Source organism: Ambystoma mexicanum, chromosome 4q (assembly GCF_040938575.1).
Source record: "Ambystoma mexicanum isolate Mex_15411 chromosome 4q, UKY_AmexF1_1, whole genome shotgun sequence".
Classification (NCBI taxonomy): domain Eukaryota; kingdom Metazoa; phylum Chordata; class Amphibia; order Caudata; family Ambystomatidae; genus Ambystoma; species Ambystoma mexicanum.
Genome location: NC_090928.1, coordinates 435,232,301 through 435,357,272, shown reverse-complemented (window position 1 = coordinate 435,357,272; position 124,972 = coordinate 435,232,301). Strand labels below are relative to the sequence as shown.

The 124,972-nt window shown below is 39.7% G+C and overlaps 10 non-coding genes across 10 annotated transcripts; all 10 read right to left on the bottom strand.

Annotated features, from left to right (window-relative positions):
- Window positions 1-4,301: 4,301 nt before the first annotated feature.
- Window positions 4,302-4,373, bottom strand: TRNAC-GCA (transfer RNA cysteine (anticodon GCA)). The gene has a single exon. It is a non-coding gene; the product is annotated as a tRNA-Cys (tRNA).
- Window positions 4,374-17,426: 13,053 nt separating this feature from the next.
- On the bottom strand, window positions 17,427-17,498 carry TRNAC-ACA (transfer RNA cysteine (anticodon ACA)). The gene has a single exon. It is a non-coding gene; the product is annotated as a tRNA-Cys (tRNA).
- Window positions 17,499-23,153: 5,655 nt separating this feature from the next.
- TRNAC-GCA (transfer RNA cysteine (anticodon GCA)) lies at window positions 23,154-23,225 on the bottom strand. Its single transcript has one exon. It is a non-coding gene; the product is annotated as a tRNA-Cys (tRNA).
- Window positions 23,226-26,970: 3,745 nt separating this feature from the next.
- TRNAC-GCA (transfer RNA cysteine (anticodon GCA)) lies at window positions 26,971-27,042 on the bottom strand. The gene has a single exon. It is a non-coding gene; the product is annotated as a tRNA-Cys (tRNA).
- Window positions 27,043-57,907: 30,865 nt separating this feature from the next.
- Window positions 57,908-57,979, bottom strand: TRNAC-GCA (transfer RNA cysteine (anticodon GCA)). The gene has a single exon. It is a non-coding gene; the product is annotated as a tRNA-Cys (tRNA).
- Window positions 57,980-60,752: 2,773 nt separating this feature from the next.
- On the bottom strand, window positions 60,753-60,824 carry TRNAC-GCA (transfer RNA cysteine (anticodon GCA)). The gene has a single exon. It is a non-coding gene; the product is annotated as a tRNA-Cys (tRNA).
- A 10,271-nt stretch (window positions 60,825-71,095) lies between these two features.
- On the bottom strand, window positions 71,096-71,167 carry TRNAC-GCA (transfer RNA cysteine (anticodon GCA)). The gene has a single exon. It is a non-coding gene; the product is annotated as a tRNA-Cys (tRNA).
- Window positions 71,168-78,655: 7,488 nt separating this feature from the next.
- TRNAC-GCA (transfer RNA cysteine (anticodon GCA)) lies at window positions 78,656-78,727 on the bottom strand. The gene has a single exon. It is a non-coding gene; the product is annotated as a tRNA-Cys (tRNA).
- A 1,843-nt stretch (window positions 78,728-80,570) lies between these two features.
- TRNAC-GCA (transfer RNA cysteine (anticodon GCA)) lies at window positions 80,571-80,642 on the bottom strand. Its single transcript has one exon. It is a non-coding gene; the product is annotated as a tRNA-Cys (tRNA).
- A 22,160-nt stretch (window positions 80,643-102,802) lies between these two features.
- On the bottom strand, window positions 102,803-102,874 carry TRNAC-GCA (transfer RNA cysteine (anticodon GCA)). The gene has a single exon. It is a non-coding gene; the product is annotated as a tRNA-Cys (tRNA).
- Window positions 102,875-124,972: the final 22,098 nt, after the last annotated feature.

Sequence of the window (124,972 nt, the reverse complement as noted above, 5' to 3'; positions counted from 1 at the left end):
AAATGTTCACCTTTATTAATTCAGTAATATGTACAAAGTGCAAGCAACATGCAATCACCATCAAAGCAATGCATTTTCAGCCATCAAACCCTCCTTATAAGTATATGGGGTGCGAAGGATGTCCTTTATCTGCCTTGGTAAAATACAGTGAGGTTTCCATTGCAAGAATTCATACAATTCATATCACATGTAGATCTTGGAACATGGAAAAAAAACTTGTGTTAAATGCACAAATTCTACAAAATGTAACTGCTTCTCTACTGCAGTTTGTTGATTTTGTGCTAAGAGCATAGTTAAACCCAATTGTTCATTGTTTTGTATATGAAATGATGATATATCCTATTGTTTCTTACAGTGCATTGGGTTGAAAAACATTTTAACAGGATCTATTGAAGAGGGTATATGGTTATGATACAGGGACTTCTTGAACTACACTCCTACGCTTTACCACTGACATAAACCCTTCAATGTTGAAAACTGCCCTTTTTTAAAAAGGGCATAGAGTGGGTGACTGTATGGAACTTGTAGAACTATTGACATCAGTGCACTTCTGGTCAGCAGTACAAATTAATACATTTCATTAAGGGCATATTATTGGTTTCCACCACAGTTTTATAACATTCATATGAGCTTCCAATGGACTATTTCAAACTGATCATATCACCAGTAGAACTTGGGTGAATGTGAAACACAGCTTGTATCATATGAAGAAATCCTAAACAGCTTAATGGTGTTTACCCTATGTTTCAGGTGATGATCAGGAGTATTTCAAATGTAGAAATGTGTTGCTCATTACATAAAATGCTAAGATTGTAAATGTTTACTTCAATTTATTTAATAAAAAAAATATTTCTACAGGTAAAACAGTTGGACAAGGGGGCACCCAGATTTGAACTAGGGACCTTTCGATCTGCAGTGAAATGCTCTACCCCTGAGCTATAACCCCATTTCTCAAATGTTCACCTTTATTTATTCAGTAATATGTACAAAGTGGAAGCAACATGCAATCACCATCAAAGCAATGCATGTTCAGCCACCAAAACCTCCTTATAAGTATAAGGGGTGCGAAGGATTTCCTTTATCTGCCTTGGTAAAATACAGTGAGGTTTCCATTGCAAGAATTCATACATTTCGTATCACATGTAAATCTTGGAACATGGAAAAAAAATCTTTTGTCAAATGCACAAATTCTGCAAAATGTAACTGCTTCTCTACTGCAGTTTGTTCACTTTGTGCTAAGAGCATAGTTAAACCCAATTGTTCATTGTTTTGTATATGAAATGATGATATATCCTATTGTTTCTTCCAGTGCATTGGGTTGAAAAGCATTTTAACAGGATCTATTGAAGAGGGTATATGGTTATGAAACAGGGACTTCTTGAACTACACTCCTACGCTCTACCACTGACATAAACCCTTGAATGTTGAAAACTGCCCTTTTTTAAAAAGGTGATAGAGTGGGTGACTGTATGGAACTTGTAGAACTAATGACATCAGTGAACCTCTGGTCAGCTGTACAAATTAATACATTTCATTAAGGGCATATTATTGGTTTCCACCACAGTTTTATAACATTCATATGAGTGTCGGGGTGTTTCTCCCGGGGTCGGCTGGGCCTTCCGTGGACCTCCGGGCTGGGAGGCCCCAACTCCTCACATGTATCCCAAAAATGAGTATGAGACACACAGAAAAAGCAAGGTGGTTCTGCTGTTTATTGAATAACGGCAGGGATGGGTCTAGGATCGTACACGTCTGTCCAGACTCTCGAAATTCGTGGGGCTCGCAGGCCCCTTTTTGCCTCAGTATTACGCGCTACTTGCGTCACCTGGGAAAGTTAGCAAAAACCTATCGCCACTCTGGATTGGTTCCTCGAGTGGTAGGGTTAGTATAGCATACGTATAGAGAACGCTGTTAGTGGTTAAGGGTCAGTCAGGTGGTATACTTGGGTTGTCCCTTCTATTAGATACTTGAAAATTGTTACACAAAGACACCTAATGATTGGCTAATGTTAGTGGCATCAGTGATGAGTGCCTCATGTTCCGATTGATCGACTCGCGAGCCCCCCAAGCTGGGACCATCGTTGTTCCCAGCTCGCAGTGTACCTGTCATTTGCAACAATATGTAACTATGTGTTCGTGCAGACAATGCGTGGATTTGCTCATATGCCTGAGAGCAGACCATTCCCATCGCTGTAGGTGTCCATTGGGTCATTTCATTGTTGCAGCCTGTGTCTCAAACGTGGGACCCAGGTGACTTCTCCTTCCTGGGTCTGGCACCCTGTCAGGTTTGGCTTGGTCACGTGAGGAGAGACCATGGTTGAGGCAGAATTCTGCACATTTAAGGTTGTATTTTCCACTGTGTGTCTGGCTTAGCTTGCAGGTGTGACCTTGGCGTCGGCTGGTGGCATGCGAGTTGCAACATCGCTACCTTGGCTGTCAGTTCGCGCTGGGTGCGTTCTTCAGGGACAGCAATTGTACTCTTGCTAGTCCAATGTTCGTGGAGGCTCTTGCTTGCGGCCTACTTGGGCCTGGTGCATAGGTGGGGATGTTTAATGCACGGCACTTTAAGTTGCGGTATCACATTGCTTCATATGCGGGATCATGTCTACGTTGTATTTTCATCACAATGTAAGGGTTAGGAGAAGCGTCAGCAAGCATTTAGATGAGTGTTTTGTGCGTCTTGCGTTTCAGCATTTCGAAAAACCTATGTGAAAAATAATAAAGATGCGCGTCAGTGGGTGTGTCCGTCACCTACGTCATAGCACTGAGTATGTTCTTCGTGTGGATTGGTGTGTGGGTGACCAGTGTGCATGGTTGCACGGGTGTTCTGACAGTTGGCTAGGTCGTCATGGCATCTCTAACGATGTGTTTATTTACTGTTGAAGGGTTTAGTCGCGTTCATCCATGCCGCAGGTGTCGGCTTGAGCAGGGCAGGCTGGTGGGCAGGCTGATGGGCACATCCGTATGTTCCTGTACCAGGGTATTTGATCGTCTGGTAGATAGGCAAATTCATCTTGTGGTGGGTGTCTGGGTCGCGATCGTCTAGGCCAGGGGCGCGAGGAGATTGGGGGGAGTCTTTTCTCCCATTCTCCCACTTCATGATTTTCCAATGGACTATTTCAAACTGATAATATCACCAGTAGAACTTGGGTGAATGTAAAACACAGCTTGTATCATATGAAGAAATCCTAAACAGCTTAATGGTGTTTACCCTATGTTTCAGGTGATGATCAGGAGTATTTCAAATGTAGAAATGTGTTGCTCATTACATAAAATGCTAAGATTGTAAATGTTTACTTCAATTTATTTCATTAAAAAAATATTTCTACAGGTAAAACAGTTGGGCAAGGGGGCACCCAGATTTGAACTAGAGACCTTTTGCTCTGTAGTGAAATGCTCTACCCCTGAGCTATATCCCCATTTCTGAAACACTCACCTTTATTTATTCAGTAATATGTACAAAGTGGAAGCAACATGCAATCACCATCAAAGCAATGCATGTTCAGGCACCAAACCCTCCTTATCAGTATAAGGGGTGCGAAGAATGTCCTTTATCTGCCTTGGTAAAATACAGTGAGGTTTCCATTGCAAGAATTCATACATTTCGTATCACATGTAGATCTTGGAACATGGAAAAAAAAATCTTTTGTCAAATGCACAAATTCTGCAAAATGTAACTGCTTCTCTGCTGCAGTTTGTTGATTTTGTGCTAAGAGCATAGTTAAACTCAATTGTTCATTGTTTTGTATATGAAATGATGATATATCTTATTGTTTCTTACAGTGCATTGGGTTGAAAAACATTTTAACATGATCTATTGAAGAGGGTATATGGTTATGAAACAGGGACTTCTTGATCTGCATTCCTACGCCCTACCACTGAGTTAAACCCTTGAATGCTGAAAACTGCCCTTTTTTAAAAAGGTGATAGAGTGGGTGACTGTATGGAACTTGTAGAACTAATGACATCAGTGCACTTCGGGTCAGCTGTACAAATTAATACATTTCATTAAGGGCATATTATTGGTTTCCACCACAGTTTTATAACATTCATATGAGCTTCCAATGGACTATTTCAAACTGATAATATCACCAGTAGAACTTGGGTGAATGTAAAACACAGCTTGTATCATATGAAGAAATCCTAAACAGTTTCATGGTGTTTACCCGATGTTTCAGGAGATGATCAGGAGTATTTCAAATGTAGAAATGTGTTGCTCATTACACAAAATGCTAAAATTGTAAATGTTTTCTTCAATTTATTTAATTAAAAAAATATTTCTACAGGTAAAACAGTTGAACAAGGGAGCACCCAGATTTGAACTAGGGACCTCTTGATCTGCAGTCAAATGCTCTACCACTGAGCTATACCCCCAGTTCTGAAAAGTTACCTTTTATTAATTCAGTAATATGTACAAAGTGCAAGCAACATGCAATCACCATCAAAGCAATGCATTTTAAGCCACCAAACCCTCCTTATAAGTATATGAGGTGCGAAGGATGTCCTTTATCTGCTTTGGTAAAATACAGTGAGGTTTCCATTGCAAGAATTCATACATTTCGTATCACATGTAGATCTTGGAACATGGAAAAAAAATCTTTTGCCAAATGCACAAATTATGCAAAATGTAACTGCTTCTCTACTGCAGTTTGTTGATTTTGTGCTAAGAGCATAGTTAAACCCAATTGTTCATTGTTTTGTATATGAAATGATGATATATCCTATTGTTTCTTACAGTGCATTGGGTTGAAAACATTTTAACAGGATCTATTGAAGAGGGTATATGGTTATGAAACAGGGACCTCTTGAACTACACTCCTACGCTCTACCACTGACATAAACCCTTGAATGTTGAAAACTGCCCTTTTTAAAAAAGGTGATAGAGTGGGTGACTCTATGGAACTTGTAGAACTAATGACATCAGTGCACGTCTGGTCAGATGTACAAATTAATAAATTTCATTAAGGGCATATTATTGGTTTCCAGCACAGTTTTATAACATTAATATGAGCTTCCAATGGACTATTTCAAACTGATCATATCACCAGTAGAACTTGGGGGAATGTAAAACACAGCTTGTATCATATGAAGAAATCCTAAACAGCTTAATGGTGTTTACCCTATGTTTCAGGTGATGATCAGGAGTATTTCAAATGTAGAAATGTGTTGCTCATTACATAAAATGCTAAGATTGTAAATGTTTACTTCAATTTATTTAATTAAAAAAATATTTCTACAGGTAAAACAGTTGGACAAGGGGGCACCCAGATTTGAACTAGGGACCTTTCGAACTGCAGTGAAATGCTCTACCCCTGAGCTATACCCCCATTTCTGAATTTTTCACCTTTATTTATTCAGTAATATGTACAAAGTGGAAGCAACATGCAATCACCATCAAAGCAATGCATGTTCAGCCACCAAACCCTCCTTATAAGTATAAGGGGTGCAAAGGAGTTCCTTTATCTGCCTTGGTAAAATACAGTGAGGTTTCCATTGCAAGTATTCATACATTTCGTATCACACGTAAATCTTGGAACATGGAAAAAAAATCTTTTGTCAAATGCACAAATTCTGCAAAATGTAACTGCTTCTCTACTGCAGTTTGTTCACTTTGTGCTAAGTGCATAGTTAAACCCAATTGTTCATTGTTTTGTATATGAAATGATGATATATCCTATTGTTTCTTCCAGTGCATTGGGTTGAAAAGCATTTTAACAGGATCTATTGAAGAGGGTATATGGTTATGAAACAGGGACTTCTTGAACTACACTCCTACGCTCTACCACTGACATAAACCCTTGAATGTTGAAAACTGCCCTTTTTTAAAAAGGTGATAGAGTGGGTGACTGTATGGAACTTGTAGAACTAATTACATCAGTGCACTTCTGGTCAGCTGTACAAATTAATACATTTCATTAAGGGCATATTATTGGTTTCCACCACAGTTTTATAACATTCATATGAGTGTCGGGGTGTTTCTCCCGGGGTCGGCTGGGCCTTCCGCGGACCTCTGGTCTGGGAGGCCCCAACTCCTCACATGTATCCCAAAAATGAGTATGAGACACACACAAGAAGCAAGGTGGTTCTGCTGTTTATTGAATAACGGCAGGGATGGGTCTAGGATCGTACGCGTCCGTCCAGACTTTCGAAATTCGTGGGGCTCGCAGGCCCCTTTTTGCCTCAGTATGACGCGCTACTTGCGTCACCTGGGAAAGTTAGCAAAAACCTATCGCCACTCTGGATTGGTTCCTCGAGTGGTAGGGTTAGTATAGCATACGTATAGAGAACGCTGTTAGTGGTTAAGGGTCAGTCAGGTGGTATACTTGGGTTGTCCCTTCTATTAGATACTTGAAAATTGTTACACAAAGACACCTAATGATTGGCTAATGTTAGTGGCATCAGTGATGAGTGCCTCATGTTCCGATTGGTCGACTCGCGAGCCCCCCAGCCTGGGACCATCGTTGTTCCCAGCTCGCAGTGTACCTGTCATTTGCAACAATATGTAACTATGTGTTCGTGCAGACAATGCGTGGATTTGCTCATATGCCTGAGAGCAGACAATTCCCATCGCTGTAGGTGTCTATTGGGTCATTTCATTGTTGCAGCCTGTGTCTCAAACGTGGGACCCAGGCGACTTCTCCTTCCTGGGTCTGGCACCCTGTCAGGTTTGGCTTGGTCACGTGAGGAGAGACCATGGTTGAGGCAGAATTCTGCACATTTAAGGTTGTATTTTCCACTGTGTGTCTAGCTTAGCTTGCAGGTGTGACCTTGGCGTCGGCTGGTGGCATGCGAGTTGCAACATCGCTACCTTGGCTGTCAGTTCGCGCTGGGTGCGTTCTTCAGGGTCAGCAATTGTACTCTTGCTCGTCCAATGTTCGTGGAGGCTCTTGCTTGCGGCCTACTTGGGCCTGGTGCATAGGTGGGGATGTTTAATGCACTGCACTTTAAGTTGCGGTATCACATTGCTTCATATGCGGGATCATATCTACGTTGTATTTTCATCACAATGTAAGGGTTAGGAGAAGCGTCAGCAAGCATTTAGATGAGTGTTTTGTGCGTCTTGCGTTTCTGCATTTCGAAAAACCTATGTGAAAAATAATAAAGATGCGCGTCAGTGGGTGTGTCCGTCACCTACGTCATAGCACTGAGTATGTTCTTCGTGTGGAATGGTGTGGGGGTGTCCAGTGTGCATGGTTGCACGGGTGTTCTGACAGTTGGCTAGGTCGTCATGGCATCTCTAACGATGTATTTATTTAGTGTTGAAGGGTTTAGTCGAGTTCATCCATGCCGCAGGTGTCGGCTTGAGCAGGGCAGGCTGGTGGGCAGGCTGATGGGCACATCCATATGTTCCTGTACCAGGGTATTTGGTCGTCTGGTAGATAGGCAAATTCATCTCGTGGTGGGTGTCTGGGTCGCGATCGTCTACGCCAGGGGCGCAAGGAGATTGGGGGGAGTCTTTTCTCCCATTCTCCCACTTCATGATTTTCCAATGGACTATTCAAACTGATAATATCACCAGTAGAACTTGGGTGAATGTAAAACACAGCTTGTATCATATGAAGAAATCCTAAACAGCTTAATGGTGTTTACCCTATGTTTCAGGTGATGATCAGGAGTATTTCAAATGTAGAAATGTGTTGCTCATTACATAAAATGCTAAGATTGTAAATGTTTACTTCAATTTATTTCATTAAAAAAATATTTCTACAGGTAAAACAGTTGGGCAAGGGGGCACCCAGATTTAAACTAGGGACCTTTTGATCTGCAGTGAAATGCTCTACCCCTGAGTTATACCCCCATTTCTGAAATACTCACCTTTATTTATTCAGTAATATGTACAAAGTGGAAGCAACATGCAATCACCATCAAAGCAATGCATGTTCAGCCACCAAACCCTCCTTATAAGTATAAGGGGTGCGAAGAATGTCCTTTATCTGCCTTGGTAAAATACAGTGAGGTTTCCATTGCAAGAATTCATACATTTCGTATCACATGTAGATCTTGCAACATGGAAAAAAAATCTTTTGTCAAATGCACAAATTCTGCAAAATGTAACTGCTTCTCTACTGCAGTTTGTTGATTTTGTGCTAAGATCATAGTTAAACCCAATTGTTCATTGTTTTGTATATGAAATGATGATATATCCTATTGTTTCTTACAGTGCATTTGGTTGAAAAACATTTTAACAGGATCTATTGAAGAGGGTATATGGTTATGAAACAGGGACTTCTTGAACTGCACTCCTACGCTCTAACACTGAGTTAAACCCTTGAAGGCTGAAAACTGCCCTTTTTTAAAAAGGTGATAGAGTGGGTGACTCTATGGAACTTGTAGAACTAATGACATCAGTGCACTTCTGGTCAGCTGTACAAATTAATACATTTCATTAAGGGCATATTATTGGTTTCCACCACAGTTTTATAACATTCATATGGGCTTCCAATGGACTATTCCAAACTGATCATATCACCAGTAGAACTTGGGTGAATGTAAAACACAGCTTGTATCATATGAAGAAATCCTAAACAGTTTCATGGTGTTTACCCCATGTTTCAGGAGATGATCAGGAGTATTTCAGATGTAGAAATGTGTTGCTCATTACATAAAATGCTAAGAGTGTAAATGTTTTCTTCAATTTATTTAATTAAAAAAATATTTGTACAGGTAAAACTGTTGAACAAGGGGGCACCCAGGTTTGGACTAGGGACCTCTTTACCTGCAGTCAAATGCTCTACCACTGATCTATACCCCCAGTTCTGAAATGTTCACCTTTATTAATTCAGTAATATGTAGAAAGTGCAAGCAACATGCAATCACCATCAAAGCAATGCATTTTCAGCCACCAAACCCTCCTTATAAGTATATGGGGTGCGAAGGATGTCCTTTATCTGCCTTGGTAAAATACAGTGAGGTTTCCATTGCAATAATTCATACATTTCGTATCACATGTAAATCTTGGAACATGGAAAAAAAATATTTTGTCAAATGCACAAATTCTGCAAAATGTAACTGCTTCTCTACTGCAGTTTGTTCACTTTGTGCTAAGTGCATAGTTAAACCCAATTGTTCATTGTTTTGTATATGAAATGATGATATATCCTATTGTTTCTTCCAGTGCATTGGGTTGAAAAGCATTTTAACAGGATCTATTGAAGAGGGTATATGGTTATGAAACAGGGACTTCTTGAACTACACTCCTACGCTCTACCACTGACATAAACCCTTGAATGTTGAAAACTGCCCTTTTTTAAAAAGGTGATAGAGTGGGTGACTGTATGGAACTTGTAGAACTAATGACATCAGTGCACTTCTGGTCAGCTGTACAAATTAATACATTTCATTAAGGGCATATTATTGGTTTCCACCACAGTTTTATAACTTTCATATGAGTGTCGGGGTGTTTCTCCCGGGGTCGGCTGGGCCTTCCGCGGACCTCCGGGCTGGGAGGCCCCAACTCCTCACATGTATCCCAAAAATGAGTATGAGACACACACAAGAAGCAAGGTGGTTCTGCTGTTTATTGAATAACGGCAGGGATGGGTCTAGGATCGTACGCGTCCGTCCAGACTCTCGAAATTCGTGGGGCTCGCAGGCCCCTTTTTGCCTCAGTATGACGCGCTACTTGCGTCACCTGGGAAAGTTAGCAAAAACCTATCGCCACTCTGGATTGGTTCCTCGAGTGGTAGGGTTAGTATAGCATACGTATAGAGAACGCTGTTAGTGGTTAAGGGTCAGTCAGGTGGTATACTTGGGTTGTCCCTTCTATTAGATACTTGAAAATTGTTACACAAAGACACCTAATGATTGGCTAATGTTAGTGGCATCAGTGATGAGTGCCTCATGTTCCGATTGGTCGACTCGCGAGCCCCCCAGCCTGGGACCATCGTTGTTCCCAGCTCGCAGTGTACCTGTCATTTGCAACAATATGTAACTATGTGTTCGTGCAGACAATGCGTGGATTTGCTCATATGCCTGAGAGCAGACAATTCCCATCGCTGTAGGTGTCTATTGGGTCATTTCATTGTTGCAGCCTGTGTCTCAAACGTGGGACCCAGGCGACTTCTCCTTCCTGGGTCTGGCACCCTGTCAGGTTTGGCTTGGTCACGTGAGGAGAGACCATGGTTGAGGCAGAATTCTGCACATTTAAGGTTGTATTTTCCACTGTGTGTCTGGCTTAGCTTGCAGGTGTGACCTTGGCGTCGGCTGGTGGCATGCGAGTTGCAACATCGCTACCTTGGCTGTCAGTTCGCGCTGGGTGCGTTCTTCAGGGTCAGCAATTGTACTCTTGCTCGTCCAATGTTCGTGGAGGCTCTTGCTTGCGGCCTACTTGGGCCTGGTGCATAGGTGGGGATGTTTAATGCATGGCACTTTAAGTTGCCGTATCACATTGCTTCATATGCGGGATCATGTCTACGTTGTATTTTCATCACAATGTAAGGGTTAGGAGAAGCGTCAGCAAGCATTTAGATGAGTGTTTTGTGCGTCTTGCGTTTCTGCATTTCGAAAAACCTATGTGAAAAATAATAAAGATGCGCGTCAGTGGGTGTGTCCGTCACCTACGTCATAGCACTGAGTATGTTCTTCGTGTGGATTGGTGTGGGGGTGTCCAGTGTGCATGGTTGCACGGGTGTTCTGACAGTTGGCTAGGTCGTCATGGCATCTCTAACGATGTATTTATTTACTGTTGAAGGGTTTAGTCGAGTTCATCCATGCCGCAGGTGTCGGCTTGAGCAGGGTAGGCTGGTGGGCAGGCTGATGGGCACATCCGTATGTTCCTGTACCAGGGTATTTGGTCGTCTGGTAGATAGGCAAATTCATCTCGTGGTGGGTGTCTGGGTCGCGATCGTCTACGCCAGGGGCGCAAGGAGATTGGGGGGAGTCTTTTCTCCCATTCTCCCACTTCATGATTTTCCAATGGACTATTTCAAACTGATAATATCACCAGTAGAACTTGGGTGAATGTAAAACACAGCTTCTATCATATGAAGAAATCCTAAACAGCTTAATGGTGTTTACCCTATGTTTCAGGTGATGTTCAGGAGTATTTCAAATGTAGAAATGTGTTGCTCATTACATAAAATGCTAAGATTGTAAATGTTTACTTCAATTTATTTCATTAAAAAAATATTTCTACAGGTAAAACAGTTGGGCAAGGGGGCACCCAGATTTGAACTAGGGACCTTTTGATCTGCAGTGAAATGCTCTACCCCTGAGTTATACCCCCATTTCTGAAATACTCACCTTTATTTATTCAGTAATATGTACAAAGTGGAAGCAACATGCAATCACCATCAAAGCAATGCATGTTCAGCCACCAAACCCTCCTTATAAGTATAAGGGGTGCGAAGAATGTCCTTTATCTGCCTTGGTAAAATACAGTGAGGTTTCCATTGCAAGAATTCATACATTTCGTATCACATGTAGATCTTGGAACATGGAAAAAAAATCTTGTGTCAAATGCACAAATTCTGCAAAATGTAACTGCTTCTCTACTGCAGTTTGTTGATTTTGTGCTAAGAGCATAGTTAAACCCAATTGTTCATTGTTTTGTATATGAAATGATGATATATCCTATTGTTTCTTACAGTGCATTGGGTTGAAAAACATTTTAACAGGATCTATTGAAGAGGGTATATGGTTATGAAACAGGGACTTCTTGAACTGCACTCCTACGCTCTAACACTGAGTTAAACCCTAGAAGGCTGAAAACTGCCCTTTTTTAAAAAGGTGATAGAGTGGGTGACTCTATGGAACTTGTAGAACTAATGACATCAGTGCACTTCTGGTCAGCTGTACAAATTAATACATTTCATTAAGGGCATATTATTGGTTTCCACCACAGTTTTATAACATTCATATGGGCTTCCAATGGACTATTCCAAACTGATCATATCACCAGTAGAACTTGGGTGAATGTAAAACACAGCTTGTATCATATGAAGAAATCCTAAACAGTTTCATGGTGTTTACCCTATGTTTCAGGAGATGATCAGGAGTATTTCAGATGTAGAAATGTGTTGCTCATTACATAAAATGCTAAGAGTGTAAATGTTTTCTTGAATTTATTTAATTAAAAAAATATTTGTACAGGTAAAACTGTTGAACAAGGGGGCACCCAGGTTTGGACTAGGGACCTCTTTACCTGCAGTCAAATGCTCTACCACTGATCTATACCCCCAGTTCTGAAATGTTCACCTTTATTAATTCAGTAATATGTACAAAGTGCAAGCAACATGCAATCACCATCAAAGCAATGCATTTTCAGCCACCAAAGCCTCCTTATAAGTATATGGGGTGCGAAGGATGTCCTTTATCTGCCTTGGTAAAATACAGTGAGGTTTCCATTGCAATAATTCATACATTTCGTATCACATGTAGATCTTGGAACATGGAAAAAACACTTTTGTCAAATGCACATATTCTGCAAAATGTAACTGCTTCTCTACTGCAGTTTGTTGATTTTGTGCTAAGAGCATAGTTAAACCCAATTGTTCATTGTTTTGTATATGCAATGATGATATATCCTATTGTTTCTTACAGTGCATTGGGTTGAAAAACATTTTAACAGGATCTATTGAAGAGGGTATATGGTTATGAAACAGGGACTTCTTGAACTACACTCCTAGGCTCTACCACTGACATAAACCCTTCAATGTTGAAAAGTGCCCTTTTTTAAAAAGGTGATAGAGTGGGTGACTCTATGGAACTTGTAGAACTAATGACATCAGTGCACTTCTGGTCAGCTGTACAAATTGATACATTTCATTAAGGGCATATTATTGGTTTCCACCATAGTTTTATAAAATTCATATGAGCTTCCAATGGATTATTTCAAACTGATCATATCACCAGTAGAACTTGGGTGAATGTAAAACACAGCTTGTATCATATGAGGAAATCCTAAACAGCTTAATGGTGTTTACCCTATGTTTCAGGTGATGATCAGGAGTATTTCAAATGTAGAAATGTGTTGCTCATTACATAAAATGCTAATATTGTAAATGTTTACTTCAATTTATTTAATTAAAAACATATTTCTACAGGTAAAACAGTTGGACAAGGGGGCACCCAGATTTGAACTAGGGACTTTTTGATCTGAAGTGAAATGCTCTACCCCTGAGTTATATCCCCATTTCTGAATTGTTCACTTTTATTAATTCAGTAATATGTTCAAAGTGCAAGCAACATGCAATCACCATCAAAGCAATGCATTTTCAGCCACCAAACCCTCCTTATAAGTATATGGGGTGCGAAGGATGTCCTTTATCTGCCTTGGTAAAATACAGTGAGGTTTCCATTGCAAGAATTCATACATTTCGTATCACATGTAGATCTTGGAACATGGAAAAAAAATCTTTTGTCAAATGCACAAATTCTGCAAAATGTAACTGCTTCTCTACTGCAGTTTGTTGATTTTGTGCTAAGAGCATAGTTAAACCCAATTGTTCATTGTTTTTTATATGAAATGATGATATATCCTATTGTTTCTTACAGTGCATTGGGTTGAAAAACATTTTAACTGGATCTATTGACGAGGGTATATGGTTATGAAACAGGGACTTCTTGAACTGCACTCCTAAGCTCTAACACTGAGTTAAACCCTTGAATGCTGAAAACTTCCCCTTTTTTAAAAAGGTGATAGAGTGGGTGACTCTATGGAACTTTTAGAACTAATGACATCAATGCACTTCTGGTCAGCTGTACAAATTAATACATTTCATTAAAGGCATATTATTGGTTTCCACCACAGTTTTATAACATTCATATGAGCTTCCCATGGACTATTTGAAACTGATAATATCACCAGTAGAACTTGGGTGAATGTAAAACACAGCTTGTATCATACGAAAAAATCCTAAACAGTTTCATGGTGTTTACCCTATGTTTCAGGAGATGATCAGGAGTATTTCAAATGTAGAAATGTGTTGCTCATTACATAAAATGCTAAGAGTGTAAATGTTTTCTTCAATTTATTTAATTAAAAAAATATTTGTACAGGTAAAACAGTTGAACAAGGGGGCACCCAGATTTGAACTAGGGACCTCCTTACCTGCAGTCAAATGCTCTACCACTGAGCTATACCCCCAGTTCTGAAATGTTCACCTTTATTAATTCAGTAATATGTACAAAGTGCAAGCAACATGCAATCACCATCAAAGCAATGCATTTTCAGCCACCAAGCCCTCCTTATAAGTATATGGGGTGCGAAGGATGTCCGTTATCTGCCTTGGTAAAATACAGTGAGGTTTCCATCGCAAGAATTCATACATTTCGTATCACATGTAAATCTTGTAACATGGAAAAAAAATCTTTTGTCAAATGCACAAATTCTGTAAAATGTAACTGCTTCTCTACTGCAGTTTGTTGACTTTGTGCTAAGAGCATAGTTAAACCTAATTGTTCATTGTTTTGTATATGAAATGATGATATATCCTATTGTTTCTTACAGTGCATTGGGTTGAAAAACATTTTAACAGGATCTATTGAAGAGGGTATATCGTTATGAAACAGGGACTTCTTGAACTACACTCCTACGCTCTACCACTGACATAAACCCTTCAATGTTGAAAACTGCCCTTTTTTAAAAAGGTGATAGAGTGGGTGACTCTATGGAACTTGTAGAACTAATGACATCAGTGCCCTTCTGGTCAGCTGTACAAATTAATACATTTCATTAAGGGCATATTATTGGTTTCCACCAGTTTTATAACATTCATATGAGCTTCCAATGGACTATTTTAAACTGATCATATCACCAGTAGAACTTGGGTGAATGTAAAACACAGCTTGTATCATATGAAGAAATCCTAAACAGCTTAGTGGTGTTTACCCTATATTTCAGGTGATGATCAGGAGTATTTCAAATGTAGAAATGTGTTGCTCATTACATAAAATGCTAACCTTGTTAATGTTTTCTTCAATTTATTTAATAAAAAAAATATTTCTACAGGTAAAACATTTGAACAAGGGACCTCTTGAACTGCAGTCAAATGCTCTACCACTGAGCTATATCCCCAATTCTGAAAAGTTCACCTTTATTAATTCAGTAATATGTACAAAGTGCAAGCAACATGCAATCACCATCAAAGCAATGCATTTTCAGCCACCAAACCCTCCTTATAAGTATATGGGGTGCGAAGGATGTCCTTTATCTGCCTTAGTAAAATACAGTGAGGTTTCCATTGCAAGAATTCATACATTTCGTATCACATGTAGATCTTAGAACATGGAAAAAAAATATTTTGTCAAATGCACAAATTATGCAAAATGTAACTGCTTCTTTACTGCAGTTTGTTGATTTTGTGCTAAGAGCATAGTTAAACCCAATTGTTCATTATTTTGTATATGAAATGATGATATATCCTATTGTTTCTTCCAGTGCATTGGGTTGAAAAGCATTTTAACAGGATCTATTGAAGAGGGTATATGGTTATGAAACAGGGACTTCTTGAACTACACTCCTACGCTCTACCACTGATATAAACCCTTGAATGTTGAAAACTGCCCTTTTTTGTAAAGGTGATAGAGTGGGTGACTGTATGGAACTTGTAGAACTAATGACATCAGTGCACTTCTGGTCAGCTGTACAAATTAATAAATTTCATTAAGGGCACATTATTGGTTTCCACCACAGTTTTATAACATTCATATGAGTGTTGGGCTGTTTCTCCCGGGGTCGGCTGGGCCTTCCGCGGACCTCCGGGCTGGGAGGCCCCAACTCCTCACATGTATCCCAAAAATGAGTATGAGACACACACAAGAAGCAAGGTGGTTCTGCTGTTTATTGAATAACGGCAGGGATGGGTCTAGGATCGTACGCGTCCGTCCAGACTCTCGAAATTCATGGGGCTCGCAGGCCCCTTTTTGCCTCAGTATGACGCGCTACTTGCGTCACCTGGGAAAGTTAGCAAAAACCTATCGCCACTCTGGATTGGTTCCTCGAGTGGTAGGGTTAGTATAGCATACGTATAGAGAACGCTGTTAGTGGTTAAGGGTCAGTCAGGTGGTATACTTGGGTTGTCCCTTCTATTAGATACTTGAAAATTGTTACACAAAGACACCTAATGATTGGCTAATGTTAGTGGCATCAGTGATGAGTGCCTCATGTTCCGATTGGTCGACTCGCGAGCCCCCCAGCCTGGGACCATCGTTGTTCCCAGCTCGCAGTGTACCTGTCATTTGCAACAATATGTAACTATGTGTTCTTGCAGACAATGCGTGGATTTGCTCATATGCCTGAGAGCAGACCATTCCCATCGCTGTAGGTGTCCATTGGGTCATTTCATTGTTGCAGCCTGTGTCTCAAACGTGGGACCCAGGCGACTTCTCCTTCCTGGGTCTGGCACCCTGTCAGATTTGGCTTGGTCACATGAGGAGAGACCATGGTTGAGGCAGAATTCTGCACATTTAAGGTTGTATTTTCCACTGTGTGTCTGGCTGAGCTTACAGGTGTGACCTTGGCGTCGGCTGGTGGCATGCGAGTTGCAACATCGCTACCTTGGCTGTCAGTTCGCGCTGGGCGCGTTCTTCAGGGTCAGCAATTGTACTCTTGCTCGTCCAATGTTCGTGGAGGCTCTTGCTTGCGGCCTACTTGGGCCTGGTGCATAGGTGGGGATGTTTAATGCACAGCACTTTAAGTTGTGGTATCACATTGCTTCATATGCGGGATCATGTCTACGTTGTATTTTCATCATAATGTAAGGGTTAGGAGAAGCGTCAGCAAGCATTTAGATGAGTGTTTTGTGCGTCTTGCGTTTCAGCTTTTCGAAAAACCTATGTGAAAAATAATAAAGATGCGCGTCAGTGGGTGTGTCCGTCACCTACGTCATAGCACTGAGTATGTTCTTCGTGTGGATTGGTGTGGGGGTGTCCAGTGTGCATGGTTGCACGGGTGTTCTGACAGTTGGCTAGGTCGTCATGGCATCTCTAACAATGTGTTTATTTACTGTTGAAGGGTTTAGTCGAGTTCATCCATGCCGCAGGTGTCGGCTTGAGCAGGGCAGGCTGGTGGGCAGGCTGGTGGGCAGGCTGATGGGCACATCCGTACGTTCCTGTACCAGGGTATTTGGTCGTCTGGTAGATAGGCAAATTCATCTCGTGGTGGGTGTCTGGGTCGCGATTGTCTAGGCCAGGGGCGCGAGGATATTGGGGGGAGTCTTTTCTCCCATTCTCCCACTTCATGAGCTTCCAATGGACTATTTCAAACTGAAAATATCACCAGTAAAACTTGGGTGAATGTAAAACACAGCTTGTATCATATGAAGAAATCCTAAACAGCTTAATGGTGTTTACCCTATTTTTCAGGTGATGATCAGGAGTATTTCAAATGTAGAAATGTGTTGCTCATTACATACAATGCTAAGATTGTAAATGTTTACTTCAATTTATTTCACTAAAAAATATTTCTACAGGTAAAACAGTTGGGCAAGGGGGCACCCAGATTTGAACTAGGGACCTTTTGATTTGTAGTGAAATGCTCTACCCCTGAGCTATATCCCCATTTCTGAAATACTCACCTTTATTTATTCAGTAATACGTACAAAGTGGAAGCAACATGCAATCACCATCAAAGCAATGCATGTTCAGCCACCAAACCCTCCTTATAAGTATAAGGGGTGCGAAGAATGTCCTTTATCTGCCTTGGTAAAATACAGTGAGGTTTCCATTGCAAGAATTCATACATTTCGTATCACATGTAGATCTTGGAACATGGAAAAAAAATCTTTTGTCAAATGCACAAATTCTGCAAAATGTAACTGCTTCTCTACTGCAGTTTGTTGATTTTGTGCTAAGAGCATAGTTAAACCCAATTGTTCATTGTTTTGTATATGAAATGATGATATATCCTATTGTTTCTTACAGTGCATTGGGTTGAAAAACATTTTAACAGGATCTATTGAAGAGGGTATATGGTTATGAAACAGGGACTTCTTGAACTACACTCCTGCGCTCTACCACTGACATAAACCCTTCAATGTTGAAAAGTGCCCTTTTTTAAAAAGGTGATAGAGTGGGTGACTCTATGGAACTTGTAGAACTAATGACATCAGTGCACTTCTGGTCAGCTGTACAAATTAATACATTTCATTAAGGGCATATTATTGGTTTCCAGCACAGTTTTATAACATTAATATGAGCTTCCAATGGACTATTTCAAACTGATCATATCACCAGTAGAACTTGGGTGAATGTAAAACACAGCTTGTATCATATGAAGAAATCCTAAACAGCTTAATGGTGTTTACCCTATGTTTCAGGTGATGATCAGGAGTATTTCAAATGTAGAAATGTGTTGCTCATTACATAAAATGTTAAGATTGTAAATGTTTACTTCAATTTATTTAATTAAAAACATATTTCTACAGGTAAAACAGTTGAACAAGGGGGCACCCAGATTTGAACTAGGAACCTCTTGACCTGCAGTCAAATGCTCTAGCACTGAGCTATACCCCCAGTTCTGAAAAGTTCACCTTTATTAATTCAGTAATATGTACAAAGTGCGTGCAAGCAACATGCAATCACCATCAAAGCAATGCACTTTCAGCCACCAAACCCTCCTTATAAGTATATGGGGTTCGAAGGATGTCCTTTATCTGCCTTGGTAAAATACAGTGAGGCTTCCATTGCAAGAATTCATACATTTCGTATCACATGTAGATCTTGGAACATGGAAAAAAAATATTTTGTCAAATGCACAAATTCTGCAAAATGTAACTGCTTCTCTGCTGCAGTTTGTTGATTTTGTGCTAAGAGCATAGTTAAACCCAATTGTTCATTGTTTTGTATATGAAATGATGATATATCTTATTGTTTCTTACAGTGCATTGGGTTGAAAAACATTTAACAGGATCTATTGAAGAGGGTATATGGTTATGAAACAGGGACTTCTTGAACTACACTCCTACGCTCTACCACTGACATAAACCTTTGAATGTTGAAAACTGCCCTTTTTTAAAAAGGTGATAGAGTGGGTGACTGTATGGAACTTGTAGAACTAATGACATCAGTGCACTTCTGGTCAGCTGTACAAATTAATACATTTCATTAAGGGCATATTATTGGTTTCCACCACAGTTTTATAACATTCATATGAGCTTCCAATGGACTATTTCAAACTGATCATATCACCAGTAGAACTTGGGTGAATGTAAAACACAGCTTGTATCATACGAAGAAATCCTAAACAGTTTCATGGTGTTTACCCTATGTTTCAGGAGATGATCAGGAGTATTTCAAATGTAGAAATGTGTTGCTCATTACATAAAATGCTAAGATTGTAAATGTTTACTTCAATTTATTTAATTAAAAACATATTTCTACAGGTAAAACAGTTGGACAAGGGGGCACCCAGATTTGAACTAGGAACCTTTTGATCTGCAGTGAAATGCTCTACCCGTGAGCTATACCCCCATTTCTGAAATGTTCACCTTTATTTATTCAGTAATATGTACAAAGTGGAAGCAACATGCAATCACCATCAAATCAATGCATTTTCAGCCACCAAACCCTCCTTATAAGTATAAGGGGTACAAAAGATGTCCTTTATCTGCCTTGGTAAAATACAGTGAGGTTTCCATTGCAATAATTCCTACATTTCGTATCATATATAGATCTTGGAACATGGAAAAAAAATCTTTTGCCAAATGCACAAATTCTGCAAAATGTAACTGCTTCTCTACTGCAGTTTGTTGATTTTGTGCTAAGAGCATAGTTAAACCCAATTGTTCATTGTTTTGTATATGAAATGATGATATATACTATTGTTTCTTACAGTGCATTGGGTTGAAAAACATTTTAACATGATCTATTGAAGAGGGTATATGGTTATGAAACAGGGACTTATTGAACCACACTCCTACGCTCTACCACTGACATAAACCCTTGAATGTAGAAAACTGCCCTTTTTAAAAAAGGTGATAGAGTGGGTGACTCTATGGAACTTGTAGAACTAATGACATCAGTGCACTTCTGGTCAGCTGTACAAATTAATAAATTTCATTAAGGGCATATTATTGGTTTCCACCAGAGTTTTATAACATTCATATGAGCTTCCAATGGACTATTTCAAACTGATCATATCACCAGTAGAACTTGGGTGAATGTAAAACACAGCTTCTATCATATGAAGAAATCCTAAACAGCTTAATGGTGTTTACCCTATGTTTCAGGTGATGATCAGGAGTATTTCAAATGTAGAAATGTGTTGCTCATTACATAAAATGTTAAGATTGTAAATGTTTTCTTCAATTTATTTAATTAAAAAAATATTTCTACGAGTAAAACAGTTGAACAAGGGGGCACTCAGATTTGAACTAGGGACTTCTTGATCTGCAGTCAAATGCTCTACCACTGAACTATACCCCCAGTTCTGAAACGCTCCCCTTTATTAATTCAGTAATATGTACAAAGTGCAAGCAACATGCAATCACCATCAAAGCAATGCATTTTCAGCCACCAAACCCTCCTTATAAGTATATGAGGTGCGAAGGATGTCCTTTATCTGCCTTGGTAAAATACAGTGAGGTTTCCATTGCAAGAATTCATACATTTCGTATCACATGTAGATCTTGGAACATGGAAAAAAAATCTTTTGCCAAATGCACAAATTCTGCAAAACGTAACTGTTTCTCTACTGCATTTTGTTGATTTTGTGCTAAGAGCATAGTTAAACCAAATTGTTCATTGTTTTGTATATGAAATGATGATATATCTTATTGTTTCTTACAGTGCATTGTGTTAAAAAATACATTTTAACAAGATCTATTGAAGAGGGTATATGGTTATGAAACAGGAACTTCTTGAAAAGCACTCCTACGCTCTACCACTGACATAAACCCTTGAATGCTGAAAACTGCCCTTTTTTAAAAATGTGATAGAGTGGGTGACTGTATGGAACTTGTAGAACTAATGACATCAGTGCACTTCTGATCAGCTGTACAAATTAATACATTTCATTAAGGGCATATTATTGGTTTCCACCACAGTTTTATAGCATTCATATGAGCTTCCAATGGACTATTGCAAACTGATAATATCACCAGTAGAATTTGGGTGAATGTAAAACACAGCTTGTATCATACAAAGAAATCCTAAACAGTTTCATGGTGTTTACCCTATGTTTCAGGAGATGATCAGGAGTATTTCAAATGTAGAAATGTGTTGCTCATTACATAAAATGCTAAGATTGTAAATGTTTACTTCAATTTATTTAATTAAAAAAATAGTCCTACAGGTAAAACAGTTGGACAAGGGGGCACCAAGATTTGAACTGGGGACCTTTTGATCTGCAGTGAAATGCTCTACCCCTGAGCTATAACCCCATTTCTGAAATGTGCACCTTTATTTATTCAGTAATATGTACAAAGTGGAAGCAACATGCAATCACCATCAAAGCAATGCATTTTCAGCCACCAAACCCTCCTTATAAGTATAAGGGGTACAAAAGATGTCCTTTATCTGCCTTGGTAAAATACAGTGAGGTTTCCATTGCAAGAATTCCTACATTTCGTATCACATGTAGATCTTGGAACATGGAAAACAAACTTTTGTCAAATGCACAAATTCTGCAAAACGTAACTGTTTCTCTACTGCATTTTGTTGATTTTGTGCAAAGAGCATAGTTAAACCCAATTGTTCATTGTTTTGTATATGAAATGATGATATATCTTATTGTTTCTTACAGTGCATTGTGTTAAAAAATACATTTTAACAGGATCTATTGAAGAGGGTATATGGTTATGAAACAGGAACTTCTTGAAAAGCACTCCTAGGCTCTACCACTGACATAAACCCTTGAATGCTGAAAACTGCCCTTTTTTAAAAATGTGATAGAGTGGGTGACTCTATGGAACTTGTAGAACTAATGACATCAGTGCACTTCTGATCAGCTGTACAAATTAATACATTTCATTAAGGGCATATTATTGGTTTCCACCACAGTTTTATAGCATTCATATGAGCTTCCAATGGCCTTTTGCAAACTGATAATATCACCAGTAGAACTTGGGTGAATGTAAAACACAGCTTGTATCATACGAAGAAATCATAAACAGTTTCATGGTGTTTACCCTATGTTTCAGGAGATGATCAGGAGTATTTCAAATGTAGAAATGTGTTGCTCATTACATACAATGCTAAGATTGTAAATGTTTTGTTCAATTTATTTAATTAAAAACATATTTCTACAGGTAAAACAGTTGAACAAGGGGGCACCCAGATTTGAACTAGGGACCTCTTGATCTGCTGTCAAATGCTCTACCCCTGAGCTATACCCCCATTTCAGAAATCGGCACCTTTATTTATTCAGTAATATGTACAAAGTGGAAGCAACATGCAATCACCATCATAGAATGCATTTTCAGCCACCAAACCCTCCTTATAAGTATAAGGGGTACAAAAGATGTCCTTTATCTGCCTTGGTAAAATACAGTGATGTTTCCATTGCAAGAATTCATACATTTCAAATCACATGTAGATCTTGGAACATGAAAAACAAATCTTTTGTCAAATGCACAAATTCTGCAAAATGTAACTGATTCTCTACTGCATTTTGTTGATTTTGTGCTAAGAGCATAGTTAAACCCAATTGTTCATTGTTTTGTATATGAAATGATGATATATCTTATTGTTTCTTATAGTGCATTGGGTTGAAAAACATTTAACAGGATCTATTGAAGAGGGTATATGGTTATGAAACAGGGACTTCTTGAACTACACTCCTACGCTCTACCACTGACATAAACCCTTGAATGTTGAAAACTGCCCTTTTTTAAAAAGTTGATAGAGTGGGTGACTCTATGGAACTTGTAGAACTAATGACATCATGCACTTCTGGTCAGCTGTACAAATTAATACATTTCATTAAGGGCATATTATTGGTTTCCACCACAGTTTTAGAACATTCATAAGAGCTTCCAATGGACTATTTCAAACTGATCATATCACCAGGAGAACTTGGGTGAATGTAAAACACAGCTTGTATCATATGAAGAAATCCTAAACAGCTTAATAGTGTTTACCTTATGTTTCAGGTGATGATCAGGAATATTTCAAATGTAGAAATGTGTTGCTCATTACATAAAATTCTAAGATTGTAAATGTTTACTTCAATTTATTTAATTAAAAACATATTTCTACAGGTAAAACAGTTGAACAAGGGGGCACCCAGATTTGAACTTGGGACCTCTTGATCTGCAGTCAAATGCTCTACCACTGAGCTATACCCCCAGTTCTGAAAAGCTCACCTTTATTAATTCAGTAATATGTACAAAGTGCAAGCAACATGCAATCACCATCAAAGCAATGCATTTTCAGCCACCAAACCCTCCTTATAAGTATATGGGGTTCGAAGGATGTCCTTTATCTGCCTTGGTAAAATACAGTGAGGCTTCCATTGCAAGAATTCATACATTTCGTATCACATGTAGATCTTGGAACATGGAAAAAAATTTTTTTTTCAAATGCACAAATTCTGCAAAATGTAACTGCTTCTCTGCTGCAGTTTGCTGATTTTGTGCTAAGAGCATAGTTAAACCCAATTGTTCATTGTTTTGTATATGAAATGATGATATATCTTATTGTTTCTTACAGTGCATTGGGTTGAAAAACATTTAACAGGATCTATTGAAGAGGGTATATGGTTATGAAACAGGGACTTCTTGAACTACACTCCTACGCTCTACCACTGACATAAACCTTTGAATGTTGAAAACTGAGCTTTTTTAAAAAGGTGATAGAGTGGGTGACTGTATGGAACTTGTAGAACTAATGACATCAGTGCACTTCTGGTCAGCTGTACAAATTAATACATTTCATTAAGGGCATATTATTGGTTTCCACCACAGTTTTATAACATTCATATGAGCTTCCAATGGACTATTTCAAACTGATAATATCACCAGTAGAACTTGGGTGAATGTAAAACACAGCTTGTATCATACAAAGAAATCCTAAACAGTTTCATGGTGTTTACCCTATGTTTCAGGAGATGATCAGGAGTATTTCAAATGTAGAAATGTGTTTCTCATTACATAAAATGCTAAGATTGTAAATGTTTACTTCAATTTATTTAATTAAAAACATATTTCTGCAGGTAAAACAGTTGGACAAGGGGGCACCCAGATTTGAACTAGGGACCTTTTGATCTGCAGTGAAATGCTCTACCCCTGAGCTATATCCCCATTTCTGAAATGTTCACCTTTATTTATTCAGTAATATGTACAACGTGGAAGCAACATGCAATCACCATCAAAGCAATGCATTTTCAGCCACCAAACCCTCCTTATAAGTATAAGGGGTACAAAAGATGTCCTTTATCTGCCTTGGTAAAATACAGTGAGGTTTCCATTGCAAGAATTCATACATTTCGTATCACATGTAGATCTTGGAACATGGAAAAAAAATATTTTGTCAAATGCACAAATTTTGCAAAATGTAACTGCTTCTCTACTGCAGTTTGTTGATTTTGTGCTAAGAGCATAGTTAAACCCAATTGTTCATTGTTTTGTATATGAAATGATGATATATCTTATTGTTTCTTACAGTGCATTGGGTTGAAAAACATTTTAACAGGATCTATTGAAGAGGGTATATGGTTATGAAACAGGGACTTCTTGAACTGCATTCCTACGCTCTACCACTGAGTTAAACCCTTGAATGCTGAAAACTGCCCTTTTTTAAAAAGGTGATAGAGTGGGTGACTCTATGGAACTTGTAGAACTAATGACATCAGTGCACTTCCGGTCAGCTGTACAAATTAATAAATTTCATTAAGGGCATATTATTGGTTTCCACCACAGTTTTATATCATTCATATGAGCTTCCAATGGACTATTTCAAACTGATCATGTCACCAGCAGAACTTGGGTGAATGTAAAACACAGCTTGTATCATATGAAGAAATCCTAAACAGCTTAATGGTGTTTACCCTATGTTTCAGGTGATGATCAGGAGTATTTCAAAGGTAGAAATGTGTTGCTCATTACATAAAATGCTAAGCTTGTAAATGTTTACTTCAATTTATTTAATTAAAAAAATATTTCTACAGGTAAAACAGTTGGACAAGGGGGCACCAAGATTTGAACTGGGGACCTTTTGATCTGCAGTGAAATGCTCTACCCCTGAGCTATACCCCCATTTCTGAAATGTGCACCTTTATTTATTCAGTAATATGTACAAAGTTGAAGCAACATGCAATCACCATCAAATCAATGCATTTTCAGCCACCAAACCCTCCTTATAAGTATAAGGGGTACAAAAGATGTCCTTTATCTGCCTTGGTAAAATACAGTGAGGTTTCCATTGCAAGAATTCCCACATTTCGTATCACATGTAGATCATGGAACCTGGAAAACAAACTTTTGTCAAATGCACAAATTCTTCAAAACGTAACTGTTTCTCTACTGCATGTTGTTGATTTTGTGCTAAGAGCATAGTTAAACCCAATTGTTCATTGTTTTGTATATGAAATGATGATATATCTTATTGTTTCTTACAGTGCATTGTGTTAAAAAATACATTTTAACAGGATCTATTGAAGAGGGTATATGGTTATGAAACAGGAACTTCTTGAAAAGCACTCCTAGGCTCTACCACTGACATAAACCCTTGAATGCTGAAAACTGCCCTTTTTTAAAAATGTGATAGAGTGGGTGACTCTATGGAACTTGTAGAACTAATGACATCAGTGCACTTCTGATCAGCTGTACAAATTAATACATTTCATTAAGGGCATATTATTGGTTTCCACCACAGTTTTATAGCATTCATATGAGCTTCCAATGGACTATTGCAAACTGATAATATCACCAGTAGAACTTGGGTTAATGTAAAACACAGCTTGTATCATACGAAGAAATCATAAACAGTTTCATGGTGTTTACCCTATGTTTCAGGAGATGATCAGGAGTATTTCAAATGTAGAAATTTGTTGCTCATTACATAAAATGCTAAGATTGTAAATGTTTTGTTCAATTTATTTAATTAAAAACATATTTCTACAGGTAAAACAGTTGAACAAGTGGGCACCCAGATTTGAACTAGGGACCTCTTGATCTGTTGTCAAATGCTCTACCCCTGAGCTAGACCCCCATTTCAGAAATGTGCACCTTTATTTATTCAGTAATATGTACAAAGTGGAAGCAACATGCAATCACCATCAAAGCAATGCATTTTCAGCCACCAAACCCTCCTTATAAGTATACGGGGTACAAAAGATGTCCTTTATCTGCCTTGGTAAAATACAGTGAGGTTTCCATTGCAAGAATTCCTACATTTCGTATCACATGTAGATCTTGGAACATGGAAAACAAACTTTTGTCAAATGCACACATTCTGCAAAACGTAACTGTTTCTCTACTGCATTTTGTTGATTTTGTGTAAAGAGCATAGTTAAACCCAATTGTTCATTGTTTTGTATATGAAATGATGATATATCTTATTGTTTCTTACAGTGCATTGTGTTAAAAAATACATTTTATCAGGATCTATTGAAGAGGGTATATGGTTATGAAACAGGAACTTCTTGAAAAGCACTCCTAGGCTCTACCACTGACATAAACCCTTGAATGCTGAAAACTGCCCTTTTTTAAAAATGTGATAGAGTGGGTGACTCTATGGAACTTGTAGAACTAATGACATCAGTGCACTTCTGATCAGCTGTACAAATTAATACATTTCATTAAGGGCATATTATTGGTTTCCACCACAGTTTTAGAACATTCATAAGAGCTTCCAATGGACTATTTCAAACTGATCATATCACCAGTAGAACTTGGGTGAATGTAAAACACAGCTTGTATCATATGAAGAAATCCTAAACAGCTTAATGGTGTTTACCCTATGTTTCAGGTGATGATCAGGAGTATTTCAAATGTAGAAATGTGTTGCTCATTACATAAAATGCCAAGATTGTAAATGTTTACTTCAATTTATTTAATTAAAAACATATTTCTACAGGTAAAACAGTTGAACAAGGGGGCACCCAGATTTGAACTAGGGACCTCTTGATCTGCAGTCAAATGCTCTACCACTGAGCTATACCCCCAGTTCTGAAAAGCTCACCTTTATTAATTCAGTAATATGTACAAAGTGCAAGCAACATGCAATCACCATCAAAGCAATGCATTTTCAGCCACCAAACCCTCCTTATAAGTATATGGGGTTCGAAGGATGTCCTTTATCTGCCTTGGTAAAATACAGTGAGGTTTCCATTGCAAGAATTCATACATTTCGTATCACATGTAGATCTTGGAACATGGAAAAAAAAATCTTTTGTCAAATGCACAAATTCTGCAAAATGTAACTGCTTCTCTACTGCAGTTTGTTGATATTGTTCATTCTTTTGTATATGAAATGATGATATATCTTATTGTTTCTTACCGTGCATTGGGTTGAAAAACATTTTAACAGGATCTTTTGAAGAGGGTATATGGTTATGAAACGGGGACTTCTTGAACTGCATTCCTACGCTCTACCACTGAGTTAAACCCTTGAATGCTGAAAACTGCCCTTTTTTAAAAAGGTGATAGAGTGGGTGACTGTATGGAACTTGTAGAACTAATGACATCAGTGCACTTCTGGTCAGCTGTACAAATTAATACATTTCATTAAGGGCATATTATTTGTTTCCACCACAGTTTTATAACATTCATATGAGCTTCCAATGGACTATTTCAAACTGATAATATCACCAGTAGAACTTGGGTGAATGTAAAACACAGCTTGTATCATACGAAGAAATCCTAAACAGTTTCATGGTGTTTACCCTATGTTTCAGGAGAAGATCAGGAGTACTTCAAATGTAGAAATGTGTTGCTCATTACATAAAATGCTAAGATTGTAAATGTTTACTTAAATTTATTTAATAAAAACATATTTCTACAGGTAAACAGTTGGACAAGGGGGCACCCAGATTTGAACTAGGGACCTTTTGATCTGCAGTGAAATGCTCTACCCCGAGCTATACCCCCATTTCTGAAAAGTTTACCTTTATTTATTCAGTAATATGTACAAAGTGGAAGCAACATGCAATCACCATCAAAGCAATGCATTTTCAGCCACCAAACCCTCCTTATAAGTATAAGTGGTACAAAAGATGTCCTTTATCTGCCTTGGTAAAATACAGTGAGGCTTCCATTGCAAGAATTCATACATTTCGTATCACATGTAGATCTTGGAACATGGAAAAAAAATATTTTGTCAAATGCACAAATTCTGCAAAATGTAACTGCTTCTCTGCTGCAGTTTGTTGATTTTGTGCTAAGAGCATAGTTAAACCCAACTGTTCATTGTTTTGTATATGAAATGATGATATATCTTATTGTTTCCTACAGTGCATTGGGTTGAAAAACATTTAACAGGATCTATTGAAGAGGGTATATGGTTATGAAACAGGGACTTCTTGAACTACACTCCTACGCTCTACCACTGACATAAACCTTTGAATGTTGAAAACTGCCCTTTTTTAAAAAGGTGATAGAGTGGGTGACTGTATGGAACTTGTAGAACTAATGACATCAGTGCACTTCTGGTCAGCTATACAAATTAATACATTTCATTAAGGGCATATTATTGGTTTCCACCACAGTTTTATAACATTCATATGAGCTTCCAATGGACTATTTCAAACTGATAATATCACCAGTAGAACTTGGGTGAATGTAAAACACAGCTTGTATCATACGAAGAAATCCTAAACAGTTTCATGGTGTTTACCCTATGTTTCAGGAGATGATCAGGAGTATTTCAAATGTAGAAATGTGTTTTTCATTACATAAAATGCTAAGATTGTAAATGTTTACTTCAATTTATTTAATTAAAAACATATTTCTACAGGTAAAACAGTTGGACAAGGGGGCACCCAGATTTGAACTAGGGACCTTTTGATCTGCAGTGAAATGCTCTACCCCTGAGCTATATCCCCATTTCTGAAATGTTCACCTTTATTTATTCAGTAATATGTACAAAGTGGAAGCAACATGCAATCACCATCAAAGCAATGCATTTTCAGCCACCAAACCCTCCTTATAAGTATAAGGGGTACAAAAGATGTCCTTTATCTGCCTTGGTAAAATACAGTGAGGTTTCCATTGCAATAATTCATACATTTCGTATCACATGTAGATCTTGGAACATGGAAAAAAAATATTTTGTCAAATGCACACATTTTGCAAAATGTAACTGCTTCTCTACTGCAGTTTGTTGATTTTGTGCTAAGAGCATAGTTAAACCCAATTGTTCATTGTTTTGTATATGAAATGATGATATATCTTATTGTTTCTTACAGTGCATTGGGTTGAAAAACATTGTAACAGGATCTTTTGAAGAGGGTATATGGTTATGAAACAGGGACTTCTTGAACTGCATTCCTATGCTCTACCACTGAGTTAAACCCTTGAATGCTGAAAACTGCCCTTTTTTTTAAAAAGGTGATAGAGTGGGTGACTGTATGGAACTTGTAGAACTAATGACATCAGTGCACTTCTGGTCAGCTGTACAAATTAATACATTTCATTAAGGGCAGATTATTGGTTTCCACCACAGTTTTATAACATTCATAAATACAGTAAAATACAGTGAGGTTTCCATTGCAAGAATTCATACATTTCGTATCACATGTAGATCTTGGAACATGGAAAAAAAATCTTTTGTCAAATGCACAAATTCTGCAAAATGTAACTGCTTCTCTACTGCAGGTTGTTGATATTGTTCATTCTTTTGTATATGAAATGATGATATATCTTATTGTTTCTTACCATGCATTGGGTTGAAAAACATTTTAACAGGATCTATTGAAGAGGGTATATGGTTATGAAACGGGGACTTCTTGAACTGCATTCCTACGCTCTACCACTGAGTTAAACCCTTGAATGCTGAAAACTGCCCTTTTTTAAAAAGGTGATAGAGTGGGTGACTGTATGGAACCTGTAGAACAAATGACATCAGTGCACTTCTGGTCAGCTGTAAAAATTAATACATTTCATTAAGGGCATATTTTTTGGTTTCCACCACAGTTTTATAACATTCATATGAGCTTCCAATGGACTATTTCAAACTGATAATATCACCAGTAGAACTTGGGTGAATGTAAAACACAGCTTGTATCATACGAAGAAATCCTAAACAGTTTCATGGTGTTTACCCTATGTTTCAGGAGATGATCAGGAGTATTTCAAATGTAGAAATGTGTTGCTCATTACATAAAATGCTAAGATTGTAAATGTTTTCTTCAATTTATTTAATTAAAAAAATATTTCTACGGGTAAAACAGTTGAACAAGGGGGCACCCAGATTTGAACTAGGGACCTCTTGATCTACAGTCAAATGCTCTACCACTGAACTATACCCCCAGGTCTGAAACGCTCCCCTTTATTAATTCAGTAATATGTACAAAGTGCAAGCAACATGCAATCACCATCAAAGCAATGCATTTTCAGCCACCAAACCCTCCTTATAAGTATATGAGGTGCGGAGGATGTCCTTTATCTGCCTTGGTAAAATACAATGAGGTTTCCATTGCAAGAATTCATACATTTCGTATCACATGTAGATCTTGGAACATGGAAAAAAAATCTTTTGCCAAATGCACAAATTCTGCAAAATGTAACTGCTTCTCTACTGCAGTTTGTTGATTTTGTGCTTTAAAACCAATTGTTCATTGTTTTGTATATGAAATGATGATATATATTATTGTTTCTTACAGTGCATTGGGTTGAAAAACATTTTAACATGATCTATTGAAGAGGGTATATGGTTATGAAACAGGGACTTATTGAACCACACTCCTACGCTCTACCACTGACATAAACCCTTGAATGTAGAAAACTGCCCTTTTTAAAAAAGGTGATAGAGTGGGTGACTCTATGGAACTTGTAGAACTAATGACATCAGTGCACTTCTGGTCAGCTGTACAAATTAATAAATTTCATCAAGGGCATATTATTGGTTTCCACCACAGTTTTATAACATTCATATGAGCTTCCAATGGACTATTTCAAACTGATCATATCACCAGTAGAACGTGGGTGAATGTAAAACACAGCTTGTATCATATGAAGAAATCCTAAACAGCTTAATGGTGTTTACCCTATGTTTCAGGTGATGATCAGGAGTATTTCAAAGGTGGAAATGTGTTGCTCATTACATAAAATGCTAAGATTGTAAATGTTTACTTCAATTTATTTAATTAAAAAAATATTTCTACAGGTAAAACAGTTGGACAAGGGGGCACCGAGATTGGAACTAGGGAGCGCTTGATCTGCAGTCAAATGCTCTAGCACTGAGCTATACCCCCAGTTCTGAAAACTTCACCTTTATTAATTCAGTAATATGTACAAAGTGCAAGCAACATGCAATCACCATCAAAGCAATGCATTTTCAGCCACCAAACCCTCCTTATAAGTGTATGGGGTTCGAAGGATGTCCTTTATCTGCCTTGGTAAAATACAGTGAGGTTTCCATTGCAAGAATTCCTACATTTCGTATCACATGTAGATCTTGGAACATGGAAAACAAACTTTTGTCAAATGCACAAATTCTGCAAAACGTAACTGTTTCTCTACTGCATTTTGTTGATTTTGTGGTAAGAGCATAGTTAAACCAAATTGTTCATTGTTTTGTATATGAAATGATGATATATCTTATTGTTTCTTACAGTGCATTGTGTTAAAAAATACATTTTAACAGGATCTATTGAAGAGGGTATATGGTTATGAAACAGGAACTTCTTGAAAAGCACTCCTACGCTCTACCACTGACATAAACCCTTGAATGCTGAAAACTGCCCTTTTTTAAAAATGTGATAGAGTGGGTGACTGTATGGAACTTGTAGAACTAATGACATCAGTGCACTTCTGATCAGCTGTACAAATTAATACATTTAATTAAGGGCATATTATTGGTTTCCACCACAGTTTTATAGCATTCATATGAGCTTCCAATGGACTATTGCAAACTGATAATGTCACCAGTAGAACTTGGGTGAATGTAAAACACAGCTTGTATCATACGAAGAAATCCTAAACAGTTTCATGGTGTTTACCCTATGTTTCAGGAGATGATCAGGAGTATTTCAAATGTAGAAATGTGTTGCTTATTACATAAAATGCTAAGATGTAAATGTTTTGTTCAATTTATTTAATTAAAAACATATTTCTACAGGTAAAACAGTTCAACAAGGGGGCACCCAGATTTGAACTAGGAACCTCTTGATCTGCTGTCAAATGCTCTACCCCTGAGCTATACCCCCATTTCAGAAATGTGCACCTTTATTTATTCAGTAATATGTACAAAGTGGAAGCAACATGCAATCACCATCAAAGCAATGCATTTTCAGCCACCAAACCCTCCTTATAAGTATATGGGGTTCGAAGGATGTCCTTTATCTGCCTTGGTAAAATACAGTGAGGTTTCCATTGCAAGAATTCATACATTTCGTATCACATGTAGATCTTGGAACATGGAAAAAAAATCTTTTGTCAAATGCACAAATTCTGCAAAATGTAACTGCTTCTCTACTGCAGTTTGTTGATATTGTTCATTCTTTTGTATATGAAATGATGATATATCTTATTGTTTCTTACCGTGCATTGGGTTGAAAAACATTTTAACAGGATCTATTGAAGAGGGTATATGGTTATGAAACGGGGACTTCTTGAACTGCATTCCTACGCTCTACCACTGAGTTAAACCCTTGAATGCTGAAAACTGCCCTTTTTTAAAAAGGTGATAGAGTGGGTGACTGTATGGAACTTGTAGTACTAATGACATCAGTGCACTTCTGGTCAGCTGTACAAATTAATACATTTCATTAAGGGCATATTATTGGTTTCCACCACAGTTTTATAACATTCATATGAGCTTCCAATGGACTATTTCAAACTGATAATATCACCAGTAGAACTTGGGTGAATGTAAAACACAGCTTGTATCATACGAAGAAATCCTAAACAGTTTCATGGTGTTTACCCTATGTTTCAGGTGATGATCAGGAGTATTTCAAATGTAGAAATGTGTTGCTCATTACATAAAATGCTAAGATTGTAAATGTTTACTTCAATTTATTTAATAAAAACATATTTCTACAGGTAAACAGTTGGACAAGGGGGCACCCAGATTTGAACTAGGGACTTTTTGATCTGCAGTGAAATGCTCTACCCCGAGGTATACCGACATTTCTGAAATGTTCACCTTTATTTATTCAGTAATATGTACAACGTGCAAGCAACATGCAATCACCATCAAAACAATGCATTTTCAGCCACCAAACCCTCCTTATAAGTATAAGTGGTACAAAATATGTCCTTTATCTGCCTTGGTAAAATACAGTGAGGTTTCCATTGCAAGAATTCATACATTTCGTGTCACATGTAGATCTTGGAACATGGAAAAAAAACTTTTGTCAAATGCACAAATTCTGGAAAACGTAACTGCTTCTCTACTGCAGTTTGTTGATTTTGTGCTAAGAGCATAGTTAAACCCAATTGTTCATTGTTTTTTATATGAAATCATGATATATCCTATTGTTTCTTACAGTGCATTGGGTTGAAAAACATTTTAACAGGATCTATTGACATGGGTATATGGTTATGAAAGTGGGACTTCTTGAACTGCACTCCTACGCTCTACCACTGACATAAACCCTTGAATGTTGAAAACTGCCCTTTTTTAAAAAGGTGATAGAGTGGGTGACGCTATGGAACTTGTAGAACTAATGACATCAGTGCACTTCTGGTCAGCTGTACAAATTAATGCTTTTCATTAAGGACATATTATTGGTTTCCACCACAGTTTTATAACATTCATATGAGCTTCCAATGGACTATTTCAAACTGATCATATCACCAGTAGAACTTGTGTGAATGCAAAACACAGCTTGTATCATATGAAGAAATCCTAAACAGCTTAATGGTGTTTACCCTATGTTTCAGGTGATGATCAGGAGTATTTCAAATGTAGAAATGTGTTGCTCATTACATAAAATGCTAAGATTGTAAATGTTTACTTCAATTTATTTAATTAAAAACATATTTCTACAGGTAAAACAGTTAGATAAGTGGGCACCCAGATTTGAGCTAGGGACCTTTTGATCTGCAGTGAAATGCTCTACCCCTGAGCTATACCCCCATTTCTGAAATGTTTACCTTTATTTATTCAGTAATATGTACAAAGTGGAAGCAACATGCAATCACCATCAAAGCAATGCATTTTCAGCCACCAAACCCTCCTTATAAGTATAAGGGGTACAAAAGATGTCCTTTATCTGCCTTGGTAAAATACAGTGAGGTTTCCATTGCAAGAATTCATACATTTCGTATCACATGTAGATCTTGGAACATGGAAAAAAAATATTTTGTCAAATGCACAAATTCTGCAAAATGTAACTGCTTCTCTACTGCAGTTTGTTGATTTTGTGCTAAGAGCATAGTTAAACCCAATTGTTCATTGTTTTGTATATGAAATGATGATATATCTTATTGTTTCTTACAGTGCATTGGGTTGAAAAACATTTTAGCAGGATCTATTGAAGAGGGTATATGGTTATGAAACAGGGACTTCTTGAACTGCATTCCTACGTTCTACCACTGAGTTAAAACCTTGAATGCTGAAAACTGCCCTTTTTCTTAAAAAAGGTGATAGAGTGGGTGACTGTATGGAACTTGTAGAACTAATGACATCAGTGCACTTCTTGTCAGCTGTACAAATTAATACATTTCATTAAGGGCATATTATTGGTTTCCACCACAGTTTTATAACATTCATATGAGCTTCCAATGGACTATTTCAAACTGATAATATCACCAGTAGAACTTGGGTGAATTTAAAACACAGCTTGTATCATATGAAGAAATCCTAAACAGTTTCATGGTGTTTACCCTATGTTTCAGGAGATGATCAGGAGTATTTCAAATGTAGAAATGTGTTGCTCATTACATAAAATGCTAAGATTGTAAATGTTTTCTTCAATTTATTTAATTAAAAAAATATTTCTACGGGTAAAACAGTTGAACAAGGGGGCACCCTGATTTGAACTAGGGACCTCTTGATCTGCAGTCAAATGCTCTACCACTGAACTATACCCCCAGGTCTGAAACGCTCCACTTTATTAATTCAGTAATATGTACAAAGTGCAAGCAACATGCAATCACCATCAAAGCAATGCATTTTCAGCCACCAAACCCTCCTTATAAGTATATGAGGTGCGAAGGATGTCCTTTATCTGCCTTGGTAAAATACAGTGAGGTTTCCATTGCAAGAATTCATACATTTCGTATCACATGTAGATCTTGGAACATGGAAAAAAATATTTTGTCAAATGCACAAATTCTGCAAAATGTAACTGCTTCTCTACTGCAGTTTGTTGATTTTGTGCTAAGAGCATAGTTAAACCCAATTGTTCATTGTTTTGTATTTGAAATGATGATATATCCGATTGTTTCTTACAGTGCATTGGATTGAAAAACATTTTAACAGGATCTATTGAAGAGGGTATATGGTTATGAAACTTGGACTTCTTGAACTACACTCCTACGCTCTACCACTGACATAAACCCTTGAATGTTGAAAACTGCCCTTTTTTAAAAAGGTGATAGAGTGGGTGACTCTATGGAACTTGTAGAACTAATGACATCAGTGCACTTCTGCTCAGCTGTACAAATTAATACATTTCATTAAGGGCATATTGTTGGTTTCCACCACAGTTTTATAACATTCATATGAGCTTCCAATGGACTATTTCAAACTGATCATATCACCAGTAGAACTTGTGTGAATGTAAAACACAGCTTGTATCATATGAATACATCCTAAACAGCTTAATGGTGTTTACCCTATGTTTCAGGTGATGATCAGGAGTATTTCAAATGTAGAAATGTGTTGCTCATTACATAAAATGCTAAGATTGTAAATGTTTACTTTAATTTATTTAATTAAAAACATATTTCTACAGGTAAAACAGTTGGACAAGTGGGCACCCAGATTTGAACTAGGGACATTTTGATCTGCAGTGAAATGCTCTACCCCTGAGCTATACCCCCAGTTCTGAAAAGTTCACCTTTATTAATTCAGTAATATGTACAAAGTGCAAGCAACATGCAATCACCATGAAAGCAATGCATTTTCAGCATCCAAACCCTCCTTATAAGTATATGGGGTGCGAAGGATGTCCTTTATCTGCCTTGGTAAAATACAGTGAGGTTTCCATTGCAAGAATTCATACATTTCGTATCACATGTAGATCTTGGAACATGGAAAAAAATATTTTGTCAAATGCACAAATTCTGCAAAATGTAACTGCTTCTCTACTGCAGTTTGTTGATTTTGTGCTAAGAGCATAGTTAAACCCAATTGTTCATTGTTTTGTATATGAAATGATGATATAACCTATTGTTTCTTAAAGTGCATTGGGTTGAAAAACATTTTAACAGGATCTATTGAAAAGGGTATATGGTTATGAAACAAGGACTTCTTGAACTACACTCCTATGCTCTACCACTGACATAAACCCTTGAATGCTGAAAACTGCCCTTTTTTAAAAAGGTGATAGAGTGGGTGACTGTATGGAACTTGTAGAACTAATGACATCAGTGCGCTTCTGGTCAGCTGTACAAATTAATAGCAAAACAAAAGAGTTGATGGCTGGAAGGTTTAGAATAAATCTTGACCTCTGGCATTGCTCTGGGCAACCCTCCAGACCATCGTTCTTCGCCTGCCAAGCCATTACAAAAGGGGAAAAACCATATGCAAATCAGGCTTGGTCCCACCCCCAAAGGGGTAGTCCAGCCCGAACTGCTAGGTCACATCCCTTTTGCACGAGACCACAAGCATCCCCAGACATGTTTCAGCCTTGTTGGGCGTCATCAGTGAGGAGTAGCTTGGGTCTCTAGGCCCAGCAGGCAAGGGACCCACGTCTGGGCATACCCTTCCCACTCGGGGTGACAATAGCAAAACAAAAGAGTTGATGGCTGGAAGGTTTAGAATAAATCTTGACCTCTGGCATTGCTCTGGGCAACCCTCCAGACCATCGTTCTTCGCCTGCCAAGCCATTACAAAAGGGGAAAAACCATATGCAAATCAGGCTTGGTCCCACCCCAAAAGGGGTAGTCCAGCCCGAACTGCTAGGTCACATCCCTTTTGCACGAGACCACAAGCATCCCCAGACATGTTTCAGCCTTGTTGGGCGTCATCAGTGAGGAGTAGCTTGGGTCTCTAGGCCCAGCAGGCAAGGGACCCACGTCTGGGCATACCCTTCCCACTCGGGGTGACAATAGCAAAACAAAAGAGTTGATGGCTGGAAGGTTTAGAATAAATCTTGACCTCTGGCATTGCTCTGGGCAACCCTCCAGACCATCGTTCTTCGCCTGCCAAGCCATTACAAAAGGGGAAAAACCATATGCAAATCAGGCTTGGTCCCACCCCCAAAGGGGTAGTCCAGCCCGAACTGCTAGGTCACATTCCTTTTGCACGAGACCACAAGCATCCCCAGAAATGTTTCAGCCTTGTTGGGCGTCATCAGTGAGGAGTAGCTTGGGTCTCTAGGCCCAGCAGGCAAGGGACCCACGTCTGGGCATACCCTTCCCACTCGGGGTGACAATAGCAAAACAAAAGAGTTGATGGCTGGAAGGTTTAGAATAAATCTTGACCTCTGGCATTGCTCTGGGCAACCCTCCAGACCATCGTTCTTCGCCTGCCAAGCCATTACAAAAGGGGAAAAACCATATGCAAATCAGGCTTGGTCCCACCCCCAAAGGGGTAGTCCAGCCCGAACTGCTAGGTCACATCCCTTTTGCACGAGACCACAAGCATCCCCAGACATGTTTCAGCCTTGTTGGGCGTCATCAGTGAGGAGTAGCTTGGGTCTCTAGGCCCAGCAGGCAAGGGACCCACGTCTGGGCATACTCTTCCCACTCGGGGTGACAATAGCAAAACAAAAGAGTTGATGGCTGGAAGGTTTAGAATAAATCTTGACCTCTGGCATTGCTCTGGGCAACCCTCCAGACCATCGTTCTTCGCCTGCCAAGCCATTACAAAAGGGGAAAAACCATATGCAAATCAGGCTTGGTCCCACCCCCAAAGGGGTAGTCCAGCCCGAACTGCTAGGTCACATCCCTTTTGCACGAGACCACAAGCATCCCCAGACATGTTTCAGCCTTGTTGGGCGTCATCAGTGAGGAGTAGCTTGGGTCTCTAGGCCCAGCAGGCAAGGGACCCACGTCTGGGCATACCCTTCCCACTCGGGGTGACAATAGCAAAACAAAAGAGTTGATGGCTGGAAGGTTTAGAATAAATCTTGACCTCTGGCATTGCTCTGGGCAACCCTCCAGACCATCGTTCTTCGCCTGCCAAGCCATTACAAAAGGGGAAAAACCATATGCAAATCAGGCTTGGTCCCACCCCCAAAGGGGTAGTCCAGCCCGAACTGCTAGGTCACATCCCTTTTGCACGAGACCACAAGCATCCCCAGACATGTTTCAGCCTTGTTGGGCGTCATCAGTGAGGAGTAGCTTGGGTCTCTAGGCCCAGCAGGCAAGGGACCCACGTCTGGGCATACCCTTCCCACTCGGGGTGACAATAGCAAAACAAAAGAGTTGATGGCTGGAAGGTTTAGAATAAGTCTTGACCTCTGGCATTGCTCTGGGCAACCCTCCAGACCATCGTTCTTCGCCTGCCAAGCCATTACAAAAGGGGAAAAACCATATGCAAATCAGGCTTGGTCCCACCCCCAAAGGGGTAGTCCAGCCCGAACTGCTAGGTCACATCCCTTTTGCACGAGACCACAAGCATCCCCAGACATGTTTCAGCCTTGTTGGGCGTCATCAGTGAGGAGTAGCTTGGGTCTCTAGGCCCAGCAGGCAAGGGACCCACGTCTGGGCACACCCTTCCCACTCGGGGTGACAATAGCAAAACAAAAGAGTTGATGGCTGGAAGGTTTAGAATAAATCTTGACCTCTGGCATTGCTCTGGGCAACCCTTCAGACCATCGTTCTTCGCCTGCCAAGCCATTACAAAAGGGGAAAAACCATATGCAAATCAGGCTTGGTCCCACCCCCAAAGGGGTAGTCCAGCCCGAACTGCTAGGTCACATCCCTTTTGCACGAGACCACAAGCATCCCCAGACATGTTTCAGCCTAGTGGGGCCAAGTCTGATTTGCATATGGTCTTTCCCTTCTGTAATGGCTTGGCAGGCGAAGAACGGTGGTCTGGAGGGTTGCCCAGAGCATTGCCAGTGGTTACGATTAATTCTAAACCTTCCAGCCATCACCTCTTTGTTTTAGCTGTACAAATTAATACATTTCATTAAGGGCATATTATTGGTTTCCAACACAGTTTTATAACATTCATATGAGCTTCCAATGGACTATTTCAAACTGATAATATCACCAGTAGAACTTGGGTGAATGTAAAACACAGCTTGTATCATATGAAGAAATCCTAAACAGTTTCATGGTGTTTACCCTATGTTTCAGGAGAAGATCAGGAGTCTTTCTAATGTAGAAATGTGTTGCTCATTACATAAAATGCTAAGATTGTAAATGTTTTCTTCAATTTATTTAATTAAAAAAATATTTCTACATGTAAAACAGTTGAACAAGGTTGCACCCAGATTTGAACTATGGACCTCTTGATCTACAGTCAAATGCTCTATGACTAAGCTATACCCCAAGTTCTGAAATGTACACCTTTATTAATTCAGTAAAAAGTACAAAGTGCAAGCAACATGCAATCACCATCAAAGCAATGCATTTTCAGCCACCAAACCCTCCTTATAAGTATATGGGGTGCGAAGGATGTCCTTTATCTGCCTTGGTAAAATACAGTGAGGTTTCCATTGCAAGAATTCATACATTTCGTATCACATGTAGATCTTGGAACCTGGAAAAAACCTTTTGTCAAATGCACAAATTCTGCAAAACGTAACTGTTTTTCTACTGCATTTTGTTGATTTTGTGCTAAGAGCATAGTTAAACCCAACTGTTCATTGTTTTGTATATGACATTATTATATATCTTATTGTTTCTTACAGTGCATTGGGTTAAAAAATACATTTTAACAGGATCTATTGAAGAGGGTATATGGTCATGAAACAGGAACTTCTTGAAAAGCACTCGTATGCTCTACCACTGACATAAACCCTTGAATGCTGAAAACTGCCCTTTTTTTAAAAAGGTGATAGAGTGGGTGACCGTATGGAACTTGTAGAACTAATGACATCAGTGCACTTCTGGTCAGCTGTACAAATTAATACATTTCATTAAGGGCATATTATTGGTTTCCACCACAGTTTTATAACATTCATATGAGCTTCCAATGGACTATTTCAAACTGATAACATCACCAGTAGAACTTGGGTGAATGTAAAACACAGCTTGTATCATATGAAGAAATCCTAAACAGTTTCATGGTGTTTACCCTATGTTTCAGGAGATGATCAGGAGTATTTCTAATGTAAAAATGTGTTGCTCATTACATAAAATGCTAAGATTGTAAATGTTTTCTTCAATTTATTTAATTAAAAAAATATTTCTACAGATAAAACTGTCGGGGGGAAATTCTGTCGGGGTCGGCCGAGCCGTCCGCAGACCTCCGGGCAGGGAGGCCCCAACTCCTCCCGTATATCCCAAAAGAGATAGAGTATGAGACACACGCAAGAAGCAAGGTGACTCTGCTGTTTATTAGACAAAACGGCAGGGATGGGTCAAGGAGCGTACGCGTCCGTCCTGACACACACACAATATGGGCTCGCAGGCCCTTTTTACCTTAGTGTGACGCGCTACTTGCGTCATCTTACAAAGTTTAAAAAAAAACCTATTTCCACTCTGGATTGGTTACTCGAGTGGTAGGGTTAGTATAGCGCACATATAGAGAACGGTGTTAGTGGCTGAGGGTTAGTCAGGTGGTATACCTGGGCTGTCCCTTCAATTTGATACATGAAAATTGTTACATGAAGACCTCTGAGGATTGGTCAATGTGAATGGCGTCAGTGATAAGAACCCCATGTTCTAATTGGTCCGCTCGCGAGCCTCCCAGTCTGGGACTATCGCTGTTCCCAACTCGCGGAGCACCTGTCATTATCAACAATGTTTTAATATGGGTAGGTGTAAACAATGTGAGGATTTATTCATATGCTGGGAGGTCGACTACTCCCACTGCTGCAGATGTCCAATGAGTCTTTTAATTGTATCTGCCTGTGTCTTGAAACGTGGGATTCAGGCGTCTCCTTCCTTCTGGGCTTGGCATCTTGTCAGGTTTGGCTTTGTCACGTGAGGTGGGACCGTGTTTGAGGCAAAATTCAACACAATTAATATTGTTTTCCCTACTGTGTGCCTGGGTTATCTTGCAGGTGCGACCTTGGCGTTGGCTTGCAGCGTGTGAGATTGCAACATCGTGCCCTTGGAGGGGTGCCTTCGCCGGGCTTATTTTGCAGGTCCAGCAACCCAGTTCTTGCTCGTTCAGTGTTCATGGAAGCTTTTCCTGTGGCCTACTTGGGCCTGGTGCATAGGTGGAACCGTTTGATGCAGGGTGCTTTAGGTTACGGTATCATATTGCTTTATCCTCAGTATCGTGTCCCCGTTACATTCTTCATTATGGTACATGGCTCTTGAAAGAAGCGTGAGCAAGCCTTTTTATATAAGTTCATGATGCGTCTTGCGTTTCTGCATTTTGAGAGCCTATGTGGAAAATAATAAAGATGCACGTCCGTGAGTATGTCTGTCGCCTACGTCATAGCACTGAGTATATTCTTCGTGTAGATTGGTGCGGGAGTGTCCGGTGTGTATATTTGCACAGGTTTGCTGACCATTGGCTAGGTCGTCATGGCATCTCTAACGACGTGTAGGTTTAGTCGAGTTGATCCGTGCCGCAGGTGTCGGCATGGACAGGGCGGGCTGCTGGGCAGGCTTATGGACACATCCGTATGTTCCTGTACCAGGGTATTTGGTCGTCCGGTAGATAGGCAAACTCTTCTCGCGGCGGGTGTCTGGGCCGTGATCCTCTAGGCCAAGCACGAGAGGGGAAGGGCGGGAGCCTGGTCTTCCATTCTCCCACTTCAGTCCCCCCTCTGGTCCACTTGTCGACCACAAACATATCCTTTTCGTTATCTCCTCTTACTCTCCATATCTTAGTTATTCCTCCTAAATGTCCATAGTTGTTAACATGGTCTTCAAATGACCAATACATATATTCACAGGTTCCTCCAGGAGTACAGTATACCCATTTCCCTATGTAGCTCCTGGGGTTTCTTGGGTTCTCGAGCTTCACAGATAGTGGGTCCAGGTGGTTGGTGATGATCTGGTTGCGCAACTTCTCTCTCTCTTTTATTATTGTGCCTGTGTGTTGGCCGTCATCTGTTGGCATCAAGAGGTGTATACCAACCATTTCGATCATCTCGTCTGTGGTGCGTGCCTTTCGGGCTTTCCAAAATCTTATTATGATCAGTGTAGCTCCAGCCAGAATAGTGCATCCAACTATAATCTTCAGTCCATCTGACAGCCATGATGGCATCCATGACCATAATATTGAAAACCAGCTCTCATCCTTTTTTACACCTTTACTGTCATCCATCATTTTTGAGTGCATCTGGGCCAATTGTGATACAGCTTCCGTGAGTGTACCATTGTCAGCATCGTTAGCAGGAATGAATGTGCAGCATGATTGTCCTATCTTTGCGCAAACTCCTCCTTCCATTGCTGTGAGGAGGTCCAGTACATATCTGTTCTGTAGTGCAACCATTCTTACTGCTCGCAATTCCTCTTTTATTGCATTGAATCTATTTACTGTAGAGTTGATTGTCATCATTCGTTCCCACCTAGTTATCTGGAGCCATTTTGCGTTTGTGTAAGCCTGCAGTCCAGGATGTATTATTGAGGAGAAGAACATAGCTGCTCTGCTGAATAGTCTGTGTTCCGGCGGTATTGAGGTCAGTGCTGTTTCCAACCTTCCCCACAGGTAATTTCCTGTCAGAGGTTCTCCTTGTCTTTTCCTTCTGTTGAGGACAGTGTCGTTGCCGTTGCGTCTGTTCTCTGATCCTTTCCGAGGCTGTGCAGATCTCTTCTTCCTTTTGTTTCCTTCATCCATCTTGGGGAAATTCACCATATTCACATGCTTCTGGGGTACCACTAGTGATGGTACATTAACGTGTACTATAGTGCATACACCATTCCACAAAGGGGGCAGTGTGTGATACGCCTTGTCTCCACAGGCCCAATAATGGTCCATTACTACTGCTGTTCCTGCTCCCCCCTCAGGTAACTCCATCACGCTTTCACAGTTGGTATTGTATCCTACATCCACCTCTCCTTTATGTTGGTAGCATACCTTAGGCGCAGTTAAAGGCAGTATTGTTATTGGGTCTTCATCCTTCTCCATCCACGTGAGCATGGGTACGTACTTGATCCAAGTCATCCAACATCTATGGTTATGTCCATCAATAGTTGAAATATTTTCTCTTGTTACCATGTTGCTGCCAACCACTCCTATGTCCCATTTGTTGTTCATGTACACCTTCCCTGTTATTGTCATCAGTGGTCTTTCCCAACATCCGTTTTTACCAGGGACTTCAGTGGCGTACCAATCACACGGTAGGTACTGCAGTGTTACTTTCTTTGTTTCTCCTTTTTCAGGACCACTTGTTATGTATCTGAATCCTTCAGCATGTAAACTGCTCTTGTGGTAACTCAAATAAGTCTTGAGGAAGTTGTTTTCATATGGATATGTATCTCGTGTTTTCCACACCAGTTGCACCATTGTCCCTTGAAATCTTCCTTTCGTCTGGAACAGTGCCAGGTATATTATACATCGTGCTATTTTTCCATCTATCTCCGTGGCAACAAATGTTCGAGAAGCGCTCATGGCGTATGGGATCAATGAGCAAACGTAGCAGCTGTCTTCTGTTGTCTGCTTGCCTATTTTGGTCATGTGTTGGTACCACATGTTGTTAGAGACGTGTGCTGAATCTTGTACATAGTTGTCAATGCCTTTGTTATCTGAGTATGTGCTGCGTTTAACTCTATTTTCCTGGTGCGGGGTTTTACTAGTACCACCTGACGTAACACCTGTTGCAGCTGGGGGTGGGGGTATATTAGGTTTGGGTACAGCAATAATATCAATAGCATAGCTGTACTGCCATACAGAGGCAGCCAAGAACCCGGTGATCATTAAAATCCCTATCAATTTTATTACAAATGCTAATTTCACCGGCATTTTGCTCTTACCTTGCTGCAGTCCGGCAGCTTATTCTTGCGACGTTACAGTTGCCCGCCTGAAAGTTCTTAATATGTTCGTTATTAAGGTTAGTTGTTATTATTAAGCTCTCCCTATCAAGTAGTCATTCAGTGCCCAGGCGAAGAGCTGTTCACACGCCAATCTAAGCGATCTATCAATTAGGGCAGGCAAGTATGGTTGGAGGTGGGGCATTGAATGTTCTATGGCCAAGAGGAATGCTGTGTAGTAGACACGTACCCTCCTTCCTTTCAGGTACGTTGGCCGTTTTATTTCATATACAAATTGGTGTGACAATTCTTCCAGGTAATTATCGTCTGAGGGTACCATCTACTTCTGGGCAGTGAATTAGTTAGTTATCTACTTTCTTAACAGTACAAAAATACGCTTTACCTGCATGTGCGAGAGAAAAGAAAGAGAACATTCAGGTGTTTACATGTGTATATGTGCAAAAATAGTGTCCTTCAGTTCAATTGTTACTACAGTGGGCAGGGGGTTTGGGGTTCATCTGGCGGAAGTCTCTTTACCCTTTGATCGTGTAACCATGGGGTGGGCGGTATGGGGATCACCCCTCTGTTTTCTAATAGTTGTCTCTGGGGAATCTGGGGGGTTGCAGGGTATAGGGACACTTAGGCCGTTAGTTGTGGTGGAAATCTCTTCCTCCGCTGGTGATGCTGTCGTTGTCCTTCCGGTGGCCCTGCCGGTGGCGCTGGGGCGGGTCTGGAGTTTGTAGATCTTTACGTCGTGTAGGTGGTTCCAGGCACGCTTGTCCTGTAGCTTTACTGCTCTCGTTGATACCTCCTCTACCAGATGGGGGCCAGTGAATCGTGGACTGTTCCACTTCCTGTTGAAATTGCAAAGTAGTACGTGGTCACCTTTAGCAACTTTACACACTCTTTCCTTTTCCAATTCTTTATCCACGTCTTCTTGTTGATTGCTGTTAGACCCGCCCCGCGTGCGCTCGAGCTGTTGAGACACAAACACTGCACTAGTAATCAAAGAAGACACATATTGGTACATTTCAACACCAAGAACACTCGCAGTACTCTCATGGTCGGTAAATGCTCTTGATGTTGGCGTTAGGGGAAGGCGCATTTGACGTCCGGTAACCACCTCGTGAGGGGTGAGGTGGTGGTCGGACCCTGGTCTATTCCTTAGCTCAAATAGGGCTAATGGAAGGCAATATAACCAACTCTTCTTTGCAATTGCCTCCTTTAATAGGCCATTCAGGCGTTCGCATATACCAATGGCCTGTGGGTGGTATGCACATGCAAATTTATGCTTGATGTTCAGCAACGATGTAATGTGCTGGAACATATCGTTTGCGAAATGTGGGCCATTGTCTGACCTCAGTACCTCGCACACTCCCCACCTGGGGAAGACCTCCCTCACTAGGAATTTAGCTGCTCTAAATGCATCTGGGTGTGAACAGGGCCCTGCTTCAATCCACCTCGAGAATGGGCATACTACTACAATCATATACCTATTTCCTTGACATACGTTGATCATATCAACATAGTCAATATGGAGATGCCGGAAAGGTCCCTCTGGCTGGGGTATAGTACCTCTTTTCACCTTCAGAGTGTGGCCGGCCGTAAACTGTTGACATGTGAGACAATTGCTGATAAAATTTGACACATGAGAATTTAACTCGGGGCAGAACCAGTCTTCCCTAATCCATGCTGCAATTACTTCCTTGCCTGTGTGGGCTGGGTAATGTAGTTGGCTCAGGGCGGTGTTCAAAAGTGCCAATGGTATTACAACCTTTCCAGTGTCACCCTGGCGCCATAGTGCGTCGGTTGGTGACATTGTGCATCCTCTTTTTACCCATATTTCTTTTTCGGCCATTGGTGCAGCCGCTTGTAGCTCCATAATCTGTGTGGCTGGGAGATGGGTGTACCCTTCTCTTATCAACATCTCCTTAGCCATTCCCCTCCCTCTCCCTCTCTGTGACTCTGGGGGGTTCCTATCTCACCAAAGTATGCAGCATACTTTGCATGTGCGTCTGCTGCTGCATTCCCTTTTGAGATGTGGTCTTCACCATTGGTGTGTGCGGTGCATTTGACTAAAGCTAATTCTTGGGGGTCATTTATTACTTCAATTAGTTCAGCCAATAGGAGGGCATGTTGCACTGGAGTGCCATCAGCTCTCCTAAACCCTCTTCTTCTCCATTTCGACAGCCCTGAGTGGACAGTGGATGTAACATACGTGCTGTCGGAGTATATGGTCACTCGTTTGTCAAAGCTTTCCTTCAACGCCAAGATCAGTGCAACTAATTCCGCTGCTTGAGCGGAGTAATGCTGTGGTAATTGTACACATTTCATGGCCACACACCCCGGTACCTCCATCATTTTTTACCACTGCTGCCCCAGTCCTCCTTATACCATCCCGTTGGTCGATAGTTGATGACCCATCAATGAACAGGAGCTCACCTCCCTCTAGTGCGTTTTCTTCAACCTTTCTAGTACATGAGTACATTTCAGTTATTTGCGTACAATCGTGGGAATAATCTCCTTCCTCAAGTACTTCTGCCAGGAACCTTGCAGGGTTGACCGTGCTACATCTAACAATTGATAGTTCAGCTCTGGATAGGATGATCTCATAACCTGATGCCCTCTGCGTGGTTAGGGTGGACTTAGGTTTATTCAATATTGCAAATAGGGCATGTTCCACAAACAGTGTAGTTGGGCACCCCATGGTTATTGCTGATGCTTTTTCTACCGCAAAAGCAGCTGCGGCGAGACCTTGTTCGCAAGGGAAATGACCCAACATCACAGGATCTAAGTGGCCACTGTAAAATGCTACTGGTTTGTAACCCATACTTGTTTTTTGAGCCAATACTGCTTTCATTACTGCTGAGTCGCAATGTGAAAATATAAAAAATTGTCGCTCATAGTCTGGGGATGCCAGTACCGGAGCAGTTGATATCGCATCTTTCAATTCATCAAAAGCCTCTTTCATTTCCATCGTCCACCCCAGCTTTTTCTCCCCTTTATTAGCTTCCCTTAACGCCTCAAGCAGGGGTCCTATGTAATACCCATGCTCCACAGTAGTTACACAGCCCCAGGAACTGCTGCAGTTCCCTCACTGTTTGTGGCATTGGAGTGTTTGAAATGGCCTGTGCTCTTTGTGGTGCAATCTTTCTTCCATGTTGGGATATAAGCTGACCAATGTAAAGTACCTGTTCTTGACAGTACTGTAGCTTTTCCATGTCTACCTTGTAACCTTTCTCAGCCAATATTGTCAACATCTTTAAGGAGTCCTCTCTGCATGTTCTTTCGTTTGTACTGCAAATTATTATGTCATCCACATACTGCAACACTGTGCTTTCCACTTCAATGTTACCCAAATCCATCTGTATTACTCTGTTGAAAATTGAGGGTGATTCGCAATACCCTTGTGGCAATCTGGTGTGCTTCCATTTTGTGTTTCTGTAAGTGAAGCTTGTCAGATCTTGTGAGTCTGGGTGCAATGGTATTGAGAAAAAAGCATTTTTAAGGTCGATCACTGTAAATCGTGATGCTTCTGCTGGAATGCCACACAATATTGTGGCCGGGTTTGCTGCTATGGGATATTCTGCTTCTACTATGTTGTTCAAGGGCCTGAGATCCTGTATGAAGCACCAAGACCCCCCTTTAGCCTTGCGCACTGGGTATACAGCCGTGTTACATGGTGATTCTGAGGGGACCAATATGCCATTATTTATAAGGGCCGTTATGGTTTCATATATGCCCTCATCTGCCTCTTTTGATAGTGGGTACTGTTTCACTCTGGGGAGTATTGCACCTTTTTTCAATTTTATCCTTACTCCCCCTATGCTTTTTATGCACCCCACGTCATAGGGGCTAGTAGTCCACAATGATGTGGTTACCTTTGACATATCCTCCTTAAAGAAGGGGACTGGGGTTCATGCGGGTGCCTCAAGTGCCATTGCAATTTTCTGTGCTACTTGTTTGTACGCCACTCTTAGCCATATTTCCACACTCATCATAAACACCATTTCACCTTCCTCCTTTTCTTCTGAGAACAGCTCCTCATCTGACACCTGGGTGAGCCTACATCCTTCTGCTAGTGCTATCACTGCCCTCCATGCTCTTCCTTCTCTGTCTTGGGCATGTACAGCAATGTAATCAGCTGTTGCTATAATGCTCTCAATGTCCACTAGAACCACCTTTCCTTCTGGTTCATTAACAGGTGTTTCTGGTCTGGCCTCCTCCAGATTTTTCCTTCTATCCCTGGCATCCATGCAAATGCCATATCTGTCCCGTACTGGAATAGTTCGCCATCTACTGGCTCCGCCCTAATCGCTGTCTGTCCGCAATATGCTTGCATAATCTGTCGTGCTGTGAGCATGTTAATCCCTGGAGTAGAGCAAATTATGCCGTCCTCAGTAAAGGAGATCGTCATATTCAACCTGTTCATTATGTCTCTCCCCAGTATATTTACTGGTGAGGCACTATAATATAGAAGTGGAACTGACAGGTCATAATCTCCAATAGATAAGGGAATGTTATCAGTAAAAGGAACCAACCCACTAGCCCCAGAGAATCCTTGGGTGTTCATGGCTTCGCCTGACATCTTAAATTTACCTTCCCTTATGCAAGACCGGGTCGCCCCGGTGTCAACACGGAATGATAATATTTTGTCACCTATCGTTACCTCTATGCGTGGTTCCTCCGCACTATTAGGTGTTACTGACAGGATGGGACACACCAAGGCAGTCTGTGGGCTGTCCTATTGAGGGTACAACGATTGGCCATTTCCTGCGTAAGGGTTGTGTCCCAAGACCGTCACCCTACCCAGTTGGGTTGTTTTTGCTTGGGGTTGTTGTGTTGTCGCTACCTGTTGTTGTGGCAGTGAATATGTCTGTGGCTGTTGTTGTGTTATTAGTTGTTGCTGTTCATGTCCCTGTTGCAACGTCTGCTGCTGCTGTATGCCCTGCTGTTCCTGTGAGGGCCTTGGCTGTCCCTGTTCACTCCATGATGGTGTTCCTGGTCTAACTCTACACGTGCGTGACATGTGCCCTAATAATCCACAACTCCAACACACCGTTGGTTCCCTACTCTGCCATCGAAAGTTCCAAGTGTTGTCCTGGTATACTGGTTGCCCTGTGGGGTAGGAATTTCTAAGTCCTCCCACCTGCTGTTGGGTGTTATATCCGTATCCTCTCCCTCTCATAATTCCTCCTCTCCCCCTGTTATAATTATAATACCCAGCTCCTGGCATTGGGTATCCTCCTCCCATGTTGGTCGTGTATGGTTGGAGTGGCGGCACCTGTTGTGTTATAGTCTGTGAAGGTGGTATTTGGGAGGAATCTTGTGCAGCCACTACTTGTGTGGGGCTTTGGGTCATTGTTGTAGGCGTAGTTATTAGTGCCCCTTCCATTGTGTATTTAGTAAGCTTTTTCTGTACTAGTTTAGCCTCCTTCGTTTTCCTGTCCTCTTCCTTTTGTTTCATTTTTCCTTGCCATGTCCTGCAATGATGCACTATAGTCAGTTGTATTTCTGGCCATGCTTTTGCTTCCATTCCCACTACTTTCTTTAGTTGTTTCTGAACTCCTTCTGGGAGCCCTTGTACTAGTATATGATAAAATATTGCTGGTGTTTTGTCCCATTGTTCTCTAGTTTCCATGCGCCACTTCTCTTGGATTTCCTGGATATAATCAACAGGATCTTCGTTCTCACGCATCTTGCGGGAGGTAATTGCTCCTATGTCTGATGTGTCTGGGTACTGTACCCTCAGTGCCTGCCATAGTGCATGTCTGCAGTTTGCGAATGGTGCCCCATCATGCGATGTGTTTGTTATTGCTACCCCAGGGAATCCCGCTCTCTTCCAAATGTCATCCGCTGCATCCCCTAATATCGATATTAGAAGGCCCTTTACATCTCCTACTGCCAGTTTCTGTCCTGCGGTGTGTTTTTCCATTTCATATATCCACTTACCCGCACCTCCACTTAATGATGGGAGCCTGCATTTTATATTTTCTTTGTCTGTATGCTTCCAAGGGACATACTGTGGTCTAACCCCTCCTCTCTCCAGAAGTGGCATTAAGTTATGTCTCGTTTTACCCTTTGTGTTCCATAAGATCGAGTCCTCACACCCTTCCTCCTCTTCCCTTTCTTCTACATCGTCAATTTCATCCGTATTTCCCCTGCTCGTAACTCTTTCTTCTCCATCTTTTCCCCTTTTTTCATCATTTCCTGTATTTAATGTGGGCATGTGTATTCGTCTTTCCTGCCTGCGTCTAGGGAGGTCCCTAAGCCGACATGCATAGGGTGTCAGTTCGTCTGTAAAGGGCGCAAGTTTTATTGTGCGTAACGAGCGTGAGGTGGTTGAGCATGTAGGGCGCGATGGGAGAGGGCGTGATGGGGACGGTGCGGCCTCATGTGTCTGTCTTTCCGCTATTCCTTGCTCTCCCTCCTCACTTTTCTCCAGCTCATCCTTTCTTCTACGGATCCATGGTGAGTCTGTGTTGGTCCGGGTGATGTATAGTTTATCTAGTGTTTCCCTTTCACTGTTTCTTCCTTCCTTCTCCACTCCTTCTTCTTCTTCACTACATATGTCAGTCATAAACGGCACCCCCCACTCGGTCTTTTTGCCCTTGATTGTTACTGTTTGTAAGTCTATTAGGTCCAGTTCTCCTTTTTCTCCTTTATCAACCGCTCCCCTTTGCGCTAATGTTGTTGCTACTTCTGTGTCTCTATATACATCCCCCCATACTTCACTCTCCCTTCTCCTATCTTCTCTTTCTCCTTCATTTCTCTCCTCCATCTCCCTACCATTTTCCTCCCTTTTCCTTTTTAATTCCTCCATTACTTCACTACTCATCTGTTCCAGTATTCTTTCATCCTCTTTCTTCCTTCCCCATTTCACCCTTTCCCTTTCTAATATACTCTCTATCACCCTCCCTTCTTCGTATTTCTTAGTCGTTTCTGATAGTAATCTCCTCTTCCACATTGCCATTTCTCTTTCTTTCTCTTCTTCTTCCCTTTTCTTTTCTCGCAGCACTGCTCTTGATACCCTTTCTGCTGCTGCTTTTACCCTTTCAGCTTCTCTCCTTTGCTCCTCAGTTCGTTCCCTTATTTTTTCCAATTCGTTCTTACCTTCTTTCCTTTTCCTCGCTCTCTCTCTTTCTTCCCTCTCGAGCTGTTTGATCAATTCATTCTGCTCATCCCTTAATTCTGCTAGTCGTTCCTCCAAAATCTCTTCCTTTTGTCGTAACAGCTCTTCCCCCCTCATTTCACTCTCCCTGGTATTATCCTCGTCTGTTTTCCTTACTACCTCCTTCTCTTCTCCTGTTAAGGAACTTCGTAATTTTAATAGCATCTATGCAGCTACCCACTCATCATTTCCTACTTCCACAGTTTGTTCTTCTCCAGTCCTCCTCTCCCCTGCTGGCATCTTCCTATGAGCCACATATGGTGGAGGGCTGTATGCCGGGTTCGAGTACCCCTCAGCTGCCCTTAGCTGACCTCTTCCTATCTCTCCTAACTCCCTTAAAGGGTACAACCCCACTCCCTCTGTTTTCACTCCCTTTGCTAGGGGTATATCGTTGCTCTGTTCCTTTTTATTTCATCTGATGTATTATTCTTTTCTCCTCCCTCTTGTCCGTTCCCCGTGTTCTTTGGGTCTTCACTCCCCTTTTTCCCATCCTCTCCTTCCTCCTTAATCTCTTTTTCTTCCGGTATTTCCCCCACAGTGAACATTCCATTTGGTCCTGGTCGGGATCCTTGGAACATCCTCCATAAGTTAAACACCTCCACGTGGTTTGCCAACTTCTTCCCTTTGTATGTATTGTGCAGATGGTTTAATAGTGAATGTTGGGCATATGGATCGAAGCTACCATTAGGCGGCCACGGTGTTATCATTTTGTTATCCGTCCCCTGGGTCCATTCTATGCTATACTTAATCAGTTTCTCCCTATGGGGTGACAGTGTTGTACATATGTGTTGTAGTGGGGTAGTGAGGGTGTTCCCCCACCCTCCCGATCCTGTCCCGTATGACATAGTAGCGCTCCACTTGTTACCCTTCCCCTATTTGGTAGCGGTTATCTCACTAGCAGTTTGCAATATACAGCCTTATATCGTTACCTGGCCCCGTAAGGTTGGGGACTTGCGATAGTCCGCTAAGGAAAATTATAAAAATATAGTATTTTACATTTGTATATTTTCTTCTGTCTTTCTTTCTTTACACGACACCCTTATGGCCCTCTGCGGCCGAGGTGCACGTAGCCCCCTGCGGCTGCGTACCCCTTATGACGTTCTTATACAGTCGTCCTATTTTCACTTGCTCCTCCTCCTTCTTCTACACTTGCCGTGGCCGGCGTTCTCCGTGCGCAGCCACGTCCCCCGATCAACTCATTACCGTTTATCTCCGTTTCCACTCCCTTACCACAGTTCTCTTCCCCATCACTCTCAGAAAGAAAGATGCTTTGTGCTCGGGATATCCTATGAAAGCTCTACTGGTGACTTCACCGATCTCTTTGAGCTACTGGTAAGTTCTTCATATATTCTTTAAGTTCAAAATACACTTGCAATCTACTCCGTTAACCTCACAACTGTCTTCCTGTTACTCCTGGAACAAGGTAATCAATAATATAACCGGACTGCGCACCCTGCGTCGCCTCGCGTGTGATACGCCCCTCGACAGGAGGGCTTAACCAGCCAATTATCTTCCGTATTGGGCAACTAACTAGCTACCGCCTACAGGGAAACGTCATCTACCTATGAGTTTCTTGCTCGAACAATAGGTATCCTCATCTACTCATTGATCAATAAATGCCAAATCGTAGGAAACCACACACACACCCACCCTTACACGTAGTCGCGACCTAGGCCAATCAGTGTCTACGAGCGGCCGCACGTGATGTTTTCGTGCTCCACCCCCCTCTCTCGCGCAACGTAGCCGACTGCTCTCGCACTTGTTCGGCTACAATTCATTCCATTGCCAACACTAAATTGCCAAACCTTCTCCGCGCACCTGTGCAACACCTCCCACCTCCCGTATTTAATTCCTCCCCCCTCCCTCACAATTTCACATTGCTTGTTGTGCGTGGCATGCTCACCAAGTTCTCTTGATGCGGGGCCGCTCGACTGCGTGCACCCCTCCAAGCGGCTCGCCACCTCCCCTCGTCTGGACCACGTCTGGACACTCGCCAACCGCGGGCGGGATACTTCTCAACCGGCTCCCGAGGGCCAATATCCGGATTGCGCTGTCCGGTCTTCTCGCAGCTCCGCGATGGTCCTGTAGTCCTCAGAAGGAGGCAACGGCAGAGGGGGCCGTGCCGCCGGGCCTCCTCGCAACGCGATTACCTGGAAAAAGTAAAAATAAAAAAAAAGCAGATCTTAAACAGATCTCAGCAGTGCCTCTAACTTGTCGGGGGGAAATTCTGCCGGGGTCGGCCGGGCCGTCCGCAGACCTCCGTGCAGGGAGGCCCCAACTCCTCCCGTATATCCCAAAAGAGATAGAGTATGAGACACACGCAAGAAGCAAGGTGACTCTGCTGTTTATTAGACAAAACGGCAGGGATGGGTCAAGGAGCGTATGCGTCCGTCCTGACACACACACAATCGTGTGGCACGCAGGCCCTTTTTACCTTAGTGTGACGCGCTACTTGCGTCATCTTACAAAGTTTAATAAAAAACCTATTTCCACTCTGGATTGGTTACTCGAGTGGTAGGATTAGTATAGCGCACATATAGAGAACGGTGTTAGTGGCTGAGGGTTAGTCAGGTGGTATACCTGGGCTGTCCCTTCAATTTGATACATGAAAATTGTTACATGAAGACCTCTGAGGATTGGTCAATGTGAATGGCGTCAGTGATAAGAACCCCATGTTCTAATTGGTCCGCTCGCGAGCCTCCCAGTCTGGGACTATCGCTGTTCCCAGCTCGCGGTGCACCTGTCATTTGCAACAATGTTTTAATATGGGTAGGTGTAAACAATGTGAGGATTTATTCATATGTTGGGAGGTCGACTACTCCCACTGCTGCAGATGTCCAATGAGTCTTTTAATTGTATCTGCCTGTGTCTTGAAACGTGGGATTCAGGCGTCTCCTTCCTTCTGGGCTTGGCATCTTGTCAGGTTTGGCTTTGTCACGTGAGGTGGGACCGTGTTTGAGGCAAAATTCAACACAATTAAAATTGTTTTCCCTACTGTGTGCCTGGGTTATCTTGCAGGTGCGACCTTGGCGTTGGCTTGCAGCGTGTGAGATTGCAACATCGTGCCCTTGGCGGGGTGCCTTCGCCGGGCTTATTTTGCAGGGATAGCAACCCAGTTCTTGCTCGTTCAGTGTTCATGGAAGCTTTTGCCTGCGGGCTACTTGGGCCTGGTGCATAGGTGGAACCGTTTGATGCCGGGTGCTTTAGGTTACGGTATCATATTGCTTTATCCTCAGTATCGTGTCCCAGTTACATTCTTCATTATGGTACATGGCTCTTGAAAGAAGCGTGAGCAAGCCTTTTTATATAAGTTCATGATGCGTCTTGCGTTTCTGCATTTTGAGAGCCTATGTGGAAAATAATAAAGATGCACGTCCGTGAGTATGTCTGTCGCCTAAGTCATAGCACTGAGTATATTCTTCGTGTAGATTGGTGCGGGAGTGTGCGGTGTGTATATTTGCACAGGTGTGCTGACCATTGGCTAGGTCGTCATGGCATCTCTAACGACTTGTAGGTTTAGTCGAGTTGATCCGTGCTGCAGGTGTCGGCATGGACAGGGCGGGCTGCTGGACACATCTGTATGTTCCTGTACCAGGGTATTTGGTCGTCCGGTAGATAGGCAAACTCTTCTCGTGGCGGGTGTCTGGGCCGTGATCCTCTAGGCCAAGCGCGAGAGGGGAAGGGCGGGAGCCTGGTCTTCCATTCTCCCACTTCAAAACAGTTGAACAAGGGGGCACCCAGATTTGAACTAGGGACCTCTTGATCTGCAGTCAAATGCTCTACCCCTGAGCTATAACCCCATTTCTGAAAAGTTCACCTTTATTAATTCAGTAATATGTACAAAGTGCAAGCAACATGCAATCACCATCAAAGCAATGCATTTTCAGCCACCAAACCCTCCTTATATGTATATGGGGTGCAAAGGATGTCCTTTTTCTGCCTTGGTAAAATACAGTGAGGTTTCCATTGCAAGAATTCATACATTTCGTATCACATGTAGATCTTGGAACATGGAAAAAAAATCTTTTGTCAAATGCACAAATTCTGCAAAATGTAACTGCTTCTCTACTGCAGTTCGTTGATTTTGTGCTAAGAGCATAGCTAAACCCAATTGTTCATTGTTTTGTATATGAAATGATGATATATCCTATTGTTTCTTAAAGTGCATTGGGTTGAAAAACATTTTAACAGGATCTATTGACGAGGGTATATGGTTATGAAACAGGGACTTCTTGAACTACACTCCTACGCTCTACCACTGACATAGACCCTTGAATGCTGAAAACTGCCCTTTTTTAAAAAGGTGATAGAGTGGGTGACTGTATGGAACTTGTAGAACTAATGACATCAGTGCACTTCTGGTCAGCTGTACAAATTAATACATTTCATTAAGGGCATATTATTGGTTTCCACCACAGTTTTATAACATTCATATGAGCTTCCAATGGACTATTTCAAACTGATCATATCACCAGTAGAACTTGGGTGAATGTAAAACACAGCTTGTATCATATGAAGAAATCCTAAACAGCTTAATGGTGTTTACCCTATGTTCAGGTGATGATCAGGAGTATTTCAAATTTAGAAAAGTGTTGCTCATTACATAAAATGCTAAGATTGTAAATGTTTACTTCAATTTATTTAATTGATAAATATTTATACAGGTAAAACAGTTGGACAAGGGAGCACCCAGATTTGAACTAGGAACCTCTTGATCTGCAGTGAAATGCTCTACCCCTGAGCTATAACCCCATTTCTGAAATGTTCACCTTTATTTATTCAGTAATATGTACAAAGTGGAAGCAACATGCAATCACCATCAAAGCAATTCATTTTCAGCCACCAAACCCTCATTACATGTATAAGGGGTACAAAAGATGTCCTTTATCTGCCTTGGTAAAATACAGTGAGGTTTCCATTGCAAGAATTCATACATTTCGTATCACATGTAGATCTTGGAACATGGAAAAAAAAACTTTTGTCAAATGCACAAATTCTGCAAAACGTAACTGCTTCTCTACTGCAGTTTGTTGATTTTGTGCTAAGAGCATAGTTAAACCCAATTGTTCATTGTTTTTTATATGAAATGATGATATATCCTATTGTTTCTTACAGTGCATTGGGTTGAAAAACATTTTAACAGGATCTATTGATGAGGGTATATGGTTATGAAACAGGAACTTCTTGAATTGTACTCCTACGCTCTACCACTGAGTTAAACCCTTGAATGCTGAAAACTGGCCTTTTTTAAAAAGGTGATAGAGTGGGTGACTGTATGGAACTTGTAGAACTAATGACATCACTGCACTTTTGGTCAGCTGTACAAATGAATACATTTCATTAAGGGCATAATATTGGTTTCCACCACAGTTTTATAACATTCATATGAGCTTCCAATGGACTATTTCAAACTGATAATATCACCAGTAGAACTTGGGTGAATATAGAACACACCTTGTATCATTTGAAGTAATCCTAAACAGCTTAATGGTGTTTACCCTATGTTTCAGGTGATGATCAGGAGTATTTCAAATGTAGAAATGTGTTGCTCATTACATCAAATGCTAAGATTGTAAATGTTTTTTTCTATAGGTAAAACAGTTGACCAAGGGGGCACCCAGATTTGAACTAGGGAACTCTTGATCTGCAGTCAAATGCTCTACCCCTGAGCTATACCCCCATTTCTGAAATGATCACCTTTATTTATTCAGTAATATGTACAAAGTGGAAGCAACATGCAATCACCATCAAAGCAATGCATGTTCAGCCACCAAACCCTCCTTATAAGTATCAGGGGTGCGAAGGATGTCCTTTATCTGCCTTGGTAAAATACAGTGAGGTTTCCATTGCAAGAATTCCTACATTTCGTATCACATGTAGATCTTGGAACATAGAAAAAAACTTTTGTCAAATTCACAAATTCTGCAAAACGTAACTGTTTCTCTACTGCATTTTCTTGATCTTGTGCTAAGAGCATAGTTAAACCCAATTGTTCATTGTTTTGTATATGAAATGATGATATATCTTATTTTTTCTTACAGTGCATTGGGTTAAAAAATACATTTTAACAGGATCTATTGACAAGGGTATATGGTTATGAAACAGGGACTTCTTGAAAAGCACTCCTACGCTCTTGTACTGAGTTAAACCCTTGAATGCTGAAAACTGCCCTTTTTTAAAAAGGTGATAGAGTGGGTGACTGTATGGAACTTGTAGAACTAATGACATCAGTGCACTTTTGGTCAGCTGTACAAATTAATACATTTCATTAAGGGCATATTATTGGTTTCCACCACAGTTTTATAACATTCATATGAGCTTCCAATGGACTATTTCAAATTGATAATATCACCAGTAGAACTTGGGTGAATGTAAAACACAGCTTGTATCATATGAAGAAATCCTAAACAGTTTCATGGTGTTTACCCTATGTTTCAGGAGATGATCAGGAGTATTTCAAATGTAGAAATGTGTTGCTCATTACATCAAATGCTAAGATTGTAAAAGTTTTTTTCTACAGGTAAAACAGTTGAACAAGGGGGCACCCAGATTTGAACTAGGGACCTCTTGATCTGCAGTCAAATGCTCTACCACTGAGCTATACCCCCAGTTCTGAAAAGTTCACATTTATTAATTCAGTAATATGTACAAAGTGCAAGCAACATGCAATCACCATCAAAGCATGTGATTTGCATCATTTTCAGCCACCAAACCCTCCTTATAAGTATATGGGGTGCGAAGGATGTCCTTTATCTGCCTTGGTAAAATACAGTGAGGTTTCCATTGCAAGAATTCATACATTTCGTATCACATGTAGATCTTGGAACATGGAAAAAAATCTTTTGTCAAATGCACAAATTCTGCAAAATGTAACTGCTTCTCCCCTGCAGTTTGTTGATTTTGTGCTAAGCGCATAGTTAAACCCAATTGTTCATTGTTTTGTATATGAAATGATGATATATCCTATTGTTTCTTACAGTGCATTGGGTTGAAAAACATTTTAACAGGATCTATTGAAGAGGGTATATGGTTATGAAACAGGGACTTCTTGAACTACACTCCTACGCTCTACCACTGACATAAACCCTTGAATGTTGAAAACTGCCCTTTTTTAAAAAGGTGATAGAGTGGGTGACTCTATGGAACTTGTAGAACTAATGACATCAGTGCACTTCTGGTCAGCTGTACACATTAATACATTTCATTAAGGGCATATTATTGGTTTCCACCACAGTTTTATAACATTCATATGAGCTTCCAATGGACTATTTCAAACTGATCATATCACCAGTAGAACTTGGGTGAATGTAAAACACAGCTTGTATCATATGAAGAAATCCTAAACAGCTTAATGGTGTTTACCCTATGTTTCAGGTGATGATCAGGAGTATTTGAAATGTAGAAATGTGTTGCTCATTACATAAAATGCTAAGATTGTAAATGTTTACTTCAATTTATTTAATTAAAAAATATTTCTACAGGTAAAACAGTTGGACAAGGGGGCACCCAGAATTGAACTAGGGACCTCTTGATCTGCAGTGAAATGCTCTACCCCAGCGCTATACCCCCATTTCTGAAATAGGCACCTTTATTTATTCAGTAATATGTACAAAGTGGAAGCAACATGCAATCACCATCAAAGCAATGCATTTTCAGCCACCAAACCCTCCTTATAAGTGTAAGGGTTACAAAAGATGTCCTTTATCTGCCTTGGTAAAATACAGTGAGGTTTCCATTGCATTAATTCATACATTTAGTATCACACGTAGATCTTGGAACATGGAAAAAAAAACTTTTGTCAAATGCACAAATTCTGCAAAACGTAACTGTTTCTCTACTGCATTTTGTTGATTTTGTGCTAAGAGCATAGTTAAACCCAATTGTTCATTGTTTTTTATATGAAATGATGATATATCTTATTGTTTCTTACAGTGCATTGAGTTAAAAAATACATTTTAACAGGATCTATTGAAGAGGGTATATGGTTATGAAACAGGAACTTCTTGAAAAGCACTCCTACGCTCTACCACTGACATAAACCCTTGAATGCTGAAAACTGCCCTTTTTTAAAAAGGTATTAGCGTGGGTGACTGTATGGAACTTGTAGAACTAATGACATCAGTGCACTTCTGGTCAGCTGTACAAATTAATACATTTCATTAAGGGCATATTATTGGTTTCCACCACAGTTTTATAACATTCATATGAGCTTCCAATGGACTATTTCAAACTAATCATATCACCAGTAGAACTTGGGTGAATGTAAAACACAGCTTGTATCATATGAAGAAATCCTAAACAGCTTAATGGTGTTTACCCTATGTTTCAGGTGATGATCAGGAGTATTTGAAATGTAGAAATGTGTTGCTCATTACATAAAATGCTAAGATTGTAAATGTTTACTTCAATTTATTTAATTAAAAAAATATTTCTACAGGTAAAACAGTTGGACAAGGGGGCACCCAGATTTGAACTAGGGACCTTTTGATTTGCAGTGAAATGCTCTACCCCTGAGTTATACCCCCATTTCTGAAATGTTCACCTTTATTTATTCAGTAATATGTACAAAGTGGAAGCAGCATGCAATCACCATCAAAGCAATGCATGTTCAGCCACCATACCCTCCTTATAAGTATATGGGGTACAAAAGATGTCCTTTATCTGCCTTGGTAAATACAGTGAGGATTCAATTTCAAGAGTTCGTACATTTCGTATCACATGTAGATCTTGGAACATGGAAAAAAAACTTTTGTCAAATGCACAAATTCTGCAAAACGTAACTGCTTCTCTACTGCATTTTCTTGATCTTGTGCTAAGAGCATAGTTAAACCCAATTGTTCATTGTTTTGTATATGAAATGATGATATATCTTATTTTTTCTTACAGTGCATTGGGTTAAAAAATACATTTTAACAGGATCTATTGACAAGGGTATATGGTTATGAAACAGGGACTTCTTGAAAAGCACTCCTACGCTCTTGTACTGAGTTAAACCCTTGAATGCTGAAAACTGCCCTTTTTTAAAAAGGTGATAGAGTGGGTGACTGTATGGAACTTGTAGAACTAATGACATCAGTGCACTTTTGGTCAGCTGTACAAATTAATACATTTCATTAAGGGCATATTATTGGTTTCCACCACAGTTTTATAACATTCATATGAGCTTCCAATGGACTATTTCAAACTGATAATATCACCAGTAGAACTTGGGTGAATGTAAAACACAGCTTGTATCATATGAAGAAATCCTAAACAGTTTCATGGTGTTTACCCTATGTTTCAGGAGATGATCAGGAGTATTTCAAATGTAGAAATGTGTTGCTCATTACATCAAATGCTAAGATTGTAAAAGTTTTTTTCTACAGGTAAAACAGTTGAACAAGGGGGCACCCAGATTTGAACTAGGGACCTCTTGATCTGCAGTCAAATGCTCTACCACTGAGCTATACCCCCAGTTCTGAAAAGTTCACATTTATTAATTCAGTAATATGTACAAAGTGCAAGCAACATGTAATCACCATCAAAGCAATGCATTTCCAGCCACCAAACCCTCCTTATAAGTATATGGGGTGCGAAGGATGTCCTTTATCTGCCTTGGTAAAATACAGTGAGGTTTCCATTGCAAGAATTTATACATTTCGTATCACATGTAGACCTTGGAACATGGAAAAAACATCTTTTGTCAAATGCACAAATTCTGCAAAATGTAACTGCTTCTCTCCTGCAGTTTGTTGATTTTGTGCTAAGCGCATAGTTAAACCCAATTGTTCATTGTTTTGTATATGAAATGATGATATATCCTATTGTTTCTTACAGTGCATTGGTTTGAAAAACATTTTAACAGGATCTATTGAAAAGGGTATATGATTATGAAACAGGGACTTCTTGAAAAGCACTCCTATGCTCTACCACTGACATAAACCCTTCAATGTTGAAAACTGCCTTTTTTTAAAAAGGTGATAGAGTGGGTGACTGTATGGAACTTGTAGAACTAATGACATCAGTGCACTTATGGTCAGCTGTACAAATTAATACATTTCATTAAGGGCATATTATTGGTTTCCACCACAGTTTTATAACATTCATATGAGCTTCCAATGGACTATTTCAAACTAATCATATCACCAGTAGAACTTGGGTGAATGTAAAACACAGCTTGTATCATTTGAAGAAATCCTAAACAGCTTAATGGTGTTTACCCTATGTTTCAGGTGATGATCAGGAGTATTTCAAATGTAGAAATGTGTTGCTGATTACATAAAATGCTAAGATTGTAAATGTTTACTTCAATTTATTTAATTAAAAAAATATTTCTACAGGTAAAACAGTTGGACAAGGGGGCACCTAGATTTGAACTGGGGACCTTTTGATCTACAGTGAAATGCTCTACCCGTGAGCTATACCCCCATTTCTGAAATGTGCACCTTTATTTATTCAGTAATATGTACAAAGTTGAAGCAACATGCAATCACCATCAAATCAAGGCATTTTCAGCCACCAAACCCTCCTTATAAGTATAAGGGGTACAAAAGATGTCCTTTATCTGCCTTGGTAAAATACAGTGAGGTTTCCATTGCAAGAATTCCTACATTTCGTATCACGTGTAGATCTTGGAACATGGAAAACAAACTTTTGTCAAATGCACAAATTCTGCAAAACGTAACTGTTTCTCTACTGCATTTTGCTGATTTTGTGCTAAGAGCATAGTTAAACCCAATTGTTCATTGTTTTGTATATGAAATGATGATATATCTTATTGTTTCTTACAGTGCATTGTGTTAAAAAATACATTTTAACAGGATCTATTGAAGAGGGTATATGGTTATGAAACAGGAACTTCTTGAACTACACTCCTACGCTCTACCACTGACATAAACCCTTCAATGTTGAAAACAGCCCTTTTTTAAAAAGGTGATAGAGTGGGTGACTCTATGGAACTTGTAGAACTAATGACATCAGTGCACTTCTGGTCAGCTGTACAAATTAATACATTTCATTAAGGGCACTTTATTGGTTTCCACCACAGTTTTATAACATTCATATGAGCTTCCAATGGACTATTTCAAACTGATCATATCACCAGTAGAACTTGGGTGAATGTAAAACACAGCTTGTATCATATGAAGAAATCCTAAACAGCTTAATGGTGTTTACCCTATGTTCAGGTGATGATCAGGAGTATTTCAAATTTAGAAAAGTGTTGCTCATTACATAAAATGCTAAGATTGTAAATGTTTACTTCAATTTATTTAATTGATAAATATTTATACAGGTAAAACAGTTGGACAAGGGGGCACCCAGATTTGAACTAGGGACCTCTTGATCTGCAGTGAAATGCTCTACCCCTGAGCTATAACCCCATTTCTGAAATGTTCATCTTTATTTATTCAGTAATATGTACAAAGTGGAAGCAACATGCAATCACCATCAAAGCAATTCATTTTCAGCCACCAAACCCTCATTATATGTATAAGGGGTACAAAAGATGTCCTTTATCTGCCTTGGTAAAATACAGTGAGGTTTCCATTGCAAGAATTCATACATTTCGTATCACATGTAGATCTTGGAACATGGAAAAAAAAACTTTTGTCAAATGCACAAATTCTGCAAAACGTAACTGTTTCTCTACTGCATTTTGTTGATTTGGTGCCAAGAGCATAGTTAAACCCAATTGTTCATTGTTTTGTATATGAAATTATGATATATCTTATTGTTTCTTACAGTGCATTGGGTTAAAACATACATTTTAACAGGATCTATTGAAGAGGATATATGGTCATGAAACAGGAACTTCTTGAAAAGCACTCGTACGCTCTATCACTGACATAAACCCTTGAATGCTGAAAACTGCCCTTTTTTAAAAAGGTGATAGAGTGGGTGTCTGTATGGAACTTGTAGAACTAATGACATCAGTGCACTTTTGGTCAGCTGTACAAATTAATACATTTCACTAAGGGCATATTATATTGGTTTCCACCACAGTTTTATAGCATTCATATGAGCTTCCAATGGACTATTTCAAACTGATAATATCACCAGTAGAACGTGGGTGAATGTAAAACACAGCTTGTATCATATGAAGAAATCCTAAACAGCTTAATGGTGTTTACCCTATGTTTCAGGTGATGATCAGGAGTATTTCAAAGGTAGAAATGTGTTGCTCATTACATAAAATGCTAAGATTGTAAATGTTTACTTCAATCTATTTAATTAAAAAAAAATTTCTACAGGTAAAACAGTTGGACAAGGGGGAACCTAGATTTGAACTGGGGACCTTTTGATCTGCAGTGAAATGCTCTACCCCTGAGCTATACCCCCATTTCTTAAATGTGCACCTTTATTTATTCAGTAATATGGACAAAGTTGAAGCAACATGCAATCACCATCAAATCAATGCATTTTCAGCCACCAAACCCTCCTTATAAGTATAAGGGGTACAAAAGATGTCCTTTATCTGCCTTGGTAAAATACAGTGAGGTTTCCATTGCAAGAATTCCTACATTTCGTATCACATGTAGATCTTGGAACATGGAAAACAAACTTTTGTCAAATGCACAAATTCTGCAAAACATAACTGTTTCTCTACTGCATTTTGCTGATTTTGTGCTAAGAGCATAGTTAAAACCAATTGTTCATTGTTTTGTATATGAAATGATGATATATCTTATTGTTTCTTACAGTGCATTGTGTTAAAAAATACATTTTAACAGGATCTATTGAAGAGGGTATATGGTTATGAAACATGAACCTCTTGAAAAGCCCTCCTACGCTCTACCACTGACATAAACCCTTGAATGCTGAAAACTGCCCTTTTTTAAAAAGGTGATAGAGTGGTTGACTGTATGGAACTTGTAGAACTAATGACATCAGTGCACTTCTGGTCAGCTGTACAAATTAATACATTTCATTAAGGGCATATTATTGGTTTCCACCACAGTTTTATAACATTCATATGAGCTTCCAATGGACTATTTCAAACTGATCATATCACCAGTAGAACTTGGGTGAATGTAAAACACAGCTTGTATCATATGAAGAAATCCTAAACAGCTTAATGGTGTTTACCCTATGTTCAGGTGATGATCAGGAGTATTTCAAATTTAGAAAAGTGTTGCTCATTACATAAAATGCTAAGATTGTAAATGTTTACTTCAATTTATTTCATTGATAAATATTTATACAGGTAAAACAGTTGGACAAGGGGGCACCCAGATTTGAACTAGGGAACTCTTGATCTGCAGTCAAATGCTCTACCACTGAGCTATACTCCCAGTTCTGAAACGTTCACCTTTATTAATTCAGTAATATGTACAAAGTGCAAGCAACATGCAATCACCATCAAAGCAATGCATTTTCAGCCACCAAACCCTCCTTATGAGTATATGGGGTGCGAAGGATGTCCTTTATCTGCCTTGGTAAAATACAGTGAGGTTTCCATTGCAAGAATTCATACATTTCGTATCACATGTAAATCTTGGAACATGGGAAAAAAATCTTTTGTCAAATGCACAAATTCTGCAAAATGTAACTGCTTCTCTACTGCAGTTTGTTGATTTTGTGCTAAGCGCATAGTTAAACCCAATTGTTCATTGTTTTGTATATGAAATGATGATATATCCTATTGTTTCTTACAGTGCATTGGGTTGAAAAACATTTTAACAGGATCTATTGAAGAGGGTATATGGAAATGAAACAGGGACTTCTTGAAAAGCACTCCTACGCTCTACCACTGAAATAAACCCTTGAATGCTGAAAACTGCCCTTTTTTAAAAAGGTGATAGAGTGGGTGACTGTATGGAACTTGTAGAACTAATGACATCAGTGCACTTCTGGTCAGCTGTACAAATTAATACATTTCATTAAGGGCATATTATTGGTTTCCACCACACTTTTATAACATTCATATGAGCTTCCAATGGACTATTACAAACTAATCATATCACCAGTAGAACTTGGGTGAATGTAAAACACAGCTTGTATCATATGAAGAAATCCTAAACAGCTTAATGGTGTTTACCCTATGTTTCAGGTGATGATCAGGAGTATTTCAAATGTAGAAATGTGTTGCTCATTACATCAAATGCTAAGATTGTAAATGTTTTTTTTTTCTACAGGTAAAACAGTTGGATAAGGGGGCACCCAGATTTGAACTAGGGACCTTTTGATCTACAGTGAAATGCTCTACCCCTGAGCTATACCCCCATTTCTGAAATAATCACCTTTATTTATTCAGTAATATGTACAAAGTGGAAGCAACATGCAATCACCATCAAAGCAATGCATGTTCAGCCACCAAACCCTCCTTATAAGTATCAGGGGTGCGAAGGATGTCCTTTATCTGCCTTGGTAAAATACATTGAGGTTTCCATTGCAAGAATTCCTACATTTCGTATCACATGTAGATCTTGGAACATAGAAAAAAACTTTTGTCAAATTCACAAATTATGCAAAACGTAACTGTTTCTCTACTGCATTCTCTTGATCTTGTGCTAAGAGCATAGTTAAACCTAATTGTTCATTGTTTTGTATATGAAATGATGATATATCTTATTTTTTCTTACAGTGCATTGGGTTAAAAAATACATTTTAACAGGATCTATTGAAGAGGGTATATGGTTATGAAACAGGGACTTCTTGAAAAGCACTCCTACGCTCTTGTACTGAGTTAAACCCTTGAATGCTGAAAACTGCACTTTTTTAAAAAGGTGATAGAGTGGGTGACTGTATGGAACTTGTAGAACTAATGACATCAGTGCACTTCTGGTCAGCTGTACAAATTAATACATTTCATTAAGGGCATATTATTGGTTTCCACCACAGTTTCATAGCATTCATATGAGCTTCCAATGGACTATTTCAAACTGATAATATCACCAGTAGAACTTGGGTGAATGTAAAACACAGCTTGTATCATATGAAGAAATCCTAAACAGTTTCATGGTGTTTACCCTATGTTTCAGGAGATGATCAGAAGTATTTCAAATGTAGAAATGTGTTGCTCATTACATCAAATGCTAAGATTGTAAATGTTTTTTTCTATAGGTAAAACAGTTGAACAAGGGGGCACCCAGATTTGAACTAGGTACCTCTTGATCTGCAGTCAAATGCTCTACCACAGAGCTATACTCCCAGTTCTGAAAAGTTCACCTTTATTAATTCAGTAATATGTACAAAGTGCAAGCAACATGCAATCACCATCAAAGCAATGCATTTTCAGCCACCAAACCCTCCTTATAAGTATATGAGATGCGAAGGATGTCCTTTATCTACCTTGGTAAAATACAGTGAGGTTTCCATTGCAAGAATTCATACATTTCGTATCACATGTAGATCTTGGAACATGGAAAAAAAATCTTTTGTCAAATGCACAAATTCTGCAAAATGTAACTGCTTCACTACTGCAGTTTGTTGATTTTGTGCTAAGAGCATAGTTAAACCCAATTGTTCATTGTTTTGTATATGAAATGATGATATATCCTATTGTTTCTTACAGTGCATTGGGTTGAAAAACATTTTAACAGGATCTATTGAAGAGGGTATATGGTTATGAAACAGGGACTTCTTGAAACGCACTCCTACGCTCTACCACTGACATAAACCCTTGAATGCTGAAAACTGCCCTTTTTTAAAAAGGTGATAGAGTGGGTGACTGTATGGAACTTGTAGAACTAATGACATCAGTGCACCTCTGGTCATTTGTACAAATTAATACATTTCATTAAGGGCATATTATTGGTTTCCACCACAGTTTTATAACATTCATATGAGCTTCCAATGGACTATTTCAAACTGATAATATCACCAGTAGAACTTGGGTGAATGTAAAACACAGCTTGTATCATATGACGAAATCCTAAACAGTTTCATGGTGTTTACCCTATGTTTCAGGAGATGATCAGGAGTATTTCAAATGTAGAAATGTGTTCCTCATTACATCAAATGCTAAGATTGTAAATGTTTTTTTTCTACAGGTAAAACAGTTGAACAAGGGGGCACCCAGATTTGAACTAGAGACCACTTGATCTGCAGTCAAATGCTGTACCACTGAGCTATGCCCCCAGTTCTGAAAAGTTCACCTTTATTAATTCAGGAATATGAACAAAGTGGAAGCAACATGCAATCACCCTCAAAGCAATGCATTTTCAGCCACCAAACCCTCCTTATAAGTGTAAGGGGTACAAAAGATGTCCTTTATCTGCCTTGGTAAAATACAGTGAGGTTTCCATTGCAAGAATTCATACATTTCGTATCACATGTAGATCTTGGAACATGGAAAAAAAAACTTTTGTCAAATGCACAAATTCTGCAAAACGTAACTGCTTCTCTACTGCAGTTTGTTGATTTTGTGCTAAGAGCATAGTTAAACCCAATTGTTCATTGTTTTTTATATGAAATGATGATATATCCTATTGTTTCTTAAAGTGCATTGGGTTGAAAAACATTTTAACAGGATCTATTGACGAGGGTATATGGTTATGAAACAGGGACTTCTTGAACTACACTCCTACGCTCTACCACTGACATAGACCCTTGAATGCTGAAAACTGCCCTTTTTTAAAAAGGTGATAGAGTGGGTGACTGTATGGAACTTGTAGAACTAATGACATCAGTGCACTTCTGGTCAGCTGTACAAATTAATACATTTCATTAAGGGCATATTATTGGTTTCCACCACAGTTTTATAACATTCATATGAGCTTCCAATGGACTATTTCAAACTGATCATATCACCAGTAGAACTTGGGTGAATGTAAAACACAGCTTGTATCATATGAAGAAATCCTAAACAGCTTAATGGTGTTTACCCTATGTTCAGGTGATGATCAGGAGTATTTCAAATTTAGAAAAGTGTTGCTCATTACATAAAATGCTAAGATTGTAAATGTTTACTTCAATTTATTTAATTGATAAATATTTATACAGGTAAAACAGTTGGACAAGGGAGCACCCAGATTTGAACTAGGAACCTCTTGATCTGCAGTGAAATGCTCTACCCCTGAGCTATAACCCCATTTCTGAAATGTTCACCTTTATTTATTCAGTAATATGTACAAAGTGGAAGCAACATGCAATCACCATCAAAGCAATTCATTTTCAGCCACCAAACCCTCATTACATGTATAAGGGGTACAAAAGATGTCCTTTATCTGCCTTGGTAAAATACAGTGAGGTTTCCATTGCAAGAATTCATACATTTCGTATCACATGTAGATCTTGGAACATGGAAAAAAAAACTTTTGTCAAATGCACAAATTCTGCAAAACGTAACTGCTTCTCTACTGCAGTTTGTTGATTTTGTGCTAAGAGCATAGTTAAACCCAATTGTTCATTGTTTTTTATATGAAATGATGATATATCCTATTGTTTCTTACAGTGCATTGGGTTGAAAAACATTTTAACAGGATCTATTGATGAGGGTATATGGTTATGAAACAGGAACTTCTTGAATTGTACTCCTACGCTCTACCACTGAGTTAAACCCTTGAATGCTGAAAACTGGCCTTTTTTAAAAAGGTGATAGAGTGGGTGACTGTATGGAACTTGTAGAACTAATGACATCACTGCACTTTTGGTCAGCTGTACAAATGAATACATTTCATTAAGGGCATAATATTGGTTTCCACCACAGTTTTATAACATTCATATGAGCTTCCAATGGACTATTTCAAACTGATAATATCACCAGTAGAACTTGGGTGAATATAGAACACAGCTTGTATCATTTGAAGTAATCCTAAACAGCTTAATGGTGTTTACCCTATGTTTCAGGTGATGATCAGGAGTATTTCAAATGTAGAAATGTGTTGCTCATTACATCAAATGCTAAGATTGTAAATGTTTTTTTCTATAGGTAAAACAGTTGACCAAGGGGGCACCCAGATTTGAACTAGGGAACTCTTGATCTGCAGTCAAATGCTCTACCACTGAGCTATACTCCCAGTTCTGAAACATTCACCTTTATTAATTCAGTAATATGTACAAAGTGCAAGCAACATGCAATCACCATCAAAGCAATGCATTTTCAGCCACCAAACCCTCCTTATAAGTATATGGGGTGCGAAGGATGTCCTTTATCTTCCTTGGTAAAATACAGTGAGGTTTCCATTGCAAGAATTCATACATTTCGTATCACATGTAAATCTTGGAACATGGGAAAAACATCTTTTGTCAAATGCACAAATTCTGCAAAATGTAACTGCTTCTCTACTGCAGTTTGTTGATTTTGTGCTAAGCGCATAGTTAAACCCAATTGTTCATTGTTTTGTATATGAAATGATGATATATCCTATTGTTTCTTACAGTGCATTGGGTTGAAAAACATTTTAACAGGATCTATTGAAGAGGGTATATGGTTATGAAATAGGGACTTCTTGAAAAGCACTCCTACGCTCTACCACTGAAATAAACCCTTGAATGCTGAAAACTGCCCTTTTTTAAAAAGGTGATAGAGTGGGTGACTGTATGGAACTTGTAGAACTAATGACATCAGTGCACTTCTGGTCAGCTGTACAAATTAATACATTTCATTAAGGGCATATTATTGGTTTCCACCACACTTTTATAACATTCATATGAGCTTCCAATGGACTATTACAAACTAATCATATCACCAGTAGAACTTGGGTGAATGTAAAACACAGCTTGTATCATATGAAGAAATCCTAAACAGCTTAATGGTGTTTACCCTATGTTTCAGGTGATGATCAGGAGTATTTCAAATGTAGAAATGTGTTGCTCATTACATCAAATGCTAAGATTGTAAATGTTTTTTTTCTACAGGTAAAACAGTTGGATAAGGGGGCACCCAGATTTGAACTAGGGACCTTTTGATCTACAGTGAAATGCTCTACCCCTGAGCTATACCCCCATTTCTGAAATGATCACCTTTATTTATTCAGTAATATGTACAAAGTGGAAGCAACATGCAATCACCATCAAAGCAATGCATGTTCAGCCACCAAACCCTCCTTATAAGTATCAGGGGTGCGAAGGATGTCCTTTATCTGCCTTGGTAAAATACAGTGAGGTTTCCATTGCAAGAATTCCTACATTTCGTATCACATGTAGATCTTGGAACATAGAAAAAAACTTTTGTCAAATTCACAAATTCTGCAAAACGTAACTGTTTCTCTACTGCATTTTCTTGATCTTGTGCTAAGAGCATAGTTAAACCCAATTGTTCATTGTTTTGTATATGAAATGATGATATATCTTATTTTTTCTTACAGTGCATTGGGTTAAAAAATACATTTTAACAGGATCTATTGACAAGGGTATATGGTTATGAAACAGGGACTTCTTGAAAAGCACTCCTACGCTCTTGTACTGAGTTAAACCCTTGAATGCTGAAAACTGCCCTTTTTTAAAAAGGTGATAGAGTGGGTGACTGTATGGAACTTGTAGAACTAATGACATCAGTGCACTTTTGGTCAGCTGTACAAATTAATACATTTCATTAAGGGCATATTATTGGTTTCCACCACAGTTTTATAACATTCATATGAGCTTCCAATGGACTATTTCAAATTGATAATATCACCAGTAGAACTTGGGTGAATGTAAAACACAGCTTGTATCATATGAAGAAATCCTAAACAGTTTCATGGTGTTTACCCTATGTTTCAGGAGATGATCAGGAGTATTTCAAATGTAGAAATGTGTTGCTCATTACATCAAATGCTAAGATTGTAAAAGTTTTTTTCTACAGGTAAAACAGTTGAACAAGGGGGCACCCAGATTTGAACTAGGGACCTCTTGATCTGCAGTCAAATGCTCTACCACTGAGCTATACCCCCAGTTCTGAAAAGTTCACATTTATTAATTCAGTAATATGTACAAAGTGCAAGCAACATGTAATCACCATCAAAGCAATGCATTTCCAGCCACCAAACCCTCCTTATAAGTATATGGGGTGCGAAGGATGTCCTTTATCTGCCTTGGTAAAATACAGTGAGGTTTCCATTGCAAGAATTTATACATTTCGTATCACATGTAGACCTTGGAACATGGAAAAAACATCTTTTGTCAAATGCACAAATTCTGCAAAATGTAACTGCTTCTCTCCTGCAGTTTGTTGATTTTGTGCTAAGCGCATAGTTAAACCCAATTGTTCATTGTTTTGTATATGAAATGATGATATATCCTATTGTTTCTTACAGTGCATTGGTTTGAAAAACATTTTAACAGGATCTATTGAAAAGGGTATATGATTATGAAACAGGGACTTCTTGAAAAGCACTCCTATGCTCTACCACTGACATAAACCCTTCAATGTTGAAAACTGCCTTTTTTTAAAAAGGTGATAGAGTGGGTGACTGTATGGAACTTGTAGAACTAATGACATCAGTGCACTTATGGTCAGCTGTACAAATTAATACATTTCATTAAGGGCATATTATTGGTTTCCACCACAGTTTTATAACATTCATATGAGCTTCCAATGGACTATTTCAAACTAATCATATCACCAGTAGAACTTGGGTGAATGTAAAACACAGCTTGTATCATTTGAAGAAATCCTAAACAGCTTAATGGTGTTTACCCTATGTTTCAGGTGATGATCAGGAGTATTTCAAATGTAGAAATGTGTTGCTGATTACATAAAATGCTAAGATTGTAAATGTTTACTTCAATTTATTTAATTAAAAAAATATTTCTACAGGTAAAACAGTTGGACAAGGGGGCACCTAGATTTGAACTGGGGACCTTTTGATCTACAGTGAAATGCTCTACCCGTGAGCTATACCCCCATTTCTGAAATGTGCACCTTTATTTATTCAGTAATATGTACAAAGTTGAAGCAACATGCAATCACCATCAAATCAAGGCATTTTCAGCCACCAAACCCTCCTTATAAGTATAAGGGGTACAAAAGATGTCCTTTATCTGCCTTGGTAAAATACAGTGAGGTTTCCATTGCAAGAATTCCTACATTTCGTATCACGTGTAGATCTTGGAACATGGAAAACAAACTTTTGTCAAATGCACAAATTCTGCAAAACGTAACTGTTTCTCTACTGCATTTTGCTGATTTTGTGCTAAGAGCATAGTTAAACCCAATTGTTCATTGTTTTGTATATGAAATGATGATATATCTTATTGTTTCTTACAGTGCATTGTGTTAAAAAATACATTTTAACAGGATCTATTGAAGAGGGTATATGGTTATGAAACAGGAACTTCTTGAACTACACTCCTACGCTCTACCACTGACATAAACCCTTCAATGTTGAAAACAGCCCTTTTTTAAAAAGGTGATAGAGTGGGTGACTCTATGGAACTTGTAGAACTAATGACATCAGTGCACTTCTGGTCAGCTGTACAAATTAATACATTTCATTAAGGGCACTTTATTGGTTTCCACCACAGTTTTATAACATTCATATGAGCTTCCAATGGACTATTTCAAACTGATCATATCACCAGTAGAACTTGGGTGAATGTAAAACACAGCTTGTATCATATGAAGAAATCCTAAACAGCTTAATGGTGTTTACCCTATGTTCAGGTGATGATCAGGAGTATTTCAAATTTAGAAAAGTGTTGCTCATTACATAAAATGCTAAGATTGTAAATGTTTACTTCAATTTATTTAATTGATAAATATTTATACAGGTAAAACAGTTGGACAAGGGGGCACCCAGATTTGAACTAGGGACCTCTTGATCTGCAGTGAAATGCTCTACCCCTGAGCTATAACCCCATTTCTGAAATGTTCATCTTTATTTATTCAGTAATATGTACAAAGTGGAAGCAACATGCAATCACCATCAAAGCAATTCATTTTCAGCCACCAAACCCTCATTATATGTATAAGGGGTACAAAAGATGTCCTTTATCTGCCTTGGTAAAATACAGTGAGGTTTCCATTGCAAGAATTCATACATTTCGTATCACATGTAGATCTTGGAACATGGAAAAAAAAACTTTTGTCAAATGCACAAATTCTGCAAAACGTAACTGTTTCTCTACTGCATTTTGTTGATTTGGTGCCAAGAGCATAGTTAAACCCAATTGTTCATTGTTTTGTATATGAAATTATGATATATCTTATTGTTTCTTACAGTGCATTGGGTTAAAACATACATTTTAACAGGATCTATTGAAGAGGATATATGGTCATGAAACAGGAACTTCTTGAAAAGCACTCGTACGCTCTATCACTGACATAAACCCTTGAATGCTGAAAACTGCCCTTTTTTAAAAAGGTGATAGAGTGGGTGTCTGTATGGAACTTGTAGAACTAATGACATCAGTGCACTTTTGGTCAGCTGTACAAATTAATACATTTCACTAAGGGCATATTATATTGGTTTCCACCACAGTTTTATAGCATTCATATGAGCTTCCAATGGACTATTTCAAACTGATAATATCACCAGTAGAACGTGGGTGAATGTAAAACACAGCTTGTATCATATGAAGAAATCCTAAACAGCTTAATGGTGTTTACCCTATGTTTCAGGTGATGATCAGGAGTATTTCAAAGGTAGAAATGTGTTGCTCATTACATAAAATGCTAAGATTGTAAATGTTTACTTCAATCTATTTAATTAAAAAAAAATTTCTACAGGTAAAACAGTTGGACAAGGGGGAACCTAGATTTGAACTGGGGACCTTTTGATCTGCAGTGAAATGCTCTACCCCTGAGCTATACCCCCATTTCTTAAATGTGCACCTTTATTTATTCAGTAATATGGACAAAGTTGAAGCAACATGCAATCACCATCAAATCAATGCATTTTCAGCCACCAAACCCTCCTTATAAGTATAAGGGGTACAAAAGATGTCCTTTATCTGCCTTGGTAAAATACAGTGAGGTTTCCATTGCAAGAATTCCTACATTTCGTATCACATGTAGATCTTGGAACATGGAAAACAAACTTTTGTCAAATGCACAAATTCTGCAAAACATAACTGTTTCTCTACTGCATTTTGCTGATTTTGTGCTAAGAGCATAGTTAAAACCAATTGTTCATTGTTTTGTATATGAAATGATGATATATCTTATTGTTTCTTACAGTGCATTGTGTTAAAAAATACATTTTAACAGGATCTATTGAAGAGGGTATATGGTTATGAAACATGAACCTCTTGAAAAGCCCTCCTACGCTCTACCACTGACATAAACCCTTGAATGCTGAAAACTGCCCTTTTTTAAAAAGGTGATAGAGTGGTTGACTGTATGGAACTTGTAGAACTAATGACATCAGTGCACTTCTGGTCAGCTGTACAAATTAATACATTTCATTAAGGGCATATTATTGGTTTCCACCACAGTTTTATAACATTCATATGAGCTTCCAATGGACTATTTCAAACTGATCATATCACCAGTAGAACTTGGGTGAATGTAAAACACAGCTTGTATCATATGAAGAAATCCTAAACAGCTTAATGGTGTTTACCCTATGTTCAGGTGATGATCAGGAGTATTTCAAATTTAGAAAAGTGTTGCTCATTACATAAAATGCTAAGATTGTAAATGTTTACTTCAATTTATTTCATTGATAAATATTTATACAGGTAAAACAGTTGGACAAGGGGGCACCCAGATTTGAACTAGGGAACTCTTGATCTGCAGTCAAATGCTCTACCACTGAGCTATACTCCCAGTTCTGAAACGTTCACCTTTATTAATTCAGTAATATGTACAAAGTGCAAGCAACATGCAATCACCATCAAAGCAATGCATTTTCAGCCACCAAACCCTCCTTATGAGTATATGGGGTGCGAAGGATGTCCTTTATCTGCCTTGGTAAAATACAGTGAGGTTTCCATTGCAAGAATTCATACATTTCGTATCACATGTAAATCTTGGAACATGGGAAAAAAATCTTTTGTCAAATGCACAAATTCTGCAAAATGTAACTGCTTCTCTACTGCAGTTTGTTGATTTTGTGCTAAGCGCATAGTTAAACCCAATTGTTCATTGTTTTGTATATGAAATGATGATATATCCTATTGTTTCTTACAGTGCATTGGGTTGAAAAACATTTTAACAGGATCTATTGAAGAGGGTATATGGAAATGAAACAGGGACTTCTTGAAAAGCACTCCTACGCTCTACCACTGAAATAAACCCTTGAATGCTGAAAACTGCCCTTTTTTAAAAAGGTGATAGAGTGGGTGACTGTATGGAACTTGTAGAACTAATGACATCAGTGCACTTCTGGTCAGCTGTACAAATTAATACATTTCATTAAGGGCATATTATTGGTTTCCACCACACTTTTATAACATTCATATGAGCTTCCAATGGACTATTACAAACTAATCATATCACCAGTAGAACTTGGGTGAATGTAAAACACAGCTTGTATCATATGAAGAAATCCTAAACAGCTTAATGGTGTTTACCCTATGTTTCAGGTGATGATCAGGAGTATTTCAAATGTAGAAATGTGTTGCTCATTACATCAAATGCTAAGATTGTAAATGTTTTTTTTTTCTACAGGTAAAACAGTTGGATAAGGGGGCACCCAGATTTGAACTAGGGACCTTTTGATCTACAGTGAAATGCTCTACCCCTGAGCTATACCCCCATTTCTGAAATAATCACCTTTATTTATTCAGTAATATGTACAAAGTGGAAGCAACATGCAATCACCATCAAAGCAATGCATGTTCAGCCACCAAACCCTCCTTATAAGTATCAGGGGTGCGAAGGATGTCCTTTATCTGCCTTGGTAAAATACATTGAGGTTTCCATTGCAAGAATTCCTACATTTCGTATCACATGTAGATCTTGGAACATAGAAAAAAACTTTTGTCAAATTCACAAATTATGCAAAACGTAACTGTTTCTCTACTGCATTCTCTTGATCTTGTGCTAAGAGCATAGTTAAACCTAATTGTTCATTGTTTTGTATATGAAATGATGATATATCTTATTTTTTCTTACAGTGCATTGGGTTAAAAAATACATTTTAACAGGATCTATTGAAGAGGGTATATGGTTATGAAACAGGGACTTCTTGAAAAGCACTCCTACGCTCTTGTACTGAGTTAAACCCTTGAATGCTGAAAACTGCACTTTTTTAAAAAGGTGATAGAGTGGGTGACTGTATGGAACTTGTAGAACTAATGACATCAGTGCACTTCTGGTCAGCTGTACAAATTAATACATTTCATTAAGGGCATATTATTGGTTTCCACCACAGTTTCATAGCATTCATATGAGCTTCCAATGGACTATTTCAAACTGATAATATCACCAGTAGAACTTGGGTGAATGTAAAACACAGCTTGTATCATATGAAGAAATCCTAAACAGTTTCATGGTGTTTACCCTATGTTTCAGGAGATGATCAGAAGTATTTCAAATGTAGAAATGTGTTGCTCATTACATCAAATGCTAAGATTGTAAATGTTTTTTTCTATAGGTAAAACAGTTGAACAAGGGGGCACCCAGATTTGAACTAGGTACCTCTTGATCTGCAGTCAAATGCTCTACCACAGAGCTATACTCCCAGTTCTGAAAAGTTCACCTTTATTAATTCAGTAATATGTACAAAGTGCAAGCAACATGCAATCACCATCAAAGCAATGCATTTTCAGCCACCAAACCCTCCTTATAAGTATATGAGATGCGAAGGATGTCCTTTATCTACCTTGGTAAAATACAGTGAGGTTTCCATTGCAAGAATTCATACATTTCGTATCACATGTAGATCTTGGAACATGGAAAAAAAATCTTTTGTCAAATGCACAAATTCTGCAAAATGTAACTGCTTCACTACTGCAGTTTGTTGATTTTGTGCTAAGAGCATAGTTAAACCCAATTGTTCATTGTTTTGTATATGAAATGATGATATATCCTATTGTTTCTTACAGTGCATTGGGTTGAAAAACATTTTAACAGGATCTATTGAAGAGGGTATATGGTTATGAAACAGGGACTTCTTGAAACGCACTCCTACGCTCTACCACTGACATAAACCCTTGAATGCTGAAAACTGCCCTTTTTTAAAAAGGTGATAGAGTGGGTGACTGTATGGAACTTGTAGAACTAATGACATCAGTGCACCTCTGGTCATTTGTACAAATTAATACATTTCATTAAGGGCATATTATTGGTTTCCACCACAGTTTTATAACATTCATATGAGCTTCCAATGGACTATTTCAAACTGATAATATCACCAGTAGAACTTGGGTGAATGTAAAACACAGCTTGTATCATATGACGAAATCCTAAACAGTTTCATGGTGTTTACCCTATGTTTCAGGAGATGATCAGGAGTATTTCAAATGTAGAAATGTGTTCCTCATTACATCAAATGCTAAGATTGTAAATGTTTTTTTTCTACAGGTAAAACAGTTGAACAAGGGGGCACCCAGATTTGAACTAGAGACCACTTGATCTGCAGTCAAATGCTGTACCACTGAGCTATGCCCCCAGTTCTGAAAAGTTCACCTTTATTAATTCAGGAATATGAACAAAGTGGAAGCAACATGCAATCACCCTCAAAGCAATGCATTTTCAGCCACCAAACCCTCCTTATAAGTGTAAGGGGTACAAAAGATGTCCTTTATCTGCCTTGGTAAAATACAGTGAGGTTTCCATTGCAAGAATTCATACATTTCGTATCACATGTAGATCTTGGAACATGGAAAAAAAAACTTTTGTCAAATGCACAAATTCTGCAAAACGTAACTGCTTCTCTACTGCAGTTTGTTGATTTTGTGCTAAGAGCATAGTTAAACCCAATTGTTCATTGTTTTTTATATGAAATGATGATATATCCTATTGTTTCTTACAGTACATTGGGTTGAAAAACATTTTAACAGGATGTATTGACGAGGGTATATGGTTATGAAACAGGGACTTCTTGAACTGCACTCCTACGCTCTACCATTGAGTTAAACCCTTGAATGCTGAAAACTGCCCTTTTTTAAAAAGGTGATAGAGTGGGTGACTGTATGGAACTTGTAGAACTAATGACATCAGTGCACTTCTGGTCAGCTGTACAAATTAATACATTTCATTAAGAGCATATTATTGGTTTCCACCACAGTTTTATAACATTCAAATGATCTTCCAATGGACTATTTCAAACTGATAATATCACCAGTAGAACTTGGGTGAATGTAAAACACAGCTTGTATCATATGAAGAAATCTTAAACAGTTTCATGGTGTTTACCCTATGTTTCAGGAGATGATCAGGAGTATTTCAAATGTAGAAATGTGTTGCTCATTACATAAAATGCTAAGATTGTAAATGTTTTCTTCAATTTATTTAATTAAAATAATATTTCTACAGGTAAAACAGTTGAACAAGGGGGCACCCAGATTTGAACTAGGGACCTCTTGATCTGCAGTCAAATGCTCTACCGCTGAGCTATACCCCCAGTTCTGAAAAGTTCACCTTTATTAATTCAGTAATATGTACAAAGTGCAAGCAACATGCAATCACCATCAAAGCAAAGCATTTTCAGCCACCAAACCCTCCTTATAAGTATATGCGGTGCGAAGGATGTCCTTTATCTGCCTTGGTAAAATACAGTGAGGTTTCCATTGCAAGAATTCATACATTTCGTATCACATGTAGATCTTGGAACATGGAAAAAAAAATGTTTGTCAAATGCACAAATTCTGCAAAACGTAACTGCTTCTCTACTGCAGTTTGTTGATTTTGTGCTAAGAGCATAGTTAAACCCAATTGTTCATTGTTTTTTATATGAAATGATGATATATCCTATTGTTTCTTACAGTACATTGGGTTGAAAAACATTTTAACAGGATGTATTGACGAGGGTATATGGTTATGAAACAGGCACTTCTTGAACTGCACTCCTACGCTCTACCATTGAGTTAAACCCTTGAATGCTGAAAACTGCCCTTTTTTAAAAAGGTGATAGAGTGGGTGACTGTATGGAACTTGTAGAACTAATGACATCAGTGCAATTTTGGTCAACTGTACAAATGAATACATTTCATTAAGGGCATATCATTGGTTTCCACCACAGTTTTATAACATTCATATGAGCTTCCAATGGACTATTTCAAACTGATAATATCACCAGTAGAACTTGGGTGAATGTAAAACACAGCTTGTATCATATGAAGAAATCCTAAACAGTTTCATGGTGTTTACCCTATGTTTCAGGAGATGATCAGGAGTATTTCTAATGTGGAAATATGTTGCTCATTACATAAAATGCTAAGATTGTAAATGTTTTCATCAATTTATTTAATTAAAAACATATTTCTACAGGTAAAACAGTTGAACAAGGGGGCACCCAGATTTGAACTAGGGACCTCTTGATATGCAGTCAAATGCTCTACCACTGAGCTATATCCCCAGTTCTTAAAAGTTCACCTTTATTAATTCAATAATATGTACAAAGTGCAAGCAACATGCAATCACCATCAAAGCATGTGATTTGCATCATATTCAGCCACCAACCCTCCTTATAAGTATATGAGGTGCGAAGGATGTCCTTTATCTGCCTTGGTAAAATACAGTGAGGTTTCCATTGCAAGAATTCATACATTTCGTATCACATGTAGATCTTGGAACATGGAAAAAAAATCTTTTGTCAAATGCACAAATTCTGCAAAATTTAACTGCTTCTCTACTGCAGTTTGTTGATTTTGTGCTAAGAGCATAGTTAAACCCAATTGTACATTGTTTTGTATATGAAATTATGATATATCCCATTGTTTCTTACAGTGCACTGGGTTGAAAAACAGTTTAACAGGATCTATTGAAGAGGTATATGGTTATGAAACAGGGACCTCTTGAAAAGCACTCCTACGCTCTACCACTGACATAAACCCTTGAATGCTGAAAACTGCCCTTTTTTAAAAAGGTGATAGAGTGGGTGACTGTATGGAACGTGTAGAACTAATGACATCAGTGCACTTCTGGTCAGCTGTACAAATTAATACATTTCATTAAGGGCATGTTATTGGTTTCCACCACAGTTTTATAACATTCATATGAGCTTCCAATGGACTATTTCAAACTAATCATATCACCAGTAGAACTTGGTTGAATGTAAAACACAGCTTGTATCATATGAAGAAATCCTAAACAGCTTAATGGTGTTTACCCTATGTTTCAGGTGATGATCAGAAGTATTCCAAATGTAGAAATGTGTTGCTCATTACATAAAATGCTAAGATTGTAAATGTTTACTTCAATTTATTTAATTAAACACATTTTTCTACAGGTAAAACAGTTGAACAAGGGGGCACCCAGATTTGAACTAGGGACCTCTTGATCTGCAGTCAAATGCTCTACCACTGAGCTATACCCCCAGTTCTGAAAAGTTTACTTTTATTAATTCAGTAATATGTACAAAGTGCAAGCAACATGCAATCACCATCAAAGCAATGCATTTTCAGCCACCAAACCCTCCTTATAAGTATATGGGGTGCAAAGGATGTCCTTTATCTGCCTTGGTAAAATACAGTGAGATTTCCATTGCAAGAATTCATACATTTCGTATCACATGTAGATCGTGGAACATGGAAAAAAATCTTTGTCAAATGCACACATTCTGCAAAATGTAACTGCTTCTCTACTGAAGTGTGTTGATTTTGTGCTAAGAGCATAGTTAAACCCAATTGTTCATTGTTTTGTATATGAAATGATGATATTGTTTCTTACAGTGCATTGGGTTGAAAAACATGTTAACAGGATCTATTGAAGAGGGAATATGGTTATGAAACAGGGACTTCTTGAACTACACTCCTACGCTCTACTACTGACATAAACCCTTGAATGTTGAAAACTGCCATTTTTTAAAAAGGTGATAGAGTGGGTGACTCTATGGAACTTGTAGAACTAATGACATCAGTGCACTTCTGGTCAGCTGTACAAATTAATACATTTCATTAGGGGCATATTATTGGTTTCCACCACAGTTTTATAACATTCATATGAGCTTCCAATGGACTATTTCAAACTGATAATATCACCAGTAGAACTTGGGTGAATGTAAAACACAGCTTGTATTATATGAAGAAATCCTAAACAGTTTCATGGTGTTTACCCTATGTTTCAGGAGATTATCAGGAGTATTTCAAATGTAGAAATGTGTTGCTCATTACATCAAATGCTAAGATTGTAAATGTATTTTTCTACAGGTAAAACATTTGAACAAGGGGGCACCCATATTTGAACTAGGGACCTTTTGTTCTGCAGTCAAATTCTCTACCACTGAGCTATACCCCCAGTTCTGAAAATGTCACCTTTATTAATTCAGTAATATGTACAAAGTGCAAGCAACATGTAATCACCATCAAAGCAATGCATTTCCAGCCACCAAACCCTCCTTATAAGTATATGGGGTGCGAAGGATGTCCTTTATCTGCCTTGGTAAAATACAGTGAGGTTTCCATTTCAAGAATTCATACATTTCGTATCACATGTAGACCTTGGAACATGGAAAAAACATCTTTTGTCAAATGCACAAATTCTGCAAAATGTAACTGCTTCTCTCCTGCAGTTTGTTGATTTTGTGCTAAGCGCATAGTTAAACCCAATTGTTCATTGTTTTGTATATGAAATGATGATATATCCTATTGTTTCTTACAGTGCATTGGGTTGAAAAACATTTTAACAGGATCTATTGAAAAGGGTATATGATTATGAAACAGGGACTTCTTGAAAAGCACTCCTGTGCTCTACCACTGACATAAACCCTTCAATGTTGAAAACTGCCTGTTTTTAAAAAGGTGATAGAGTGGGTGACTGTATGGAACTTGTAGAACTAATGACATCAGTGCACTTATGGTCAGCTGTACAAATTAATACATTTCATTAAGGGCATATTATTGGTTTCCACCACAGTTTTATAACATTCATATGAGCTTCCAATGGACTATTTCAAACTAATCATATCACCAGTAGAACTTGGGTGAATGTAAAACACAGCTTGTATCATTTGAAGAAATCCTAAACAGCTTAATGGTGTTTACCCTATGTTTCAGGTGATGATCAGGAGTATTTCAAATGTAGAAATGTGTTGCTGATTACATAAAATGCTAAGATTGTAAATGTTTACTTCAATTTTTTTAATTAAAAAAATATTTCTACAGGTAAAACAGTTGGACAAGGGGGCACCTAGATTTGAACTGGGGACCTTTTGATCTGCAGTGAAATGCTCTACCCCTGAGCTATTCCACCATTTCTGAAATGTGCACCTTTATTTATTCAGTAATATGTACAAAGTTGAAGCAACATGCAATCACCATCAAATCAATGCATTTTCAGCCACCAAACCCTCCTTATAAGTATAAGGGGTACAAAAGATGTCCTTTATCTGCCTTGGTAAAATACAGTGAGGTTTCCATTGCAAGAATTCCTACATTTCGTATGACATGTAGATCTTGGAACATGGAAAAAAAATCTTTTGTCAAATGCACAAATTCTGCAAAATGTAACTGCTTCTCTACTGCAGTTTGTTGATTTTGTGCTAAGAGCATAGTTAAACCCAATTGTTCATTGTTTTGTATATGAAATGATGATATATCCTATTGTTTCTTACAGTGCATTGGGTTGAAAAACATTTTAACAGGATCTATTGAATAGGGTATATGGTTATGAAACAGGGACTTCTTGAACTACACTCCTACGCTCTACCACTGACATAAACCCTTGATCTTGAAAACTGCCCTTTTTTAAAAAGGTGATAGAGTGGGTGACTCTATGGAACTTGTAGAACTAATGACATCAGTGCACTTCTGGTCAGCTGTACACATTAATACATTTCATTAAGGGCATATTATTGGTTTCCACCACAGTTTTATAACATTCATATGAGCTTCCAATGGACTATTTCAAACTGATCATATCACCAGTAGAACTTGGGTGAATGTAAAACACAGCTTGTATCATATGAAGAAATCCTAAACAGCTTAATGGTGTTTACCCTATGTTTCAGGTGATGATCAGGAGTATTTCAAATGTAGAAATGTGTTGCTCATTACATAAAATGCTAAGATTGTAAATGTTTACTTCAATTTATTTAATTAAAAAAATATTTCTACAGGTAAAACAGTTGGACAAGGGGGACCCAGATATGAACTAGGGACTTCTAGATCTGCAGTGAAATGCTCTACCCCTGAGCTATAACCCCATTTCTGAAACGTTCACCTTTATTTATTCAGTAATATGTACAAAGTGGAAGCAACATGCAATCACCATCAAAGCAATGCATTTTCAGCCACCAAAACCTCCTTATAAGTATAAGGGTTACAAAAGATGTCCTTTATCTGCCTTGGTAAAATACAGTGAGGTTTCCATTGCATTAATTCATACATTTCGTATCACACGTAGATCTTGGAACATGGAAAAAAACTTTTGTCAAATGCACAAATTCTGCAAAACGTAACTGTTTCTCTACTGCATTTTGTTGATTTTGTGTTAAGAGCATAGTTAAACCCAATTGTTCATTGTTTTTTATATGAAATGATGATATATCTTATTGTTTCTTACAGTGCATTGAGTTAAAAAATACATTTTAACAGGATCTATTGAAGAGGGTATATGGTTATGAAACAGGAACTTCTTGAAAAGCACTCCTACGCTCTACCACTGACATAAACCCTTGAATGCTGAAAACTGCCCTTTTTTAAAAAGGTATTAGAGTGGGTGACTGTATGGAACTTGTAGAACTAATGACATCAGTGCACTTCTGGTCAGCTGTACACATTAATACATTTCATTAAGGGCATATTATTGGTTTCCACCACAGTTTCATAGCATTCACATGAGCTTCCAATGGACTATTTCAAACTGATAATATCAACAGTAGAACTTGGGTGAATGTAAAACACAACTTGTATCATATGAAGAAATCCTAAACAGTTTCATGGTGTTTACCCTATGTTTCAGGAGATGATCAGGAGTATTTCAAATGTAGAAATGTGTTGCTCATTACATCAAATGCTAAGATTGTAAATGTTTTTTTCTATAGGTAAAACAGTTGAACAAGGGGGCACCCAGATTTGAACTAGGGACCTCTTGATCTGCAGTCAAATGCTCTACCACAGAGCTATACTCCCAGTTCTGAAAAGTTCACCTTTATTAATTCAGTAATATGTACAAAGTGCAAGCAACATGCAATCACCATCAAAGCAATGCATTTTCAGCCACCAAACCCTCCTTATAAGTATATGAGATGCGAAGGATGTCCTTTATCTACCTTGGTAAAATACAGTGAGGTTTCCATTGCAAGAATTCATACATTTCGTATCACATGTAGATCTTGGAACATGGAAAAAAAATCTTTTGTCAAATGCACAAATTCTGCAAAATGTAACTGCTTCACTACTGCAGTTTGTTGATTTTGTGCTAAGAGCATAGTTAAACCCTATTGTTCATTGTTTTGTATATGAAATGATGATATATCCTATTGTTTCTTACAGTGCATTGGGTTGAAAAACATTTTAACAGGATCTATTGAAGAGGGTATATGGTTATGAAACAGGGACTTCTTGAAACGCACTCCTACGCTCTACCACTGACATAAACCCTTGAATGCTGAAAACTGCCCTTTTTTAAAAAGGTGATAGAGTGGGTGACTGTATGGAACTTGTAGAACTAATGACATCAGTGCACCTCTGGTCATTTGTACAAATTAATACATTTCATTAAGGGCATATTATTGGTTTCCACCACAGTTTTATAACATTCATATGAGCTTCCAATGGACTATTTCAAACTGATAATATCACCAGTAGAACTTGGGTGAATGTAAAACACAGCTTGTATCATATGACGAAATCCTAAACAGTTTCATGGTGTTTACCCTATGTTTCAGGAGATGATCAGGAGTATTTCAAATGTAGAAATGTGTTCCTCATTACATCAAATGCTAAGATTGTAAATGTTTTTTTTCTACAGGTAAAACAGTTGAACAAGGGGGCACCCAGATTTGAACTAGGGACCTCTTGATCTGCAGTGAAATGCTCTACCCCTGAGCTATAACCCCATTTCTGAAATGTTCACCTTTATTTATTCAGTAATATGTACAAAGTGGAAGCAACATGCAATCACCATCAAAGCAATTCATTTTCAGCCACCAAACCCTCATTATATGTATAAGGGGTACAAAAGATGTCCTTTATCTGCCTTGGTAAAATACAGTGAGGTTTCCATTGCAAGAATTCATACATTTCGTATCACATGTAGATCTTGGAACATGGAAAAAAAAACTTTTGTCAAATGCACAAATTCTGCAAAACGTAACTGCTTCTCTACTGCAGTTTGTTGATTTTGTGCTAAGAGCATAGTTAAAGCCAATTGTTCATTGTTTTTTATATGAAATGATGATATATCCTATTGTTTCTTACAGTGCATTGGGTTGAAAAACATTTTAACAGGATCTATTGACAAGGGTATATGGTTATGAAAGAGGGACTTCTTGAACTGCACTCCTACGCTCTACCACTGAGTTAAACCCTTGAATGCTGAAAACTGCCCTTTTTTAAAAAGGTGATAGAGTGGGTGACTGTATGGAACTTGTAGAACTAATGACATCAGTGCACTTCTGGTCAGCTGTACAAATTAATACATTTCATTAAGGGCATATTATTGGTTTCCACCACAGTTTTATAACATTCATATGAGCTTCCAATGGACTATTTCAAACTGATAATATCACCAGTAGAACTTGGGTGAAATTAAAACACAGCTTGTATTATATGAAGAAATCCTAAACAGTTTCATGGTGTTTACCCTATGTTTCAGGAGATTATCAGGAGTATTTCAAATGTAGAAATGTGTTGCTCATTACATCAAATGCTAAGATTGTAAATGTTTACTTCAATTTATTTAATTAAAAAAATATTTCTACAGGTAAAACGGTTGGACAAGGGGGCACCCAGATTTGAACTAGGGACCTTTTGATCTACTGTGAAATGGTCTACCCCTGAGCTATACCCCCATTTCTGAAATGTTCACCTTTATTTATTCAGTAATATGTGCAAAGTGGAAGCAGCATGCAATCACCATCAAAGCAATACATGTTCAGCCACCAAACCCTCCTTATAAGTATCAGGGGTGCGAAGGATGTCCTTTATCTGCCTTGGTAAAATACAGTGAGGTTTCCATTGCAAGAATTCATGCATTTCGTATCACATGTAGATCTTGGAACATGGAAAAAAAATCTTTTGTCAAATGCACAAATTCTGCAAAATGTAACTGCTTCTCTACTGCAGTTTGTTGATGTTGTGCTAAGAGCATAGTTAAACCCAATTGTTCATTGTTTTGTATATGAAATGATGATATATCCTATTGTTTCTTACAGTGCATTGGGTTGAAAAACATTTTAACAGGATCTATTGAAGAGGGTATATGGTTATGAAACAGGGACTTCTTGAACTACACTCCTACGCTCTACCACTGACATAAACCCTTGATCTTGAAAACTGCCCTTTTTTAAAAAGGTGATAGAGTGGGTGACTCTATGGAACTTGTAGAACTAATGACATCAGTGCACTTCTGGTCAGCTGTACACATTAATACATTTCATTAAGGGCATATTATTGGTTTCCACCACAGTTTTATAACATTCATATGAGCTTCCAATGGACTATTTCAAACTGATCATATCACCAGTAGAACTTGGGTGAATGTAAAACACAGCTTGTATCATATGAAGAAATCCTAAACAGCTTAATGGTGTTTACCCTATGTTTCAGGTGATGATCAGGAGTATTTCAAATGTAGAAATGTGTTGCTCATTACATAAAATGCTAAGATTGTAAATGTTTACTTCAATTTATTTAATTAAAAAAATATTTCTACAGGTAAAATAGTTGGACAAGGGGGACCCAGATTTGAACTAGGGACTTCTAGATCTGCAGTCAAATGCTCTACCCCTGAGCTATAACCCAATTTCTGAAATGTTCACCTTTATTTATTCAGTAATATGTACAAAGTGGAAGCAACATGCAATCACCATCAAAGCAATGCATTTTCAGCCACCAAAACCTCCTTATAAGTATAAGGGTTACAAAAGATGTCCTTTATCTGCCTTGGTAAAATACAGTGAGGTTTCCATTGCATTAATTCATATATTTCGTATCATACGTAGATCTTGGAACATGGAAAAAAACTTTTGTCAAATGCACAAATTCTGCACAATGTAACTGCTTCTCTACTGCAGTTTGTTGATTTTGTGCTAAGAGCATAGTTAAACCCAATTGTTCATTGTTTTTTATATGAAATGATGATATATCTTATTGTTTCTTACAGTGCATTGAGTTAAAAAATACATTTTAACAGGATCTATTGAAGAGGGTATATGGTTATGAAACAGGAACTTCTTGAAAAGCACTCCTACGCTCTACCACTGACATAAACCCTTGAATGCTGAAAACTGCCCTTTTTTAAAAAGGTATTAGAGTGGGTGACTGTATGGAACTTGTAGAACTAATGACATCAGTGCACTTCTGGTCAGCTGTACAAATTAATACATTTCATTAAGGGCATATTATTGGTTTCCACCACAGTTTTATAGCATTCATATGAGCTTCCAATGGACTATTTCAAACTGATCATATCACCAGTAGAACTTGGGTGAATGTAAAACACAGCTTGTATCATATGAAGAAATCCTAAACAGTTTCATGCTGTTTACCCTATGTTTCAGGAGATGATCAGGAGTATTTCAAATGTAGAAATGTGTTGCTCATTACATCAAATGCTAAGATTGTAAATGTTTTTTTTCTATAGGTAAAACAGTTGAACAAGGGGGCACCCAGATTTGAACTAGAGACCACTTGATCTGCAGTCAAATGCTGTACCACTGAGCTATGCCCCCAGTTCTGAAAAGTTCACCTTTATTAATTCAGGAATATGAACAAAGTGGAAGCAACATGCAATCACCCTCAAAGCAATGCATTTTCAGCCACCAAACCCTCCTTATAAGTATAAGGGGTACAAAAGATGTCCTTTATCTGCCTTGGTAAAATACAGTGAGGTTTCCATTGCAAGAATTCATACATTTCGTATCACATGTAGATCTTGGAACATGGAAAAATAAATGTTTGTCAAATGCACAAATTCTGCAAAACGTAACTGCTTCTCTACTGCAGTTTGTTGATTTTGTGCTAAGAGCATAGTTAAACCCAATTGTTCATTGTTTTTTATATGAAATGATGATATATCCTATTGTTTCTTACAGTACATTGGGTTGAAAAACATTTTAACAGGATGTATTGACGAGGGTATATGGTTATGAAACAGGGACTTCTTGAACTGCACTCCTACGCTCTACCATTGAGTTAAACCCTTGAATGCTGAAAACTGCCCTTTTTTAAAAAGGTGATAGAGTGGGTGACTGTATGGAACTTGTAGAACTAATGACATCAGTGCACTTCTGGTCAACTGTACAAATGAATACATTTCATTAAGGGCATATCATTGGTTTCCACCACAGTTTTATAACATTCATATGAGCTTCCAATGGACTATTTCAAACTGATAATATCACCAGTACAACTTGGGTGAATGTAAAACACAGCTTGTATCATATGAAGAAATCCTAATCAGTTTCATGGTGTTTACCCTATGTTTCAGGAGATGATCAGGAGTATTTCTAATGTGGAAATATGTTGCTCATTACATAAAAAGCTAAGAATGTAAATGTTTTCATCAATTTATTTAATTAAAAACATATTTCTACAGGTAAAACAGTTGAACAAGGGGGCACCCAGATTTGAACTAGGGACCTCTTGATATGCAGTAAAATGCTCTACCACTGAGCTATATCCCCAGTTCTTAAAAGTTCACCTTTATTAATTCAGTAATATGTACAAAGTGCAAGCAACATGCAATCACCATCAAAGCATGTGATTTGCATCATATTCAGCCACCAAACCCTCCTTATAAGTATATGAGGTGCGAAGGATGTCCTTTATCTGCCTTGGTAAAATACAGTGAGGTTTCCATTGCAAGAATTCATACATTTCGTATCACATGTAGATCTTGGAACATGGAAAAAAATCTTTTGTCAAATGCACAAATTCTGCAATATTTAACTGCTTCTCTACTGCAGTTTGTTGATTTTGTGCTAAGAGCATAGTTAAACCCAATTGTACATTGTTTTGTAGATGAAATTATGATATATCCTATTGTTTCTTACAGTGCACTGGGTTGAAAAACATTTTAACAGGATCTATTGAAGAGGTATATGGTTATGAAACAGGGACCTCTTGAAAAGCACTCCTACGCTCTACCACTGACATAAACCCTTGAATGCTGAAAACTGTCCTTTTTTAAAAATGTGATAGAGTGGGTGACTGTATGGAACTTGTAGAACTAATGACATCAGTGCACTTCTGGTCAGCTGTACAAATTAATACATTTCATTAAGGGCATGTTATTGGTTTCCACCACAGTTTTATAACATTCATATGAGCTTCCAATGGACTATTTCAAACTAATCATATCACCAGTAGAACTTGGTTGAATGTAAAACACAGCTTGTATCATATGAAGAAATCCTAAACAGCTTAATGGTGTTTACCCTATGTTTCAGGTGATGATCAGGAGTATTCCAAATGTAGAAATGTGTTGCTCATTACATCAAATGCTAAGATTGTAAATGTTTTTTTTCTACAGGTAAAACAGTTGAACAAGGGGGCACCCAGATTTGAACTAGAGACCACTAGATCTGCAGTCAAATGCTCTACCACTGAGCTATACCCCCAGATCTGAAAAGTTCACCTTTATTAATTCAGGAATATGTACAAAGTGGAATCAACATGCAATCACCCTCAAAGCAATGCATTTTCAGCCACCAAACCCTCCTTATAAGTATAAGGGGTACAAAAGATGTCCTTTATCTGCCTTGGTAAAATACAGTGAGGTTTCCATTGCAAGAATTCATACATTTCGTATCACATGTAGATCTTGGAACATGGAAAAAAAAACTTTTGTCAAATGCACAAATTCTGCAAAACGTAACTGCTTCTCTACTGCAGTTTGTTGATTTTGTGCTAAGAGCATAGTTAAACCCAATTGTTCATTGTTTTGTATATTTAATGATGATATATCCTATTGTTTCTTACAGTGCATTGGGTTGAAAAACATTTTAACAGGATCTATTGAAAAGGGTATATGGTTATGAAACAGGGACTTCTTGAAAAGCACTCCTACGCTCTACCACTGACATAAACCCTTGAATGCTGAAAACTGCCCTTTTTTAAAAAGGTGATAGAGTGGGTGACTGTATGGAACTTGTAGAACTAATGACATCAGTGCACTTCTGGTCAGCTGTACAAATTAATACATTTCATTAAGGGCATATTATTGGTTTCCACCACAGTTTTATAACATTCATATGAGCTTCCAATGGACTATTTCAAACTGATAATATCACCAGTAGAACTTGGGTGAATGTAAAACACAGCTTGTATCATATGAAGAAATCCTAAACAGTTTCATGGTGTTTACCCTATGTTTCAGGAGATGATCAGGAGTATTTCAAATGTAGAAATGTGTTGCTCATTACATGAAATGCTAAGATTGTAAATGTTTACTTCAATTTATTTAATTGATAAATATTTCTACAGGTAAAACAGTTGAACAAGGGGGCACCCAGATTTGAACTAGGGACCACTTGATATGCAGTGAAATGCTCTACCCCTGAGCTATAACCCCATTTCTGAAATGTTCACCTTTACTTATTCAGTAATATGTACAAAGTGGAAGCAACATGCAATCACCATCAAAGCAATTCATTTTCAGACACCAAACCCTCATTATATGTATAAGGGGTACAAAAGATGTCCTTTATCTGCCTTGGTAAAATACAGTGAGGTTTCCAATGCAAGAATTCATACATTTCGTATCACATGTAGATATTGGAACATGGAAAACAAATCTTTTGTCAAATGCACAAATTCTGCAAAATGTAACTGCTTCTCTACTGCAGTTTGTTGATTTTGTGCTAAGCGCATAGTTAAACCCACCAAGTACCGGACAAGTACTGTTTGCTGTTGCTGCAACGTTGTGCTGCCCGTTGTGCTGCCCTGCTGGTTGGCGCTTTTGGTCCAGTTTGGATTTGCATCCCTTCTGCTCTGGACTTGTTGTTCTGTCGGGACTGCTGGGTTTCAGTTGGAGGACGTACTTCTCGGGCGCACCAGTGTGCCTGACCCTGAGGTCCTTCCTGTTTGGGTGGCCACGCCCCCCGCTGACGTGTCATGCGCCCTGTGTCCTGAAGTACTGCCGGACGCGCGCACCTGCGCCGCGCACCAAGTACCGGACAAGTACTGTTTGCTGTTGCTGCAACGTTGTGCTGCCCGTTGTGCTGCCCTGCTGGTTGGCGCTTTTGGTCCAGTTTGGATTTGCATCCCTTCTGCTCTGGACTTGTTGTTCTGTCGGGACTGCTGGGTTTCAGTTGGAGGACGTACTTCTCGGGCGCACCAGTGTGCCTGACCCTGAGGTGATTGCGCTTTGAGCTGTGTCTCGAGTACCGTACGGCTTGTGTGTTGCACACACTGCCGTCTTCCGGCTTGTGTGTGTTGCTTTAAGCTTATGTATGTAAGTGCTTGGAAGTAGGATTTGCACTCGTACGAACTTTGCTTACCAACCCACTTTTTCTGTTTAGGTCCTTCCTGTTTGGGTGGCCACGCCCCCCGCTGACGTGTCACGCGCCCTGTGTCCTGAAGTACTGCCAGACTCGCGCACCTGCGCCGCGCACCAAGTACCGGACAAGTACTGTTTGCTGTTTGCGGTGCGCGTCGCGGGTCGCGGTGCTGCTCTACTTCTGGCACTTGGGCGTTGTAGCGTCAGATTCTGAGGTAGGTTTCTAATTGTTTAGGTTGAAACCAGCGGTTCTCCTGCTTAAAGATGGTCAAGAAACTACGTAATGGAAAGAGATGCCTAAATGGCTCTCCTCCATTAGGCTCTGACGGTAATATGTCAGAGGAAGAGCCCAATCAAGACATAGTTAACCAAATCAAGAAAAAGGGAAAGGAACTAAACGATAAACTGTGCCTTAATCAGCATGCGAAGCTACCACCAAACCTTAATATGGCGAGCCAATCATTGTCAAATCTCGCACAAGCCTCTAATATGGAGATTGTTAAGGAGACAAATGTAGTGGTCCCCAACTTCATAGCGATGTATATGGTAATGATATTCAAAATATTAAGTTAATTCATAATATCCCTATCACTGATAGCTCAATATTGGGGGCCGTAAATGAGGAGGAAAGTATGCCTACCATTGATGTCTCGCTGGTTGCGCCAGCTGTGTTAGCTGAATTGCATAGTTGAACACGTCTTTCGAATGGGCCATCTACCCCTGCTGCCGAGTCAATGGGCCTTAGGGAACAAGTTTATTTTCATGCAGCTATAGTAAAAAATTTAAATCAATTGAAAGAAACGCATAAATATAAAGGTGGTTGGGGGGCCCGGGACTTGTTACACTCTGCTAGTTCACCCTCTCATGAGAACCAATATATTCCTTCTGATACTAAAGATCTTCACTCTCCAGTATTGAGCTGTGAGCACAGGTCATTGGAAATTGACTTAGAGAAATCGCGTTTGCCAAATTCCTCTCTTCCGCTTTTTCCACTAGAGGAGACTTTGGTAGACCTAAACTCACAGGAATTACAGAACTTTCCAGTCTTGACTAGAATACTGAACTTGCTGGACAAGGGACACGAGTATACGCATGGAGCCATTGATGCCCTGAGTCTAGCAACTGCAGAAATCAACTCAAGAATGAGTAAAATAGAGGGCTACCTGTTTGCTCAGGAAAAATGTCATGTGATTTGGGCCGAGCAACATATGAGTGAAAAACGCCTGCAAACTCAAAAAATGGAAATCATAGCAGATGAGATTAAGGCTGGGAAAACACTCAATAGTATTTCCATGGCTACTCAAACTGAGTTTGTAGACTGGAACTACGCATTGAACACAAATCCAGTAAACGTGATAAAAACTGTGCCAGAAAATTTGCTTCTGCCATATGTGGAAATAGCAAAAGTACAGCATGAGAGGATACTGGCGTTAGAAAAGATTGTCCTTGAGGCAAACTTAATAGCGCCAGAAAGGTTGCTAGCGGTACTGAACGAAAAGGATGAACCCTTATCATCCAGAATTATAGTCAATCCCGATAGTCCCACTGTGTTGACAGACCTGATTGACTTAAATTCGGAGACCACGCAGTGTGGACACGAATGCATTGGTGAATTGGATAAAGAAGCAAATGATAATCATAGTACATTTTTTATGTCTAGAAAAGCAAAAAAATTATATAATAAAGCCTTAAAAAAACAAAAAAAGGCAAACCTTCAAGATCCCATATCTCAAGTTGGTCTGAAGTTTAAGCAAAATGTCAAAATAAAATCAAAAAACAAAAATTTCGTACTATTGGGAGAACAGAGCAATAAAAAGCTGAAACAGCAACAAAAGTATAATAATTGCGTTAATATGGGTGTTAATGATATCGATGTCACACAATTAAGTAGTGAAAGTCAGGCTGTTTTGGGTTCTTCTGAGTATGGGACTCTTAAATCAGAGTCCATGAGCATTGTGGTGGATACCACAGCAAATACACCAGTTGAAACTAAATTGAACCCTAAACTTAGCGCTGGTAACAAAAGCGACGAAAATACGCCACTATCACCCATTCTGATACAGACTCAGTTACGTTTTTTTTGAAAAAATTGACAAAAAAATCTCTGATTTGGTTCAAAAGCCTCTAAACACTGTCGAGTCTAGCTCTGAATGTCAAGTTGCGGGCTCTATACTCGATAGCAGTGCTCATAATGCAAATGTCCAGGTTGCTAGTGATGCTGGTGACATTCAAGATTTTGATATTTTGAGGCCACCGCCTATGAATGAAATCTCTGATATTCAGATAAACCATCAGCCCATACCCTCCATTTCTATGTCTGAGGGAGAGTGTGGTGACAAATGGTTGTTATACCACTCTTTAGGGTCCGAAATGAAATTGGTAATGGGATGGACTCTGGATCCCGCAAAGGTTGATAAACCAAACTTAAATCGTACCGCTCTTATGAAAGTATTTCATCAAATTCCTGCTTTGAGGAACCTAGTTTCTTATGATATAGATTGGGTCCGTTTACCACACAACTCTAATGGCAGAATGCTATGTAAATTGCAGAACACAATCATTGCTGCACTAATCTGGAAACATTTACAGGACTTTCAATTGCTAGGTTATGAGTTGTCTATGTTCAAGTCAATGGAAAATGCCACATTATTTGTAGAATACCAAGCACCTATACATGAGAATAATACCCATATGGAGGGACATGATAAGCAGCTTGCTACATTACATGAAAAAATGAGATTGCAATCGGAATCTGTTGCCAAGATTGCGTCTAGTCTATCACGGCTTGAACCATTGATGCAAAATCTAATAAGCAGTATGCCAGGCATAGAAAAACAATAGAATGACACTGTGGTCATTAACTCATGGAATTGTTGCGGCTTTAACAATTTTAGGAATTGGTTTTCAAAAAAACTGGGAGTTGAATTACCAGCAATTATTATCTTGCAGGAAACTATGGCAACTAATGATATTTATTTGGAGGGATATGTAGCATTTTGTTCTTATGCGATAAAGGGGAACCAAGGCCGTCCAGTTGGTGGACTTGCGATCTTGGTGAGACATAGTTATCAACTGAAACTGTGCCAAATTTAATCCTCCTCAGATATTCTAGCGGTTGAAGTGACTGTACCTTCTAGTGAGCCAATTCAGATGATAATAGTCGCGTTATATTGGAACCCTGCGTCATCATCTTTAGATGAAATTATTGAAAAAGTTAATCATGTTCTGCTATCAGTGGCAACAGACGCTCCTCACGCACAGATCATCCTGGGTGGGGACTTTAATTCAAATCTCAATGAAACAATGACCAAATCTGATATAGTTTCTTCTTATGAAATATTGGCACTTGAAAGAGGGATAAATTGGCGTAAATATTTATCCGAATGGGAGCTGCAGGTTGTTCCTTTTGAACAAAAAACTGAAGCATACACCTGGGCACGTGGTACAAAACGTACCGCAATAGATTACATAGTAATCTCAAATTCCCTGGCTGATTTGGCCTTAAGATGTAAGATCATTGAAACATATCTAAGTGATCATTGTATCTTGGAGTGTCTGTTAGTGATTAGCACCCCAATGTATGAAACCATGCCAGCATTGGTACTATTGGAGACTGATCGTAAGGCTCTCTCTATTAGGTGGAACGCTAATTTATATAGGAAGCTAAATTTTTTAGTTAACAGAGATTTTATAAAGACCAATGTGGAATTATTATCTAACGAGGATCTTCGGATTTGGGAAAGGAAAAATGACAAAATGATATGTGGCCATCTTAATACTTTAGCAAAAAAATGCATAGTAGCTAGTAAATATGAGCACACAAAAAGATCTAATGTTGAAATTGCTTTAAGGAAAACACAAAAGAATAGCGAACTTCGCAAATTATTGAAAGAATCTGTTAATTCAGTAGGTTATGCAAGTAAGAAAAAGAAAATTCTTGCTAACTATAGAAATGATGTTAAATACATTAAAATTCATAATTCCATCGTAACTAATCAAAGGATGATCCAGAACCTTGGTGGCAAGAATTCGAGGGAAATTTGGGCGACATTGAAGGATCCCTTACTGCAAGGCAAATCAGAACTGTGTTCTGCAGTAAGTGGAGAAGACTGGTGCAAATTTTATGAAGCAAAATATGCATTGCCTGTGAAATTCTGTGGCTTAACATCTCCCGGTTTGGCTTGTAACCTCCCCTCTACTTGTCCCTGGGGATTGAGTGACATCATTGATATAATTGCAAAGTTAAATTATTCCAAAGCTGCTGGGCCTGATGGTATACCTCCATGCGCTATCAAGGATGACCCCAATTTATGGGCAAAAATTATTTTAAGGAGGCTGGATTGTGTATTTGAAATAAAGAAAATTCCCGAGTCTTGGGTATCTGCGATCGTCATTCCATTACATAAAAAAGGTCCTTTGAATGATCCCGCCAATTTTAGACCAATAGCCCATATTGACACCTTTGCAAAAATCTTCTCAGCATTAATTCTGAAGGACCTAAATGAGTTTATCTCGAAACAGGAAATCCTTTCGAGGTATCAGACTGGTTTTCGAAAAGGTATGGGCACACAGCTAAATGCAACATTGTTAGCTCACATATTGAAAATTTCTAGAGTGAAGGATCCTGGTCCAGTATATATGGCGTTAGTAGATATATCAGGAGCCTTTGACTCTGTTATTAGACAATTGTTGTGGCAAAGGATGCAGGATATGCAAATTCTGCTGCACCTGATAGCAATGATCATCATGCTTCATACTAACACATGCTATAGGATTAAGCTGGATAAAGAAGGATCCTTGACTCCATCAATCTGTACATATATAGGGGTGAAGCAGGGTTGTAACCTTGCAGCAACCCTCTTTAACCTATATCTGTCTGAAATAGCTTCAATATGGTCGACGTGTAATTCATTTGCGCTTAAAATAGGGGACCTTTGCTTGGATTGGTTAGCGTTTGCTGATGACTTGGTAATGTTTGACTCTACTCCCTTTGGGCTTCAACACAAACTAGCCTGTCTTGTCGATTTCTGTGAAAAGCGCAATTTACAATTAAACCCGAATAAATCTCATATCTTGGTATTCTCAAACAAAAGAAAATTGGTAAGATATCAGTGGAAAATAAATGGATATCTGATTCCACGTTCCTTAGGTATGATTTATTTGGGCTATAATTTGAATAACTCAGACTCATGCGATAAATGGAATAGAGAAATTTCTATTAAAGCAATGCCCTTGATTGCACAAATGAAATTAATCTACCTAAGAATTTGTAAGTTCTCCATAATTCCATTATTAGAATTTTATAAGCTTAAAGTTGAAGCTATTATTCTATATGGTTTAGATTTGTGTTATGTTGAAATTGGCCCAACATTAAATAAAATACATGGGCAAATTTGGAAGAAGGTTCTACAGTTGCCTATGTCCCTTCCGAACTCTATCATTATTCATGAATTAGGTCTATTTTCCTTGGCTACCAAACACCTATGGAGAAAGCTTGCGTCCTATGCTAAAATCCTGGAGCCCTTACCAAATTCACTATATGAAGATCTTCTGTACATGATAAAAAAGGGTAAGCCTGTGTCAGTGGCGATTGAAGGTAAAAGGTGTGACAGAGAGCTTGAAAAAATAGGAATGGTAAGGGATGACCTTATAAATCGTCCTCAGATTGTAAAGTCTAAGCTCATGCAATTTGATTGGGCAATTAATTCAGATAAAATTGGAGAATATCTTTTATATAAGGAGTATGCAAAATATCGGCACAAACAGTCATGTTTACCAATATATCTGAAATTGTGTCCTAGCCATAAGATGCGCACTATGCATATGAGATTTAAACTTAATCTAATTCCAACATTAGAGCGTACTAAGAATTGGATAAATTGCTCTGCCATGGTTAATAGGGGTTGCAGATTTTGCGATAATCCGCAAAAAGAAACGCTGAAGCACCTTGTCTTGCAGTGTTCACATTTTGAAAAAACACGACAAAATAGTTTGTTAAAATATCAAAGCTTAACATCTGAATATCAAAGTGAAATGTTGTGGTCCCAATGTATGTGGGGCTATCGTATGTCAATGATTATTGACCTAACACAGTTGTTGTCTATGATCGAGAAGAGTCTATTGTCTAAAAACACATGTGAAACTGGTGTAGGGTATAAGTCTTGTGATTTTCCAGCTAAATTATGATTAGGACATATAATAGATGTCTAATTATTACAAAAGGAGATGAGTGTAAAGATGTAAATGATTGTTCCAACTCAGGCATTTAATATGATTTAAGACCTGGTGGTATAGAGTTAATATAACAATATCTTATGTGCTTTGATTGTTAATATGTGCTGGTATGTTATGTCCATTTTAAATAATAAAGTTATGATAATGTATTAGAGTTTTAATAATCTGTAATTTTTAGGTATAATGCATTGTAATGTATTTCTTGAATGTATTGTCTTAAGTTTTGTAATCAATGCATCAATTTTAAGAAAATGTTGTAAAGATATTTGTATCGGAAAACAACAAATAAATAAAAAAATAAACCCAATTGTTCATTGTTTTGTATATGAAATGATGATATATCCTATTGTTTCTTACAGTGCATTGGGTTGAAAAACATTTTAACAGGATCTATTGAAGAGGGTATATGGTTATGAAACAGGGACTTCTTGAAAAGCACTCCTACGCTCTACCACTGACATAAACCCTTGAATGCTGAAAACTGCCCTTTTTTAAAAAGGTGATAGAGTGGGTGACTGTATGGAACTTGTAGAACTAATGACATCAGTGCACCTCTGGTCATTTGTACAAATTAATACATTTCATTAAGGGCATATTATTGGTTTCCACCACAGTTTTATACCATTCATATGAGCTTCCAATGGACTATTTCAAACTGATAATATCACCAGTAGAACTTGGGTGAATGTAAAACACAGCTTGTATCATATGACGAAATCCTAAACAGTTTCATGGTGTTTACCCTATGTTTCAGGAGATGATCAGGAGTATTTCAAATGTAGAAATGTGTTGCTCATTACATCAAATGCTAAGATTGTAAATGTTTTTTTAATACAGGTAAAACAGTAGAACAAGGGGGCATCCAGATTTGAACTAGGGACCTCTTGATCTGCAGTCAAATGCTCTACCACTGAGCTATACCCCTAGTTCTGAAAATTTCACCTTTATTAATTCAGGAATATGTACAAAGTGGAAGCAACATGCAATCACCATAAAAGCAATTCATTTTCAGCCACCAAACCCTCCTTATAAGTATAAGGGGTACAAAAGATGTCCTTTATCTGCCTTGGTAAAATACAGTGAGGTTTCCATTGCAAGAATTCATACATTTCGTATCACATGTAGATCTTGGAACATGGAAAGAAATCTTTTGTCAAATGCAAAAATTCTGCAAAACGTAACTGCTTCTCTACTGCAGTTTGTTGATTTTGTGCTAAGAGCATAGTTAAACCCAATTGTTCATTGTTTTGTATATGAAATGATGATATATCCTATTGTTTCTTACAGTGCATTGGGTTGAAAAACATTTTAACAGGATCTTTTGAAAAGGGTATATGGTTATGAAACAGGGACTTCTTGAAAAGCACTCCTACGCTCTACCACTGACATAAACCCTTGAATGCTGAAAACTGCCCTTTTTTAAAAAGGTGATAGAGTGGGTGACTGTATGGAACTTGTAGAACTAATGACATCAGTGCACTTCTGGTCAGCTGTACAAATTAATACATTTCATTAAGGGCATATTATTGGTTTCCACCACAGTTTTATAACATTCATATGAGCTTCCAATGGACTATTTCAAACTGATAATATCACCAGTAGAACTTGGGTGAATGTAAAACACAGCTTGTATCATATGAGGAAATCCTAAACAGTTTCATGGTGTTTACCCTATGTTTCAGGAGATGATCAGGAGTATTTCAAATGTAGAAATGTGTTGCTCATTACATGAAATGCTAAGATTGTAAATGTTTACTTCAATTTATTTAATTGATAAATATTTCTACAGGTAAAACAGTTGGACAATGGGGCACCCAGATTTGAACTAGAGACAACTTGATCTGCAGTCAAATGCTGTACCACTGAGCTATACCCCCAGTTCTGAAAAGTTCACCTTTATTAATTCAGGAATATGAACAAAGTGGAAGCAACATGCAATCACCCTCAAAGCAATGCATTTTCAGCCACCAAACCCTCCTTATAAGTATAAGGGGTACAAAAGATGTCCTTTATCTGCCTTGGTAAAATACAGTGAGGTTTCCATTGCAAGAATTCATACATTTCGTATCACATGTAGATCTTGGAACATGGAAAAAAAATCTTCTGTCAAATGTACAAATTCTGCAAAACGTAACTGCTTCTCTACTGCAGTTTGTTGATTTTGTGCTAAGAGTATAGTTAAACCCAATTGTTCATTGTTTTGTGTATGAAATGATGATATATCCTATTGTTTCTTACAGTACATTGGGTTGAAAAACATTTTAACAGGATGTATTGACGAGTGTATATGGTTATGAAACAGGGACTTCTTGAACTGCACTCCTACGCTCTACCACTGACAAAAACCCTTGAATGTTGAAAACTGCCCTTTTTAAAAAGGTGATAGAGTGGGTGGCTGTATGGAACTTGTAGAACTAATGACATCAGTGCACTTCTGGTCAGCTGTTGAAATTAATACATTTCATTAAGGGCATATTATTGGTTTCCACCACAGTTTTATAACATTCATATGAGCTTCCAATGGACTATTTCAAACTGATAATATAACCAGTAGAACTTGGGTGAATGTAAAACACAGCTTGTATCATTTGAAGAAATCCTAAACAGTTTCATGGTGTTTACCCTATGTTTCAGGAGATGATCAGGAGTATTTCAAATGTAGAAATGTGTTGCTCATTACATAAAATGCTAAGATTGTAAATGTTTTTTTTCTACAGGTAAAACAGTTGAACAAGGGGGCACCCAGATTTTAACTAGGGACCTCTTGATCTGCAGTCAAATGCTCTACCACCGAGCTATACCCCCAGTTCTGAAAAATTCACCTTTATTAATTCAGTAATATGTACAAAGTGCAAGCAACATGCAATCACCATCAAAGCAAAGCATTTTCAGCCACCAAACCCTCCTTATAAGTATATGGGGTGCGAAGGATGTCCTTTATCTGCCTTGGTAAAATACAGTGAGGTTTCCATTGCAAGAATTCATACATTTCGTATCACATATAGATCTTGGAACATGGAAAAAAATATTTTGTCAAATGCACAAATTCTGCACAATGTAACTGCTTCTCTACTGCAGTTTGTTGATTTTGTGCTAAGAGCATAGTTAAACCCAATTGTTCATTGTTTTGTATATGAAATGATATATCCTATTGTTTCATTGTTTCTTACAGTGCACTGGGTTGAAAAACATTTTAACAGGATCTATTGAAGAGGGTATATGGTTATGAAACAGGGACTTCTTGAAATGCACTCCTACGCTCTACCACTGACATAAACCCTTGAATGCTGAAAACTGCCCTTTTTTAAAAAGGTGATAGAGTGGGTGACTGTATGGAACTTGTAGAACTAATGACATCAGTGCACTTCTGGTCAGCTGTACAAATTAATACATTTCATTAAGGGCATATTATTGGTTTCCACCACAGTTTTATAACATTCATGTGATCTTCCAATGGACTATTTCAAACTGATCATATCACAAGTAGAACTTGGGTGAATGTAAAACACAGCTTGTATCATATGAAGAAATCCTAAACAGCTTAATGGTGCTTACCCTATGTTTCAGGTGATGATCAGGAGTATTTCAAATGTAGAAATGTGTTGCTCATTACATAAAATGCTAAGATTGTAAATGTTTACTTCAATTTATTTAAAAAATATTTCTACAGGTAAAGCAGTTGGACAAGGGGGCACCCAGATTTGAACTAGGGACCTCTTGATCTGCAGTGAAATGCTCTCCCCCTGAGCTATAACCCCATTTCTGAAATGTTCACCTTTATTTATTCAGTAATATGTATAAAGTGGAAGCAACATGCAATCACCATCAAAGCAATTCATTTTCAGCCACCAAACCCTCCTTATAAGTATAAGGGGTACATAAGATGTCCTTTATCTGCCTTGGTAAAATACAGAGAGGTTTCCATTGCAAGAATTCATACATTTTGTATCACATGTAGATCTTGGAACATGGAAAAAAAACTTTTGTCAAATGCACAAATTCTGCAAAACGTAACTGCTTCTCTACTGCAGTTTGTTGATTTTGTGCTAAGAGCATAGTTAAACCCAATTGTTCATTGTTTTTTATATGAAATGATAATATATCCTATTGTTTCTTACAGTACATTGGGTTGAAAAACATTTTAACAGGATGTATTGACGAGGGTATATGGTTATGAAACAGGGACTTCTTGAACTGCACTCCTACGCTCTACCATTGCGTTAAACCCTTGAATGCTGAAAACTGCCCTTTTTTAAAAACGTGATAGAGTGGGTGACTGTATGGAACTTGTAGAACTAATGACATCAGTGCACTTCTGGTCAGCTGTACAAATTAATACATTTCATTAAGGGCATTTTATTGGTTTCCACCACAGTTTTATAACATTCATATGAGCTTCCAATGGACTATTTCAAACTGATAATATCACCAGTAGAACTTGGGTGAATGTAAAACACAGCTTGTATCATATGAAGAAATCCTCGACAGTTTCATGGTGTTTACCCTATGTTTCAGGAGATGATCAGGAGTATTTCAAATGTAGAAATGTGTTGCTCATTACATAAAATGCTAAGATTGTAAATGTTTTCTTCAATATATTTAATTAAAATAATATTTCTACAGGTAAAACAGTTGAACACGGGGGCACCCAGATTTGAACTAGGGACCTCTTGATCTGCAGTCAAATGCTCTACCACTGAGCTATACCCCCAGTTCTGAAAAGTTCACCTTTATTAATTCAGCAATATGTACAAAGTGCAAGCAACATGCAATCACCATCAAAGCAAAGCATTTTCAGCCACCAAACCCTCCTTATAAGTATATGGGGTGCGAAGGATGTCCTTTATCTGCCTTGGTAAAATACAGTGAGGTTGCCATTGCAAGAATTCATACATTTCGTATCACATGTAGATCTTGGAAATGGAAAAAAATCTTTTGTCAAATGCAAAAATTCTGCAAAATGTAACTGCTTCTCTACTGCACTTTGTTGATTTTCTGCTAAGAGCATAGTTAAACCCAATTGTTCATTGTTTTGTATATGAAATGATGATATATCCTATTGTTCTTACAGTGCATTGGGTTGAAAAACATTTTAACAGGATCTATTGAAGAGGGTATATGGTTATGAAACAGGGACTTCTTGAACTACACTCCTACGCTCTACCAGTGACATAAACCCTTCAATGTTGAAAACTGCCCTTTTTTAAAAAGGTGATAGAGTGGGTGACTGCATGGAACTTGGAGAACTAATGACATCAGTGCACTTCGGGTCATCTGTACAAATTAATACATTTCATTAAGGGCATATTATTGGTTTCCACCACAGTTTTATAACATTCATATAAGCTTCCAATGGACTATTTCAAACTGATAATATCACCAGTAGAACTTGGGTGAATGTAAAACACAGCTTGTATCATATGAAGAAATCCTAAACAGCTTAATGGTGTTTACCCTATGTTTCAGGTGATGATCAGGAGTATTTCAAATGTAGAAATGTGTTGCTCATTACATAAAATGCTAATATTGTAAATGTTTACTTCAATTTATTTAATTAAAAAAATATTTCTACAGGTAAAGCAGTTGGACAAGGGGGCACCCAGATTTGAACAAGGGACCTCTTGATCTGCAGTGAAATGCTCTACCCCTGAGCTATAACCCAATTCCTGAAATGTTCACCTTTATTTATTCAGTAATATGTATAAAGTGGAAGCACCATGCAATCACCATCAAATCAATTCATTTTCATCCACCAAACCCTCCTTATAAGTATAAGGGGTACAAAAGATGTCCTTTATCTGCCTTGGTAAAATACAGTGAGGTTTCCATTACAAGAATTCATACATTTTGTATCACATGTAGATCTTGGAACATGGAAAAAAAACTTTTGTCAAATGCACAAATTCTGCAAAACGTAACTGCTTCTCTACTGCAGTTTGTTGATTTTGTGCTAAGAGCATAGTTAAACCCAATTGTTCATTGTTTTTTATATGAAATGATGATATATCCTATTGTTTCTTACAGTGCATTGGGTTGAAAAACATTTTAACAGGATCTATTGACAAGGGTATATGGTTATGAAACAGGGACTTCTTGAACTGCACTCCTACGCTCTACCACTAAGTTAAACCCTTGAATGCTGAAAACTGCCCTTTTTAAAAAGGTGTTAGAGTGGGTGACTGTATGGAACTTGTAGAACTAATGACATCAGTGCACTTCTGGTCAGCTGTACAAATTAATACATTTCATTAAGGGCATATTATTGGTTTCCACCACAGTTTTATAACATTCATATGAGCTTCCAATGGACTATTTCAAACTAATCATATCACCAGTAGAACTTGGGTGAATGTAAAACACAGCTTGTATTGTCGGGGGGAAATTCTGCCCGGGTCGGCCGGGCCGTCCGCAGACCTCCGGGCAGGGAGGCCCCAACTCCTCCCGTATATCCCAAAAGAGATAGAGTATGAGACACACGCAAGAAGCAAGGTGACTCTGCTGTTTATTAGACAAAAACGGCAGGGATGGGTCAAGGATCGTACGCGTCCGTCCTGACACACACACAATCATGGGGCTCGCAGGCCCTTTTTACCTTAGTATGACGCGCTACTTGCGTCACATTGGAAAGTTAGCACAAAACCTATCGCCACTCTTAATTGGTTGCTCGAGTGGTAGGGTTAGTATAGCATACGTATAGAGAACAATATTAGTGGACAAGGGTTAGTCAGGTGATATATCTGGGTTTTCCCTACAATTAGATACATGAGAATTGTTACATGAAGACCCCTGATGATTGGTTAATGTTAATGGCGTCAGTGATAATAGCCCCATGTTCTGATTGGTGTGCTCGCGAGCCTCCCAATCTGGAACCATCGCTGTTCCCAGCTCTCGGTGCACCTATCATTTGCAACATTGTTTCACTATGAGTACGTGCAGACAATGTGAGGACTTATTCATATGCTGGAAGGCCGACTACTCCCACTGTCGCAGATGTCCATTGAGCCTTTTTAATTGTATCTGCCTGTGTCTTGTAACAAGGGATCCAGACGCCTTCTTCCTCCTGGGTTTGGCATCCTGTCAGGTTCGGCTTGGTCACGTGAAGTGGGACCGTGTTTGAGGCAGAATTCTGCACAATTAATATTGTTTTTCCACTGTGTGCCTGGGTTAATTTGCAGGTGTGACTTTAACGTTGGTGCGCGGCGTGCGAGGTTGCAACATTGTGCCCTTGATGGTCTGCTTTCGGAATGTGCGTTTGCAACATTGCGACCTTGGCTGTCTGCTTTCGCCGGGCTCATTCTGCAGGATCAGCAACCTGACTCTCGTTCTTTTAATGTCCATGGAAGCTCTTGCTTGCGGCCTACTTAGGCCTGGTGTATAGGTGGAACCGTTTGATGCACAGGCGTTTTAGGTTATAGTATCATATTGTCTTATCCCCAGTATCGTGTCTTCATTATATTTCTCATTATGGCACCTGTTTTAGGAGAAGCGTAAGCAAGCTCTTTAGATGGGTTCATGATGCGTCTTGCGTTTCTGCATTTTGGGAGTCTATGTGGTAAATAATAAAGATGCACGTCCGTGAGTATGTCTGTCGCCTACGTCATAGCACTGAGTATATTCTTCGTGTAGATTGGTGCAGGAGTGTCCAATGTGTATATTTGCACAGGTGTGCTGACCGTTGGCTAGGTCGTCATGGCATCTCTAACGACGTGTAGGTTTTAGTCTAGTTGATCCGCGCCGCAGGTGTCGGCATGGGCAGGGCGGGCTGCTGGGCAGGCAGATGGACACATCCGTATGTTCCTGTACCAGGGTATTTGGTCGTCTGATAGATGGGCAAACTCTTCTCGTGGCGGGTGCCTGGGCCGTGATCCTTTAGGCCAGGCGCGAGAGGGGAAGGACGGGAGCCTGTTTTTCCATTCTCCCACTTCAGTCCCCCCTCTGGTCGACTTGTCGACCACATACATATCCTTTTCGTTATCTCCTCTTACTCTCCATATCTTAGTTATTCCTCCTAAATGTCCATAGTGGTTCACATGATCTTCAAATGACCAATACATATATTCACAGGTTCCTCCAGGAGTACAGAATACCCATTTCCCTATGTAACTCCTGGGGTTTCTTGGGTTCTCGATCTTCACAGATGGTGGGTCCAGGTGGTTGGTGATGATCTGGTTGCGCAACTTCTCTCTCTCTTGTATGATTGTGCCTGTGTGTTGGCCGATATCTGCTAGCATCAAGGGGTGCATACCGACCATTTCAAACAACTCGTCAGTGGTGCGTGCCTTCCGGGCCTTCCAAAATCTTAGTATGATCAGTATAGCTCCAGCCAAAATAGTACAACCAACTATAATTTTCAGTCCATCTGACAGCCAAGATGGCATCCATGACCATATTATTGAAAACCAGCTCTCATCCTTTTTCACACCTTTACTTTCATCCATCATTTTGGAGTGCATCTGGGCCAATTGTGAAACTGCTTCTGTCAGTGTACCGTTGTCAGCATCGTTGGCAGGAATGAACGTGCAGCATGATTGTCCTATCTTTGCGCAACTCCTCCTTCCATGGCTGTGAGGAGGTCCAATACATATCTGTTCTGAAGTGCTACCATCCTTATAGCTCGCAGCTCCTCTTTTATTGCGTTAAATCCATTTACTGTAGAATTGATGGTCATCATTAGTTCCCATCTAGTTATCTGGAGCCATTTTGCGTTGGCGTAAGCCTGCAGTCCCGGATGTATTATTGAGGAGAAGAACATTGCTGCTCTGCTGAATAGTCTGTGTTCTGGCGGAATTGAAGTGAGTGCCGTTTCCAACCTTCCCCATAGGTAATTTCCTGTCAGAGGTTCTCCTTGTCTTTTCCTTCTATTTAGGACAGTATTATTGCCGTTGGTCCTGTTCCCTGGCTCCTCCTGAGGTGTTGCAGATCTCTTCTTCCTCTTGTCCCCTTCATCCATTTTGGGAAAGTTCGCCACATTCACATGCTTCTGGGGTACCACTAGTGATGGTACATTGACGTGCACCATCGTGCATACACCATTCCACAGAGGGGGCAGTGTGTGGTATGCCTTTTCTCCACAGGCCCAGTAATGGTCCATTATCACTGCTGTTCCTGCTCCCCCCTCGGGTAACTCCATCACGCTTGCACAGTTGGTATTGTATCCTACGTCCACCTCTCCTTATAAGTATAAGGGGTACATAAGATGTCCTTTATCTGCCTTGGTAAAATACAGAGAGGTTTCCATTGCAAGAATTCATACATTTTGTATCACATGTAGATCTTGGAACATGGAAAAAAAACTTTTGTCAAATGCACAAATTCTGCGAAACGTAACTGCTTCTCTACTGCAGTTTGTTGATTTTGTGCTAAGAGCATAGTTAAACCCAATTGTTCATTGTTTTTTATATGAAATGATGATATATCCTATTGTTTCTTACAGTGCATTGGGTTGAAAAACATTTTAACAGGATCTATTGACAAGGGTATATGGTTATGAAACAGGGACTTCTTGAACTGCACTCCTACGCTCTACCACTAAGTTAAACCCTTGAATGCTGAAAACTGCCCTTTTTAAAAAGGTGTTAGAGTGGGTGACTGTATGGAACTTGTAGAACTAATGACATCAGTGCACTTCTGGTCAGCTGTACAAATTAATACATTTCATTAAGGGCATATTATTGGTTTCCACCACAGTTTTATAACATTCATATGAGCTTCCAATGGACTATTTCAAACTAATCATATCACCAGTAGAACTTGGGTGAATGTAAAACACAGCTTGTATTGTCGGGGGGAAATTCTGCCCGGGTCGGCCGGGCCGTCTGCAGACCTCCGGGCAGGGAGGCCCCAACTCCTCCCGTATATCCCAAAAGAGATAGAGTATGAGACACACGCAAGAAGCAAGGTGACTCTGCTGTTTATTAGACAAAAACGGCAGGGATGGGTCAAGGATCGTACGCGTCCATCCTGACACACACACAATCGTGGGGCTCGCAGGCCCTTTTTACCTTAGTATGACGCGCTACTTGCGTCACATTGGAAAGTTAGCACAAAACCTATCGCCACTCTTAATTGGTTGCTCGAGTGGTAGGGTTAGTATAGCATACGTATAGAGAACAATATTAGTGGACAAGGGTTAGTCAGGTGATATATCTGGGTTTTCCCTACAATTAGATACATGAGAATTGTTACATGAAGACCCCTGATGATTGGTTAATGTTAATGGCGTCAGTGATAAGAGCCCCATGTTCTGATTGGTGTGCTCGCGAGCCTCCCAGTCTGGAACCATCGCTGTTCCCAGCTCTCGGTGCACCTATCATTTGCAACATTGTTTCACTATGAGTACGTGCAGACAATGTGAGGACTTATTCATATGCTGGAAGGCCGACTACTCCCACTGTCGCAGATGTCCATTGAGCCTTTTTAATTGTATCTGCCTGTGTCTTGTAACGAGGGATCCAGACGCCTTCTTCCTCCTGGGTTTGGCATCCTGTCAGGTTCGGCTTGGTCACGTGAAGTGGGACCGTGTTTGAGGCACAATTCTGCACAATTAATATTGTTTTTCCACTGTGTGCCTGGGTTAATTTGCAGGTGTGACTTTAACATTGGTGCGCGGCGTGCGAGGTGCAACATTGTGCCCTTGATGGTCTGCTTTCGGAATGTGGGTTTGCAACATTGCGACCTTGGCTGTCTGCTTTCGCCGGGCTCATTCTGCAGGATCAGCAACCTTCTCGTTCTTTTAATGTCCATGGAAGCTCTTGCTTGCGGCCTACTTAGGCCTGGTGTATAGGTGGAACCGTTTGATGCACAGGCGTTTTAGGTTATAGTATCATATTGTCTTATCCCCAGTATCGTGTCTTCATTATATTTCTCATTATGGCACCTGGTTTTAGGAGAAGCGTAAGCAAGCTCTTTAGATGGGTTCATGATGCGTCTTGCGTTTCTGCATTTTGGGAGTCTATGTGGTAAATAATAAAGATGCACGTCCGTGAGTATGTCTGTCGCCTACGTCATAGCACTGAGTATATTCTTCGTGTAGATTGGTGCAGGAGTGTCCAATGTGTATATTTGCACAGGTGTGCTGACCGTTGGCTAGGTCGTCATGGCATCTCTAACGACGTGTAGGTTTTAGTCTAGTTGATCCGCGCCGCAGATGTCGGCATGGGCAGGGCGGGCTGCTGGGCAGGCAGATGGACACATCCGTATGTTCCTGTACCAGGGTATTTGGTCGTCTGATAGATGGGCAAACTCTTCTCGTGGCGGGTGCCTGGGCCGTGATCCTTTAGGCCAGGCGCGAGAGGGGAAGGACAGGAGCCTGTTTTTCCATTCTCCCACTTCAGTCCCCCGTCTGGTCGACTTGTCGACCACATACATATCCTTTTCGTTATCTCCTCTTACTCTCCATATCTTAGTTATTCCTCCTAAATGTCCATAGTGGTTCACATGATCTTCAAATGACCAATACATATATTCACAGGTTCCTCCAGGAGTACAGAATACCCATTTCCCTATGTAACTCCTGGGGTTTCTTGGGTTCTCGATCTTCACAGATGGTGGGTCCAGGTGGTTGGTGATGATCTGGTTGCGCAACTTCTCTTTCTCTTGTATGATTGTGCCTGTGTGTTGGCCGACATCTGCTAGCATCAAGGGGTGCATACCGACCATTTCAAGCAACTCGTCAGTGGTGCGTGCCTTCCGGGCCTTCCAAAATCTTAGTATGATCAGTATAGCTCCAGCCAAAATAGTACAACCAACTATAATTTTCAGTCCATCTGACAGCCAAGATGGCATCCATGACCATAATATTGAAAACCAGCTCTCATCCTTTTTCACACCTTTACTTTCATCCATCATTTTGGAGTGCATCTGGGCCAATTGTGAAACTGCTTCTGTCAGTGTACCGTTGTCAGCATCGTTGGCAGGAATGAACGTGCAGCATGATTGTCCTATCTTTGCGCAACTCCTCCTTCCATGGCTGTGAGGAGGTCCAATACATATCTGTTCTGAAGTGCTACCATCCTTATAGCTCGCAGCTCCTCTTTTATTGCGTTAAATCCATTTACTGTAGAATTGATGGTCATCATTAGTTCCCATCTAGTTATCTGGAGCCATTTTGCGTTGGCGTAAGCCTGCAGTCCCGGATGTATTATTGAGGAGAAGAACATTGCTGCTCTGCTGAATAGTCTGTGTTCAAGCGGAATTGAAGTGAGTGCCGTTTCCGACCTTCCCCATAGGTAATTTCCTGTCAGAGGTTCTCCTTGTCTTTTCCTTCTATTTATGACAGTATTATTGCCGTTGGTCCTGTTCCCTGGCTCCTCCTGAGGTGTTGCAGATCTCTTCTTCCTCTTGTCCCCTTCATCCATTTTGGGAAAGTTCGCCACATTCACATGCTTCTGGGGTACCACTAGTGATGGTACATTGACGTGCACCATCGTGCATACACCATTCCACAGAGGGGGCAGTGTGTGGTATGCCTTTTCTCCACAGGCCCAGTAATGGTCCATTATCACTGCTGTTCCTGCTCCCCCCTCGGGTAACTCCATCACGCTTGCACAGTTGGTATTGTATCCTACGTCCACCTCTCCTTTATGTTGGTAGCATACCTTAGGCGCAGTCAGTGGCAGTATTGTTATTGGGTCTTCATCCGTCTCTATCCATGTGAGCATGGGCACGTACTTGATCCAAGTCGTCCAACATCTGTGGTTGTGTGCATCGATAGTCGAAATAGTTTCTTTTGTTACCATGTTGCTGCCAATCACTCCTATCTCCCATTTGTTGTCCAAGTACACCTTCCCTGTTATCGTCACTAGTGGCCTTTCCCAGCATCCTGGTTTACCAGGAACTTCAGTGGCGTACCAATCACATTGTAAATACTGCAGTGTTACTTTCTTTGTTTCCCCTTTTTCGGGACCGCTTGTTATGTATCTGAATGCTTCAGCATGTAAACTGCTCTTGTGGTAACTCAAATAAGTCTTGAGGAAATTGTTTTCATATGGGTATGAGTCTCGTGTTTTCCACACCATATGCACCACTGTCCCTTGAAATCTTCCTTTCGTTTGGAACAGTGCCAAGTATATTATGCATTGTGCTGTTTTTTCATCTACTTCTGTGGCAACGAATGTTCGAGAAGCGCTCATGGCGTATGGTATTAATGAGCAAACGTAGCAGCTGTCTTCTGTTTTCTGCTTACCGATGCGGGTCATGTGTTGGTACCATATGTTGTTTGAAACGTGTGCTGAATCTTGTATATAACTGTCAATACCTTTATTATCTGAGTATGTGCTGCGTTGAACTCTATTTTGCTTGTGTGCAATTTTACTAGTATCACCTGACGTAACACCTGTTGCAGCTGGGGATGGGGGTGTATTAGGTTTGGGTACAGCAATAAGATTTATAGCATAGCTGTACTGCCATACAGAGGCAGCCAAGAACCCGGTGATCATCAAAATCCCTATTATTTTTATTACACATGCTAATTTCACCGGCATTTTGCTCTTACCTTGCTGAGGTCCGCAGCGTATTCTTGCGACGTTAAAGTTGCCCGCCTGAAAATTCTCAATATGCTGGTTATTAAATGTTAGTTGTTGTTTTTAAGCTCTCCCTATCAAATAGTCATTCAGTGCCCAGGCGAAGAGCTGTTCCCACGCTAATCTAAGCAATCTATCTCTTAGGACAGGCAAGTATGGGTGGAGGTGGGGCATTGAATATTCTATGGCCAAGAGGAATGCTGTGTAGTAGACACGTACCCTTCTTCTTTTCAGGTACGTTGCCCTTTTTATTTCATATACAAATTGGTGTGGCAATTCTTCTGGGTAATTATCGTCTGAGGGTACCATCTACTCCTGGGCAGTGAATTTGTTAGTTATCTATTTACTTAGCAATACAATAATACGCAGTTCCTGCATGTGCGAGAGAACAGGAAAAAGAGCATTCACGTGTTTACATGTGTACGTGTGCAAGACAATGTCCTTTAGTTCAGTTATTACTGCAGTGGGGGTAGGGGTCAATGGGCAGGGGGTTTGGGGCTCAACAGGCGGAAGTATCTTTACTCTTTGAGCGTGTGATCATGGGGTGGGCAGTATGGGGATCACCCCTTTCTTCTTCAGTTATTGTCTCTGGGGAATCTGGGGAGTGACAGGGTATGGGAACACTTAGGCCGTTAGCTGTGGTAGAACTCTCTTCCTCCGTTGGTGATGTTGTTGTTGTTCTCCCAATGGACCTGTCGGTGGCGCTGGGGCGGGTCTGGAATTTGTAGATCTTTACATGGTGTAGATGGTTCCAAGCACGCTTGTCCTGTAGTGTTACTGCTCTCGTTGATACCTCCTCTACCAGATGGGGACCAGTGAATCGTGGATTATTCCACTTCCTGTTGAAATTGCGAAGTAGTACGTGGTCACCTTTAGCAATTTTACACAGTCTTTCCTTTTCCAATTCTTTATCTGCGTCTTCTTGTTGATTGCTGTTAGACCCGCCCCGTGTGCGCTCGAGCTGTTGAGACACAAACACTACACTAGTAATCAAAGAAGACACATATTGGTACGTTTCATCACCAAGAACACTCGCTGTACTCTCATGGTCGGTAAATGCTCTTGATGTTGGCGTTAGGGGAAGGCGCATTTGACGTCCGGTAACCACCTCGTGAGGGGTGAGGTGGTGGTCGGACCCTGGTCTATTCCTTAGCTCAAATAGGGCTAATGGAAGGCAATATAACCAACTCTTCTTTGTTGTTTGCTGTATCTTTGCAATTGCCTCCTTTAATAGGCCATTCAGGCGTTCACATACACCGTTGGCCTGTGGGTGGTATGCACATGCAAATTTATGCTTGATATTCAGCAAGGATGTGATGTGCTGGAACATTTCGTTTGCGAAATGTGGGCCATTGTCTGACCTTAACACCTCGCACACTCCCCACCTGGGGAAGACCTCCCTCACTAGGAATTTAGCTGCTCTAAATGCATCTGGGTGTGAACAGGGCCCTGCTTCAATCCACCTCGAGAATGGGCATACTACTACAATCATATACCTATTTCCTTGACATATGTTGATCATATCAACATAGTCAATATGGAGATGCCGGAAAGGTCCCTCTGGCCGGGGTATAGTACCTCTTATCACCTTTATTGTATGGCCGGCCGTAAACTGTTGACATGTGAGACAATTGCTGATAAAATTTGACACATGAGAATTTAACTCGGGGCAAAACCAGTCTTCCCTAATTCGTGCTGCAATTACTTCCTTGCCTGTGTGGGCTGGATAATGTAGTTGGCTCAGGGCGGTGTTCAAAAGTGCCAATGGTATTACAACCTTTCCAGTGTCACCCTGGCGCCATAGTGCGTCGGTTGGTGACATTGTGCATCCTCTTTTTAGCCATATTTCTTTTTCGGCCATTGGTGCAGCCGCTTGTAGCTCCATAATCTGTGTGGCTGGGAGATGGGTGTACCCTTCTCTTATCAACATCTCCTTAGCCATTCCCCTCCCTCTCCCTCTCTGTGACTCTGGGGGGTTCCATATCTCACCAAAGTATGCAGCATACTCCGCATGTGCGTCTGCTGCTGCATTCCCTTTCGAGATGTGGTCTTCACCATTGGTGTGTGCGGTGCATTTTACTAAAGCAAATTCTTGGGGGTCATTTATTACTTCAATTAGTTCAGCCAATAAGAGGGCATGTTGCACTGGAGTGCCATCAGCTCTCATAAACCCTCTTCTTCTCCATTTCAACAGCCCTGAGTGGACAGTGGATGTAACATATGCGCTGTCGGAGTATATGGTCACTCGTTTGTCAAAGCTTTCCTTCAACGCCAAGATCAGTGCGACTAATTCCGCTGCTTGAGCGGAGTAATGCTGTGGTAATTGTACACATTTCATTGCCACACACACCGGTACCTCCATCATTTTTACTACTGCTGCCCCAGTCCTCCTTATACCATCCCTTTGATCGATAGTTGATGACCCATCAATAAACAGGAGCTCACCTCCCTCTAGTGCGTTTTCTTCAACCTTTCTAGTACATGAGTTCATTTCAGTTATTTGCGTACAGTCATGGGCATAATCTCCCTCCTCAATTACTTCTGCTAGGAACCTTGCAGGGTTGACCGTGCTACATCTAACAATTGATAGTTCAGCTTTGGATAAAATGATCTCATAACCTGATGCTCTTTGCGTGGTTAGGGTGGACTTAGGTTTATTCAATATCGCAAATAGTGCATGTTCCACAAACAATGTAGTTGGGCACCCCATGGTGATTGCTGATGCTTTCTCTACCGCAAAAGCAGCTGCGGCGAGACCTTGTTCGCAAGGGAAGTGACCTAACATCACAGGATCTAAGTGGCCGCTGTAAAATGCTACTGGTTTGTAGCCCATGCTTGTTTTTTGAGCCAACACTGCTTTCATTACTGCTGAGTCGCAATGCGAAAATATAAAAAATTGTCGCTCATAGTCTGGGGATGCCAGTACCGGAGCAGTTGATATCGCATCTTTTAATTCATCAAACCCCTCTTTCATTTCCATCGTCCACCCCAGTTTTTTCTCCCCTTTATTAGCTTCTTTTAATGCCTCAAGCAGGGGTCCAATGTATGAACTGTAATCAAATACCCATGCTCTACAGTAGTTGCACAGCCCCAGGAACTGCTGCAGTTCCCTCACTGTTTGTGGCATTGGGGTGTTTGAAATGGCCTGTGCTCTTTGTGGTGCAATCTTTCTTCCATGTTGGGATATAAGCTGTCCAATGTAAAGTACCTGTTCTTGACAGTACTGTATCTTTTCCATGTCTACCTTGTAACCTTTTTCAGCCAATATTGTCAACATCTTTAAGGAATCCTCTCTGCATGTTCTTTCGTTCGTAGTGCAAATTATTATGTCATCCACATACTGCAACACTGTGCTTTCCACTTCAATGTTACCCAAATCCATCTTTATTACTCTATTGAAAATTGAGGGTGATTCGCAATACCCTTGTGGCAATCTGGTGTGCTTCCACTTTGTGTTTCTGTAAGTGAAGCTCGTCAGATCTTGTGAGTCTGGGTGCAATTGTATTGAGAAAAAAGCATTTTAAGGTCGATCACTGTAAATCGTGATGCTTCTGCTGGAATGCCACACAATATTGTGGCCGGGTTTGCTGCTACGGGATATTCTGCTTCTACTATGTTTTCAAGGGCCTGAGATCCTGTATGAAGCGCCAAGACCCCCCTTTAGCCTTGCGCACTGGGTATACAGCCGTGTTACATGGTGATTCTGAGGGGACCAATATGCCATTATTTATAAGGGCCGTTATGGTTTCATATATGCCCTCATCTGCTTCTTTTGATAGTGGGTACTGTTTCACTCTGGGGAGTATTGCACCTTTTTTCAATTTTATACTTACTCCCCCTATACTTTTTATGCACCCCACGTCATAGGGGCTAGTAGTCCACAATGATTTGGGTACCTTTGACATATCCTCCTTAAAGAAGGGGACTGGGGTGCATGCAGGTGCCTCAAGTGCCATTGCAATTTCCTGTGCTACTTGTTTGTAAGCCATATTTCCACACTCATCATAAACACCATTTCACCTTCCTCCTTTTCTTCTGAGAACAGCTCCTCATCTGACACCTGGGTGAGCCTACATCCTTCTGCTAATGCTATCAATGCCCTCCATGCTCTTCCTTCTCTGTCTTGGGCATGTACAGCAATGTAATCAGCTGTTGCAATAATGCTCTCAATCTCCATTAAAACCACCTTTCCTTCTGGTTCATTAACAGGTGTTTCTGGTCTGAACAGATAGGCTGCTGGCCTCCTCCATATGTTCCCTTCTATCCCTGGCATCCATGCAAATGCCATATCTGTTCCATACTGGAATAGTTCGCCATCTACTGGCTCCACCCTAATCGCTGTCTGTCCGCAGTATGCTTGCATAATCTGTCGTGCTGTGAGCATGTTAATCCCTGGAGTAGAACAAATTATGCCGTCCTCAGTAAAGGAGATTGTCATATTCAACCTGTTCATTATGTCTCTCCCCAGTATATTTACTGGTGAGGCACTATAATATAGAAGTGGAACTGACAGATCATAATCTCCAATAGATAAGGGAATGTTATCAGTAAAGGGAACCAACCCTCTAGCCCCAGAGAATCCTTGGGTGTTCATGGCTTCGCCTGACATCTTAAATTTACCTTCCCTTATGCAAGACCGGGTCGCCCCGGTGTCAACAAGGAATGATAATTTTTTGTCACCTATCGTTACCTCTATGCGTGGTTCCTCCACACTATTAGGTGTTACTGACAGGATGGGACACACCAAGGCCGTCTGTGGGCTGTCCTATTGAGGGTACAACGATTGGCCATTTCCTGTGTAAGGGTTGTGTCCCAAGACCGTCACCCTACCCAGTTGGGTTGTTTGTGCTTGGGGTTGTTGTGCTGTCACTACCTGTTGTTGTGGCAGTGAATATGTCTGTGGCTGTTGTTGTGTTATTAGTTGTTGCTGTTCATGTCCCTGTTGCAACGTCTGCTGCTGCTGTATGCCCTGCTGTTCCTGTGAGGGCCTTGGTTGTCCCTGTTCACTCCATGATGGTGTTCCTGGTCTAACTCTACACGTGCGTGACATGTGCCCTAATAGTCCACAACTCCAACACACCGGTGGTTCTCTACTCTGCCATGGAAAGCTCCCTATGTTGTCCTGGTATACTGGTTGTCCTGTGGGGTAGGAATTTCTAAGTCCTCCCACCTGCTGTTGGGTGTTATATCCGTATCCTCTCCCTCTCATAATTCCTCCTCTCCCCCTGTTATAATTATAATACCCAGCTCCTTGCATTGGGTGTCCTCCTCCCATGTTGGTCGTGTATGGTTGGAGTTGGGTCACCTGTTGTGTTATAGTCTGTGAAGGTGGTATTTGGGAGGAATCTTGTGCAGCCACTACTTGTGTGGGGCTTTGGGTCATTGTTGTAGGCGTAGTTATTAGTGCCCCTTCCATTGTGTATCTAGTAAGCTTTTTCTGTACTTGTTTAGCCTCTTCCGTTTTCCTGTCCTCTTCCTTTTGTTTCATTTTTCCTTGCCATGTCCTGCAATGATGCACTATAGTCAGTTGTATTTCTGGCCATGGTTTTGCTTCCATTCCTACTACTTTCTTTAGTTGTTTCTGAACTCCTTCTGGGAGCCCTTGTACTAGTATATGATAAAATATTGCTGGTGTTTTATCCCATTGTTCTCTAGTTTCCATGCGCCACTTCTCTTGGATTTCCTGGATATAATCAACAGGATCTTCGTTCTCACGCATCTTGCGGGAGGTAATTGCTCCTATGTCTGACGTGTCTGGGTACTGTACCCTCAGTGCCTGCCATAGTGCATGTCGGCAGTTTGCGAATGGTGCCCCATCATGCCATGTGTTTGTTATTGTTACACCATGGAATCCCGCTCTTTTCCAAATGTCATCCGCTCTATCCCCTAATATTGATATTAAAAGGCCCTTTACATCTCCTACTGCCAGTTTCTGTCCTGCGGTGTGTTTTTCCATTTCATATATCCACTTACCCGCACCTCCACTTAATGATGGGAGCCTGCATTTTATGTTTTCCCTATCTGTATGCTTCCAAGGGACATACTGTGGTCTAACCCCTCCTCTCTCCAGAAGTGGCATTAAGTTATGTCTCGCATTACCCTTTGTGTTCCATAATATCGAGTCCACACACCCTTCCTCCTCTTCCCTTTCTTCTACATTGTCAATTTCGTCTGTATTTCCCCTGCTCGTAACTCTTTCTTCTCCATTTTTTCCCCTTCTTCCATCATTTCCTGTATTTAATGTGGGCATGTGTATTCGTCCTTCCTGCCTGCGACTAGGGAGGTCTCTAAGCCGACATGCATAGGGTGTCAGTTCGTCTGTGAAGGGCGCGAGTTTTATTTTGCGTAACAAGCGTGAGGTGGTTGAGCATGTAGGGTGCGATGGGTGAGGGCGTGATGGGGATGGAGATGGTGCGGCCTCATGTGTCTGACTTTCCGCTATTCCTTGCTCTCCCTCCTCACTTCTCTCCAGCTCATCCTTTCTCCTACTGATCCATGGTGAGTCTGTGTTGGTCCGGGTGAGGTATAGTTTATCTAAACTTTCCCTTTCACTGTTTCTTCCTTCCTTCTCCACTCCTTCTTCTTCCTCACTACAAAAGTCAGGCATAAACGGCACCCCCCACTCGGTCTTTTTCCCCTTGATTGTTACTGTTTGTAAGTCTATTAGGTCCAGTTCTCCTGTTTCTCCTTTATCAACCGCTCCCCTTTGTGTTGATGTTGTTGCTACTTCTATGTTTCTATATACATACCCCATGCTTCACTCTCCCTTCTCCTATCTTCTCTTTCTCCTTCATTTCTCTCCTCCATCTCCCTACTATTTTCCTCCCTTTTCCTTTTTAATTCCTCCATCACTTCACTACTCATCTCTTCCAATATTCTTTCATCCTCTTTCTTCCTTTCCCATTTCACCCTTTCTTTTTCTACAATACTCTGTATCACCCTCCCTTCTTCATATTTCCTATTCGTTTCTGATAGTAATCTCCTCTTCCACATTGCCATTTCTTTTTCCTTTTCTTCTTCTTCCCTTTTCTTTTCTCGCAGCACTACTCTTGATACCCTTTCTGCTGCTGCTTTTACCCTTTCAGCTTCTCTCCTTTGCTCCTCATTTCGTTCCCTTATTTTTTCAATTCTTTCTTACCTTCTTTCCTTTTCCTCGCTCTCTCTCTCTCCTCCCTCTCGAGCTGCTTGATCAATTCATTCTGCTCATCCCTTAATTTTGCTAGTCGTTCCTCCAAAATCTCTTCCTTTTGTCGTAACAGCTCTTCCCCCCTCATTTCACTCTCCCTGGTATTATCCTCGTCTGTTTTCTTTACTACCTCCTTCTCTTCTCCTGTTAATGAACCTCGTAATTTGAATAATATCTGTGCAGCTACCCACTCATCATTTCCTATTTCCACAGTTTGTTCTTCTCCAGTTCTCCCCTCCCCTGCTTGCATCTTCCTATGAGCCACATATGGTGGAGGGCTGTATGCCGGGTTCGAGTATCCCTCAGCCGCCCTTAGCTGTCCTCTTTCTATTTCTCCTAATTCTCTTAAAGGGTACAACCCCCCTCCCTCTGCTTTCACTCCCTTCGCTAGGGGTATATCGTTGCTCGGTTCCTTTTTTATTTCATCTGATGTATTATTCTTTTCTCCTCCCTCTTGTCCGTTCCCCGTGTTCTTTGGGTCTTCACTCCCCTTTTTCCCATCCTCTCCTTCCTCCTTAATCTCTTTTTCTTCTGGTATTTCCCCCACAGTGAACATTCCATTTGGTCCTGGTCGGGACCCTTGGAACATCCTCCATAAGTTAAACACCTCCACGTGGTTTGCCAACTTCTTCCCTTTGTATGTATTGTGCAGATGGTTTAATAGTGAATGTTGGGCATATGGATCGAAGCTACCATTAGGCGGCCATGGTGTTATCATTTTGTTATCCGTCCCCTGGGTCCATTCTATGCTGTACTTAATCAGTTTCTCCCTATGGGGTGGCAGTGTGATACATATGTGTTGTAGTGGGGTAGTGAGGGTGTTCCCCCATCCTCCCGATCCTGTCCCGTATGACATAATAGCGCTCCACTTGTTACCCTTCCCCTATCTGGTAGTGGTTATCTCACTAGCAGTGTACAATATACAACCTTATATCGTTACCTGGCCCCGTAAGTTTCCGCTAAGGAAAATTACAAAAATATAGTATTTTACATTTGTATATTTTCTTCTGTCTTTCCTTCTTTATACGACACCCTTACGGCCCCCTGCGGCCGAGGCGCACGTAGCCCTCTGCGGCTGTGTACCCCTTATGATGTTCTTATACCGTCGTCCTATTTTCACGTGCTCCTCCTCCTTCTTCTACACTTGCCGTGGCCGGCGTTCTCCGTGCGCAGCCACGTCCCCCGTTTCGCCTTTCCTCGATCAACTCATTTACCGTTTATCTCCGCTTCCACTCCCTTACCACAGTTCTCTTCCCCACCACTCTCAAAAACGAAGATGCCTTGTGCTTGCGATATCCTATGAAAGCCCTATTGGTGACGTCACCGATCTCTTCGAGCTACTGGTAAATTCTTCATATATTCTTTAAGTTCAAAATACACTTGCAATCTACCCCCGTTAACCTTACAGCTGTCTTCCTGTCACTCCTGGAACAAGGTAATCAAATCAATGATATAATCGTACTGCGCACGCTGCGTCGCCTCACGTGTGATACGCCCCTCGACAGGAGGGCTTAACCAGCCAATTATCTTCCGTATTGGGCAACTAACTAGCTACCGCCTACAGGGAAACGTCATCTACCTATCGAGTGTCTTGCTCGAACAATAGGGATCCTCATCTACTCATTGATCAATAAATGCCAAATGGTAGGAAACCACACCCACCCACCCTTGCACGTAGTCGCGACCTAGGCCAATCAGTTTGTACGAGCGGCCGCACGTGATGTTTTCGTGCTCCGCCCCCCCCTTCGCGTAACGTAGCCGACTGCTCTCGCACTTGTTCGGCTACCATTCATTCCATTGCCAACACTAAATTGTCAAACCTTCGCCGCGCACCTGTGCAACACCTCCCGCCTCCCCTATTTAATTCCTCCCCCCTCCTTCACAATCTCACATTGCTTGTTGTGCGTGGCATGCTCACCAAGTTCTCTTTATGCGGGGCCGCTCGACTGCGTGCACCCCTCCAAGCGGCTCGCCACCTCCCCTCGTCTGGACCACGTCTGGACACTCGCCAACCGCGGGCGGGATACTTCTCAACCGGCTCCCGAGGGCCAATATCCGGATTGCGCTGTCCGGTCTTCTCGCAGCTCCGCGATGGTCCTGTAGTCCTCAGAAGGGGGCAACGGCAGAGGGTGCCGCGCCGCCGGGCCTCCTCGCAACGGGAGCACCTGGAAAAAGTAAAAATAAAAAGCAGATCTTAAACAGATCTCAGCAGTGCCTCCAACTTGTCGGGGGGAAATTCTGCCGGGGTCGGCCGGGCCGTCCGCAGACCTCCGGGCAGGGAGGCCCCAACTCCTCCCGTGTATCCCAAAAGAGATAGAGTATGAGACACACGCAAGAAGCAAGGTGACTCTGCTGTTTATTAGACAAAAACGGCAGGGATGGGTCAAGGATCGTACGCGTCCGTCCTGACACACACACAATCGTGGGGCTCGCAGGCCCTTTTTACCTTAGTATGACGCGCTACTTGCGTCACATTGGAAAGTTAGCACAAAACCTATCGCCACTCTTAATTGGTTGCTCGAGTGGTAGGGTTAGTATAGCATACGTATAGAGAGCAATATTAGTGGACAAGGGTTAGTCAGGTGATATATCTGGGTTGTCCCTACAATTAGATACATGAGAATTGTTACATGAAGACCCCTGATGATTGGTTAATGTTAATGGCGTCAGTGATAAGAGCCCCATGTTCTGATTGGTGCGCTCACGAGCCTCCCAGTCTGGGACCATCGCTGTTCCCAGCTCTCGGTGCACCTATCATTTGCAACATTGTTTCACTATGAGTATGTGCAGACAATGTGAGGACTTATTCATAAGCTGGAAGGCCGACTACTCCCACTGTCGCAGATGTCCATTGAGCCTTTTTAATTGTATCTGCCTGTGTCTTGTAACGAGGGATCCAGACGCCTTCTTCCTCCTGGGTTTGGCATCCTGTCAGGTTCGGCTTGGTCACGTGAAGTGAGACCGTGTTTGAGGCAGAATTCTGCACAATTAATATTGTTTTTCCACTGTGTGCCTGGGTTAATTTGCAGGTGTGACTTTAACGTTGGTGCGCGGCGTGCGAGGTTGCAACATTGTGCCCTTGATGGTCTGCTTTCGGAATGTGGGTTTGCAACATTGCGACCTTGGCTGTCTGCTTTCGCCGGGCTCATTCTGCAGGATCAGCAACCTGACTCTCGTTCTTTTAATGTACATGGAAGCTCTTGCTTGCGGCCTACTTAGGCCTGGTGTATAGGTGGAACCGTTTGATGCACAGGCGTTTTAGGTTATAGTATCATATTGTCTTATCCCCAGTATCGTGTCTTCATTATATTTCTCATTATGGCACCTGGTTTTAGGAGAAGCGTAAGCAAGCTCTTTAGATGGGTTCATGATGCGTCTTGCGTTTCTGCATTTTGGGAGCCTATGTGGAAAATAATAAAGATGCACGTCTGTGAGTATGTCTGTCGCCTACGTCATAGCACTGAGTATATTCTTCGTGTAGATTGGTGCAGGAGTGTCCAATGTGTATATTTGCACAGGTGTGCTGACCGTTGGCTAGGTCGTTATGGCATCTCTAACGACGAGTAGGTTTTAGTCTAGTTGATCCGCGCCGCAGGTGTCGGCATGGGCAGGGCGGGCTGCTGGGCAGGCAGATGGACATATCCGTATGTTCCTGTACCAGGGTATTTGGTCGTCTGGTAGATGGGCAAACTCTTCTCGTGGCGGGTGCCTGGGCTGTGATCCTTTAGGCCAGGCGCGAGAGGGGAAGGACGGGAGCCTGTTTTTCCATTCTCCCACTTCAGTATCATATGAAGAAATCCTAAACAGCTTAATGGTGTTTACCCTATGTTTCAGGTGATGATCAGGAGTATTTCAAATGTAGAAATGTGTTGCTCATTACATAAAATCCTAAGATTGTAAATGTTTTCTTCAATTTATTTAATTAAAAAAATATTTCTACAGGTAAAACAGTTGGACAAGGGGGCACCCAGATTTCAACTAGGGACCACTTGATCTGCAGTCAAATGCTCTACCACTGAGCTATACCCCCAGTTCTGAAAAGTTCACCTTTATTATTTCAGTAATATGTACAAAGTGCAAGCAACATGCAATCACCATCAAGGCAAAGCATTTTCAGCCACCAAACCCTCCTTATAAGTATATGGGGTGCGAAGGATGTCCTTTATCTGCCTTGGTAAAATACAGTGAGGTTTCCATTGCAAAAATTCATACATTTCGTATCACATGTAGATCTTGGAACATGGAAAAAAAATCTTTTGTCAAATGCAAAAATTCTGCAAAATGTAACTGCTTCTCTACTGCAGTTTGTTGATTGTATGCTAAGAGCATAGTTAAACCCAATTGTTCATTGTTTTGTATAAGAAATTATGATATATCCTATTGTTTCTTACAGTGCATTGGGTTGAAAAACATTTTAACAGGATCTATTGAAGAGGGTATATTGTTATGAAACAGGGACTTCTTGAACTACACTCCGACACTCTACCACTGACATAAACCCTTCAATGTTGAAAACTGCCCTTTTTTAAAAAGGTGATAGAGTGGGTGACAGCATGGAACTTATAGAACTAATGACATCAGTGCAATTCTGGTCATCTGTACAAATTAATACATTTCATTAAGGGCATATTATTGGTTTCCACCACAGTTGTATAACATTCATGTGATCTTCCAATGGACTATTTCAAACTGATCATATCACCAGTAGAACTTGGGTGAATGTAAAACACAGATTGTATCATATGAAGAAATGCTAAACAGCTTAATGGTGTTTACCCTATGTTTCAGGTGATGATCAGGAGTATTTCAAATGTAGAAATGTGTTGCTCATTACATAAAATGCTAAGATTGTAAATATTTACTTCAATTTATTTAATTAAAAAAAAAATTCTACAGGTAAAACAGTTGGACAAGGGGGCACCCAGATTTGAACTAGGGACCTTTTGATCTGCAGTGAAATGCTCTACCCCTGAGTTTTACCCCCATTTCTGAAATGTTCACCTTTATTTATTCAGTAATATGTACAAAGTGGAAGCAACATGCAATCACCATCAAAGCAATGCATTTTCAGCCACCAAACCCTCCTTATAAGTATAAGGGGTACAAAAGATGTCCTTTATCTGCCTTGGTAAAATACAGTGAGGTTTCCATTGCAAGAAATCATACATTTCGTATCACATGTAGATCTTCGAACATGGAAAAAAAATCTTTTTTCAAATGCACAAATTCTGCAAAATGTAACTGCTTCTCTACTGCAGTTAGTTGATTTTGTGCTAAGAGCATAGTTAAACTCAATTGTTCATTGTTTTGTATATGAAATGATGATATATCCTATTGTTTCTTACAGTGCATTGGGTTGAAAACATTTTAACAGGATCTATTGAAGAGGGTATATGGTTATGAAACAGGGACTTCTTGAAAAGCACTCCTACGCTCTACCACTGACATAAACCCTTCAATGTTGAAAACTGCCCTTTTTTAAAAAGGTGATAGAGTGGGTGACTGCATGGAACTTGTAGAACTAATGACATCAGTGCACTTCTGGTCATCTGTACAAATTAATACATTTCATTAAGGGCATATTATTGGTTTCCACCACAGTTGTATAACATTCATGTGATCTTCCAATGGACTATTTCAAACTGATCATATCACCAGTAGAACTTGGGTGAATGTAAAACACAGATTGTATCATATGAAGAAATGCTAAACAGCTTAATGGTGTTTACCCTATGTTTCAGGTGATGATCAGGAGTATTTCAAATGTAGAAATGTGTTGCTCATTACATAAAATGCTAAGATTGTAAATGTTTTCTTCAATTTATTTAATTAAAAAAATATTTCTACAGGTAAAACAGATGAACAAAGGGGCACCCAGATTTGAACTAGCGACTTCTTGATCTGCAGTCAAATGCTCTACCACTGAGCTATATCCCCAGTTCTGCAAAGTTCACCTTTATTAATTCTGTAATATGTACAAAGTGCAAGCAACATGCAATCACCATCAAAGCAATGCATTTTCAGCCACCAAACCCTCCTTATAAGTATATGGGGTGCGAAGGATGCCCTTTATCTGCCTTGGTAAAATACAGTGAGGTTTCCA